This window comes from Nyctereutes procyonoides, unplaced genomic scaffold (assembly GCF_905146905.1).
Source record: "Nyctereutes procyonoides isolate TBG_1078 unplaced genomic scaffold, NYPRO_anot_genome, whole genome shotgun sequence".
Lineage (NCBI taxonomy): Eukaryota > Metazoa > Chordata > Mammalia > Carnivora > Canidae > Nyctereutes > Nyctereutes procyonoides.
The window spans coordinates 14,673,571-14,817,749 of NW_026575130.1; the positions used below are offsets into that span (position 1 = coordinate 14,673,571).

The 144,179-nt window shown below is 38.6% G+C and overlaps 1 protein-coding gene across 2 annotated transcripts; it reads left to right on the plus strand.

Annotated features, from left to right (window-relative positions):
• Positions 1–10,938: 10,938 nt before the first annotated feature.
• On the plus strand, positions 10,939–83,932 carry SLC39A8 (solute carrier family 39 member 8). 2 transcript variants are annotated; one of them, XM_055342490.1, is made up of 9 exons: positions 10,939–11,291; positions 11,523–11,996; positions 35,222–35,384; positions 43,796–43,965; positions 45,087–45,209; positions 45,923–46,090; positions 79,070–79,277; positions 79,471–79,655; positions 82,175–83,932. In XM_055342490.1, exons 2-9 carry the CDS (start codon positions 11,778–11,780, stop codon positions 82,322–82,324), a joined length of 1,386 nt encoding a protein of 461 aa, XP_055198465.1. In that variant the 5' UTR covers positions 10,939–11,291; positions 11,523–11,777; the 3' UTR covers positions 82,325–83,932. The 2 variants fall into 2 exon arrangements, with proteins under 2 accessions (XP_055198465.1, XP_055198466.1); XM_055342491.1 differs by having other exon boundaries at positions 10,939–11,112.
• Positions 83,933–144,179: the final 60,247 nt, after the last annotated feature.

A 144,179-nucleotide genomic window follows, 5' to 3' on the forward strand; every position in this document is an offset into this window, starting at 1 on the left:
GCAGAAAAGACATTAAGTTTTATTAGCTTCACTTTCTGTCTGAGCTCTCTGGTATGACAAATTTATTTTGGCTCCAAATTTGTTCCAAGATTTTTTCATCTTCTTTGAAAATTTAAATTCTAGAATCACAAAATGATGTAGAACAAAGTAGGCAGACACTTAATAGAAATAATTTTGCATTATAAATATTAAAAACTTGAACATACTATTGGTAAAGTCCTTTTTATATTAACTTTCAGTGGATTAAGTAGGAAGAAACAAGTTGGAGAAGTTACTTATTCTAATTTTAGATATTTTAGATGAAATGCTTTAGATTTTTTAATTTTAAATTGTTAGTTTTATTTAGGTGTTTTAGTTTTTAGATATTTGATAACATTTTAGATTAAAATTCTCTAAAGTAATATTATTTCTATGTAATATTTTATTTCATTATTATTTTTTAGGAATTTAGTGATTCATCACTTCCACATAACACCCAGTGCTCATCACAAGTGCCCTATGTATTCCTATGAAATATTTTATCTAAATATATAATATTTATCTAAATTTTTTATCTAAATATATAATATTTAGATAAAAACTTGCAAAGTGGTTACCGCTTAGAATTTTTTGGCAATTTATTATATCTTAATTATTTAGATTTTAAGGTTTTAGTCTATATTTTTCCTTTGTTTGTAGGAGGGAACAATTGCTGTTGGAAAGTTTTATGGAGCATAAAAATTCTGACGGAGATTTTTCCCTGCTACATGTTGAGTTTGCTGACTCAGTTTTTATTCTTTTTTTTAAAGACTTTATTTATTTATTCACAAAACACACACACACACACACACAGAGCGAGACAGAGACACAGGCAGAGGGAGAAGTAGTCTCCAGACAGGAAGCCTGGTGTGGGACTCAATCCCAGGACTCTGGGATCATGCCCAGAGCCAAAGGTAGACGCTCAACTGCTGAGCAGACCCAGGTGTCCCTCAGTTCCTATTCTCAGTGTGAGTCTGTAATTAACCTTATCAATAAGGAAAAGAAGAATTCTTTCCTCAAATTAAAGGAAATCCCACAGACATGAAACCCACAATGGGAAAATTTCACCCCATCTTAACATTGGCTTTTCAATGAAATGTTGTGCATATCCTCATTCTTCTTAACTCTCTAACTTTTTATTTTGTTGTTACTGTTTTAAAATTAATATTAAACATTTAATTGTGAAATGATTTTGCAGAAGATTTCAAAAATATAAAAAAATCATAAAGAAAAAATTTCATATTTCCACCATCTAGAGATGATCAGTGTTGATAAATTTATGCATTCAAGTCTTTTCTATGTGCACAGTTATTAACTTATTTTTCACAAAAATGAATTCAAGCTCATTTAAGAAAATTAAGATGATCTCAGCAACATTTTCCCATAACATTTAAAATAATGAAAACTGCAATTAAAGAGCAATGGTTGTAGGGTGAGAGCTCAAATACATAATAAACCCTCAAGTTATCTTCAAAAGTTAAAACAGTTTAGAAATCACAGTTTGGAAATTAGATTCCATTTTTAATAATAAAACTAATTGAGAAGTGTCAAAGGAAATAAGAACTTAATTCAGTATGTGCAACTCATTTTATCAAATTTATGTCATTATAGAATATCCCCCTCTACTGTCCTATTCTCCTCTCCTCAAATTCACAAATGATAGAGAATCAATGATGGAGAAGGAATCCATCTAAACTCTCTATTTTCCTGGAATTAACACCATTATAGCAAGTCTTTCTTCTTTAGAAGAGAGAAACCTGGGATCCCTGGGTGGCGCAGCGGTTTGGCGCCTGCCTTTGGCCCAGGGCGCGATCCTGGAGACCCGGGATCGAATCCCACGTCGGGCTCCTGGTGCATGGAGCCTGCTTCTCCCTCTGCCTGTGTCTCTGCCTCTCTCTCTGTGACTATCATAAAGAAATAAAAATAAAAAAAAAAAACCTGGGTTTAAAAAAAAAAAAAAAAAGAGAAGAGAGAAACCTAAGCAATAGTTATGGGACTCTGGAATAAAGTATCTACTTATTCCTACATGTAATAAGCTTAAAAACTCACGGTGCTTTTGTGTGAATAAATATTTAGGCTTCTTTTTTTTTTTTTAAAGATTTATTTTTATTTATTTATGATAGACACACACACAGAGAGAGAGGCAGAGACACAGGCAGAGGGAGAAGCAGGCTCCATGCCGGGAGCCCGACGCAGGACTCGATCCCGGGACTCCAGGATCGCGCCCTGGGCCAAAGGCAGGCGCGAAACTGCTGAGCCACCCAGGGATCCCCTAGGCTTCTTTTAACATGAGTTTTTCTCATATCTAACTGAGTTACCAAACTTCAGTGGAAAATATATTTTTCTGTTATGAAAAAGAGCCATCATGGTTTGAGTAGCTTGAATTACAAAGCTGTGGAGATCCGAGAACACACCCAAGGGCCATCAATTGTCCATTGGTTGTCTATGTCTTCCTCCAGACAAAGCATTTCTAGAGACTGTGCATGCAACTTAAAAGACCTTGGACATCAGTGAACCCATAATTCTCTCAGTGGCATCAGATTTTATGTCTGGAGAATATTTCTTCTATCATAAATATAAGTTGAAAACTACTCTACAGTTCTTAGGCTACTAGGATATGTTATTTTTAGATAGCAAGTTTTCCATATATTCTAACCATTATCTTTCCCTGCAATATCTATCCTACTTTTATTTCATTTTTGTGTAAATCATACTTTATCCCAAGTACATTTATCCCCATTAAGACTTTCATATAAGAGTGGATCATATTTGAGTGTAAAGCCACAGGTATCAAAGCTTGGTTTTTCATTTTTGTGTGCCAAGAATAATTTTCCTCCTTCTGAAACATACCAAACAAAGGCATCAAAACAAGAAATAGAACTAGAAAACATTAAAGTTTCTTTGATAAGATGACAAACCCCATCCAAGTTAAAAAAAAAAAAAGAAAGAAAGAAAAAGAAAGAAAGAAAGAAAGAAAGAAAGAAAGAAAGAAAGAAAGAAAGAAAGAAAGCTCTCTGGACCATATTTTGGCCCTACAGAGAAGCAATTTTCTATCTGGAGAAGATGAGCTTCCTGGCTCATTTGATGTTGTGTGCCTCAGAGAGACAAATAGTGTCATGATGTTGCAAACTGCTGAAAATGACATCTCAATCTCATTTGGAATTTTCGTATTCCTTAGCTTTGTAGTTTATAAAATGCTTTAATTTGTATTCTCTCAGTGAATTCTCATAACAACCCCAGAGATACCTGGAAGAGATAAGGAATTCCAGCTACAAAACTGTTCACATGATTGAGTTAAAATGAGAAGTCAAGTCTTCTGACTCTTACTTAATTTTTTCTTCCTCAATGCCTTGCTGCCAGAGAGCTTGGGTGGGAGTAGTCTCTTCATGTTGCTTGGAGATCATTCAACTCTCAAACAGGGTTTCACTGCTTTATCAAGAGTCCTAGATGAATGTGTGAGAGTACTTCTTGTTCAGCAAAAATGTGGTATGAATGAGTTTCTGGAAAAAGACTAGAAGTGAAGTTGGTCAAGCAGATTCTACTAGTGCAGACACTGAAGAGACAACACTTGGTATTTTGTTTTCTTACTTTCAGTAGACTCATTTAAATTCTTGAGTTGAAAATTGTTTTGTGAAGTAGAAAAGCCAGTGATACCATTGGCAAAAAAAAAAAAAAAAAAAAAAGAAAGAAAGAAAGAAAGAGAAAGAACAAATAGCCACTTATCACTTTTTAGTTCTTAATCTTTTATATTTTAATGGGAACGGGAGATCCTGGGATTAGATTATATGAAGAAAGGGAAGGCAAAGGAGAGGGTGTGAGTCCCAGAGATTAAAGAGATGAGAACCCAGTGGAGAAAAAAGTTCCTTGTTATAGTTTCATTCTATAATTTCGCCCAAGGCTAAGCTTTGTACTAAATTCTTATCTTGAAAACAAAATTCTTAATTGTTCTTACATGATTATATTTCCCAGCAGCTCAATTTCAATCAAGTTTTGGGACTCTGAGCCTCAAGTTTTGGGCGAGTTGAGATATGGGTAGTCGTGTGGAGATTTACTTCTTCATGCTTCTGTTCTGCTCAGCTCGGTCCATTCCCCATCAAAGACCTGGGGCTATTCTGGATTCATAGAGTGAGGATTTGGATGCCTTTTGGAGCTATTTTTATAAATCTGTGTTATTTTTGTTAGTTTTATCTGATAAAAAGAAGCATGCCAGCCACGCAGCATGGGAGCTCTGCATCTGCTGCTCAGGATTGTCCCTATTGGGCACATGGAGAGGCACTGACTGATTCTAACTCCCCATTTTAGAGGCCTTCTACCACCAGACTTCTACCACCTTCTACAGTTTGTAATTTTTTTTGTTCCTTTAATTATAAAAGATATATACCTTAAAAAAATTCAAACACCATAAAAGTATATATGAAGAAAAACGTATGTTTTCTAGAGAAAGATATTATTCTTTCCTTTGAACCCCCTGTCCTCCATATCTGCTCCCACAACTTTGTTAATTTAAGTACAAACACACAGACACACACACACTGCTCTTTATATTGTTTTACAACACATTCTGTTCTTACTTGTTTTCATTAATTTATTCAACACCTTTCCATGTTAGTACATATAAATTTTCTGAAAGTTTTAAGAGTATGATAAAAATTGTATAGAATTACAAAGCACAAAAACCATGCTGAGATCATGCTGGGTAAGCTGAGCTGAATGGGAGCAAAAATCTTTGGGCTATTGGTCTGTTAGAAAAGAACTCAAGAAAAGGAAGGAAGAAGAGTGACAAAAAACAAAGGCTAATATGATTTCATTTAATTTACTCAATCAAATTAAAATCACACAAGTATTATTTTTAAAACATTGACTGGTGGGTTTTGTTTTTGTTTTTTGTTTGTTTGGTTTTTTTTTTTTTTTTTTTTTTGGTGGTAAAATGGAAAGAGGCTGATTTGGGCCTATGCTCCAGTCTAAATGTGTTACTTTGCTATTTCATTTGGCCCTCCTGAGCTTTCTTTTCCTTACTCAAAAAATGACCAGATTAGACTTGATGATATCCATGGGTCTTTCTATTTCTGATTAGTGCTTTAATTTCCTGGAAAACAAAAACCTCAAGAATTTTGTTAGCTATAAAGTAGTCTTTTGTTCTAGGGTATTCTTGGTTGTTTTTGTCCATTTCTCAATGGCACTTCACTGGGCTGATCACACTGGCCACATTCCCCTACCATGTTAGTTTATAATAATACCGACATTCTGTTTTATGGTTTCTAAAGAGTTTTCACACACATCTGATTTTCACAGTTATTCGGTGACATAGGTTGAGCAGATATTATTTTAATCCCTGTTTTATAGATTAGTAATTTAGTTCACAGAGGACTTGAAGAAATCTGATTCCTACCTACATTGTCTGTGGCATCGATGGCTGAATAGACATATTACACACGTAGGATATGGACAGAGCAAGGGTTACCTTTTATGTGTGGCATGTTTTTAATAACAAGGAATGGATATTATTTGGTGTTTGTAATATAGGAAAAAGGAAGTTTAATTCACTGAGGAGATTTTTGTCACCGATGATCATAAAGAATCTTCCAGAGCGTCAGTAGATGAAGATGTCTTTGACCCGGTGGAACTTGGAGTGTTTTCTGGAATCCATTAGATCCTTCCGTTATGCTCCAGTCTCTCCAGTTCCAAAGACCCCTTTGTGGTTCTCCTTGCTTTTTCAGGCCTCTCAGCAGTTTGATTTTGATTTTTTAACTTTCAAGTCTTTCAGCATTTCTTCATCTTGAAATGTGCTTCCACTCCTAGCTTTTCTCTCACACTTCTGCTTATCCTTCAAGCTCAAGGGTTACCTGCTCTGTCAATTATTCACTCAGCATCTTCTGTAAATATAGGTGCTTTTAGCTCTCTCTACTGCAACCTTTAAAATAGCCACTGTGCAATCATCTTATTTCTGTTTAAACTGAACTACAAGCTTTTTAAAGGTAAAATAAAATGCATTCTTTCATTCTGGTATCCCCAGAGAGCATGGACTGTGATACAGATGTTAAAAATATGTATGAAATGAAGAAATTAATTTCACTGAATATTATAAGGTTGGGATTTTAGCAAAACTTTAAGATTTGATTTCTATGCAATTTGTTGTGGGAACTTTCTTCTTACCTTCAATATCCAATGTTTATTTTTTAAATTTTGAAGCAATTACAAACTTACAAAAAAGATGCAAGCAAAGACCTTTCCTCATGGAGCCATTTGAGTGTAAGTTGCTGATCTAAACGCTTCATTATCTTGGAATAATTTAATATGTATTTTCTACATTCTCTGACCACTTCCTTGTTTTCAGGAACAACAAGAGATTCCAGGGTTAGCTTGTACTTTTACTGCCTAGTCCTAGAATCAACCTTTGCCCTAGGGAACCCCGGTTCCTATTAGTGGAGAATAGATTTTATTTTATTTTTAAAAGTCTTATTTTTACTTAAATAATCTCTGTACCCAACGTGGGTCTCAAACTCACAATTTCAAGATCAAGAGTCCCATGCTCTTCCAACTGCGACAGCTAGCCACCCCCTGAGAAGAGTTTTTAGAAGCCAAGCTGAGGGCCATAGGTATCCTCATTGATTGCTGTTGGGGATCACTGTTTCCAGGACCTGCCAGTGGACAGAGCTAGGATATGTTTCACAACTATTTGTGTTTTTTACTTGTTTATATGGTGAAAATATGAATTTGCAATGACATCTACAATTCCAACCCAAAAGCATGGGGTCATTCTAAGTTTTCTCCCTCTCCAACTTTGCAGATTCCTTCCTTGGCAGTGAGAAAACTGGCTGTTATCTCATTAATATATTCACTTGTTTGATGAATTCCTTCATGTATAATTAATTTCTTATTTCTGATGCCATTTGCTTCCTCCTACTTGGATTCTGACACCCTATGATTCTGTACCCCAAATTCAATACAAGGGGATTTTACACACATATCTGACAATCCTCAGACACCAGTGGAGTGTCCTACAATTCAACTCAGTTCTGACATTATCTATCTGAAGATAGCATCAGAACCCATAGTTTAAGGGCTCAGTCCTACAAGATTGCCCCCTATCCGTGGCAGTTACAAAGTCCAGGTTGGCATCTGTGCTCTGACAGAGCGACTATAGACTGGAGTTTCCAATGACTCACAGAACTCAGAGAAGCGCTTTATCTACTAGATCCCTTATGTGACTCAGGAATGGTCAGATGGAAGCGATGCACAGGGAATGGTGTGGGAAAAGGGCTTGGAGATTCCACGTCTTCTCCAGGGGTACCACTCTTCATGAATCTCCATGCGTTCACCAACCTGGAAGCTCTCCAAACTTAATCCTTTTGGATTTTCATGGGAGCTTCATCACACAGGTAGGGTTGATGAAATCCTTGGCCATTTGCAATGGAGTCAACTCCCAGCCCCTCTCCCTTCTCCAGAGGTCAGGGGGTGGTACTGCAAGTTGTAGCCTTATAATCACGTGGTTGATTCTCCTGGCAGGCAGTCCCCAACTTCAGGTGTGGGCCAAAAGTCACCTCAGGTACCTTGGTCACTCTCATAACTTAGGAAATTCCAAGCATTTTCATTGCTGTGTGCCAGATACAGGGATGAAGATCAAATACATATTTCTTATAAATCTCACCCTCACACCTTCCATGTCAAGCAGTTCTCTGCTCACTGCACAGAGTCTGGTACCTCATGCTATTGTTTGGCTGGATCTCTCTCCTCACCCACCCTTCTCTATCTGACATTTTATGCAGGTCCACCATCAAGCACAGATGCCTTTCTCACCCATTCAGGCTCTGTCTCTCCAGAATCAGCTGCCTCTCTCTCCCTCCACCTACAGATGGCTTCCTCTCTTTGCTCTGACTCTGAGACCCTACACCAGGCCACTGCAGATGCACCCATCCTCCAGCCTGGGTTCTGACAAACAATGCTGGGAAGGCTGCTCCCCTCATATACCTGGATGCTGACATTCTGGGGTGCATGCACACACTCTTCCCAGAAATACGTGCCGATTAGGGAATGCATCTTCTGATTTTCTATCTTCCTCCTCCATCTGGACACCTTTGTCACCCTGTGTGGACTATACATGCCCACACTAAATTTCCCTCCTACTTGGATACCCTTCTCTTGTTCAGGTTCTAGCACCCCTCTTTGGGCCACTGTGACTGCCTCCATATGGATACTATTTACCATATTATGCTCCATGTTGTGGCTTTGAGACTGGAGGGAGCAGAAGAGAAAGGAAAGGGAAGAGAGGAAAGGATGTGCTGTCTCTAAGGTTTGCGTGTTAGATTTCCACAGGGAAATGAATGCATGAGAAAGTTTAAAAGATGCCAATTTGCTCCTTATTTTGCAATAGTAATACAAGAATGAAGACTGAGAAAAATTTAAAGGTATTAAAAAAAGTAAGACTTGACTTTAAATGTCCTTTCCATTGGAGAATTGATTTTTTTTAAAGATTTATTTATTTGAAAGAGAGAGTGAGAGAGAGGGCGTGAATGTGGGGGGGGGGCAGAGAAGGGGGCAGAGGGAGAGGGATAAGCAGGCTCCCCACTGATCAGGGACCCTGAGGACATGGGGCTGGATGTCATGAGCTTGAGATCATGACCTGAGCCCAAACCAAGAGTCTGTGGCTTAACTGATTGAACTACCTAGGTGCCCCTGGAGAATTGAACTTTTATTTCTCTTCTAGGAGTTTCATGTTTTGTTCTGAAAGGTGACTCCCAAATTAGACATTTAGAAATAAGGCTGGAGTAATGCCTGGGTGGCTCTGTGGTTGAGCGTCTGCCTTTGGCTCGGGGCATGATCCCGGAGTCCTAGGATCGGGTCCCACATCGGGCTTCCTGCATGGAGCCTGGTTCTCCCTCTGCCTGTGTCTCTGCCTCTTTCCCTGTCTCTCATGAATAAATAAATAACATCTTTAAAAAAAAGAAATAAGACTGGAATGAAATAAAATTGGAATGGATGCATGTTCTATCCCAGTTTTCCTGTTTGATAGGTGAGGGAATTGAACCCAAGACCAAGTTTCCCAGGTGACATTGTCAGAAAGAGAAAGCATCTTTTTATATCCTGGCTGGTATTCCTGGTACGCTCTCTTAAATATTATCATTTAAAATTACTTAACCTTTAAGGCAAATTTCTGAGAGAAATTATAGTCATTAACATCATGCCTTATATTTTAAACTGTAAGTCCTTTTCCCAGTAATGATATTGCTGATAGAATGCCATATTTTGAGCCCCAAAACATTATCTGAGTAGTACTTTGGTGATCCTATTTCATTAGAGTGGAAGATCTAGAAATTAGCCTTACCAATTTGGTAGTTAGTAGCTTGTAATTTTCTGAACACTCTCCCTTAATTGCATGCTTAAATTATGTTAACTGTAGTTGGAAAAGTTGCCAAGCGAGTTGATTATTACTTATTTTACTGTTTATTGTCTTTTGGGGTTGATGGGCAGGCAAAACATATGTATATAGACATGAATGACTACTACAAAAATTTTATTTAAAAAATACACAATACAAAATTTGTATTATTTAAAACCCATGTATATTTGTGGAGAGTCCAGCATCTTATCAATGTTGCAGTTCAAGTCATTTGCTGGATGTGGATGAACCACCTAAAGCATTCATTAATTTCCCAGAATCACTTTGAGTCACTGGGGCCAAAAGGAAAAATAGGCAACAAATTACATTTAAGAATCCAATAAAAATCTGGAAGAGTCTCATCTTTTGTGTAACTTAAGAGCTTAACTGTAACATGAACTTACTTCTGGCCCCTGGGTGAAACATTTGCCTTTTTGTACCATTGTAATTCCCTAAATTATTACTAACAAGTGTACAGATTTTATTATTGGAAGGGGCACGTCATCCAAGGTCATTTTGCTGATCTCCCTCCAAGACAAGAGGTAGGAGAACCTACCGCTTACCTGTGGGTGGGCTTGAAACACTCTGAATCACGGAGAAATCACTACCTATCAAAGCACTTGTGCTTTATCTTCTACAGAAACCTTCCTCTTGGTGACTCTGCCCTGTGACTAGTTAGAGCATAGTTAAACACTTTCCATATGATAGCCTCTCAGTTATATCTCATCATTAGAATTTCCTAATCATTCTGGATTCTCATCATTCTGGAATTTTCTCTGTTTCTGTTTTTCACCTTTGCATCTAAGTTCCTCATGGGAAAGGAGATTTTTGCCCCTTTGCCTTTTTCTGCACTTAAAATCTGCTGTTCTGGGAGGCTGTGCGCTCTCCGTGTGAAGGGCAGGAGCACCGAATTCTTATTGTACTTCGCCATGCAGCAGCGAATCGAGATTTACTTTATTTCTGGACAATTGTATCCACTAGACACAACCTTTGTCCCCAAACACCGCATTCACTTTGCACAAGTTTGTTGATCTCACACCTAAGTCAGCTTCTCTTGATCCCTCACTTGAACAAACAAACATTCATTCTGATCTGCGGATATCCTGTGCGGCGTCAGGAAGGGCCGACTTGGGCAGTGCAGGCTCAGTTAGCCCGGCCCCACGCTGGAGATTTGGTTTCCTTTTTTTCCCCGGAGTTTACGAAGTAAGACAAAAAAGCAAATCCTGCTAATCTCTTAGACAATGCATGGGGCTCCAGACTCTATTCCAGGAAGTTAGTTTCGTCAAGGTAACAAAGGGACCGCCGAGACCAGAAAGGAGGCTGGGGACGCCGACCCAGATGTGGCATTCAGGTAACCCCCCCCCCCCCGGGGGGAGGGCGGAGAGCCTGGTGGGAGGCGCAGCGCGCAGCGCGGGTGGCCCTGCGCCCCGGCGTGGACGCGCGCGGGAGCTCAGGCCGGGGGAGTGTGTGTCACCAAGTGCCAGAGAGGCGGGGACAGGGCCCGCCTCTTATCTGTAAAGGGCGGAGGGCCGGACCTCGGAGTTCCAGAGCTGACTTGCCAGAGAGTGTTGAGAGACAGAGAGAGAGGGAGGGGGAGAGAGAGGGAGAGAGAGAGGGAGAGAGAGGGAGAGAGAGGGGGAGAGAGTTGGAGAGAGCGAGCGAGCCTGAGGCTCACGTGGACACACACAGAGACGCAGAGACAGAAGCAGACAGGCGAGGTGAGAGGTCAGCCGGTCGCTGGCCGAGCCCGGCGAGGCCGTCGGCAGAGGGAGGGTCCGGTCTAGACGCCGAGCCCGGGACTGCGGAGGGGCTGTTGCCTGCAGCTCTTTGGGGCCTGCCCGTCCAAGCCCTTCCAAGTGTGCTCTCAGGCCATTTAGCAGCAAGACAGGAAGAAGAGGTGCGGTTGTGCCCTGAGAATGGTTTTCGCTCTTCCTAAAGTAACCGCTCGGTCCGGGACTTTATATCCGGGAGGAGCGGGCGGCCCCACACTAAGCAAATCCCGGGACGTTTGCAAGGCCCCCTGCCCGGCCGGGCGTCCGAGGGCTCGGGCAACGCGCAGCTCCCGGGGCTGGCCGGCGGGGGGCCCGCTGGCCTTTATCTCTGTCCCCCTTTGTCCTCTTTATCTTAGGCTCTCCAGGAGGCCCGGGGCCCCGCTCTGCCTCTCGCTCCCCACGCCCGGCGGCACCTGCACTTCGATGCCCCGCAGGTCGCGGGCTGCAGCTGTCCCGAAGGCGGCGGAGGACCAGGGGCGCCCGCGTCGCGGCTGACCGGGACCGGCGCCGACGCCCGAGCCGCGCGCCCCAGGGCACCGACGGCGGCGCGCCCAGAGCGCTCCGGTGCGCTCCAGCCCGCCCCAGGCCCCCGCGAGGCAGCGCCGGCCGGCATGGCCCCGGGCCGGGCGGTGGCCGGGCTCCTGCTGCTGGCGGCCGCGGGCGTCGGAGGCGCGGCCGCGGGCCCCGGGCTGGCCTTCAGCGAGGATGTGCTGAGCGTGTTCGGCGCGAATCGGAGCCTGTCGGCGGCGCAGCTGGCGCACCTGCTGGAGCAGCTGGGAGCCGCCCCCACCCCCGGCGTCGCCGAGCCCGCGCGGCTGCACTTCAACCAGGTACGGCGGGGCCCCGCGGCCCCCCAGGCGCTCGGCGTCCGCGGGCCTCCGGGGGCCGGGACGCCACGTATTTGGGAAAAGCGGAGGCAAGAAGAACATCGCGGCGTTTTCCGAGCGTGAGGCGGTAACTGACCCGCGGCACTTTTGCTTTTCCCCACGCCGCGCTCCTGGCGGCTCTCATTAAGGGCTGGTGCTGCTGCGGGAGCCGGACTTCGCGGTGCTGCGCCTGAGGCGCTGGGACGTTAGCCAGGGCGGTTACGGAATTTTAGAGGACGTTTAGCTGAAACGCAGTTTTAGCTCGACGTTTGGTACCGCCTAGGATTTCAGGACAGCCCTGGGCTACCTGGGGGAATTTTAAGATCATGCAGTTAGTACATTTCAAAAAAAGAAAAAAAGAAAAAAGATGCATCTTAGGAGACGACACTTTTTAGATCGGAACGGTGTGCTTGAATTTTCCCAGCACAGACGGTGGCTCACACGCCACCCTCATCAACAGTTGCCTGATGGAGAAGAACTGCCCACGGGGTACATACAGCGCAGGTGTCTTTCCTAGGCGGGTTTCATAGGCGCGCAGAGCTGAAGGGGCTGTTGTACAGAGATGGGGAAACCACGGAGGCCCGGACCGAGGTCACATACCCGGTTGGTGCCCAGACTGGGTTTAGACTCCTAGTCTTTAGTCATTTGTCAGGTCAAGTGTTTGATTTTGATTTTCATTCAAAACCAAAAAAAATATATTGCTCAGTACCTATACACAGGTTTAGCTAGACATTTGGTAACGCCTAGGATTTCAGGACAGCCATGGGCTACCTGGGGGAATTTTAAGATCATACAGTTAGTACATTTCAAAAAAAAAAAAAAAAAGATGCCCATTGTAGATACCTAGTCATCTCCCTAATAAATATCCTATGACTGAGTATTTCTTAAAGCTGTGAGGTGGGCAAAGTGCACATTATTAGCATCCTCCCCAAAACTCCTCCCCACTTTTGAAAATCCGGTTAACCCGGCGTCTTGATTTTTTTTTCTTCTTCCCCTTCTGTTCTTGTTCTGGTGACAACTGATGATGAACAGCAGCATGCAGTAGTTTGCATAGTGTTTGCCACTTCGGAGCAATGTCCATTTGTGTTACCAGAAATTTTTGCATTCTGAGATGTTGTGGGAAATACTGTATACTGTATCTCCACTCAGGAATTTAGCATTTCCCAACATTATCTAATCTTAGATGCCAGCTAGGGAAACTCTAATCAGGTAAAATCCTTGCTAGTAACATTATAGATAGGCTGGCGTTCTTTTCACTAGAACTCCCTTACCTCAATTAAAACATATAATACTTAGGAAGAAGTAGAACTTTCTGACGCCACAGGGGTTTCAGAGGGTGACCTGCCTTTGACCTGGAAGGGTTTTGGGGTCCGCTTATGTATGTTCTTTAGTAAACTATCTATAGGTTCATTTCTGGCACGCTATTTCCTTTTGCTTAGTATCTGAGAACTTCCGTGTTGGAAAACTGTAATGCCCTCATAGTATACAGCTATTTTAGAAAATAAAGCAAACACCTTCCTAAGTGTTTTCTGTCTAGTTGCTTTTTCTTCTTTTCAATTAGGGGAAACAGCTGACTAAAGTATTCTAGGTAGGAGGAGGGGCGGTCATCTGCTTGGAAAGGAGTGCGGGGATTTCGCTGGCAGCTGCATATCTGTGGCCCACACATTGTTTTGACTTAAGTTATCTCCTTATCTTGTCATGTCTGGAGGTGTAGATGAATTATAAAGCGACAGAAGACCCTGAACCATCTTTTGGCAAAGACACTGGAAAATATACCTAAATATTTAGGAAGATCGGCTAACTTTATTAGCAATATGATCCCCAGTTTATGAATAAGTCGGATGCCTCAATAAATAAATTATATGTATGTATGTTGACACCTTGTTTCTTAATCTCGTGTTTGCATATTTAAGTACCATCATTATAGCATCTGTGGGCATCAAAAAGAGACAGGAAGAAGCCCACAATTACTTTGGAAACAAAGGGAAGCTGAGGAAAGTTTATCATGTAATCAGGCCTAACAAACATCAACTAAAAAGTGCTAAAGAAAACAATAGTCATCAGTTAAATGGTGACAAATGAAATGGCATTCCAGAGAATCCATTAATTTGCTGGCTTTCGTATCTGCTCCAGCAAGACACCATCCAATTTGGAGCAAAATTTAGAGCCATTAATCTCTCTCTCTTTTTAAAAATATATTTATTTGAGAGAGAGAGAGAGAGAGAGAGAGAGAGAGCACAGCACACATGAAGTGGGAGGGACAGGAGGAGAGAGAGAATCCCAGGCAGATCCCAAACTGAATGTGGGGCCCACCCTGGGGCTTGATCTCACTCTGAGATCAGGACCTGAGCTGAAACCCAGAGTTGGATGCTTAACCAACCGAGCCACCCAGGTGGCCCTTCATATCTCTATTTTGAAGAATACAACTTCAGTTTCTCCACCTGCAGTAAAGTAGAATAAATAATGCATGGGCCTATTGTGAGAAGCCTGACTTTCTGACTTTGAAAAAGGCTGAGAAAATAGAATTTATTTTGATGAACCAGGGATTTATCAGATTTTCTAAGAGATCTATTTACAAATGGCATTGTTCCTTTGGATGAGGGCTGTAATGTTTCTTAGGTCAGCTTTTCTCAAGTAATAGACTACCGTATCCTGGAGGTTTGTTAGACAATTTTGGAAGGGCTTCCAAAATAATAATAATTATATATTATTAGTATATATATATACTAGTATAATATATATATTATATAGTATAATATATACTAGTATAATATATACTAGTATAATATAAAATATATATATAAAATATATATATTAGTATCCCCAAGTACTATTAAATTAAGTTGTTGCTTTGGGATACCAAAGTGACCCAAGTTCAAAACAGAGGCAACAAAACAATTGAGTTTATCCTTCTGCTTCTTGTGGTTACTGACGTACAAAAAGCAGGTAGAACAGGCAATCCCAGACAATGAGAGGAGGGACCTCTTTGAGCTAACTGAGTCTTGGGCCCCTAGAACTGGATGTAAGTTTGATCCATCTCAGGGGATTCACACCATAAACAGGGGCAACCTGGCTGAATGAATACCCCTCGTAATTGATTTAGGGGATTTAAGAACGTCCTCAGTGTTACCCTTTATTTGTTTGGATGTTCCTCTCTCCTCCAAATGTTCTTTTCTCTTCATTTTCTTTTCAAAAAAAAACCTTAGCTTCTAGTTCTTAGGTGTAGACACTGGTTAAACAGCTTGATAAAAGGGAATACTCTTACCCTCCAAATGATAACTCCAAGCTGCAGGAAATGTGTCTCTTCAGATCAATCAGTTGGCTAGGGAGGGTTAGTCGGGGTGCTGGAGACATGGGTGTGGGTGCAGGAGGTTGGCCTGGAAGGTGACCTTTGTTTCACCCATCACCCAACCCTATGATTTTACTTCTCTCTCTCAACTCCTTTTTCTTCTTCTTCTTTCTTCTTCTTCTTCTTCTTCTTCTTCTTCTTCTTCTTCTTCTTCTTCTTCTTCTCCTTCTCCTTCTCTTCCTTCTCCTCCTTCTCTTCTTCCTCCTCCTCCTCCTCCTTCTTCTTCTTCATCTTCTTCTTCTTGATATTTATCCTGCAAGACACATCCTGCTTTTATTTTTCCTTCTACATTCCTGCACCCTGTTACCTGAGCCTTGTTTTTAAACCTCTTCCAATTCATGTTCAATCTTCCTAACACAACACTTGGAGTATGCCTCTTTCCTTTCAAAACTCAGCCAGGAGCCGGCTATCTTTTTGCTGTTGAAGTTTAAATACTGCGACTGACATTCAAGGTTGACCCTGAGATGCCAACCTATCTCTCTCCACACCTAGCACTCACTAAACTAAATTATTTGCTCTTTGGTGAATTCACCTGAAACTTTTGCACATCCACTTCCTAGCTCATTATCTTCCCTGTATCCTTCCTGTGTCCAACTAGAAAGTCCTCCTTTTCCTTGAATTACCCTACCAAAATTGTACATTTTTATGAGACCACCAAACTCCTCCATCAAACCTTTCTGGGGCATCGAAGCCAGCACCAACTCACTGATTACTCTATTTTCGAATTCTGGAAGTATTTTTTTTTTATTATGCTGTTACACTTAACTATTCATATGTTCAACAGATAGTTTGAATGACTACTATCTAATGAAAATGGTCATTTTTAAAGTAGATGTAGATTCTGATCGTATCACTCCTCTTACTAAAGCAATTCAATTCCTTCAAGGTAAACTTCAAACACTTTAATGTAGTTCAAGCCCTTTTATGATCTGGCTGCTGTGTATTTCTCAAGCCTTATCCTTTGCCACTACTCCAGTCTTCATGGACTGCCCACAGTTCCTGGTTCTCTCTGTTGATGCTTCAGCTATATCAGTTTAGACGTTATTTCTTCAGAGAAGCCTTTCTTGATCTGCTCAAGCGTCTAGTAGGAGCCCCTTCTATGTGATCCTAAGTTAACTGGTGCCTATGCAATCGTAATATATATTGCAATTATATTATAATAGTATGATATGTAAATAATTTCATGCATCACAATATTCTATTTACATGCCCTCCCTCCCCTACATCAATATCTACACATCTGATTTTAAACAAATTGAAGAGAATGACCTGACTCATCTCTGGGGGCTAGTATAGTGCCTGGTACATAACACATATTTTATGTATTTCTTTTTTTTTTTAAAGATTTTATTTATTTATTCATGAGACACAGAGAGAGAGAGAGGCAGAGACATAGGCGGAGGGAGAAGAGGCTCCCCATGGTGAGCCCAATACAGGACTTGATCCCAGGACCCCAGGATCCTGACCTGAGCTAAAGGCAGATGCTCAACCCAGGAGTCCCGATTTTCTGTGTTTTTTGAATGAATGTGTGAAGATTGTTTAATACGAGTAATATAGTTTGGGTTCTGCCATGGCATTACAGTTTATTGAGGGAGGGATGACATACACACACATAACTATAATAATGCACAATAGCATGATATGTCTAATTAAAGAACAGCAAACGATCAGCCTTGTGTTTTCAGAAAACTCATCTGCATGAGAGTGTGGAATATATTGGGTTGGGTCTAGACGGAATGAAAGAGGAGACTGCAGTGGTTTCCAGATGTAATGATGATTGCTTGAGCCCGGAGACAGTCAGGAGGTAGCATAAAGGCTCTGCCTCTTGTACTAGAAGGACAGGCAAAAAATACTCCCCAAACAAATACCTTCTACTTCCATCTTTTGCCTGTAGTGTCATTTAACTATTGTTAAATCTTTTACTTCATTAGTTTCCAGCCTAATGATGCCAAAGGAAGAGGCAGAGAGGGAACTCTTGGCTTTTTATTTCGCTGGATGGTTGGGCTAGCAGTGTGTAGCCAACAGAAGGGGTGTGTGTGTGTGTGTGTGTGTGTTCATTACATATGTGTTGTATGCATAGATTGTTGTGCTTTTTCCTGGGGTGGGGGTAATGGCGGGTTAGATGAGGGAGGTTGTGGGAAACCCTGACATGGAGGGAGGAGAGAAAGAACATCTGGCTTTTTTTTTTTTTTTTTTTTTTTGGCTTTTGTGTTCTGAGAAATGGTGGAGGTAAATCTTCTAGGAATGCCTTCCAGCCGGCTTGTTCAGGTGAGAAATGAAGGGTGAGACATAGGGCAGGACAGAGGGCGAGGCTGCATTTAGGTCTCTGGTTGCCTTTCCTTCAAGACAATGTATCTATTCTCATCTATTATTCACTCTCATTTAAGTTGACTGTGTACAGTTAGATCATTGTTTCCAAGAAGTTTTGGGAAAATGAAGGACACTCTTAATTCATTTGACTATGATGTCAAGAGCTTAGTTTGCCTCCATGCCAGGTATGATTGGGATCCGTTTGGGAAAATGCCCTTTATTCTTTCTGTATCTAACTATCCTATGAGTCACATGCACCCTTTTGTACTTATCAAAAAGAATTATATCTAGGAATTTATTGGTCTTTTACTATGTGTCATACCTTTTAACTAATTTATTTGTATTATTATATTTTATATTCACAACAATCCTGTGATAGTGGCACCATTATCATCTTCATTTTACACATGAGAAAAATGTGGCACAGAAAGGTTAAGTAACTTGACCAGTGTCACATAGTTAGTGGTGGAACCTCAGGCAATCCTAAACACTGTGCCAGAATGGATGTTTTTAATTATAGTCTTGAAAAATCACACTCTTCCTAGCCTGGGCAACTATTACTTCAGATTTTGAATGATGAGTAGAAATTTCTCATCATTGATCACAATCATTTTATTGATTGCTTAGTCACATGAAGGGAACTGTGCCAAGACTATAGAAACCCCAGAGGTGATAATGGGTTGTCTTCCTTAGAGAGCTTCTAATCGAAATAAGGAATAAGACGGAGACTTATTCCTTATTCCTTTGCCTTGAGAAGGTGTGCAAGGCAAAATTGCATAGTAGTTAAGTAATCACTGAGATAAGGTGAGAGATATCATTAGATTGGCCGTGATTAACCATCATATGAATGCTGGTGATAGCATATGCTACTGGTTTCAAGGGAAGCAATGAGGGAAGAGTAGGTGAGGGGAATTACGAACTCTGACCGCAGGCAAGTCCGTGTTGCGAGGGGGAGTTTGAGCTCTCACACACATTAACAGGAGAGGGCAGAGGTAAAAACTTTTTTTCTTAATGGGGGTAGATCTTTATTCCTCACTAGGGGTGTTCAGAATAGAGTAGCCCGGTGGGAGATTTGCAGTTTTTATGTTTTCCAGGATTCATGCCCTACTCCTGTTTCCCAATGATACCCATTTTGGGAGATGCTGAGGGCCAGGGACTTCTTTCTCCCATCATAAAAATTCATTGCTTTTCAACTATGACTGTTGTTTAAAGGTTCTTTTTTTTTCTTTAAATTTAATGTTCATTTGAATTTTGTATGTTATCAGTTTCTTTTGGTAGTAATTAGGGGTTGGGGGAGAAAAATAGGAATGTAAATAGGAATGGAAAATGAGGCCTGGAATTGAAAGGGATTGATATTTCTCAGGGAAAAGAAAAGCCACCCCTTTTTGAAGGCAGCTTAATGTGGTTGGTGATAAGAGTCTGCAAGTTACTTATTTTCAGAGTGACATTTCCTTAAGGGACTGACCATATTGCTAGGTGCAAATGGTTAATATTACGATCATTTACCATGAAATTTACTTTGAAAAAATAATGTTTCTAAACTCTAGACCACCTAAGAAGCTGTAGTTTTCGGAGAGTTTTCCCATCCTCAACTCCAGATAACAGTAGGTTCCTGCATGTAATTGAAACTAATTAATTTATTCTCAAACTATTCCAAGTTTTCTGTTTCAGGAGCCAAGTGGGTTCACCAAGTCTTGAGATTTATTTTATAAAGAAATGAAACTATCATTGAATTACCTTTGTGATGATGGGATTTGGGAGCAGAGAAAATCTCCCGAATGGAGCCTTGTTTCATTCAGCTGGTTTCTATCTGCTTCCAAAGATCCTCTGTTGTTTTTTTTGGCTTGGAGTTTAAGGAGAACAAAAACAAAAATCTGTAAATCTAGATCAAAGGTGTTAACCTGAAAAGTAGTATTTTGCCTTCCAAGTCTAAATATTTAATACCTTGGCTTTTTAAATAACTAACTGAATGGCTAAAGAACAAAAACAGGTGTGCATTGATAAGGCCTCTAAGGCTTTAGTTCCATGAACCTAGCTTAAAAATAATCCAGAGTTGTCATCGATTTATTTGGTGAGCTTCTTAGATCTCTAACTATAGTAGCAAATACAACATAATGGTTAACAATTTGGCCTCTGGAATCAAACAGACCTGGGCTGAAATTCTAATTCTGTCACTTATTAGCTGGGGAATCACAGGCAAGACACAGGCAAGTCACTTAACTTCCTCAGTCGTTAGTTTTTACGTCTATGAACTAAAAAAATAAGAACCTTACTCATAGAATGGTTGTTTGAACTACAAAATAAATAAGAACAATCGTAACATTTACTGAGCAATCACTGTATTTCAAGCACTTCTATATTTATTGCATTACATGTAATAACGCAAATAAGATTTTTTCCCCATTACCTCTATTACTTCAAATAACATAACAAGTAAGACAATATGGGTAAAACACTTAGCATCATTCCTGCCTCAAATATATGCTCAATGCATAGTTATTGTAATACTGTGTTACTTGATATATCTACACCCTTCTTAACAAAGTCGTCTTTCACTAGAGGCCTGAGGACCCCAGGGTCAGTCAACTTACAGAGGAAAGCACTACTATAAAAAGACAGCTAGGATTAATGAAATGAAGAGTTCAGTGAGAAATATGTCAGTCCAATGACTTTGGTTGCATTGTTAGCTTCCATTGCAACTCTCACCTTGAAGTTCTTTTACCTTTGCCTCTGCTTCCCTTTGATTGACCACTACTGATAAATTCCTACAAATATAAACCTTAAGTATATATAGGCTAATGAAATAATATTAAGTATTTCAATATGCATTGAAATTATGGACATTTTTTCTCTTCCAGATTTCTTCTTCTTCAGTGTAGCCTCCACTTCTGAGGCTACATTTAGGAGTTGGCTGTATTTTATTATTTTTGTCCAAAATATACATCACTACTGAAATGTGAATGGTTGATAGTCTATGTTATATTTCTAGAAATTGATCCAATTGTGGTTTTAAGTTTAGATTTACTTCAAGGTCTCTGTATGGGTTTTATAAGCTGACTGAATCCAGGGCCCTTCACGTCTAGCTGGCCTTGTTAGTTGATAGCACAGGAGCTGCTTTGGTCTCACTGAAATAAGTGGGAGATGAAAGGTAGCCCAGACTTTAGATCAATGGGAATGGTAAAATCGGTAGGCCAGTTCTGAGTTGGGTCACAGATCGATCCTGCTTCATATTGAGCACATGTGCAAAAAAACACAGTTTCTTTTATTAAGGAATGCAAGCTATTGTCCTGGCTGATTGAGTTTCTGTATCAATCATGATAGATCAGGGATCTTAGAATTTAGGGATATTCTTCGCTTACTTTACCTATACACGTTAATGAGAAAAGCTAGACCTTGGCTCTATTTCTAATCTTGAGATGAATGCCAGTTAGGGAAATATTCTTTTTAAAAATTAATTAACAATTAATTAATTTTATTAATTTTTATTTTTCTCTTTTTAAAAGATTTTATTTATGTATTCATGAGACAGACACACACACACACACACACACACACACAGAGAGGCAGAGACACAGGCTGAGGGAGAAGCAGGCTCCATGCATAGCCCGACATGGGACTCAATTCCGGGTCTCCAGGATCACACCCTGGGCTGAAGGCAGCGCTAAACCACTGAGCCACCCAGGCTGCCCACAATTAATTAATTTTAGAGAGAGGGAGAGAGGAGGGGAAGGGGCAGAGGGAGAGGAAGAGAGAGAGACCCTAATGTGGGGCTTGACCCTGAGGTCATGACTGGAACCCAAATGGAGAGTTAGATGCTTAACTGACTGAGTTCCCCAGGCACAATCCCCCTTTTTTTCAGTTAAGGAAAGATTCCGGGTAGGACCTGCACACTAGGAGAGGAAGCAGGTTCTGTCCTAAGAGGAATGAGGCTAACATTTATGGAGTACTTATCATGTTCCAAGCACTGTGCCCAGTACTTCCTTAAACACCATCCCATTAGCCCTCTTAATCTCACCGGGTAAGTGTTCTAGGTATTTCCAAGAGAAAAGCCAGTCTTAGTAGGTTAAAAACTTCACCCAAAGTCATAGCTCAGAAGTAGCAGAGTGAGAATTCCATTCTAGGGTGACTGGACTTTGAAACCTATGCTCTTTCCACTTTTGTTCCTCATGCTGAAGAATATCATCCCAAGAGCGACTGATTGATTTTCCAAAAAGCCAAGTGTCGCCTACTGCCATCCGTGTACTTGGATGTCAGGGTAGAATTGCTGTGAGCTTCTTGAAGCCACTAGGAACTATACAATCATTTGAAGCAGGAAGGTATTCTCTGTTGATATTACTCTTGTTTCAGTAAAACAAGAAAAAAGTTGTTACTTTTTTCCTCGTGCTGAAGTTGTCTCTGCAATAGTCAGGACTAGCTCTAAAATCTGATGTTAATAGCTTCACAGTTTTTTTTAACCTTGCAATGTTATTTCCTGATTATTGGCATTTGATACTCAAAACATTGTTGTGAGAGAATGAAGACATTTATCAGTCTCCCCAGAAACTGAGACACAAATAAGTCCTTTGTCAGAAATGTCCACATTTGTCTGGGAGAACAGACATTCCGAGTTGGAATGGCCATTTCTTCTCCATTGTCCTGGTTTGCAGCAGATGCCGTGTTAGTGGGGCCCCTATGCTGTGAATCCCCTGACTATGTCATGGCCTTTGTGCCCTGCTTTCTGTATATAAATGAATAGTGGAAATATTTGAATTCGTATTCCATTTCCCCACCTTCCTGTCCCTCCACAGCACATAGGGCTCTGGCTCTGTCCCCAGTGCTTTCATGAGATTACTCTGTAGGACACCCCCCAGAACCTTCTTATTGCTTCCCACACTGGGCGCTTCTCAGGCCTTACCTCTGCCAGAGCTGGTAGGTCTTACCTCTACTACTATTGAGCACATCCTACTGGAAACACACCCTCCCCTTGCTGGCAACCACATGTGCCTTGATTTTCTTATCTCTCTGCTTCTTTTCGATTTCAGTGTCCTTTGCTCATCCTTTAACTATTGATGTTCCACAGGATTCTGTTTCAAGTCCTCTTCCTTTTGATTTTACACACTCTCTTTGCACAACCGCAGCCTGTCCTCTGGCTGAGGTTATCACTCATCTGTCGACGCTCTGTAAGGAGAGGGCTGGGTCCAGATTTCTCTTTTGAGGTTTAGCCTGGCACATCCAGTTGCCGATTGATGTGCCAACTCAGCAGGTCTAGACTTGTCCCAAACGGAGCTCATCAACTCTATCCTTCCTCCATCACAACCTCCTGGTAAGTCCATTTTGCCAATCTCAGTAATCAGCATCACCATCTGCTTGGTTGGTTGACTAAGCTGAAAACCGATGTCATTCTAGACACCTCTCCCCCATTATTCCACCTAAGTCCTGTCATGGTAATGTCAGTGTCAACCTATTTCTGACTTATCTTTCCAAACTCCAGGGTTCTCTGTTGTCTAATGGGGTAATTTTACTTACTTGATGGGATTGTTGTGAAGATGAAATGAGTTATTGTATCTTGCCATTTAGTCCTCTGCCTGGCATGCAGTAAATGCTCAAAAAATCCCCGCCATGTTGCTGCTTCCGCCAGTCTTGCCCCGTGCCAGTCTGTGTGCTCCTCATCACTGCCTCCAGACTTAAATCTCTCATTTGCAAATCTGGTCATTGCATCATCCTCAAGTGGCTTCTCATTAGTGTTAGAATAAAATCTAAACACCTTGCCTGATACTTAAGGCCCTGCCGTAATAATCCTACCCCCATGTTTCTGCAACCTTATTTCTCCTTTTTTCTTTACATCTCAGCTTAGATACTGTTTTCTCCTGGAAGCCTCTGACAGTTCCGTAACTCTAGGGTGGGTTAATTATCCTTTCTTCACGTGAAGGAATCCTACTTTAGCACTTATCAGGCTATCCTATAGTTACTTATATTTATATCCAAACTTTTCAATAGTCTGTAAGATCTGGGGCTTTTTCAATTACTTTCTTTTTTCTGTAACTAGCATGGTATCTGGCATTTTGTAGGTATTCAGGAAATATTTATTGGATGAATGAAAACTTCTACCTTGTAACACTAAGTTTTATACTGACATACTAACATAACTTTTTAAATTAATCTAGTTGCCTCACTTAATTCAAGGTAAGCCAGCCATTCCTTTATTTTTTGCAGGCAAATTTTTAAAATAGTATAAAAGAAATAGTATGTTAAAATATAACCTGTGTATCATTGAAGTAGAAGGAAATAATAGTTTTTTATTCCTTCTAATTTGTGAATTTTGTCAGAATTTTTTCCTCATTTAGACTTGGATTTTCTCCATATAGTTATCATTCTTAGGGTAAGTTGGAAATATTGGTGTCAGTAGAGCTTATTTGTAGTATCAGGGCCACCGAACTGGTTCTGGGAAAGTTTCCTGGTATGAACAGAGAAAGTCGTGGTTGGAAAAATCGGCTCTTCAGATATAAATGACTGGTAAGTGACTCTCAGGTTGTCCAGTTGTATTTCTCAGAATTATACTCAGGTACCATGTGCCAGTTTCTAATTTTTTTTCATCCATCCTTCCTTTCCTTAATCTGGCAAATTAGTGATTGTTATAAATGAAGTATCTTACATGTCCAAAGCCTTGTTGGGGTTGAACAAGATATAAAAGGAATACATCCACCCTTTCTAGATCTTCATGTGATCTTATTAAAAAGCTATCCATTTTCACCAGCAGGTGATTATATAAGGAAGCACACTGTGAGTGCTAACCAAAAATACCGTGGGTATGGTAGTCTGGTGAGCATAGCAGTATTAAGCAGAGGAGGTGGGGCCAAATGTTAGGACAAACAGGGATTGTAGATATATCCAAAGATATATATCAGATATATATCTTTGAGAGGAGATATATCAGAATTGTAGGTGGGCGGCATGGGGCATAGAAGGTAAAATACAAGACACATGAAAACTTTTTAGTTAGAATAGTGAGTTCAGGTATGCTTTTGGAGGATGGTGAAGGGAGTCAGGAAGATTAGAGACAGATAATTGAAGTTCTTCAGTGTCAGGACTTTAGATTCTTGGCAGAAGGGAAATTTTTTGTTTTTCCGTGGGGAGCCAGTTTGAGTAGAAGAGTGACAAAGGCATTTTTTAGTAGAAACAATCTTTTGGGGATGTAGGATAAACAGGGTGAGAGGTATATTAGATAAGATCGATTAGAAGTTCTCAGGGTGACAGTTAAGTGGTATGTGTCATTCTTATGTGCCAGACCAAAGTTTGTAACCCTTCGTACTCTTACAAATTATTGAGAACACCAAAGACCTGGAGTATATGTGGTTTATATCTATTGGTATTCACCGTTATAGAAATTACTTTTGAAAATAATTTTAAATATTTGTTTAATATATTAAAAATAACCTTAATAAGCCTATACCATATTAACATTTTTTAATGAAACATAATTGTATTTTCTATGACAAAAAATTAGTGGGAAGAATGGCATTGTTTTTACATTTTTTTCAAATCTCTTTAATATCTAGCTTAGTGGAAGACAGATGTATTCTCATATATGCTTCTGCATTCAATGTTGTGACATATGTCACATACTATCTGGAAAATTCATTGTTCACTCATAAAAGAATGCAAGTGAAAAAGGAAAATGAAGTCTTCATATTATTATAAAAATAAGTTTGACCTTACATTTTCCCTGGAAGGGTTTGGGTAATCTCTAGGGGTCCCTGGATCACATTTGAAAACCACTGCGCTAGGGGTACCTGGGTGGCTCAGTGGTTGAGCATCTGCTTTTGGCTCTGGTTGTGATCCCAGGGTCCTGGGATTGAGTCCTGCATCCAGGTCTCAGCAGGGAGCCTGCTTCTCCCTCTGCCTGTCTCTGCCTCTTTCTCTGTGTTGCTCATGAATAAATAAATAAATAAAATCTTAAAAAAAGAAAAGAAAACCACTGTGCTAAGGATAACTTTGAAAGATGAGCTCACTCTTGGTGGCATATGCCCCAGCTCTGCCTGGAGAACAGTCATACCTCCTACACCTTAATCCTGGAGGTACTGAATGGGAGGCTCTTGGTGAGCAGCAAGGCCCAAAGGATCTTCTGATCTTGGCAGCAAATGGGAGAGGGCCATCCACACATGTGATGGAAAGTATGGTAGCTTCTACCATCTAGAAGCAGGTCAATGTCCCAAAGCCAAGAATCCAGACTGAGTATCTGTGCTCTGATATTATGTCAGGCTTTTAGGGGTGAGAGGTCCTTGAGAAATTGAATGTAGATGGGACAGGGCTGAGAAATGTGTCAACAGCTATGGTAAGATCAGAAGACTTTGTAAACCTATTTTTAAAAAGTGCACCATAGCTTTTAAAATTCCTTTTTCTTCAGTTAAAAAAAAAAAAAAACTAGCCTGTCTTAATTGTGTTTGGTACCAAGGTAATTGGTACCTTCTCTAGGAGGTACCTAGAGAAGGAGATTTAAGAAACTCCTCATGAGGGATCCCTGGGTGGTGCAGCAGTTTGGCGCCTGCCTTTGGCCCAGGGCGCGATCCTGGAGACCCGGGATCGAATCCCACGTCGGGCTCCCGGTGCATGGAGCCTGCTTCTCCCTCTGCCTGTGTCTCTGCCTGTCTCTCTCACTGTGTGCCTATCATAAATAAATAAAATTTAAAAAAAAGAAACTCCTCATGATTTAACTTTATTTTTCTAATTGAGATAGTAATACATATATATTGCCTAAAACTTTGGCATGTATTGAGAAGCACAAAGGAAAAAATAAAAATCACCCATTATTTCATCAGTGTTTATCCTGAGATTAACACAGTTAATATTTTGAAGAATACATTTCCAGATTTTATTTAACTTTTTTTGATCATAATGATGTCACTCTATGCATATTGTTTTATAATAAATCTTATTTCCTTGAACAAGGTTTCATAAAACAAGGTATCTTATTTTATTGTATTTTATTTTATTTTATTATTTTATTTTTCTTAAGATATCTTCTTTTAATAGCATATCCAGGAAAATATGTCTCCTCTTAAGAAATAGTTTTGAGAGTGAATGTGAATGCATGCACATATGTTTTGTCTCCTCTTAAGAAATAGTTTTGAGAGTGAATGTGAAGGCATGCATATATGTGTATGTGTGTATGCATGTGTGTGCATGCATTTGTCTGTTTGCATGTATATGTGTGCATTCTGGGTGGGAATGCATTAGCACTCTAGTGGCTCCAGGAGGAAGTATAAGAAAATTTGAGGGAAAAATGGAAAATAAACTGGGAAATCAGAGTTGGGAATCACTTGATTAGCCATTCCTTAAACCTAGAGAACACTTGCCTAGAATGTATTTTGGTCAAACCTTAGAAAAGTCCGTCTTATCTTGGTAAAATAGTATTGAGAAAACTCTGAAGAAGAAATTGAGAGAGAAAAAGTTCAAGAGAGTGTTGGTAAGTGTGACTCAGTACAGATATGCATTGAGCAACATCAAAGAGGTTCAGAAGTGATATTCATGTTCCTTGTGACTAAGGTTTGGTCGTTCCATTATTGCATCAGTAACAAATATAGAAGTGATGTTCTCAATCATTCTTACTTTGAATACTCCTGCTGCCAGTGTAGTTCTGTGCTGCCACTGGTTCTATGACATTGGGCAATCACCCCTGAAAGGATAAATGAATGGGACTATTCACCTGTGCTGGGGTCAGAAATGGCCTTCCAATTGTTAAACTCAAACTACCCTTTTAACATTTAAATATTTAAGTTGTTCTTTTGGGAACTTTGGCGAGTTGCCATATTTGAAACACTCTTAATGTAATACTTTACTTTCTGCTCTTGTTTACTTTTTCATTAATTTGGTTAGGTTACTACTATGGACTTAAAATGTTTTTGCAATTGGCTTTTAAAAATACCGTAAAGTGAGGGGTTCATTCATGCATTTACACATTTATTCATTCAACAAGTATTTACTGAGCCCTATTGTGTGCCAGGCACACAACATTATATTATTAGTATTAGCATTATTGAATACTGAGGTAAATATGATCTCACGGTTTCCAGAGGTTTCTTTCCCATTACATTATTATTTTGGATCTTCTCCTTTTCCTCCTCTTAATATGTTCCAAAGAATCTATGGCCAGTCTTACTGGTGTCATAGTCGTATGGTTATGTGACAGTAGCTTGGGGGGATGAATTAACTGGTTGGCTTCTCTGCTTGAGCTGCAAATGACTTTAAAATAAAACACTGACTTTAAATTTAAATTTGCACTGACTTTAAAATAGTAGCAGGGAAGCAAAGCATTCAAAGTGGCACACATCCAGGTATTCTAGTTTTGATGATTCTGTTACAGGAGGACTTCTTGGCAATGTCAGCAGCCATGGATAGGTAGTAGAGAGTATTGTGTCAGGTTCTGGGCTTTCTGCTGCTTGAGTGTGGTTATTGTACCTGTTCAACATTCCTGGTTGAGTGATGAGTAGGAGGGCTATTTGAGGAACAAAGAATTACAACTATCATGCATTTCCTTCTTAACTCTCACCATGGTGAGACCTGGCTGGTGTTTGATTGTTCTCAAGGTTTCTCTTTGGGTATGATTTAAGAGTAATTTAACTCTGTGACTCAAGTCACTTTAAGGGCAAGAAATATTCTCCTTGCTAGAGTCTAAACAGTTCTCTCTTTCATTATTTGTGTTCTTATTAGTGTTCAACCAGCAAAACATAGGGGTATAGCAGCAAGAGTATTGGCTTAGAAGTCAGAAAGTGCAAAAAGACAGTCTGAATTCTGTCGTTAACAGTAATAAGTTGTTTCATCTTGGACAGCTTACTTTTCTAAGACATGATTTCTCCATCCCAGATTTCTCCTTAAATTTACTTTAGTAACTGGTATAGGGATTATAAGAATATTGCTTTTATGTGCTCCTCAGTACTCTTGTAATAACTATTGTTTAGACAATTCATTTGTCAATGAACCATATATTTACTTGCATTACTGATTTCTGCCTAATGTAAGTTTTTGTGGCTCACATTTTATCTCTCCAGCCAGCAAAAGCACTAAAGAACATTTCAGACTCAGCACATGTATCTCATTCTTCAGGAAGTCTTCCCAGACCTTTTCCCTCACAGTACTTTGCACCTATTTTTACTGTTCCCCTTCCTACATTAAACTGTAGCTATATCATTTGTGTATACACACACCACACACACACATATTATTTACTGAATGGTAAGCTTATTGAAGATGGAATCATGTCTTGTTCTCAGCACCTATCAGAACATCTGGCCCAGAGAAAATATGATCGACCTGTGTTTGGTGAATGAATATATGAATGGCAGTGAGGGATAAGTTGGATTGGCTTTGATGAGAGTAGGACAGATGAAGATTTTGGGTGGATTCTTATTCAGACTCCTACCTGTCACATATCTTCAAAAAACAGGAGATGAGTCCTTCACTTAGGGTATGGGGAAGGATGAGTTGTTTGGCTTTCATCTTAGCTCCATACTTGGCAAGTTCTAGAAGATGGCTATAGCTCCTGCTGTAAAACAACAGTGTGCAGAGCAAGGCAGTGTAGAGAAGTTACTAAAAGGAAAGGAGTTAGGGCTCTTTCAGACTTGGATTCTAATTCCCATTCGATTCCTAGCTCCCCTGGGGCTTGGTAATGAAATTTAAAGTTTCTGTGGCTCATTTACTTGACATCCTAGAAAACCGACTGGACTAGATGTTTCTTTCTAGTTTTGATTGTCACAGAGTCTAAGTGCATTACAAGGTGCTTTCTCTTCCTACTTTCACCTTCACAAGAGAGTACATAGCCACACTTAGCAGTGTACTTACTGGGTATGTGAATGGTTCAGTTTCCACAGAAGCACAGATCATGAAAAAACAGAATCTGAAACCATCATTGGAGTGACTTTTGAATGGGATTAGATTTCATTTCTCATGGCATGTGAAGGCCTTGGGACAATGGGTATGGGGTCAGATGGTCCTAGGATTCTGTATGAATTAATTTGTGCCATTCGAGTAGATACCCAAGTAGAGAAAATAGCCTACATGTTGAGAAAAGGAAGAATGGAGCAGATTTAAAGAGTGAAAAAGCTTATCTTTTCATTTTCCCATAGGTTCTGGATGTAGCATTCATTTCCTAGTTTTAAAAATGTCTTTTGAATGATTATATATCAATCAGAACTCTTCATTTGCAAGTGAGGAAATTTAATTTTAATTAGCTGAAGTCACAAAGACAATTCATTGTCTCAGGTCACTGAAGAGTCAATCTTTAGGCATAGCTGTATCCAGGAATTAGTTATGGTGCTGGAAGCCTATCTATCTCTAAGCAATAGTTCACCTTCTTTCACATACTAGAAAGATGGCCTAAGGAAATCCTAGACTCATAGCAATCCTAGTCAGAAAAGAATTTTTTCCAATAGCTCTACTAGATAGTTGACAGGTTTGGGTCACATTTTCCGTGGTCAGCCCCAACTACATCACATAGAAGGAGGCTCCCAAGACAGGAAGGTGGTCTGTTACAGGATGATGGGGGTCCTGGACAGGCAAAAACAACAGGTATTCACTATATTTTACTGGCCTACATGATTTCTTCTGTTTTGGGCTGGTCTGGCTCTTTCTTGTTCTCTGTCTCTTTTTACTGCTTTTGCACAATTTATATGTGTATTCCCAAAGGTTTTCTCTTCTTTCTGTGCTCTGTCTCCTGATGATCTTCTCCCCTCCCACTCATCTCTTATCTCTTTACTGAAGACAGCTGCATCCTTATCTCTGGCCTCTACCTTTCTCAGAAAACGCTCACTCATCATTTCCATCTGGTGACCCACAGGCATTATAACTTAAAATGTCTAAAACCAAACTGGCCACCATCCTCCCAAATATGTTCCTTTTCCTAGGTCCCTCAGTCACACTGGTGGCGATATCTTATTTCTACTTTCTCAGAGGTCTAACCTCAAAGTTGTTTTTGATGATTTCCTCTGCATATCATTTCTCCCTTATAGGAACTTTTCTAATGCTTTATCATTATGTATCATGAACTTATCACTTTTTCTCTCATTTCACAGATATTGGTATGTGATTTACTTCTGCCATAATTACTAGATTTCTTGATGGAGGGTGTTAGGACTATTTTTTCTTGGTCGCCATCCTTCAGCTTCTCCCACCTGCTCCTTCTCCCATCAGTATTATGCCCAGACGTTTGTGATTCCAGAAATATTCGTTGGGTGAAGGAAAATATTTATGCAATACCTAATATAATTACATTGTTATTATACATGTAGTATAATACAACAGTAGTTGAAGAGATAAAAACAGATTTTGTTTAAGAACTATTGCAATAGGGAAGAAGGGACCTTAGTGTAGAACTGGGCCCAGTTCCAAATACATCATGGACAAGTGGAGATTTATAGCCAAGGAGCAGGGTAGGGGTCAATGAATTGAAAATTACTATGAGGAAACAGCGTGTGTGTGTGTGTGTGTGTGTGTGTGTGAGTGTGTGTGTGTGTATTTTGGTTAAACAAACTTAATAGGATTCTTGCTGAAGGCAGGCCAGGGTGACCAGATATCAAAGATGGAAGATTCTTTCTAAGCTGACTTGGTAGGATTCTTGCTAAAACTGAACAATGCTGGCCCTCCAAGGATGGACACAAGGCTGAGGCCTCACAGACTTAGAAGAGCCTGACCAAAGTTTTGTCAAGTACAGCGCCTGTATCATTATCCACGCTGTGTCATTTCAAATCTTGCCTGATTCTTCATGTATCATAAGCAAGTTTTAACTCTACAAAATTTTGGAGGAGTACATTGCCCTAATCACTCAACCCTGCCCCGTGCTCTCCCTGCATCGGTGTTTCCACAAAGATATGTCTGGGAAAGATGCAAAAACAACAAAACAAAACAAAAATTTCTGACTAGTCAGAATTGGTCAGGGAAAAAGAATAGGGGAAGTAGAAGAAGAAATGCATGGGACTCTGGTTTAATGATTTTGGATATAATTTGAGATCTTATTTTATGGTATGAATCTAAACCCCCATACCTCTACTACTTTCTTACTTTGGCACTTCATCTATATAAGACCCATTTGAAATCACCTTAATGTGGCAAGAGACTAAAGGAGTTTAACTCAAACACTGAGAAAAGTTCTTTAAGAAAAAAGTCAACCCACTCAATAGTAGGGTGTCTGCGGGCTATAGTCTACCTCTGATAGCACAAAGCTCTGCAGCAAACAGCAGGGTGGTACTCTTGAGAATGGCAGTGTTGTAAAAACAGATGGAAAGACAAAAGCTCAGTAAATAAATGTAAAACAAATGGTAAAAAAGCTCAGGAAGTTTTATTAAGACACATACTATGCAGGCTTATCATCCTGGATTGTTTTGTGAAGAGCCCTTGTGGATCCTACTGGTTTCATAATTTATTCCTTGTTTGTTTTGGAGGTGAAGGGGTGTGTTTGAGAGGATGTTTGACCTTCCTCAACGGTTCTACCGGTTTTGTTGTCACCTCACTGTTCAGGCACTGGGCCCTCATCCTGTTTGTCTCTGCTCTGGGAAACACCACCCTTTTCTTAGACAACTGCTTTCTTTGTTTCAGGTTCAACTTTGTTAAATCAAAGCATTATGAAAATTGAGATTGTAAAGCCAAATAGGCGATTGTATAAAACTATTGGGATCCTAGTTACTGGTAGAGGACTATTTTAAATAAATCAGGTCTGCCATTAATTGAGTTTTGTCACACTGCTAGTATTCTGTTAATATTCTGTCCTCATTCTCAAAGGCAAAGCCTAGAGTTTTTTTTTTTTAAGTTTTAATTTAAATTCCAGCTAGTTAACATACAGTGTTATATTAGTTTCAGGTGTACAATTTAATGATTCAACACTTCCAGGCAACACCTAGTGCTCATTGCAACAAGTGCCCTCCTTAATCCCCATCCTCTGTTTTCCTCATCCCCCTACTCACTCCCCTCTGGTCACCATCAGTTTATTCTCTATAGTTAAGAGTGTTTCTTGATTACGCAAGGCTTAGAGTTTTGTCATCTCTCTACCTCCTTGTTCTTTCTGGAGTTTGAGCAGTTGCCACTGTCAAGGTGTTATTGTTCCATGACCATCTGTCCAGCCAAAATTTCTACACAGATGTTGCATAGATTGTCAAGACTCTAAGCTCTCTTACAGTACTGATTATATGTTCCTTTGGCTGCACTATATTTTTTTTCCCCCAATTGTATGAAGGACAGTGTCTTTAATGACGTATGGTGGGCAATTAAGGCATTTTTGAGGGTATCGACTTTCAAACTCTTAACTGCCATTTACAGTAAAAAAGTGAATTTTACATTGTGATCCAGTATATATGTGCATGATGCATAGTTAGAGTAAAAGCTTCACTAAATAATAATTTCCCTTGTTATGTGTGGTACACTCTATAGTTTCTATTATATCTTTTAGCTCCTTACAAAATGCTGACTGTGACATTGTAGGTGGATTTCCTGACCCACTAATGAGTCACAATTTGAGTCTGAAAAGAAATGCTTAACAGTCACCAAGTTTTAGGAAGTCTTAGTATGCTAATTCTGAGAAGACTTTGGAAATTATCTATGGGCAGTTTCCCTTTTCATCCTAGTTTATAGTTGGAGGAACTTGAAGTCCAAATAGGTTAAGACTTCCTTGTGGGGAAACAGTGCTGTTTTATGTTTATGCTACTATACTCATTTATTTCTGGAATCTTGCAGTGGGCAGTTTGACCACATTGACTTTAACTTTTGAGTCTAGCAGTTATGCTCCTGGGTGGCTTCATGGTAACAAATAAATTATTCCTACTTTCCTTCGTTCAGTTGACCTATTTTCCCCTTCCATTAGTTTATTATCCCCCCTAGTCTCTGCTGAAGAGAAGACTGTTAACAGAGCGTTGAGTGTGTTGTCTCTTCTTCTAGGGAAGGCATGCAGCGATCATTGTCATTAATCCAAACCCATTGTCATGGGTTGAACAAGGAATAGCTTTAGGCAAACACTTAGGCATTAAAAAACAAAAAAAGAAGTCTAAATGATAACTTTCTTTAAGGCATCTGCAATTTTAGTTTTGCCCACTGCATACATCTTGGTGTATTTTATGTTTTTTCATCTTAATAATCAGTAGTGATCTCTTTATGCCGATACCTTTCATTTTTAGTTTTATTGTTTCTGTTGTGAAGGAAATCACAGAACTTTGTGGTCAAACAGTTAACATCAACTTTGAGTTCTAAATACCATTCATAGAGTGTTAGTCAGCTTGGAGTGCCATAATGGAATACTATAACCTGGATAGCTTAAACAATGGAAATCATTTTCCCACAATTCTGGAGACTGGATATTCAAAATCAAGGGGTCAGAAGGGTCTGTGTCTGGTGACAGCTCTGTCTTTGGATTGCAAATGGCTGCCTTCTAGCTGTCTACTCACATGGTGGAGAGAGAGAGAGCAAGCAAGCTCTTCGGTGTCTTTTCTTATAAGACCACTAATCTAGTTGGACCAGGACATCACTCTCATTGCTTCATCTAACTGTAATTATTTCCCAAAGGTCTCAACTTTAAATATCAGTATATTAGGAGTCAGGCCTTTAATACATGAATTTTGGGAGAACATAGTCCAGTCTATAGCACAAGGCTAAGTTAGATCATAGTGGAGTTTAAATATTGGCTGAAGCATACAAAGAATTTTCTCAATTGTATTTATTAAAGATAGATTTTTCTGTTTGATTGAATGGATATTTTTCACAATCTGTAACTCTTATCATGATTATTAGCTATAGTAACACATTTAATTTCTTTTACATTCTTAATAAGCAAGTATGTGGATGATACAGTTAAAATATACCTAAGAAAAAATTGATACATCTAAAAAGTTATTTTCATAAAGAATTTTTTCCTAAAAATTTTTATTAATAGTTAATGAATTTCTAAGGAGCCCAAACACTATTTTCAAAACCTTACATGGTATAGAAAAGCTATCCGCCATCACTGAGAACCATACATATTTTAGCAAATAACCATATATGCTAAAGACATACTTTAAAACAACTTTTATATATTGGAATTATTATTGCAGCCTAGAAGCATGGACTAGTTTCTTAATTAAGAAACTATAAGGAAGCCAGGTGTTTGGCTACAAGAAATGTTACAGAGAGTTACTCCAATAGTATACACAAAATATCCATTCAATCTAAAGAAAAACAGAGAGGGGAGATTGAGAATATAGAATCATCTTCAAGTTTTTGATTTGAAAGTTATTGGTCTACTTTTATTGTCTGTAAAGTCCTTGGAAACCCCCAAACCAGTTCTTAATCTTTTTGGCTGCCATAGGTAGACTGTTGATCAAGAAGAGTTTTTGTTTTGATTTGGTTTTTTTTAGTTTGTTTTATTTTTGCTATTTTTTTCTTGTTTCTAGGTTTAAAGAGGCATGGGCTATATTAAAATTTTAGGGTTTTTGTGTAGAGTTAGTTCTGTGTGTCTAGCTGAAATTCTCTGTCTCTTTAAAGTATCTGCATGCTTTTACTCTGTTAACACATATATGTTATTTTGTTTATCCTGTTTCAGTGTCTATCAGCAGAAGAGATCTTTTCCCTTCATGGCTTTTCAAATACTACTCAGATAAGCAGCTCCAACTTCTCTGTCATCTGTCCAGCAGTCTTACAGCAATTGAACTTTCATCCTTGTGAGGATCGTCCCAAACACAAAACAAAACCAAGTATTTCAGAAGGTATGTTGGAAGTTTTTTCTCCTATTTGTTTGAAAAGTCTATAGGCTAGTCTGAAATTAAATTAACATGCTTCTTTCTCTGCTTTATTGCTTTTAATTAATCTACAGAGAAGTCCTTGGTAAAATACTTGCATTCTAAAAGTATTTAGAATAAGAATAATTAGAACTCATTTAAACTTCATAAGTTGTGCGCTTCTATTTGTGGAGTCAAAATTACACTTGGTATCACTTAAAAACATTGTAAAACTCAATACCTTATTATTTATTTAATTTTATTTATTGATTTTTTTTTTAAAGAGATGGTGGGAGGGTAGGGAGGTTGGGGGGGAGGTGGCACTGAAGGGGAGGGAGGGATAGAGAGAAAGAATCTTAAGTAAGTTCCACGCTCAGCATGGAGTCCAATGTGGGGCTGGATCTCATGATTCTAAGATCATGACCTGAGCCAAAACCAAGAGTTGGATGCTTAGCCAACCGAGCCACACAAGCACTCCCTCAATTCTTGATTTTAAACAATATATGCTTTATACTGTACATGTTGGATCGTATATTAACTATTTTGCTCATAATTGATCAATTTTCATTACCTTATGCTTATTATATTATTTAAAAGCGTGACAATTTATCCATAATTTTCAGTAAAGGGATAGGGAATAGCATGGTTCTAGATTAAATATTAAGGTACAAGTTATTACTGCTTTAATTTTCATAAAGGATAGAAAGTGCCAGTGACTATTTTAAATGCCTCTAATAGTAGTGGCATAGATGTTGCATTTCAAAGGAATAACCTGCTGCAAGGAAATTTGAAAATATAAGAAAACAAGTGTGTGCTTACTATATGGTTCACATACTTAAACATATAGAAGAATTCTTTTGCAGATGAAATAAACCACTTGTTCAGGGGGTCTATTTGCCATCTATGTGCAATTTCTTGATATCTTCAAATTGTTAACCTGACCCACATGGATATTTTAATTTTCATTTTTTTGGTACATTGTTCATTCAATAAATGTTTATTGAATGACATGTAAAGCACTCTTCTGGGCATTAGGGATTCAGTAGTGAACAAGGAAAATTCCTTGACCTTTTAGGACTTATGGTGTAATGGAGAAGAGAAAGAATAAATATTTATACAAAGAAGCAAATAAATAATAGAATTTCAGGGTGATAAATGCTATGAAGATAATAAAGTAGGTAAAGAATAGTAGGAGACAGTGGGCGAGTATGATTTTTGACAAGTCAAAGGAGGCCTTTCTGATGAGATTACATTTGAGCAGTCTTGACTGTGGGTAGGGAAAGGACCATGGCAAGGTCTTTTTTAGGAAAAGAACATTCTTGGTCAAGGAAACAGTCAGCATGAGCTTGGCAATGAGCTTGGTGTATGTAAGGAACAGCAAGAAAGCCTGTGTGTCTGGCACATAGTAAGTAGGAGGGGGAATAGAAAGAAACAATGCCTGGGGCCTTGTAGGGTACAGTAAATTGACTGGATTTTATTCTGAATGTGGTATGAAGACACTAAAGTGTTCTAAATGGGGGAGTCACATAATTTTGTTTGGATTTGTAAAAGATTATTCTAGTTACAGTTTGGAGAATAGATTGTAATAAGGTAAGAGCAGAAGCAAGGAAATTAGTCAGGAGGCAGTTGCCAGGGGTTGGTGCTCAGGATTGGGGACTTGGACTAAGGTGTGAGAGGTAGAAGGGAGGAGAAGTGATCAGATCCAGGATGGATTTTGGAAACTGTGCTGGAATGGTTTGCCTCTGGTTGGATGGGGGTGGAGGGAGGGTGTTGGGAAGGAAGAATCGGGATTTGAGCCACTGAAATTGGAAAGATGGTTCTGTCATTTCCCAGGATCAAGAAGACAGGGAGGTGCAGTTTCTTAGGGAGAAAGCAAGTGAGCATCGGGTATAATTTTTCATATGCTTAGTTTGAGACATTGACATAGACCAACAAGGGGGAATTACCAGTAGGTAGTGGCATGCATACATTTATGCTCAGATTACAGGTAAAAGCTAGAGATTTGACAGCTTAGAAATGGCATGTGAAGCCACTTCTAACCTGAGCCTAAGAGACTATAAAGAGAGAAGATAGAGAAGAAAAAGGATACTTCAACAAAGGAAGTACTTATTCTACTGACTCTTGAATTCCTTTGTGTATATATGAATACTTTGATCTCTCTCTCTTTGAGTAACAGGAATAACAACAATGACAAAAATAATGATAGTAGCCAACTCTTATGTCATACTTACCATATGGCAGGTACTATTCCAAATACTTGATCTATGTTAACTCATTTAATATACATAGAACTATATGGTGTAGGAACTACCGTTCCCATTTTACAGCCAAGGAAATGTAGGTCTAGAGAGTTTCAAGTATTTTGCTTAAGAGTACACAACTTGTACATAATCAAGTCTGGTCCAAACCCATGTTCTCTTTTGTATTTTATATTTACATACATAAAGAACAGAAGGCTCCAACAAACATACTTTATTAATATAGTTAGCAATTTTGTGAATAACAGTAATATCATAACTAATTGTCTAAGCAAATATTTTTCTAAGTTATATACTGAATAGGAATATATTTGTATTTCTACAAGTTTGTTTAATACAGTTTGCATTTTATATTCAAAAGTAAATTCAGAAAATGCTTTTTATAGTAACATTTAATAGTAGTGTAACATAATAAAAGCATAGGTTCTGAAGCCAGCCCACCTGGGCCCAAATCCCAGCTCTCTAATTTTCCAGCTATGTTGGGCACATGACTATGTCTTTCTGCCTCAGTTTTCTAATCTGAGATAGCACCTTTATGATAAGGTTCCTATAAGGATTAAATAATATTTGTAAAGCTATAGAATATAATATGGCACATAGTTAGGGTTGCTATAAGGATTAAATAATATTTGTAAAGCTATAGAATATAATATGGCCTTATATATATATATTAAATAAGATATACCTACCATGTACATATTTCTGGGCATAGGCGATGAAACTTCAGAAAAAGGAAGTCCTCTACTCCGTGCAGATTAGTAACTGACATTCAAAAGTGTTTTTTAGGGGCACTTGGGTGGCTCAGTTGGTTAAGGGTCTACCTTCAGCTCAGGTCATGATCCTGGGGTCCTGGGATTGAGCCTCACATTGGGCTCCCTGCTTAGTGGGAGCCTGCTTCTCTCTTTCCCTTTGCCTGCTGCTCCCTCTGCTTGTGCTCACTCTCTCTCTCTGTGTGTGAGATAAATAAAACAAATGTGTTTTTTTTTATTAATATTTTTTATTTTTTATTATTTTTATTTTTTTTTAAATCTTTTTTTATTATTTATTTATGATAGTCACAGAGAGAGAGAGAGAGAGAGGCAGAGACACAGGCAGAGGGAGAAGCAGACTCCATGCACCGGGAGCCCGATGTGGGACTCGATCCCGGGTCTCCAGGATCGTGCCCTGGGCCAAAGGCAGGCGCCAAACCGCTGCGCCACCCAGGGATCCCAACAAATGTGTTTTTAACTAATTCCTAGGTTTCCTCTATCCCAGGAACCAGGAGGTAGGAACAGGGAATTGGGAAGCAGGAAGTGACGCATTCCAGGGTCAACACTGCAAAGTCATAAAATGGAAAATCAGTAGTTCTACATTACAAGATTAGACTGGCACCAAATGTTTGGATGGAGGCCCAATAAAGACAGAAATGCTTCTTACAGTACACCTTATCTTAGGAATTGAAATGGGGCTGGAGGGGGTGGGATGGGATAAGAGAAGAGAAAAAAACTCTGGAGAATTAGGGAAACTGGTAAAGTACTCATTATTACTAATCTAAGATGTTTAATTTGACACTACATTGTCTTTATTTGATGTACTATCTTATTTTAGTGCAGCTGTGTGTGCAGCTTGGTTTAATATCTCTGTGCCTCAGTTTTCTCATCTGTAAAATGGAGATAATTATAGTACACTCCTTCTAGAATTGTTGGGATATTGAATGAGTTAATATATGCAAAAGTCTAGAATATCTATGTCTTCACTCCTCTTATATATGTTTTCACAGGTTTTTTTCCATTCCCTGCTCCCTGTGTAAGCCTATTCTTTTTTCACAAATAAAATATTTTTTAAGTATTAAATTCATTGGATTCTTGATGTAACTGTTCACTTAATATAGAGTCAATTCTGAGCCCATTCAAAGAAATGAAAAACCAAAATAAAACTAATCCAAAGGAGTCATGATATAAAGATTTTATAAATGTGTTTACACTGATGTTTCAGTGGGCAGATAAAATAGTCTCATTTATCAGAGACCTTGTATTTTGTGATTTTGAAATTGCCTTTCAGGTGTTTTATAAGCTCTTACCGATGAGCACAATAAACTGATGGTAAATTAACTTCTTTAAGAGAATAATTAAGCTTTAGCAATAATTTGATCGTCCAAAATTGGTGCGTTATTTTGATGGGGTCACAGAATACTGTTTCATTCAAATAATAGTTAAGAGGAAAAGAATTTTACTTATAACATTTCTGGAGATCACACTGTCCAACTCTGTAGTAGAACTGATGACTTAAGTCTAAGCACCAGAGATGTTGAATGGCTTCCTCAAGGTATAATCTCTGGATGAGAGCACAGGGTTTTTAAGATGGTCTGTTTACTAATTTATTATTTTTAAATAATAATGATATGTATTGAAGGCTTACTATATATTTTGGGGACTGCATTAGCTGATTTTATTTTATTTTTGTGAAAACTGTATGTAATAGGAGAATTAAATGAGTCAAAGTAGATGCAGCTTTTAGAAGAATCTTAACACACAATGATCATTCAATAAATGTTAACTATTGGTTACTAATTTTCCTTGCAAATTTATCAAAATCTTTCATAGTTCACTAAGAAGCAGAGAGAAAAGATCCTCTTTGAATCAGATCATTAGAATGAGGCCTATGGGTATAGGAAGAGGTTCAAGGAATTTCCTTAGAGTAATTCATTCTGTGGTGCCCCACTTGAAGAGATGGATGGAAATTTTTTTAATAATGTCCTAACAAAACAAGAAGAGGAAGCTATGTAATATGCCTAGAAGGCGATGATTCACACTCCCAAACTTCCCCAAGTGGTCCTGAAAAATGTCCACAATAGTAATGAAGTTGGAAAAACTGAGTAAGCAAATGATTTTTTTTTTGACAGAGTTCTGGGTTCTACCATGAAATATGGCATTCATTCATTCATTAAAGAATGTGTGCTATTTGCTGGCAATATTCTAGACACTGTGGATGAAAAAACTTAGTTCCTCTCCTTAAAAATCTCTTGACTTGTATGATGTAGACAAATATATGTGATAAAACTACTTTTGTACTCAAGATATGGCACATAGTCCAATTACCTTTAAGCCTAAGGAGCAAGGGACAGCTGCCTGGAAGAGCTGGGAAAGCTTCATAGGAGAGATCTTGGAGCTGGCTTAGAGAAACACATGTAAATTTCTCAGGCAATGAAGATAGACGTTTTCGGATAAAGATCCTCAAATAAAGGCAATTCTGTACTTGGAAAGCATTCTGTTAGCATAAATTCCATTTTGAGAAGTGTGTAAATAACACTGGAAAAGTTGTGTGGGAGTCAGTTTGTGAACAGCAGCTTTGAATAGGGGCATGAGATGATCTGAGTTGTGGTTTCAGGATAGTCTGGTGGCCATGTCAAGGAGGGGTAGGAAGACTGTCATAACACCTCAGAAGAGGAAGTGAGAGATGATGAGGCCTGAGCTCAAGACATTGACAATGAGGAAGAAGCTAGGGTGAGAGATGTTTCAGGCAAAACAGAGTTCTGTCGCAGATCATCTATGAAAATGACTGGTTGTGGTGAGAAATTGAAATTAATCCTAATGTATTTGCCACCTCAGATTTCTCAGGGGAAGGTGATGTGTTTAATATGTGTATGTGGTTTTGCCTCAGTTTGGTACTCACAAACTTCTTTTGAGTAACACAGCATGCTTCACTTGTCTTCCTGTCATATCCTTAAGCCAACCTCTCTAGAATAATCCGGAGGAAATAAAGGTCACACCTACCATTAGCTATAAAGCTTAGGATAACATTCGTTCATTTCATTGTCAGCGATATTTATTAAGCATCTCTTGGATACCAGGCCTTGGGGACAGAGAGTTGATTTTTTTTTCGTTCATTTCATTGTCAGCGATATTTATTAAGAACCTCTTGGATAGCAGGCCTTAGGGACAGAGAGTTTATTTTTTTAGCATGTTTCAGCATGTATGTATCCTTTTTACTGGATGAGATTATAAATATTTGTTGAATGAAGAATGCGTATAGGTTAGTGAAAGGATAGAAGGCTATTTGTGTTAAGGGAAACTATACATCATTATACCATGGAGGCAGATGTGAGATTGAGAGCTCTCTCCAAGTGGAGAGTCTGAGGGGAGTAGCTAGTACTGTTTTAGGTGATAAGGTAGTAAATGGGAATGAGGTGGACCTTCATAGTTCCAATGAGATGACTTTGCAGGACCTGGTCAGGGGTCTGGAACTGATAGGAAAGCATCTGGAGAAGATAAAGGGATGGTCAGTTATGAAGATTCTTGTGGTCAAAGTAACCTTTATTTTCTGTTCATTTCATTTGGTATGCAGGACAAACGACCTCCTATTGCTTTGTGTGCGTATGTGCCTATACATTTACCAGTTCCCCAAGCAAAGATCTGGGCTCCCTTTTGGCAGGAATCATGGTTTGGTCTGCTAGGCTCCATAAACATTTGTTTAGATTGTTTATATGTAGATAGAATTGCTTGAACTAGAATAATGGTGAGCAATCTGGTATTCATGAAGCACAATGTAAAATACTTACAGTTTCATTGAGTCCCTTGGTCTTTTTAAAGATTAGAATACCTCTACAGGAGTAACGAAGCATATTGCTAAAATATGTCAGCACTGCAGCCAGACTGCCTGAGTTCAAAATCCAGCTTTTCATCTGCATGACTCGGGCAGCTCATTTGAACTCCATATGCTTTGGTTTCCTCAACTATATGAAGGAGGCAATAGTAGTACTTACCTCACAGGGCTTTGTGATGATCAAATTAATTAATACATATCAGTTTCTTAGCACGGTACCTGGCAATGGCAAACCCTCGTAAGCAGTAAGTGTTGCTATGGTACTCTACTGAGACTGTCAATGAGAAAAGAGGCCTAACTTTTAAAAATGTTTTCTGGGCATTTTAAAGAAGTGCCAGTGCTGAGGCAGCTTTCTCATTGTTCACTCTGTCCTTCGTGCTCAGTGTGTGGGGCCCAGGCAAAGCTACATGTTGCACGGTTCCAGGGGCCCGTGTTATGTCAGCCTGCACTGCCGTCCCAGTGTGTCCTGGGTTCACACAGCATGCTTCACTTGCCTTCCCATCATATCCTTAAACCAGCCCCTCTAGAATAAATCTGGAGGAAATAAAGGTCACACCTACCATTAGCTATAAAGCTTAGGATAACATTCGTTCATTTCATTGTCAGCAATATTTATTAAGCACTCTTGGATACCAGACCTTAGGGGCAGAGAGTTGAAAGACTTGCCACCTCCTTCTGTCACCGGAGTCCTCACCGTATAGGGTATTTTTGCCTTCATCTGGGCTCAGCAGGGTGAGTTGTGCAATGCAGCTCTCTCTGGTCCCCACGTGCTCCCCTCCTGACTGCTCACTGCACTGGGCTGTGTCCAGGTCCTAGAGGCCCCAGCTGGGTGAGGTGTTGCCTTCCCAAGGAGGTGCACTTCACAGGCGCCTGCAGACAAGTGATTATGCCAAGCACAGTGTCAGCAACTATGGTCACCTTGAAGCTAACCAGACCCACCCATCTCCACCCCTACCCTCCACCCATCACTTTGTACCTTTTCCCCGAAACTCTGTGTTCCTCTGAAAGGCTAAGTTTTAAATCAGGCTTTGAGCTACAGATGAAAGTAGGTGACTTGGAACCTGCAGCCCTCAGGTGGTTTGTCACACTCTTCCAGATGTTCTCCAAATTCCCTGCGAGCTAGAAATTTCTTTGTGCCTGTAGTGGTGATTTAGGACTGATGACAGCGTAAAGCCATGTTACTATTTGTATTTATTATTCTATATTTATATCACAGTTTTCTGTACAATTTTCACTGAGAAGATTTTGTTATTTTTTTTTAAGATTTTATTTATTTATTCATGAGAGACACAGAGAGAGGCAGAGACATAGGCAGAGGGAAAAGCAGGCTCCTTGTGGGGAGCCCAATGTGGAACTCAATCCCAGAATCCTGGGATCACACCCTGAGCCGAAGGCAGATGCTCAACTGCTGAGCCACCCAGGTGCCCCAAGATTTTATTTTAAAGAAGATATCTGTTTCAGGCTTTCAAAGAAAAAGATTGTTTCAAGCTTCATGTACAGTATGACTTCATTTGGCTCCTTTGTTCTGATTAATTTCTCCTCTTTCCCTTTGATCTACAGTTTGGGGATACGGACTCCTGTCAGTGACAATTATTAATCTGGCATCCCTCCTTGGATTGATTTTGACTCCATTGATAAAGAAATCTTATTTCCCGAAGATTTTGACCTTTTTCGTTGGTCTAGCTATTGGGACTCTATTTTCAAATGCCATTTTCCAGCTTATTCCAGAGGTAAGGATGATAGCTATTTGTTTCTGTGAGTAATTGTTTCTTTTAAGTGTTTTAGCACTTTGTACATTTTAAGGCTCTATAATTCTCACAGCATTTTATGGTCTGGTTGATAGTGTTGGATAAGAGAAAGCTGAATCACAGCAGATGAAAAAGCTTGTCTCAAGCTACAAGGGATACTGGTGTCAGAGATAAAATTAATATTCTAGGAGGCCAGCCACCAGGACGTGCCCAGACAGCTCTGGGACACCTCTAAGGGCCTGAAAACTTTATTTTGTCTTGCATTTGGCAAATGTAATTTTTCTACGGACTTTATTTATTTATTTTCTAAAGAGCCTGTGGTGTCAGGTTTACTGAAGATGTACCACCAAATGTCTCCAGACATTTACTACAGCTTTTATTAAAGTTCGTGTGTCTTGTCTGTTAGGAATACCTTGACTCTTTATAATTTCAAACTCTAGCTCTTGCCCTATGTCCTTTAAACAGTGGATTATTTCATTCTCGTGTGTGTATGTGTGTGTGTGTGTGTGAAAGAAATCTTTTCTTCTTCATTCTCAGATCCAGCCCTTGAGTTTTTTATCTCTTTAGGACCAACCAGTATCTTCTAGGCTTAAAAGGATCTCTTTTGGGAAAACAGTAATCCAAGTGGCTTGTTATGTTTCCTTTAAGAATTTGAATCTGGGTATGATGGACAAATATATTACTTTTAGAGAAAATGGATTATCAATGTCTCATTTTTCTTCATTACCTAGATCTAATATTATCTGGAAAGGTGGGAATCAATGCTTCCTCTTTACTACTAAAAGCTTGCTCTTGCAAGGCAAACATTGATGAAGGTAGGAAACTATAAGATAGAAAACTATGTTATAGCTAGGAAACTATAAGATACTCTGGGGTTTTATGAATAGAACTTCCTCTGGTTATAAGACTCCTCTGTGATCTCTTACAGTTTGGTTACTTAAATTTCAGAGCTTTTGTTTGCCTTTGGTGGTTAAATTCCCAATATTACCTGATCTGAGATGGATTTAGAACTTTGGTGAAAATTGTACACTGAAAAATTTTGTATTATATTCCAGAAATCAGGTTAAGTTACTTGGTTTTACCTGAATATTTTTCTCTCTCAGGCATTTGGATTCAATCCCAAAAGTGACAACTATGTTGAGAAGGCAGTTGCTGTGTTTGGTGGATTTTACATACTTTTCTTTTTTGAAAGAGTGCTTAAGATGTTATTAAAGACGTATGGTCAGGTAAATAGACTTTATTGAAATGTTTGATGTTTGACTCCTTAAAACTACGTTATATATTTTTATAGGCAAATGACAGAAATTGTATTCTTTTCTTTCCCTTTTTTTTTTTTTTGAGAGAGATATAGACAGCATGAGCAGAGGGGAGGGGCAGAGGAAGAGAAAGAAAGAGAGAGAGAGAGAGAGAGAGAGAGAGAATCTTAAGCAGGCTCCATGCCCAGCGCAGAGCCTGCCATGGGACTCAATCTCACAACCTTGAGATCATGATCTGAGCTGGAATCAAGAATCAGTTCCTTAACTGACTGAGCCACCCAGGTGCCCCAGGAATTTTGTTCTTATAATTATGTGAACAGCTCAGTTATTAGACTTGTAAATGTCAGGAGAAAGAAAAGTCAATATATTGAAAAGTATAAGAGAAGCAATTGATTCACAGTGTAGAATTTGGAATAAGGACCAACAATTTAATGTTAAGAAAAATGTGCCCAATTTGCATTCATTCATGTTCATCAAAATAACAAGGCATAGGTACCCTAACATGAAAAAACAGAATCTAATAAATGAAGATGCTTTTAATCTAAAAGGATTACTTTACAGAATAGATATACAAATTTTCTCTCACAAATAAAAAGCACTAAATTCTCTACTTTCTTGTATGTGTGAGCCATCATTTTTTTATTTTTATAATCTCCTCTTCCTTTTTAAAATTTTTCATGCAGAATGATCATACCCACTTTAGAAATGATGACTTTGGTCCTTCTCATGAGAAAACTCATCAACCTAAAACATTACCTGCCATCAATGGTGTGACCTGTTATGCAAATCCAGCTGTCACAGAGCCTAATGGACACATCCATTTTGATAATGTCAGTGTGGTATCTCTACAGGTATGGTGATTCCATTTTCTCTTTACTATATTGCATCCTTTATATAATGTGAAGACTTCTGTCAATACAACCAAATCAGTATTATACACTTAAATGTGTCTGATTTATTCTATTATATGTGGGATAAGTGAAATGTAAGTCTATATTCTCTTTCTAATTTTCCTCCATACCCTAAACAAGTGAGTTCAGCAAGAAATTGAGGGTTACTGGATCTGAGACTTCATTATTCTTTAAGATTATTTAACTATATGTGTGAGTTACTTAGATTTATATAGTAACATGTAGCAAACTTAATCAGAGCATTTCTCTTATTTTGGAATTCTTTCAAGATCCCAAACCAAAAAATTCCTTTGAGTAATTTTAGAACTGCAAGAAAAAAAGATTTGTAAGCTATTAAAATTGTGTTCATTAATTAATTGATTTAGAATTTGTATCCCCACCTTCTAAATCATGTTAATAGATATCATTTGTTGAGTGAATATTATATGCCAGGTAGTATGCTAGGCATACTAATTGTTTTTATCTCATTTACCTTTTATAACAGTTATTCAAAATAGGGTTTATTTTCTACATATTAGAAATATTTTGGTTTCAAGTGATGGATATCATACCCAAATTATCTATGCAGAAAGGAAACTTTATTGGAAAGATAGTGGGCTGTCTGATGCAACAGCTAGGCCAGAGGAAGAGCAAGAATCTAGGAACAATCAGAACCATTAGAACTCCTTGTCTTCCTCCTCCCTGTATGTTAGAGTCATTCTTTCACTGTGCACTGGCTCCTTCTGTAAGTGGGAAACAGAGCCACTAGCAACTCCTGAGTTTTATGTTTTACAATTTCAGCCACTAGAAGGACATTGACCTGATTCTTTCAGCCCTAAATCCAAAATTCCTGGCAAGTGCCTCCTTGGTCTGGCTTGAATTAGATGTCCACTTCTAGACTAATCTAGAGGGTTGGCTACCTTGTATGACTGCAGGGCATATGGATGGAGTAGAGGAGTGGTTATGAAAAAGGGATACTAGATGACAAGATCATTGATGTTCACAACAATTCTCTCTCTCTTTTTTTTTAAAGATTTTATTTATTTATTCATGAGACACACACACAGAGTGAGAGAGAGAGAGAGAGAGAGAGAGAGAGAGAGAGAGAGAGTCAGAGACACAGGCAGAAGGAGAAGCAGGCTCCATGCAGGGAACCCAATGTGGGACTTGATTCCAGGACTCCAGGATCACGCCCTGGGCCAAAGGCAGACGCTCAACCGCTGATCCACCCAGGTGTCCCCACAACAATTCTCATTTGACAGATGAGGAAAATAAATTCTCGAGGGTCATTTAGTTGGTAAATAGTAGATCCATAAGCCACAAAGTTAAACACAATATAAAGAAGAAAAATTGAGGGGTGCCTGGGTGGCTCAGTTGGTTAAGCATCTGCCTTCAGCTCAGATCATGATCCCAGCATTGAGGGATTGCATTGAGCCCTGCATCAGGCTCTCTGTCAACAGTGAGTCTGCTTCCTCCTCTTGCTCTCTGTCCGCTTGCCACTCTGCTTACTTGTGTGCTCTCTCTCTCGCTGTCAAATAAAATCTTAAAAAAAAAAAAAAGGAAAATTTGAAAATAAAATCAGAGAAAGGAAGCAAAGAAAAAACAAAAATTAGAAAAAAAATATCTGGAAGAGGTTATGGCAAGTGACCTGAGTTTTCTTCTGGAAAGAAAACATGATCAGTCATATATACTTTGCCCCACCTGATTAAGGAAAATCTCAAGTGTGTTTGAAGAGGCCATTTTGTGTTTGCACTGCGCTAACAGAGGAAATTATTTCATGCAATGATACTTCCAGCCAAGATTTTGCAAAGAATATGAAAATGTTCAAGTAGATAATCTCTTACAATAATTATAGCTAACATTTATTAATGCTCAGGGATTCTGCCTAGAATGTTAAATGAATGACCTCCTTGGGCCCTAGTCATAGCCTGGGAGACAAGTACTATCATAATTCAGAGACTGTAGCTTGGAGAGATTAAATAACAAACCCACGGATACGTAGCTCCTACATGGCAAAGCTTGGATCAAGATAGAGGCCAACTGATACAGAAGCCTGCACATTTGTATACCTTACCAGATTATTGGGTCATGGCTCTACTAGAATGAAGATGATGACATTAGGGCTCCTGGGTGGCTCAGTCGGTTAAGCATTTGCCTTCAGCTCAGGTCATAATCTCAGGGTCCTGGGATGGAGCCCCACATTGTGCTCCCTGCTCAGTGAGGAGTTGCTTCTCCCTCTCCCTCTGCCTCTCCCCCTACTTGTGCTCCATCTCTTTCTCTCTCCTTTCTTTCAAATAAATAAATAAAATCTTAAAAAAAAAGAGATGATGACTTAACTCTTAATAAGTATTAATTTTTGTAAGGGAAGAAGATAATTTGGCCTGTGGCCATTACTTTCTGAGAACAAATAAATTGAAATGCTCAAAAGTTTGATTTTAGTTTTAAAGTTTTTGGTTTTCTGATTTATGATTTACTATGGCTATAAGACAGGTTTGTAGTAAATATAAACACCATGACAAAAATGGGATCTTACACATGATGCTGTTTCACATAATTTAGAAATATCAATTGAAAAGCTATTCTTACTCTACTTCTCAAAGTAATGCTAGTACACAGGCTTTCATTCATTTACCCAATAAGCATTTATTGAGTACCCACTCATTGTCCTAGGCAGTGGGGATTCAGAAGCAAATGAATTCTCATGAAGCTTATCATTTATTTAGTAGACAATATAGAGAGGAGTAAAACAAGAAAAATACCACATAGCAATAAATACTTTGATGAAAATAAAATATGATGATTTGGGAGTGACCGGTGGGGTCTTCTTTTTTGATCAAGAAAGGTCGGTCTCTTCAGAGATCAACAGATAATTAAATAATGAGAAAGAAGTGCCAGCCATGCAAACATCTGAGAAAAGAATGTTCTGAAATCTTTGAGAATAATCAAATGGGTTATATACAAGGGGACTGGAAGCTAAATAGCATTGGACTTCGTGACATCGATCTTGGAGACCAGTGGCACAATTCCATCGATATTCTGAATAGAAATGACTGCGGAGGGTGCCAGGGTGACTCAGTCAGTTAAGCTTCTGACTCTTGACTCTTGATTTTGACTCCAGTCATGACCTCAGGGTCCTGAGATTGGGCCCTGTGTCAGGCTCTGTGCCCAGTGTGGAGTCTACTTGAGATTCTTGCATCCCCTCTTCCCCTCCCCGCCAACCACTTGAGTGCTCTTTCTCTCTCTAAATAATATATAAATAACTTTAAAAATATTTAGACAAGTTAGTGACCCTTGCTCCAGACCCAGTAAATATTAGGCATCACAATCCATGTGGTGTGCAGGAGTATGTGTGTGTGTGTGCACATGGGCACACAGGTACTTGTACGCAGGAACACGCATATTTCCAGGACAAGTTGGAAGTAATAGGAGAATAATAAGAGGCAGTTATAGGAGAACACAGTTACTCAGTTATTGCCACTAGGTGTAACACTGCGGCTGTGTTTTTCTCTCTTTGACTACTATGTAACCCTGTGGAGAAGTCATTTCAGTATCTGTGCAGCCAAATGGGTCTTTTTCACCTGAATCTACAGCTTTAGAAGGACTGTATTTTTATTAGGTGTTGATTCCTTAGGAATGTTAGATACTCAGGAGAGTGTTAGCTTTTCTAGGCCACTAGAGGGACCATCTGGCTTATTTCTCCTGTAGTCTGTAATCAGTCTTTTTCTAAAGGAAATCTCTTGTGCTTTTATTTAGGAATCAATGCCAATAAATATAAAGTGATAGGACTCACTTTTTTTTCCCAATAGAAGAAACATTAACATCAGCGATTTTATGTTTAAAATTGAGGTGCAGTGAAGTGAAATATAGCTGCAAAATGTGGTGATGTTAGGGACACTTCATTTGTCAATAACTGACATGAAGTGACATTCTCCAAATACAAAGAGAACATTTTTGAGGTGCTTGGGTCTCTATGAGGGTCCAATAGATGTTAAATACGTTTAATTCATCCATCAAATACTTACTGAGCACCTAATATGTCCTTGGCTCTATTCTAAGTACTGAGTACACATCAATGGGATAGAACAGACAAACTTTATGCCCTTTCATAACATAACAAATATAGTGAAATGTGGAAAGAATTATTTTTTAAAAAATATTTTATTTTTAAAAAACTTATTCATGAAAGACAGAGAGAGAGAGAGAGAGAGAGAGAGAGAGGCAGAGACACAGGCAGAGGGAGAAGCAGGCTCCATACAGGGAGCCCGATGTGGGACTCGATCCAAGGACTCCAGGATCACGCCCTGGGCCAAAGGCAGGTGCCAAATCGCTGAGCTACCCAGGGATCCCAGCATTCTTTTTTAAATTACGTATGAGATAGAAAAACCTGATCAGGAAGCCATGGATGCGGGGCTTGTCTACTGGTCTTTTCTCTTGGATGACTGGTATTTCTCCATTCTCACTTTGAGGGGGCAAAGGTGGTGTGCATTCCTGGCTGCCCATGTTGGGAGTGGGGTGGAAGCAGGAGGGGGCACTGTGCATTTCTCACTTAATATCCCTGTCTTCAGCACTGTGTGTCATTGTGGCCTTCAGTTTGCTTTGTGTCCTCCAAGTGAAAGTCTCTCTAGTTCAATATTCTCAAAGGGCAAATTTCAGGTGCCTGGATGGCTCAGTTGGCTAAGGGTCTGGCTCTTGATTTCAGCTCAGGTCATGATCTCAGGGCAGTGGGATTGAGCCCCATGTGGGGTTCTGTGCTATGCTCAACAAAGAGACCCCTTGTCCCTCTCCCTCTGCTCCTCCCCCTGCTCTCTCTCTCTCTTAAATAAATAAAAATCTTTTAAAAAGGGCAAATCTCTAGTCATCACTTGGGGTGGTTGCCTTGCTGCATTGTCTTGGAAGCAAAGACCTGTTTGGAAAACAGAAATCAGTTACTTTCCTGTATGTGGTTATATTAGGCATTAATCAAAATGGAAAACCATGTAAGTAATAAAATTATCCAGAAGTGATTTTTGTTGATTTTGATTAACTGGTGTTTATGGAAAAGCTGGTTTAGTGGCAGACAGATGATGCTCCTAGATTGTCAGGAAGGGGACTTCTGGGTAGATATGACTGTCAGTGGAATTTGCTCTCACTGGATCCATCTCAACGCTTCTTGCCCCATGCATGGGCCATTTTATCTGGCTTTTGTCTTTGTGTCACAAACATTGATAACTGAATCCTCTCTGAATTTAGCCTACACTTCACTGATATTAACTATACTTTTATGCATCTCTAGTGAACCTTTTCAAATTTTCAAGAATATCTTGAAATATCTTGAAAATATCTTCTAAAATATTTTCAATGCTCTGCAAAATTCCCACTCCTACCATTGCTTCCTTTAGTGAGATGGAGATCATTATTTAGAATCTGTGAACTTTGCTGTTTTACCTTATTTGTTACATCCTGAAAACGGCTGTCTCCTCATCTGCTCTCCACCTTTTCATTTTTTTCAGGACTTGTATCCTTTCTCTTTTTTAAGGCCAGTTCCTCTAAAAGTTTCCATTGTTCCCATGGCTTCTTCCTGTTTCCATTCATTTTTCCAGAATATCTCCTTTCCCTATGTCTACAAACATGCTCAAGACTTCTATACCCAAAAGTAATCTTTTCTCCTGACTCTGCTTCTCTCCAAGATTTCAACCCTACTCCTTCCCTGCACTGTCCAACTTCTTGAAGGACTAGTTAATACTGAAGACTTTTTGTCAGACATTCTTAAGTGCTTTATATATTAACTCATTTACTCCTTTCAGTAACAATCCTATGACATTAAGTATGATTATTATCTCCATGTTAATGATGTGGAACCTGATGTACAGAGAGGTTAAGTAACTTAACCAAGGTCACACAGGTACCAAGGTAGGATTTACATCCAGGTATCCTGATTCATAAGTCCATCTGGTTAACCCTTACCCTGCACTACTCTGCCTATCATTTCCATTTGGTAACTAGTCTTTATGTGCACCTTCCTCTTTTTCATCATTTTCTCAAATATTTAATCATGTATTATTTAAAAAAAATCAGTACCTGTTCTCTGAAATTTCTCTTTGGGGTGATACGAGTGATTTTTCTAGACAGTGCACTATATTCTTAACACTCATTTTTTTGAGAAATTCCTAGAGTTTAGCACATATTTGAGTACTTCTTGTTGGCTGAACACTAGGAATATAACAGCAGATTTTTCACTGGGAGCCATTGCCTCTGTCTTATAATTGCTCATTAGGTGGCTTCTGTGATGCTATACTTACCTTCTCTTGCCATTTTAGCTACTACTTTCCTGGTGCTTTCTCTGAAACTCCTTTTCCTTATAGGGCAACTGGATGTGGAGGAGTAAGCAAGGGTTTTGGAGTGACATGGGCCAGTGCTCACATTTCAGCTATAAATTGTTCATTATATGATTTAAGGAAAATCAATTAATGAGCCTTTGTTTGCCCTTCCGTTAAATTATGAGCAAAAATCCTTAAGCTAATGATTTTTTGCAAAAATTAAATAATTTATTTTGGGTTAACTATGTAACAGTGTCTGGCACACTGTATGCTTATGATAAATATATGTTTCTTTACTCCCATTCATCAGTTTTTATCCTTCTCTTTTCTTAGTTTGTAATCATAGTGATCTCATAAGGAGCAGGATGAAAGGAGGAAAGATGATTAAATTTCCTTAAATAAACATTTTTATCAAGACAAAACATACAGAAAAGTGAACAGGCCATCTTTGTACAGCTCTATAAATTTTTACAAAGTAAATTTGTTCCTAGAGCCACCACCTACACCATGAAAGGACATCACCAGCAATTTAGTGATTATAACCCTTCCTCCTAAGGGAAACTACTATGAGTTCTAACATTATATGGTAGTTTTTCATAAATTATGTAATCATTTGTATCTTCCTTCTTTTGCTCAATATTACATTTGTGAGTTCATTTATATGTATAGAGTCACCCATTCATTTTCATTGCTTTATAGTATTCTACCATATGTATATATTAATGACATCAGTTTCATTATTGTGAATTTAATCTTGCATATCTTTAATCTGCATATCTATTCAATTCTTATATTTCTATTTATCCATATGATATATTGAACTTCACATTTTAAAAACTAAGTAAAAATAATATTTTGGACATTTCATTGTATAACTTGCTTTTTTTGCCCATATTTTAGTACTTATATTTCTACTTCATTTTAACTGCATATTACTACTACTTGTTTATCCATTTCCCATGACATTGATAATTTTTTTCCTTTTAGCTTTTTGCTATAACAACAATGCTGTAATGCACATTCTTTTTTTGAGAGAGAGAGAGAGACAGAGGGAGAGAAAGAGAGAGAGAGAGAGAGAGAGAATCTTAACTAGGCTCCACATCCAGTGTGGAGCCTATTGTGGGGTTTGATCTCACAACGCTAAGACCATGTATGACATGAGCAGAAATCAAGAATCGAGTTTTTAACCTACTGAGCCACCCAGGTGCTCCTGCAATGTACATTCTTATCCATGCCTCATCAGGTTTCCATGGAGAGTCTGTCTAGGATTGTGGTGGGTGTTAGTGGCACTTCAGGCAGAACAATTCTTTGTGTTAAAATGCCCTGTACATTGAAGGATATTAAACATTGAAGGCTCTCAGGGTGCTATTTGTCAGACGTAGCACTCTAGTCATTAATAACAAGGGAAAAATAGCCCCCATTACCCTCACATTTCTAAATGCCCTTGGGTGACATTAGGTAGTTTCTGATTCAGAATCATTGATCTTTTCTCAACTTGAGCTTTGTGAGACAAGTTTTGTAAGACAAGAAAATGATTTAAAGTGACTATTTTCTCTCATCTTTTGAGGATGGTACATAGTTAATATCATAGTACATGCACAGAAGAGAAAATAATTTATTAAGCATGAAGGATACCTTATGGCACTAAGACTTGTCTTGCAGAACATCTGTGAGAAAGATTGGGGTATATAGCTAGACTTGTAAGAAATGGGTCATATATACACATATAGTTTTACTGAATACTAAAAAATTGCTCTCTAAACTGTTATGCTTTTTTTTTAAAAAAAAACTGTTATGCTTTTTTTTAACATTCTTATCGAGAGCAGAAAAGAATTCACTTTTTCTTCATATCTTTAGCAATACTTGGAAATTTCAGACTTAAAAAATTTGTTGCCAATTTTAACGAGTTTGAAATGTTATCTTTTTGTGATTTGTCTTTGTATAATTCTGATTACTCGTGAAGTCGAGCATCTCTTTATCTGCTTATTGGTCATCAGTTTATTTTTGTGTTTCCTGTTCACCTATTTCACATATTTTTGTTGAGTTTTTTTTATCAATTTACATTAAAGAAAAAATTATTCCGATGTTTGTTAAAATGGTGAAAAAGACTTTACTTTAGTCCAGACTATAACAATATGGGTCCACTCTATAGAGGATGGGGATTGGACTCAACTTGGAATACAGCAAAGCCAGTTGAGGATTTGTAGCTAATGAGCAGAGTGAAGGGCTCAATGGATAGGAAATCACTAAGAAGAGACATCAAGGATAGAGGAGCTTTCACAAAACTGACTCTACACATTCTTGCTACAACTGGACCCTGCAAGGACACACACAGAAACCCAGATTGATGCCTTGATGACAAGAGGGCTCAGGGGAGCCTGACTGAAGGTTGGTTGAAGAATTTCTGTCATTTGCAAGAGTTATATATACATACACACACACACACACACACACACACACACACACACACACATATATATATATATATATATATATATATTCTAGATCCTACTCTTCATTGAGTAAATGGATTACACATATGTTCTCAAAGTCTGTGACTTCTTTTCACTTAGTTTGCCTTTTATTTTTACAAAGTTTTAGGGGTGCCTGGGTGGTTCAGTTGGTTAAGTCTCTCCCTTCAGCCCAAGTCATAATCCTGGTTCAGCAGGGAATCTGCTTCTCCTTCTCCCTCTGCCCTGCACCCCCCCCCCACTCTTGGTATGCTCTCTCAAATAAATAAATAAAATCTTTTTAAAAAGTTGTAATTTTAATGAGGTCAATATATTAATACTTTCTTCAGATTTTCTATGCTCTGAATCTTGTTTAAGAAACCTTCCCTTTGCCAAAGTAAAGAAGATATGTTTCCATACTTCTAAATGTTTTAAGCTTAACTTCCCATGTGGAATTTATTTTTTATATGATATAAGAAAAAGATCTAGTTTTTTTTTTCTTGTAGATAATCAGTTATCTTAGCTTCTTTATTGGATAGATCATTTTATCTCTGTCATATATCAGTTTTCTATAGATCAATGCATCTGTATCTGGGCTTTCTATTCTCTTTTGTTTATCTGTATAAAAAATTTCTGGCCCAATACCATACTATACCTTAATTATTATAGTTTTTAGTGTGCATTGAATCTCCTAAGACAAGACTCCTGTTTTTTTTTTTTCTCCATTGAAATTTATCTTTGTTCTTCTGTATCAGTATGATACGGAGTTTTGGAATTTTTATTGACATTACATTGAACTTAGAGCTCCGTTGAAAGACAGCTGACATCTTTATAATATTTCAGATTTTCCTTGTTTTGTGATTTTTCACATGAGTCTCTTTAAGTTTAAAGCGAGGTTCAGTTAGATGTATTCCTAATTATTTGTAGCCTTGCAGGTATTCCAAGTGTTATCCTTTTCCTACTATATTTTCTTTTTCTTTTTTTTAAAGATTTTTATTTTTAAGTAATCTCTACACCCAACATGGAGCTCAAACGTACAACCCTGAGAACAAGAGTCACATGCCAATTAACCAGCGAGGTGCCCCCCTAATATATTTTCTAATTGAATATTACTGGTATGCAGAAGTGACAAATTTCATTTAGTAACTGTATCCTGCAGCATTGCTGAATTCTATTATTTCTTGTATTTTAATGCTTATTCTTTTGGATTTTCTATGTAGACACTGAAGAGCAAATAAGTACTTTTTTTTTCTTTTCCAGTTGGGCAAAAAATTCTTATTTTTCTTTTCTCCTTACATTGGTAAGGATTCCTGAGATAATACTGAATAGAAGTTGTGATGGTCAGCATTTTGTCTTGTTTTTTACTTTGATGGGAATGCTTCTAAATTCAGTAGGTTGCTTGTTTTAGTTTTTAAATAGATATCCTTAATTAGATTAAGAAAATTCCTTCTTATTCAGAATTTACTGTCATTCTCAGTGTTAGGTTTTATTGGATTTTTCTCTTCCTATATTATAGCCAAATATTGATAATCTATAATACTTTTTTTCTTTTAGAATTGAGGAGTCTTTAATCAGGGTGAAAGACTAAATGAATAAATTATTTTCTCACAAAAAATAGTTTCACTTCTGAACTACAGTATTATTTATTAGATGTAATTGATTAGTAACTTTTAAAACTTTGTTTCATCAAAAGAACTTGAGTCAGATGGATTTGAGTTTAAATTCTGATTCTGACAACGAATCAGTTTACTTAACTTTTCTAAAACTTACTTCTTCATTTGTAAGTTTGAAAAATCTCTACTAGTCAGGATTATTACTAGGATTAAATGAAATATTTAAAAAATAATGAATAAGTATAGGTATGGAGTAAATATTAAATCGTACTACTACTATGGCCATACTATGTTCATGGCCATACATGGCCATCACCATGTTCCTGAGAAGCAATGGGGATTAGGTGAGAGTAACAGTGAATGTTGTATGAGGACTCAAAGCCGTAAAGTCCTCAGTTCAATGGCAGAATATTGAGCAGTTCTGGAAAGGAAGCCTTGGTAGAAATTTGTGTGATCATATATATGCCAGGTTTTTAAGTACTTGTCAACTGGAAAGAGGAGAGCATTTTATGCATTTTATCTCCTATGAAGATATGGTCAGAAAACATTTTAAAGATTCAAAAGTAGATGGCTTACTTCAATGCAGGAGCAATTTATAGCTGAGAGTTATATTAATGAAGGTTTCTGGAATAGAAGAGGAGAATAGAAGATGACAGAACTTTCATCACAATTTGCAGAGAACAAAACCAAGTAGTGAGTTTGAATAAAGGATCTGGAGGCAGTTGAATTGAAGTTGAATGTTGATTTGCTTACCTTTCAGAAAAAAATTCCCAAAGTCCAGGTTCATTAGAAGAGACTTTGGTGGATAAAGTCCTCTATACTAGGCAGTACTATCTTCAGGGACATTAGAGAGAAAAACTGGAAGAAAATGGCCAGGCATGAGGTGGTGCCAAGTTTCCATCTGTGATTGAAGAAACCCTGTATAGGTACCCCATTATATAGTAGATCCTCCCTGATAAGATGTGTCTTTGCTTATTTTAACTCCAGCACAGAGTATTGAAGGTGAGTAATAGATCATTGTCCACAGTAATAAGTTTATCTGAAGATGGAGAACTGGTGTGGGGTGGGGAGAGAAAATCTTGGAAGAGTTTTCAAGAAAGAGGAGATTGGGAAAATCTGCCCTGATGGCTGGAATTACGGGCAAGGAGAGAGTTCTGAGGGATATTTAGAAGTGGCGCCAAATGTTGAATAACTCCTTCCTCAGTGTTTTTGAAAAGGCTTTGGAAAAGAATGCATACATTTGCAATGCTTCTGAAGCCAGATATAGCTACCTTTGGAGGCATTATTATGCTGCAGTTGGCTGTCAGGAGAGGAAGGCCAGATTTAATAAGTACAGAAAAAGACTAGAAAAGTGAACTATTTCGAGGAGTTTGTCATTGAAGGGAGAAACAATATTTGGGAAATCCAAGGGAGATTTCATACAGGGAGGAAAGCTGAGTGGACAAGGAGAGCTAAAGATGCAGAAGAGAATGGAAGTCATGGTAAGAATATATGTTGGAGCAAATTCCTAGAAAAGAAACAAAGAAAGAATTAGAACACAGGTAGAGTTACTGATCATGAAAATGAGAAGGGGTCCTATTCTGAGATGGAGTGGAAAGTGGAGAAAGTATCTGTGGAGTAGAGGAGAAGGAACGTGAGACAACTTCCATCTCAGGCAGGTGGGAAGTAGCAGTGAAAGAGTATGGGGTTGGGGGAAAATGGAAAAGGTTTGGACTGGACTCTGTTAATGTGGTGATCAGAACAGATTGAAACAGATTGCTGAGCAGAAAGGCAGAATTCTCAGCCTTGAGCCTGTGTCCTTACTTACAAGGATGGGTATGTAGACCTTTACAGTCTTGTGACGCCCACAAACTTGGGCACCACTTTGCACACATGTGAGACAGAGCAATAGTCCATCTGGATAGAGTCTCACAGTATTCCAGACAGGGAGAATGATGTGCTTGCTACCTTCGGAGGCTAGAGGATTCAGGGAGCCAGGTGGTCACATACGGGAGTAGCTTGCTCCTACATTGAAGTTCCAGAAACATCATTTTGCACTCTATCTCCTGGAAGGCTGTTTCTGCACAGATTTTCTTTTCTCTAGGCTCTAAAACATAGTATCAGGTAGAGCAAACCATTAATACTCATGTTAGATTTTTGATACTTGTCACTCCTGAATAATTCACAGCAATGAGGGTGATGGCGCTACTCGGTGTGATGGTGGTGGTACCTATTATGTGCAGGAAGTATATTCAGGACTTAACAAATATTACTCGTGTACAACCTTGATTGGTAGTAAGTGTGATGATATCCGTTTCATAGATGAGGAGATTGAATTTCAGAAAGGTCAGAATTTAATTGAGTGTAGATTAATCACACTCTTTTAACAAAGCTAAGTTGCTTCCTGATTTGCATGCTTCTCATCAACTAAAATGACTACTTTTGATGAAATCCAAATCTAGGTACATTTTTGTGAGAAAAAAATTCTTATGTACTTGACAGGCATCTGCCAGGTACTTGGTACTCCTTACAGTTACTTATAGACATGTAAAAAAATAGTTACAATACAGTGTGATGAGTACTGTAGTGGGGTGTACATAAGTTGCTGAGAAAGTTGTGGCACATGTTAGGGTGGGAAGTGGTGCAAGTGAAGTGAGCATGGGTGCTTTCCTGAGAAGGTGATGCTTTACCATCTTGAAGGACAGGTGGGAGGTTGCTAGGTAAATAAGATCTGATGAAATGGTAACCAACCTGCAGAAGATACTTCCAATTATTATTTTTAAACATTTGGCCATTTAAATTTTTGAAAAATTTAGGGAAGTGTGCCTACAGAGAATTCTTAATTATTCCCCTTAGGAAGCTGCATGATGAAGCGCATTAACTTTTACAACAGAAGAAAATCTACATACTCATCAATTATTATATACAATTTAAAGGGGTTCATGAACCCATTGAAATGCTCCTATAACCTCCCAACTAATCCTCTCTGATATAAAGAGATATTTGAAAAAAGAAGATAAATGCCTAAGGGTAAGAGTGGGTAGCACTGTATAGTAGGTGCTTTATAGCTGTTATTATGTTTGATTCATATAACAGCCCTGTAAAGAGGTATTAAATTAATTTATGCATGAGTAATTTAAGACTCTTAAATCACTCACTCAAGTTCACCCAGATAATAAATGGCAAAGCTATAATGAAATCCCTTCCTATGGTCCTGAGTCCCAAGTCCATGTTCCTTCCACACACATGAGACTAACTTCCTCATGGGAACATTGCTATAACGTGTTCCAGTTTCTAACAAGTAACTTAGAGGTGAGCTTCTGGAGTACAACTTGTGGTGAGTTGAGGATTGTCTGCACAGTGAAACCTCCCTGTTTTTGATTCTACTAATCTGTCCTAGGTGATGAATTATTATTTGTTATATTTTGTTTATATGCTAGGTTATGTGCTGGGCTGTAGAGTATCTTGGCAGCATCTACAAAAATTGCTTTTGAACAATTTGTAGTCAAGATGCATCTAAGGTTTTTAAGTTATCTAAAGAAATAATAACCAAGTTGTTTTTATGTAATTGATATGCTACATTATTCTTATCCATACAATGTGGCAGGTTTTCTTAAGGATCTCTACCCACCCTCCACCATGCTTGCTGTGGAAGCCATTTGTTGGTGTGAGTTCTAGAAAGCAATAATAGTGTATTTATCTAAATACACTCTATACTAAATTGCTTTCACTAATCAAGCAGGACTTATCCCTATTTAGAAGAATTAGTGAGAATTTACTCAATTAGGCTTGATGTCAAGTTAATTTTCCCCCTATTAGTATAATGAAGAATTGCTGTCTTGCTCTGTCATGCATGCTGATTGATAAAAAAATTTAGAATGAATGCCAACACATTTTTCTTTTTATAAGTGAGGAAGAAATTTAGGAGGTTCAAGTAAATTATTCTGGACATCAGAAAGTTGCTTAATTCTATTGTGTAGAAAGCCCAATTACAAACCAGCATGAGCGATGGAAGAAGGTAAATACATATTCTATTGCTGGTGTGTCTTTAGCATCAGCTTTTTCAAAATTTTTTGAAGATTGCATTATAAAGGACGTTCATATCATAAATATCAGACTAGCCAACATAGGCCTCTGTCTTTTCTTTGACTTCTGTTATTTGCTTATTTGAAAATATTTATAAAGTACTATATTCTTTGCATGCTACATCTTGCAGTTTGGGACTAATGGATCAAGACCTGGTAAGTAATTTTTACTCAGTGGATTGCATGATAGAAAATTTGCCTAAGCTTGAGTTGTTTTATGTCTGAGGCACATGTCCAGTCCAAAATATCAGTTTTATAACTATTAATACCTCTCTGATAATCTTAGTGAATAAAAATACAATTGGAGGTGTTTGAAGACCGAATTAGGTGTTCACTCTTAACAAATGTACCAACAAGTTAGAATCAGATCATTGATTGGGTGGTAAAATTTGATTTTACTATATGTCTACTTTTTAGATAGGGGATTTTAGTCTCTTTCTGAGGATCTCTTTTTTCCTCAGTTTCCCTCTTTGCCATTAACTTGTCTTCTATGTCACTCACTCGTTCTTCCACCTCGTTAACCCTCGTCGTTAGGACTTCTAGTTTGGATTGCATCTCATTCAATTGATTTTTAATTTCTGCCTGATTGGATCTAAATTCTGCAGTCATGAAGTCTCGTGAGTCCTTAATGCTTTTTTCTAGAGCCACCAGTAGCTGTATAATAGTGCTTCTGAATTGGCTTTCTGACATTGAAGTGTAATCCAGATTTTGTAACTCTGTGGGAGAGAGGGCTGTTTCTGATTCTTTCTTTTGAGGTGAGGTTTTCCTTCTAGTCATTTTGCCCAGTGCAGAGTGGCCAAAAACAAGTTGTATTGGAACACGGGGGAGTATCACTGGTCCGTCCGGCTGGTCTTCTGGGGGAGGGGCCTGCTGTGCTGATTTTCAGGTGTCAGCACTTGGGGGAGCTGCTCTGCCCCTTGCCTGGTGCAGGGCTCAGTGGGGGTTGTTTACCCGGTGAGGCCCCAGGAGGAACAACCGCAGTGGCGGGGCCAGCTCTGCAGCCCTGGAGTCAGCTCCCGCAGTAACTCCAGAGCTCTCCGTCTGCAGGGCCTGGAGGCTCCGGGGCGGGGCCGCTGATCTGCTCAGCTCGGGGCAGGAGCGTCCTCGCTGTCCTGGGCCCTCCCGGCCTCTGCCTGTCCCGGGGGAGGCCGGATCCTGGGCTGTGTCCCGGCGCCCTGTGCTCCGGGGCCTGCGCTGTTGGATTCGCGCTCCCGCCCCGCAGCCCCCTCCGCGGAGCCGCCGCCCGAGCCCCTCCGAGCTGCTCCGGTCGGTCCCGCCGTGCGCGCTGCAGCCCTTAGGGAGCTCGGCGCACTCTCCCGGGGCGCAGGTGTCTGTTAGTGTCCCAGGGAGCCCGAGGGCATCCCCGCCCTCCTGGGTCCTGCTCCACCTCCCTGCGAGCCCCTTTCCGCCCGGGAAGGTTGGTGCAGCTCCTGCTCCTCCGGGACGGGGCTCTCCTGTCCTGGGGACACTCGCCCCGGCCTCAGCCCGGCTCCTCGCGGGGCCCCTCCCCCTCGGAGGCCTTTTGTTCCTTTATTTCTCTTTCCCCGTCTTCCTACCTTGATAGAAGCGCGGAACTCTTCTCACTGTAGCGTTCCAGCTGGTCTCTCTTTACTTCTCAGGCCGAATTCGTAGATTTTCAGGATGGTTTGAAGGTTATCTAGGTAATTTGGTGGGGACAGGCGATTTGGGGACCCTGCTCTTCCGCCATCTTGCCCCTCCCTCTCCTTTCTGAGGATCTCATTCCAATTAAGTTAATAACTCACTTATTTTAGTTAAGTGGTGACTTTCTCCTATGTTTAACTTTGCTTGCTGTTTTAATCAGTGGAGCAATTTATTCAGATATATTGTAAGTTTTAAGTTCTTATCAGTAGAGAAGACAGAGCCCAATGTGTGAGTCTAATGATTTTTGAAATGGTTGAGAAATTATTGCTTTATATTTCTGTTATCAGGTATCAGAGTATTAAAAGTAAAAAAAGAACAAAATTTATTTTATTGAGTCTTCTTAAGAATACCAAATTGTTTAATGAAAATGACTTTATTTAACCTTTATAGCAACTTAATGAAAGTGCATTAAAGTAAAAAAAGTTCTATAGCTGAGAAAGTGCCAATAAAGATGATCTTTGCAGGTTCAGTAAATCTTGCAGATCTTTGGTCTAATACTTTCTAGTTCATCCATTTTAATTACTAGGTTATAAAGTATGTATCAGAAAAACAGAGGTGAGGGATCATCATCAATAGTTTTCTAGGCTGCAAAACAAATACTTAATCTAGAGGTAGTTTTACTTTTTTTTGCAAAAATCCTTTACTGGGGAGAAATAGTCCCCATTTTCTCTGGATTCTTTATATTTTTTGTGACTTTGACCAAAATTTCGGAGTCATGCAATGTATATATTAAAACAATATTGGTAATCTTTTTTTAAGGATTTATTTATTTATTTATTTATTTATTTATTTATTTATTTAAGAGAGAGAAAGCATGCATGAACAAGCAGAGGGAGGGGCAGAGTGAGAGAGAATCTCAAGCAGACTCTGTTCTGAGTGCGGAGTTCCCCGCAGGGCTTGGTCCCAGAACGCTGAGATCATGACCTGAGCTGAAATCAAGAGTCAGACATTTAACCAACTGAGCCACCCAGCATCCCAATAATGGCAATTTTAAATTAGGACTTCTGTGATAACATTCATATTCTGAATGACATTCTAGTCTATAGGTCAAATCAGTGAACCTATATTAAAGGGCAGGAGATGGTATTCATTTATTCATCCTGTTGTTCACTCACTTATCACGTATCACACGATCACCTCCCCAGTGCCATGCTCTGTTCTATGCCCTGGAAATACTGTGGCAAATTAGAAAATATTCCTGCTTTCTGACACTCTTTTTATTCCAGTGGGTCTCACAGCTCAGTATCCTAGTGTTACATATGATGTTTAAGAAATTAAAATGTGGTGGCGTGATGATGTTTGGGTGGCTACTTTAGTTTGGGTGGTCAGGGACACATTTAAACTAAAATTTGAACCATAAAAAGCAGCTATCCGTGCAAAGATGAGGGTGAAGAAGGTCACGGCTGAGGGAACAGCCAGTATAGGTCTCTGGGGTGGGGGGAAGAGTTTGGTGGTTTTTAGCAATAGAAAAAAGGTCAGAGTAGCTAGGGCACAGTGAATGCTGGTATACCAGGATACTGGAGAAAATTCAAGATGTCAATCTTTCTTCAAAGTTTTCTTGTGTTCTAGCACTTAAATATATCGATAACCTCAAATAAGTGCCTGGTTCTAAAATTACATTTTGTTATAGGTAATAAAGTCAGGAAGGCATAGTTAAGAAAACAACTACATTTTTCTATCCATAATATGATCTGTAAACAACAGATTATGGATTTGAAAGCGTAAGGATGGTGTCTTTTCCCTGCAATGACTGGAATTCTTTTCAGTGCATATGAAGTGTTAGCAAACCTCAGAACATCAGCTTAGTGTATTCTACTCAAAACCAGAAGTTCTTGAATCACTGGTACCTAACGGAATGGAGGCTGGCAACAGCAGTAAAATAATCTATTATTGTAATAATAAGCCACTGAATTCAGAAATTCTTACCTGAAAAAAACAGTTCTTTTGAGCAGTCTCTGGCTTTTATTGCATGGGCTTAGGAGCCAAATCATGTGGGTTCAAATCCTGGCTTTTCAATTGTTAGCTGTGTGGTTTTGGTCAAGTGGTTGCCAGTGGTATCCTCATTGCTTCATCTGTGATTAGGGTGTTACAAGTACTCATCTCATGGCATTCAGGAGAATGCTCTGCAAACAGTAAGCACTCCTCAGTGTTAGTTGCATTTGTTGCTACTACTCTTATTTTTATGCCTCCTTCTCCATCAGTCTTCTGAGGTGAGTCTTGTAGAGGGAGATGCAAGATGGCTGCTGATAGAAATCTTCTGCTCTTTAACACCCTTACCGAACACCTACTAATGTTAAACTCTGGGCTGAAATGAAAACAAATCCATGCCCCCAGGAGCTTTTGACACCTACAACTTTTAGTCCCAGAGGATTGGTAAGGAAACACAAGACAATGGAACTGCTTCTGTACTTTTAGTGTTTTTTTCATGTAGATGAACCAATTTGGAATTGACTAATGAACATTCTTCTTTCTATGAATGCTCATATGTTTGCTCCATGGAGAGATCGGAGTAGATGCTTCACATGGCAATGATTTGTGAGAGGAAATGTACTTTTACTATTCTTCCTCCTTTCTTTGGACATTTCTTTGGACAACAAATATTCAGGGTGCCTGCAGCAGTGCTAGATGCTAGGTGAACTGGGGTGAACAAGAAAGAAAATAAAATTCCACATCTCCTAGAAATCACGAGCATGCTTGCTTGGCATAGATGTTTAAATCCTGTCTCTGCTCCTCTCTAGAGGTATGACTTTGGGTATATTATTTAACCTCTTTGTACCTTGGTTTTCTCATCTGGAAAATGGGAATAATAACCACCTAGGGATGTTGGGAAGAGTAAATAACTTGTATTGTTAATGTTATCATTATTACTATTCTGTGCCAGTGAGTATGTCCTATATCTTTCATGCTCAATTCTCCACATAATTCTTCTTAAACTGGTGAGCAGATCTTCAGAGGGAACTAGGTCCTGGTACCCTTATCCCCTGTACATTTCCACTCCCCCTTTTCCAAATATGAAGTAAAGATGGCCTCTATTTTTCTGAACTACTGAAATATAGATCGGGCTCCTGGCTGCCCCCTCACAGAGAACAGCTCTTTATTTCCAACTCTCTGTTGCTCATTTTCCTTTCTATCCCTGGCTGATTCCTTATTTCTGAACACCTCCACTAGCACCCTAGTTATCTACTCGGTCACAGTGACCACAGTTAGCTCTCGCTCTTATTTCTCCTGTCATCTCTCTTTCTTTGCCTCTTTTCACTTTTCCCAAGCTTCTTGCCCTAAGTGGCTTGCATTTCTAGATCTTCTCTGCCAATCAGAAAGCACGCCTTCCTCTTTTAATGGCTGGTTAATCAGTCATTTGTATTACATTGGGTGGGATCTTCTACATTTCAGTTCTTTTGACATAGCTCATGTCAAATGATAATTACACACTGCAGCTCCCACATGGGTCTGGTTCCTCTATCACACCCCAACCTACCCCTTTCCTTTGTCTGAACTATTCTGGAAGCCTTGAGGCTGAGCTATGTAGATATTTCTGGATTTGGGGAAAACTACTTTTCAAGAGCCTGGCAACATTCTTTAGCTTACATTAAAACTTAACCAATTTCCTGGTGCCTCTGGACTCCCTTTAAGACTTCTCAGTAACAATGAGAGTTGTGTGGGCTGGGGCGCACATTATACAGGCTTTTTATAAGAAATGATATCCTGCTTCCCGAATGTGTCAGAGAACATTAATGCTATTCCCATCTGTAGGAGCAGTAGGCAACCTTTTAAAGTGGTGTAAATAGTCCATTAGGATAACTGCAAATACTTAATTAGTGTATACTTTAAATTCCATTGGCAAAATAGTAGCATGTTTCTTGAAACCTGTCAGATTTCTCCTAAGTAATTTTTTTCAAGACAGTAAAATGATATGGTCCCAGACTGAAAATGAAAGGCAATTATTTCAACTCCTAAAGACCAAAACAACTTTACTCACATTCCACTGAAGGGATGGAGGGAAAGGGAACAATTTTCAAGGCTTCTGGAAATTGTTATTTTCCTGTTAATAGTTGTTTTCATTAGCAAGGGGAGTTTTGGAAATAGTTAAGAGATTTTCCAAAACCAGATGACTAGAGACTAAGTGCATTTGAATTATGTTTGGTTGCATACATTAAAGATAAAATTGATTTTTAAAAAGATTTTACTTATTTTTCCATGAGAGAGAGAGAGAGAGAGAGAGAGAGAGAGAGAGAGAGAGGCAGAGACACAGTCAGAGGGAGAAGCAGGCTCCATGAAGGGAACTCGATGTGGGACTCTATCCTGGGACTCCAGAATCACGCCCTGGGCAGAAAGCAGGCACTAAACTGCTGAGCCATCCAGGGATTCCCGATAAAATTGATTTCTTCTTTATTATATATATGAAGTTTCATTTTGGTTATAGTAATCTGAGACTGACTTTTCTGGGCCAGAGGAAGGACAAAGGAACCATCAGCTATAAAGTACATTAAGATTACTAGAAGATACTGTAATAAAACCAAAACCCACTAAAATTTTACATTTGCTATTATTCAAAATTTTTTATTATTTATTTATTTATTTATTTATTTATTTATTTTTAAAGATTTTATTTATTTATTCATGAGACACACACACACAGACACACACACACAGGCAGAGACACAGGCAGAGGGAGAAACAGGCTCCTTGCAGGAAGCCTGATATGGGACTTGATCCCCGGTCTCCCGGATCACACACTGGGCTGGAGGTGGCACTAAACCACTGAGCCACCTGGGCTGCCCTTATTTTTTATTTTTATAGTAGGAGAATGAGGGAGGGAAGGGCAGAGGCAAAGAGAGAGAAAATCTTTTGTTTGTTTGTTTGTTTGTTTTTTGTTTTGAGAGAGAGAATCTTGAGCAGGCTCCATGCCCAGTGTGGAGCCTGACGTGGGGCTCTATTCTCACAGCTCTGAGATCATGACCTGAACTGAAATCAAGAGTCAGATGGTTAACTGACTGATGAGCCATCCTGGCACCCTTAAAATTTTACATTTGTATGGCACTTAATCTTTATGATATCTTTGTATCTATTTAACCCTTTTTGTAATCTTCATATCTATATAATCCTTTTTATAATTTTTCCCATTAAAATGTATTTGATGGTATATGTAGAGTCTGTGAGCATTCTCTGTGGAAGAGCTTAGGTTTTAGATCAATTGTGTTCTTTACAGAAAAAGGTGGCACATTCAAATAAGGATAAATAATAAATAGGAAAGGGAGAGTTTACAAAACTCTGAGCAAGGTTAAGCAAACCATTAGGGAGAGTGCAGTAAAACTGGGACTTAGAATAGTGGAGCTATGAGTAATCTTATCAAGCTATTAATAATCAAAGAGAAAAGGGAAGGAAGAAGTTACTAGAGCCTAGGAGGTACAGAAAAACACTGTACATGGGACAGTGATCTTCATCTGGGTGAAAAATGCATGTCCCCATCAAAGAGACTGCATAAATCCCATCAACTACTGTGTGGTGTATCATCCCTGTGTGATAGCAATTCAGTAATATGCAATCTAGAACTAAAATGTTGACCACCACTGGTATTCTTCATATAAAATACCAGGGGATGGAAATAGGAAGAAGAGATGCAATTAAGGAATATAAATTTAAATTGTAGCTGATCCTAGCTTCTGTAGATGGTTTCAAGGCCTAAGTTGGTAATTATAGCTGCCTCCTTCCACTAAACCTTCTATATTTACCTCACTGTCTGGCATCACCTTGACTGGTAAGGTCCTTTTCCAATTGAAGTAACCCAGACCTTCATTCCAGCCAGATCTGAGTCCTTGGTGGTCTGGGTCTTCACTGGGTTGTTGCTGTTGTTCCCTGATGAGGATCATTGGGAGGGGAGTATTAAGAAGTGCCCCACTGAATTTCCTGACTTCCAGACATTGTTCTTATCTTTATTCTGTAGCAGAAACTCAGGTTTTCCTGCTCATTGGGTGTCATTATCCTAGGCAATATAGCGACCCCCTCATCTACCTATTGGTTTAGGGATATAAAGAACTTTAAATTTCCTGGGGTAATCTCCACTTCCAATGAATTGGAAAATGACCTTGTTTTTTAGTGGAAGAATTGTTCCTTGGACGTTAGGACTTCAAACTCACCAAGTCTAAGGTGTTGGGGATGGGAAGCAAGAATACTTCAGGTGGATTATTAGGTGTAAACACAAGATGGGCCACCCTAACCTCCACTTCTAGGTCCCTGGATCTGTGCATCCTTTACAGCAGTGATAGCCTCATGTATTTGACTGGTGGTGTAAGGCACATATCTACATCCTATGGGCAGAACTCCAACCTTCCAGAGTTTTATCTCTTGGCTTATACCCTAGCTGAGCCTTCAGTAGGGCATTCTATAATTCTGTCAAGCTAGTTTCTTCTATGAAGGGGCAGGTGATAGGATTTGTGAATTCTAATGATTGAGCCCATCGTCTCACTTGCTTTGCTTCAAAATGGTTTGGAGACAATTTATATGGGTTATCTTGGCTATATATTGGGCATACTATACATCTGTGAATGATGCTGCTAGCAGAAACACTGCAAGTAGGGAAGGCATATTAAATATGTCTATCTTTGTGAGTGAAGAGTATCCCCTTATCATGGGGAAAATCATTAATGTGATCACCCTGCCTCTATGGGCCTTTCTGCCCCATTGGGTGATGATGCCTTTTGGGGGATTCAGCATCATTCCTAGTTTTTGACAGGTTGGACCTTCTTCGGTGCTGGTAAGCCAGATCACCCTGGCTAGAGGAAGAGAATGCTGAGCTGTGAATAGTCTCTATCCTCACTATTCTGACCCCTTTGTTTACGGGCCCATTAAATCAACATTGGGATGACTGATGAAAGATACCAAGTGAGGTTTATAGTCAGATCTTGTTCACTTCATTATTGAGACTATTCTCTGTGATAGTCTCTAATGGGATTTAACAGAGTAGAATTATCTTCATCATCTGTGTCTGTCACAAGAGGTCCATCTGTATAGTTCTGTCCAGATATCCTTGCCACCAATCTCCAATTTTGGTTTTTGGAAGTTTCTGACCACCTAGGCAACTTTTTTTTAATATAAATTTATTTTTTATTGGTGTTCAATTTGCCAACATATAGAATAACACCCAGGGCTCATCCTATCAAGTGCCCCCCTCAGTGCCCATCATCCAGTCACCCCCACCCCCCAACCACCTCCCCTTCCACCACCCCTACTTCGTTTCCCAGAGTTACCAGTCTCTCATGTTCTGTCTCCCTTTCTGATATTTCCCACTCTTTTTTTCTCCTTTCCCCCTTATTCCCTTTCACTATTTTTTATATTCCCCAAATGAATGAGACCATATAATGTTTGTCCTTCTCCGATTGACTTATTTCACTCAGCATAATACCCTCCAGTTCCATTCACATCGAAGCAAATGGTGGGTATTTGTCGTTTCTAATGGCTGAGTAATATTCCATTGTATACATAGACCACATCTTCTTTATCCATTCATCTTTCGATGGACACCGAGGCTCCTTCCACAGTTTGGCTACTGTGGACATTGCTGCTAGAAACATCGGGGTGCAGGTGTCCCGGCATTTCATTGCATCTGTATCTTTGGGGTAAATCCCCAGCAGTGCAATTGCTGGGTCATAGGACAGTGCACCAGTTCACACTCCCACCAACAGTGTAAGAGGGTTCCCCTTTCTCCACATCCTCTCCAGCATTTATGGTTTCCTGCCTTGCTAATTTTCCCCATTCTCACTGGTGTGAGGTGGTATCTCATTGTGGTTTTGATTGTATTTCCCTGATGGCAAGTGATGCAGAGCATTTTCTCATGTGCTTGTTGGCCATGTCTTTGTCTTCCTCTGTGAGATTTCTGTTCATGTCTTTTGCCCATTTCATGATTGGATTGTTTGTTTTTTTGCTGTTGAGTTTAATAAGTTCTTTATAGATCTTGGAAACTAGCCCTTTATCTGATACGTCATTTGCAAATATTTTCTCCCATTCTGTAGGTTGTCTTTTAGTTTTGTTGACTGTATCCTTTGCTGTGCAAAAGCTTCTTATCTTGATGAAGTCCCAGTAGTTCTTTTTTGCTTTTGTTTCTCTTGCCTTCATGGATGTATCTTGCAAGAAGTTACTGTGGCCAAATTCAAAAAGGGTGTTGCCTGTGTTCTCCTCTAGGATTTGGATGGAATCTTGTCTCAAATTTAGATCTTTCATCCATTTTGAGTTTATCTTTGTGTATGGTGCAAGAGAGTGGTCTAGTTTCATTCTTCTGCATGTGGATGTCCAATTTTGCCAGCACCATTTATTGAAGAGACTTTTTTCCAGTGGATAGTCTTTCCTCCTTTGTCGAACATTAGTTGACCATAAAGTTGAGGGTCGACTTCTGGATTCTCTTTTCTGTTCCATTGATCTATGTGTCTGTTTTTGTGCCAGTACCACACTGTCTTGATGACCACTGCTTTGTAGTACAACCTGAAATCTGGCATTGTGATGCCCCCAGCTATGGTTTTCTTTTTTTAATATTCCCCTGGCTATTCGGGGTCTTTTCTAATTCCACACAAATCTTAAAATAAGTTGTTCCAACTCTCTGAAGAAAGTCCATGGTATTTTGATAGGGATTGCATTAAACGTGTAAATTGCCCTGGGTAACATTGACATTTTCACAATATTAGTTCTTCCAACCCATGAGCATGGAATATTTTTCCATCTCTTTTGTCTTCCTCAATTTCTTTCAGAAGTGTTCTGTAGTTTTTAGGGTATAGATCCTTTACCTCTTTGGTTAGGTTTATTCCTAGGTATCTTATGCTTTTGGGTGCAATTGTAAATGGGATTGACTCCTTAATTTCTCTTTCTTCAGTCTCATTGTTAGTATATAGAAATGCCACTGACTTCTGGGCATTGATTTTGTATCCTGCCACACTGCCAAATTGCTGTATGAGTTCTAGCAATCTTGGGGTGGAGTCTTTTGGGTTTTCTATGTAGAGTATCATATCATTGGCAAAGAGGGAGAGTTTGACTTCTTCTTTGCCAGTTTGAATGCCTTTTATTTCTTTTTGTTGTCTGATTGCTGAGGTTAGGACTTCTAGGACTATGTTGAATAGCAAGTGGTGAGAGTGGACATCCCTGTCTTGTTCCTGATCTTAGGGGAAAGGCTCCCAGTGCTTCCCCATTGAGAATGATATTTGCTGTGGGCTTTTCGTAGATGGCTTTTAAGATGTTGAGGAATGTTCCCTCTATCCCTACACTCTGAAGAGTTTTGATCAGGAATGGATGCTGTATTTTGTCAAATGCTTTCTCTGCATCTTTTGAGAGGATCATATGGTTTGTTGTTTTTTCTCTTGCTGATATGATGAATCACATTGATTGTTTTACGAGTGTTGAACCAGCCTTGCATCCCAGGGATAAATCCTACTTGGTCATGGTGAATAATCTTCTTAACGTATTGTTGTATCCTATTGGCTAGTATCTTATTGAGAATTTTTGCATCCATGTTCATCAGGGATATTGGTCTATAATTTTCCTTTTTGGTGGGGTCTTTGTCTGGTTTTGGAATTAAGGTGATGCTGGCCTCATAGAACGAGTTTGGAAGTATTCCATCTCTTTCTATCTTTCCAAATTGCTTTAGTAGAATAGGTATGGTTTATTCTTTAAACGTTTGATAGAATTCCCCAGGGAAGCCATCTGGCCCTGGACTTTTGTGTCTTGGGAGGTTTTTGATGACTGCTTCAATTTCCCCCCTGGTTATTGGACCTAGGCAACTTTTTAGCACGCACCCACCAGTTAGTGTAGATCTATATCTCAGTCATTTCTTTTACACTACACCTAAAAGTTCTGCCCATGTGGAGAATTTTCCTTTAAGTTCCTTTAAGTATTTTAAGTTCATTGTGAGTACAGTTGTATAGCTAGCTGGAGCTGGCACGCTTACTGATGTCTCCACAGTTGACTGGCTTTAGGGAATACTCACGAAACCTTATTGTTGTTGAGGGAAAAGAAATGAAGCGTTAGGTTCAGATTCTATGGAAGTCTGAATCATCTGCTATTGCGATTTGCTTGTGTTTTCTAAAGCTGGTGTGAGTCTGTTCATTATATATAATTTAAGAATGGAATGCTGGTGTGAACAGCCGATTTTATGACTTGCTGGCTCAGATAACATCCAGTTCATGTTAGGCATGATCCCATGGCCACTTAATATCCCATAGGCACAAGATAAGTCTCTATAAGGACCCAGGAACAAGCAAGGCATGCCTTGAAAAAAGGAATAGTTAGTGGCAAAAGAGGAAATGGCTTTATTTTAACACCTTGGGGTTTGTACTGTGATTCTCTGATCAGGACTTGGCTGAAGGTTTCTTTCAGCATCTCTGTCTGCCATAGACTCTTCTAATTCCACTGGGTCTGCTGGGTCATAAGAACCAAATGACAGGAAGGTTTGCAACATAGCCCAGACCTTGTAGAGCCTTTTCATGTTCTGGGCATTACTAAAAATTGCAAACCACTTATGAGTGACCAATATGCCATTTCCCCATACTTCAAATATATGAAAAACCCAATTAAATTCCATTTGGGGGGGGGCTGCTTGTTATGGCCACTTCTAATACCAATGATTACATCATTTAGGATCCCAATAGAAAGCAGATGGAATGCTCAGAATAACTTAAGGAAAATATATGTATAAGGTGTGAGTGGGGTGTAAGAAGACCACAGGAACCAGTAATTGCAAGTTTTTGCTACTCCTGCCTGGACCCAAAAGTGTGGAGGGGAGAGAACAGTTACTGGAATCTGCAAAGAGAGTTGTCTTGAGATGAGCTGTGGCCTTCATCTGAGGGTCATGGACAGCCTTAGATGACTACACAAATGGGTATCAAAGAAATCAATACCTTGAATTCTCCCTCCTTTCTCCCCTGAACTCCCTCTAGAGATCCCCAGTGGTCAATCTCAAATGAGAACTAGAGGACAGAGAGCCTGCAGAGGTGGCTCATTCAGGACACTAGAGTGAGAGAGTAGAGAGTTATTCTGGAAGGTTAGATAAGAGCTATTTATCACAGGTCTGGAGTTTGAATCCTGGCTGTTCCTTTCTGGATTATGAATTCTAGCAAGATGGAGAGTCTCTGATTTATGTTTCTATCCTCAGTTCTTAGCACAGTTCCTGCCTGCTATATAAAATAGGTGTTCAGTAAATAATTAAGTGGCCTAATCCCAAAAGCTCCCATATGACTTTGAGCAAGCCATTTATATTCTTAGATTGTCATTTTCATCATCTTTAAAATAAGGATGCCAGTATCTGTTCTGTTTCACTCATGAGGATGTTGTAAAGGTCAAAAGAAAATGAAGACACTAGCATATGCAAGTGCTTTGTAAACTGTGAAGTGCTGAGTATGCAAGACATTACTTTACATCTTTGAGATTCATTTTCTCCCATACCCAGTCAACTATCTGATTCATATAAACTTACTATGTCAGATTTCAAACTTCTCACAGTAGGTTTTACTTTCTCAGTAATTAATCTCTTAGCTTTCATATACCTCGGACTCTTGTAGTTGAAAGTTCTATGGTTTTCTTCAAGAGTATATTTATGCTCAAGCTCAAGCACTTTTGTTGAGTTTTCCTTTTTTTTTTTTTTTTTTTTTTGGTTCACAAGTCTCTGAACACTCACTTTTCTAAAGCTCTTTTTTTGGGGGGGTAGATTTTTCTCCCTTTTAAAAAAATAATCTTAATCAATGTGCTCCTAAATATATTCAAGGATCATATGTGAGGAATCTCTTGTCTTGCACACTTGTAGGCAGTTTTTGTTTTCTTTCCTGTAATAAATCCATGTTCATCTGTACTGTTAGGTAAAGTGATCTGTGGGAGATGGTAATAAACATTCATGGAGTACTTGGTGGCTTATAAAAATCTCATTTCATCATCACAACAATCTCTCTCATGAAATCAGTAATATATTCTCCATCCTACAGATAAGGAATTTGAAGTTAGATTCAAAGTGATTTTTTTTAAGGACTTTATTTTTTTTAAGAACAGTTTTCAGCTCACAGAAAAATTGAAAAGAAAGTATAGAGATTTTCCATAGACTATCTGCCTCCACACATGCATAGCAGCCTTCCCTGTTATCAGCATCCCCTGTCAGGTCAGGACATTTGTTACAATTGATGAACCTACACTTACACATGATAACCACCCAAAGTCCATAGTTGGCAGGTGACTCTTGACGTTGTATATTCCATGGGTTTGGACAAATGTGTGATGACATATATTCATCAATGTAGTATCATGTAGAATATTTTCATAAAATATTCTAAAAATTCTATGCTCTGCTGATTCAACCCTCTTCTTCCCCCAATCCCTGGCAACCACTGATCTTATTGTCTCCATAGTTGTGCCTTTTCCATACTGTCAGATAGCTGGAATCATACAGCAGGTAGCCTTTACAGATTTGCTCCTTTCACTTAGTATTATGCATTTAAGATTCCTTATGTCTTTTCACAACTTAATACCTCATTTTTTGGGGGGAGGTGTTAATATTACATGCACTACAGTCTATTCATTCATCTACTGAAGGACATCTTAGTTGCTTCCAACTTTTAGCAGTTAGGAATAATGCTGCTGTAAATATCTGTGTGCAAGATTTTTTGTAGACATAAGTTTTAAACTTCTTTGAAAGGTACAAAGGAACATGATTGTTGGATCATTTGGAAAGTGTGCTTAATTTTATAAGAAACTGCCAAGCTGTCTTCCAAAGTAGCTGCACATCATGTCTAATGTACCATTAAACATAAGTTTTTAACTTCTTTGAGAGATACTAAGGAACATGATTGTAGGACCATATGGCAAGAGTATGTTTAGTTTAATATGAAATTACTTAGTTATCTTTCAAAGTAGCTGTACCATTCTGCAATCCCATCAGTAATGAATGAGAGTTCCCGTTGTTCCACCTCCTTGCTAGTATTTGATGTTATCAGTGTTCCAGATTTTGGTGATCTTCATAGGTATACAGTGGTATCTAATTTTTTTAATTTGCATTTTCCTATGATATATGCTGTGGAGCATCTTTTCATATGCTTATTTGCTATCTATATTTTCTTTGGTAAGTTGTCTGGTAAGGTCTTTGGTCCATTTTAAAATCATGGGTTTTTTTTTCTTATTGTTTAGTTTAATGAGTTATTTGTATATTGTAATAGTTCTCTATCAGATGTATCTTTTGCAAGTATTTTCTCTCAGTCTGTGGCTTGTCTTCTCATTCTGTTGACATTGTCTTTGGAAGAGCAGAAGTTTTTTTTTTTTTAATAAATTAATTTTTTATTGGTGTTCAATTTACCAACATACAGAATAACACCCAGTGAAAAGCAGAAGTTTTTAATTTTAATGAAGTTAAGGTTGTGCTTTTGGTGTATCTAAAAATTCATCACCCTATTCAAGGTTGTCTACGTTTTCTTCTATGTTATTTTCAAAGAGTTTTATAGTTTCAACTTTGCATTTAGGTCTGTGACCCATTTTGAGTTAATTTTTTGTGAAGGGCTAAGATGTTAAGAGCCTTGCTGATGATTATACAGTAGTTGCTATCAGAGCCAAGCTAGAACTTGGTTCTCCTGGGCTTCAGACCTAAGTTCTTTTCACTAGACTGAGTTGCCTCATCATGGCTGAGGTTAGAAATAGCCTAAAAAAAAGAAAAGAAATATCCTCAAGTGTACAGAAGCAAGCAAGCAAGAAATGACAACAGCAAACAAAAATAAAGGAGAGAGAAGAATACTCACTAACTTAACTAGAGGGATTTAAATTTAGTGTTTTCTTTGCTCAGTGGCTCAGTACCAGGTAGATTAAAAACAACTTCTTTGTGAATGTCTGTCTACTTATGTTTGTTACAAAAGTATTAAAAATGTATGGCTGTTAACCTATCCAACAGTGTCATTTGACACATAAACTTACAGAGCATAAGAAATATAGTTAATAACATCTGTACTTAGAGGTAAGAGAATCATGACTGATGTATTAATTTAATTTCTTTTTCAGAATTAAAGGAGTTTGTATACAGACTGTATGTAATATCAGGTAGTCAAGATTTGATCTTTTAATCTTTTCCGTAAATCCTCACAAGTAAATAAAGACATTATAACTATTTGTTTAGGTAAACCAAGTTGGAAGACGAAAACAAATGATCTTATTAAGTGTCTCTTGGCAGTAAGTTTTTGCAAAGCCAAGGTCTCTTCTACTGCTTTTCTCATGACCACTTTTGTTTCTTCTTTGGCAGCTATTCCTTCTGGCTCTGGGGCATCTCTTACCCAAGTCACCCATATGACCTTACTAAATTATGATTGTTTATTATGTTGTTCATTTAAGATCTATCAATTGTTAAATTAATTAAATAATGAGGCCATTAGGCTGGGGTGGCTCTAATGCCTTGGCAGCCTATATAAAGAAACCAAAATCTAAACCTGTAAATGTCTCAAGGCTATGAAATTGAAACCTAAAGACAATTGGTCACAAAAAGCCAACTGGGCTTTAAGTTAGAGCCAATCAATAATTTTCTTTCTTTGCTTCTGCCTTTTCTCTGTGAAAGTCTCTCCTTGAGCTTTTGTTGATTGAGTGCTCCTAACCACATCCGGTTTGACACTGCCCAATTTGAATCAATTTTTGTTCAAATAAATCTCTTAAAGTTTTAAATTTACCTCAGTTCATCCTTTAACACTGTAAAGTAAAAACACCACATTTGAAGACCAGATGGAATTCTTATGCTGCTGCTTTTACCTTTAAAGTAAAAGAAAATTGAACACTTATTCCAACATTGCTTCAAGTGTTGAGAAGGGGGTATTCTCCTTGTGAATTGCCTTCAGAGCCTATTTTGAACAAGAAGTGTCTCCTCACCCCCATAAATTCAGAGTAGGAAAACAGTTAGTAAAAATTGTCCACTTATTCCTTTTTCATCCCTGAGTAAGTTTACCAACATTTTGTAGTTTCCTCAACTCTAAAATGAGGATAACAGTAATCCTTAATTCACAGAGTTGTTCTAAAGGAATTAAATATCTCAAGTGCTTAGAGCAATGCCTGCACATGATAGATACTATATGCCTTTATTTTGTCTCTTTCTGCTACTATTACAACCACTGCTGCTACAAGTAACAATCCCTCCTCCTTCCATGTTAATTTAAGAATTTAGTGGCTCCAAATGACTTTTGGCTGTGTCTACAAACAAAAACATTCCCCAAGGATGAATATTTGCCACTAATGACACAGTGAAAAGATGTATTGCAGGATCTAGTTAGTTCTGAAAGAGCAGTCCCCAAAGCAACTGAAGCGACATTGGGATAAATCTAAAAACTCTCAGATGATGGCTTGGTAGGCAGCCCTTCTCGGCCGGATGTATACTGAACATTTTAAAAATAGTCAGTCATATACTTTACATCTTGTTTCTCCAATATAAATATACTTCTGGAAGATAGAAGTTGTATTTTCCACTTCTGTGCACTCCCCATAGCATCCAGCACAGTGTTTTACAAATTGCAGATGCTCAATAAATATGTTGATTAGCTGTTGAGGTAGAGTCGAGGGGAGGAGAATTAGGAATAAAATGTTCTCCAGTTAATTGCAAATTGCTTCCCCACTTAAAAATAAATTTGCATTTTATCATCTTTTTCTACAGTTTCTGGAAAATGCTTTAGTTGGCATTTGGTATTTGATTTTATACCATTTTGTAAATTTTATGGAAATCTGAATTTTTATAAGGGATTTTCAGTTTTTATTATTGTTTCAAAATAGAAAGAGGTGTTAGTGCAAAGGTAGGCCTGTTCCAATCACAGTTCATGAAATTTGTTAAGAGAATCATGGAAATTTAGAGCTTGTAGGGAACACATTGTTACAGCTTAATTATCCGACACATTACTTGGAACACAATGGAAACTTAATAAGTCATTGAAAAATAAATGAATTATTTAGCACATTATCTTCATTTCATAATTGAAGAAACTGAGGCCCAGATAACCTACTCAGATGACATAGGAGGGATTACAGTAAATGTTCTTTATGTCATTGTGCTTGATTTGTTTATTTATTTATTTATTTATTTATTTATGAGATACAGAGAGAGGCAGAGACATAGGCAAAGGGGGAAGCAGGCTCCTCGCAGGGAGCCTGATGTGGGACTCAATCCCAGACCTGGGATCACACCCTGAGCCAAAGGCAGACACTCAACTGTTGAGCCACCCAGGTGTCCCTGTTATTGTGTTTTAAATTTGGATTTCACATGTACATTGTAACATGGAAAATGACTTTAAATTTAGTCTTTGAAACAATTCCTTAATTTTAATGTATGCAAATGAATCAGATTCTTAGGGTAGTATCTGTTACTTTTTAGGAAGGTGATAGTAAGTATTTTTCATATAAATCAAAAGGATTTTTAAAGAGGAACCAGAGTAAAATGTCTTTTGAATGGCTTGTTCAAAGCCTGTCAACCTATTCATTTTTTTTTCTCCCTACCATAAATTTTTGCAGTTTTTGTGTTCGTTGTTGTTTTATTGTTATAAATAATTAGGAGTTCTTAACCACTATGAAAGATTCTCTGTTGGAACCATTGGTCTTTCTTAATACATATCTCCTACTTCTGTGTATCTATTCATTGAAAGTCTACCTCTTAGACTTTCAAGAACTGTCGGTTATTGGGGTGCCTGCGTGACTCAGTGGTTTTGGCATAGGATTCTTGATTTCTGCTCAGGTAGTGATTTCCTGGTAGTGAGATCGAGCCCCATGTCAGGATCTGGGTCTGGATCCTGCTTGAGATTCTCTCTCTCTGCTCCTCCCCTCAGCTCACGCAAAGGCACTCTCAAGGAAAAAAAAATGTTATTTTGTTGGTTGATTTTCTCTTATTTTACAGGATGGAAAAATGGAGTCAAGTTCATGTACCTGTTTGAAGGGACCCAAACTGTCCAAAATAGGGACAATTGCCTGGATGATAACGCTCAGTGATGCCCTCCACAATTTCATCGATGGCCTGGCGATTGGGGCTTCCTGCACCTTGTCTCTTCTTCAGGGACTCAGTACTTCTATAGCAATTCTGTGTGAAGAATTTCCTCATGAGTTAGGTAAGAGGCTCTGTTCATATGGTAGAAGTCAGTCACTTCTTGGTTTTGGTGGAGTGAGACATTTTAGGCGGTACACTCTTAAAAATACCATTGGTGCATCACAATGAAGGAGCCCCTGTTGGACATTGATGCTTGTCTTTCCTCATCCAAAAATAGCAAAAACTACTCACTTGATACTTTTTTCTTTTTCTAGGGGACTTTGTGATCCTACTCAGTGCAGGAATGAGCACTCGTCAAGCTCTGTTATTCAATTTCCTTTCGGCATGTTCCTGCTACGTTGGGCTAGCTTTTGGCATTTTGGTGGGCAACAATTTTGCTCCAAATATTATATTTGCCCTTGCTGGGGGCATGTTCCTCTATATTTCTCTGGCAGATATGGTAAGAAATTTTAATATTTTATTTTAACTTAAAATTTAGAAATAAACATCTGTGTTATGAGCTAAGGGTAAACTTCCACTTTCACATGTGAAAATTCTGTTGTAATTTAAAACATTCCTGGTTCAAGAGATAACTCTTCTTGTACTAACAGTAATTCCAAAGTAGATTCTCACTGATCTTTTGATCTATGATCTTATTGATAAAAAAATGAAATGATTTACCTTTGCTGAAGTAGAGATATTTTCATAGGTTTTTTGCCTTGTGGGAGGTAAACCTTGCATTCTACAGTGTGTCCCCATGGGACCTTCTCCCCTCTTTTGTGAGGATGTCACATCTAGAAAGGGATAACTTGTTAAATAGCATTTTGTTATTTCAAAGTTCTTTAAAATTTTTATAAAAAATTTATTTGAGAGCAAGAGTGTGTGTGCACGCACGCATGTGAATGGGGGAGGGGCAGAGGGAGAAGCAGAGTCCCCACCCAGCAGAGAGCCAGAAGTGGGCCTGGATCCCAGGATGCTGGGACCATGACTTGAGCCAAAGGCAGACACTTAACCCACTGAGCCACCCTAGTGGCCTGTTATTTCAAAGTTCTGAACAGTGAAAGCCATTTGGGCTAAACGAGGGCTGGTAAATTGAACTAACAACATTGACTTGGGTTGGTATATATTTGTATCTATGTTTATGTCTGTGCTGTGTCTATGTCTTTATCTATGTCACTGTGTATATGTGTGTGTGTGTGTAAGAGAGAATATCAGTGTTTCTGTGCGTTTTCAAATGAATCATGGACAGCTTTCTACAAAATGAAAATGTGCCACATATATGTAAATCAAGGAACATTTCCATTGCATTTGGAACTGAATAAGTACTACATACATAATTTAGTAAGTTAACTTCTTTCAAATGCATTCTTAGCTCCAAATGATAACTGTCTAGCTCTGGTCTTAGCTCTTTGCAAGCCCTTATCAGAGCAAGCACTTCATCTCTTGGCACTGTCACTGCATTTATATTTTTCTTCACAGAACTTATGTCTCATACTGTATCTATGCTAGGGCATCACTCTTTTCTCTGTTATAAGAATGGAATCTATTAGAGTTGTTCAGTTTAAGGAAATAATACTAATAAATGATGCCTTATGTCCTTATAGCAGTTTTGGTTTTTTTTTTTTTTTTCAGAATAGTTTCATAACTTTCACTCACTTTATCCTGCTAATGAGTTTCTTAAATCAGGCACATGGATTGACTGGATTCTGGAGACATCTTGAATGCTTTGGTACAATGTGCCATTGTATATGTAGCAAATCATTTTGGAATATGTTTTAAAAAGCTGGCATAGGGCAGCCCTGGTGGCTCAGCGGTTTAGCGCCGCCTTCAGCCCAGGGCCTGAGACCCAGGATGGAGTCCCATGTCGGGTTCCCTGCATGGAGCCTGCTTCTCCCTCTGCCTGTGTCTCTGCCTCTCTCTCTCTCTCTCTCTCTCTCTCTCTCTCTCTGTCTCTCATGAATAAATAAATAAAATCTTAAAAAAAAGTAAAAAGCTGGCATTTACAGATCTTATGCAGCTTTTTTAGTAGAGTATATTTGCTGAGTGAGGGTAGATTTTAAGTACAGAACTTGGAGTTTTAATTGCTTTCACTATAATGAGATTGTTATAACCTTCAATTCTAGAACAGCACATAAAAACTGTAATATTTTGTGAGGGGTAGGGCAAGTAGAAGGAAACAAATTGAAGAGAACAGAAATTAAGTATATAGTGATTTCTAAAAATTTACTTAATCAGCTACTATTGATTGACATTTCTGTGCCTGGCCTGGAATTTGTAAGGCAGTTGAGACACTGGAGTGAGGAAAGGAGCCACGGTCTCTGCATCTGTGGGGCATTCTGACTTTAAAGAGAGGAAACTGGAAAGTCAATGAACAAAGTCACACACCATGACTAAATAAATACAAGTAAAAAAAAAAAATCTGTGAGCTAAGAGGAAAAGCAATATATGTGGTGAGACATGATATTAGGGGGATTTATTATAAATTAGGAGGGGCTCAGGGAAGCCTTGCTAGAAAGTATGATTTAAACTGAAACCTCAAGGGTGTAGCTCACTGGAAAGTTGGAGGGGGAAGAGTTCAGATAGCAGTTTGGGTGGGTGTGAAGATTGTGACAGGGGAAAGTAGGTGGGTACATCTGAGGTCCTGAAAGAATGGTGTGGCTGGAGCATAGAGAGTAAAGGGGGGATGAGAGAGAGAGACCCAGATGGACAAAGGAAAACAGGAGGCATAAAATGAGGTAAGTCCCATCCCACTGATTCACTCTCTTAGGGAACACTATTTCCATACTTTTATTCCTGTTAGTGTCTGATAGGGCTAGATGTCCCTTTTATGCTATCTATACTAAAGCTTAAACATCTGAATTAAATCCTCACCCCCCTCCGCAAAAAATCTCTAGGCCACTGTTTTACATTTTACCACCAGATGGCAACAGTTATCTAACAATCCCTCTCTCTCTCTCTCTCTCTCTCTCTCTTTCCCAGTTTCCAGAGATGAACGATATGCTGAGAGAAAAGATAACTGGAAGAAAAACCGATTTTACTTACTTCATGATTCAGAATGCTGGAATGTTAACCGGATTCACAGCCATTCTGCTCATTACCTTGTATGCAGGAGAAATTGAATTGGAGTAACAGCAAATGAAAGATGGTGTTTTTAATGAAGGCATTTAATAAATAAAAACATCTCCAAAGGGATTTTTAAGCTGATCCTATTTAGTTAAAAGATAATTTTATTTTCAACTGTAGGTCAAGAAAACTGATTATTGGTTTTAGATCCGTGAAGTAAGCCATTGTTTGTTGTTAAAAATGCTTCAAAGGGTTTTCAGTTCCAGTCTGAGAAAGGCTGGTGTAGGAGATCTTTGGTCAATACCCACTTCTTCATGTGTCATGCATTCTACAATCATTTAGACACCCAGACCCAGAGATGAATACAGCTAGGTTGTATAAGCCTTTAAACCTCTGTGGCAGGCTCAAAAGCTCAGGGAGTTTCAGAGTGGTTTTCTTTTGGCCAATTTGTTCCAGTGCTTTCATTAACATGTGGAAGAGAATTGACATGCATATAACACAGATATAAATGATTCCAAGGCCTTAATGAGCCTAGGGAAGAAAGATTGCTCACAGCTTTTCTTTGTTTTATATACCAGTTAGAGACCTGCAGGATTGTTTTAAAACCCATCCTAAAATAATACGAATTCTGAAACCAGTAAAATTTTGTTAGCCCTACTAAGTTCAGACCTGGTCTCACATCTCTAAGTGGGAGCTCTAGTGGATCCTGCACAAATCCAGAATTGCTTTTTTTATGACTTAGGTTGTAATTATACCATAACACCTGGGCCGCTCGGCTTCGGAATACCATGTGTCTGCCTATGAAGGGGAAGACTCCGTGGGTTTGGAGAAAGAAAATGAATGTAATTTTAAGCAATTTACTTTTAAAAATAAACACGATTATTTAGCAGAGGATGTTTTAAATAAATGCAAAATAACAGATGGACTGCTATATCAAGGGCTGATTAACTAGAAGACACATTGCTTATGGGTGATTGAGAGCAATCAGAAAAGACTTCTGTGTTCAATCTACATTTTTCCTGTATGGCATACCTTGAAAAAATTTCCACGTACCATGGTTATGTCTGTACCTATTTTAGGTGATAGGGCCTGTTTGCTCCGTTAGCAGCTATAGAAAGTTGGTCTGCAATTAAACATCCTAACCCCAATTCACACTCCCACGTCACTTCAGGAGAGATGATTGACAGTGAGGAAAGTGATGGATAAAGGGCAACAATGATCTCAGGAATCCCATTTGCTCACAGACCATACAGTGGTGTCACACAGCGATAATGCAGATTAGATCAATATTTAACGTATCTGTTAATGTAGATTTCACTTTATGACTGAAAATTTAAAAAAAAAATCTTCTTTGACCAAATAGTAAACACCGTTGAAGCCATCCATTGTGTCCTTCGTTGTTCATTTTAATATGTGTCTTTTTGAGTGACTTCCAGGTATTTGGCATTACAGGGAGAGAGATAAGTAGGAAATTGGTGATGTGTTTATTGCAAAGATATTCAGCACATAAATACTGTAAAGATTAATCAGTAAACATAGAATCTATTTTTATCATCTAATCTTTTTACATTCAGTCTTAAGAAATAATCTTTACCTTTTTAAAGCACAGATTGTATGTCTGAGTTAAGAAACTATTTACATGATATTAAAACAAGATAGTTTAACAAACTCTCATTCGGTGTAGATCCTTGTGTGTGGGGGCTCTCTGGGTGCTTCATAGTACTCTCTCCACCTGTTGATCTTTCGGTCATTACCCTCAACTATGAGGAAAACAGAGGTGATAGGACATGAAGGCCCAAAAAGCAAAAGGCAAAAAGAAAATAGCCTCTTATTGGAGGTTATGGTTGTGGGTAGAAGGTAGGATATGGAAAGCCATGATTATACTTAAGTTATCCTAGATAACAATTCAAAAAATCAGTTGACATATACTGAGGCATGCATTAAACCAGTTAAATATTCCTTAATTTGAAACTTTAAAGATTCAACTCTGACACACCAAAAATTATTTGAATGCATTACATTTTGTGTTATGTACTTTCATTTTTGCATTATTGAACTTTCACAAAAGCCTACTGATAGCTGGCAGTTTTTTGTTGTTGTTTTTGTTTTTGTTGTTTTTTTAGCTGGCAGTTTTTTGAGTATTGAATTAGACCCTGTCTTTATCCATCCAGGCTACCACAGACTGGGGGGCTTATAAACAACAGAAATTTGTTTCTCACAGTTCGGGAGGTTGGAAGTTCAAGATCAAGGCACTGGCAGATTTAGTTCATGGACAGCATCTTTCTTGTTGTGGCAGAAGGGTAAGGGAACTCTCTGGACCCTCTTTTAAAAGCACTAATCCCATTCATGTGGGTTCCACCTAAGGACTTAAGCACCTTCTCTGAATCCCCCCTCTCCTAATATCATAATCTTTGGGGTTAGGATTTCAGCATAAAGACTTGGGGGACATAGCCGGCCCTTATCACCATGCTGACCGCCCCCCCCTGCCCCGCCCCTGAGACCCGAGGCTTACAATGTGTTATTCTTGTGCTCATGGGTCTGCAGGTGAGGTTCGGCTGATATAGCCTGGGCTCTGCTGGGTGGCTCTGCTTCAGGCTGGGGGTCATCTATGTGGAGCCACTATAGTGGGAAGTGCTGCAGTCATGTGGTCAAAGGGCACAGGTGAGCAGTTCTAGTACAGAAGAGTGGAGAAATACAGTTTCAACTTACCTAGGTAGTCTCCAGAGACTATTATGTTACCTAGTAAAAAATAACTCTCATATCAATAATAATCCACCCACAGCTTCCAGAATTATTTTGAACTCTAATATTTATCCTTATTCCTTTTTTAAAAGATTTCATTATTTATTTATTCATGAGAGACACAGAGAGAGGGGCAGAGACGTAGGCAGAGGGAGAAGCAGGCTTCCTGCGGGGAGCCCAATGCCAGACTCAATCCCAGGACCCCGGGGTCATGACCTGAGCCAAAGGCAGGCACTCAACCACTGAGCCACCCACGCATCACTATCCTTACTCCTTTTATAAGAATAATATTTCCTTTCCTTTACTAGTACGTCATTGTGTGCAATATAGCACTGCTTTACCCCAAGTCAGGATAATTTATTTTTCTTCGGTTTGTGAGTCTCACCCTGCACGTTCATTTCTATGGCAGTTGCTTAGCATAGCCAACACAGAAGTCCAGTTGTATAACCATCCCTCAGTGGCATTTTATGATTTTGAGATGCTTAGTAAACCCTGCCATGTCTACAAGGGTTTCTTTAACCGGAGCTCAAATTTTTAAAAAATGAATTAATTGAGAAGAACCAAAACAGCACTAGGAGTTTACCAGATAATTAGCATGAGTGTGTTATCAGAACTAGTTCTTCATGACCTGTGCCAGGGGAAGAACTGCTGGTCTACTCTCCATGCTCTGATTGGCATTGACTTCCTTTGGGTCTCACTTTAGTTTTTATCAGTGGGCTACCATGATTTCCAGACTTTCTTTGTGTTTGGTCTATTAGAGGACAAGAGGTTCTTAACCTTGCAATAAATAAGTTCCCTAACATTGATGTTGCTACAGCTGCTTTCTCACTGACACTTTGCCTTCTCCCAGCTGTAGGTTGCAATAGCTGTGTTAGATTGCATTTCCTTTAGCTGCCTTTCTGTGGTGACTATGCATAAGGCATGCTCTCATGGCTATTCAACTTCCTATGCTGGAGGCTTCCAGCTTCACTGTGTCTCATAAGCAATGAATTTACCAGTAAGACTGCAGGCAAGCCAAGGCAACAGGATGAATTAAAAACTCTGAATACATGTTCTGTTAATTCTTAAGATGTGCATTCCAGCCCCCCCCCCCCCCCCGATATTTTAACATTTCCAAATGATATGCTGCTCTCACTGGCAACCAGATGGCATTGTTGAGATAGTTATAGTTGAGTGAAAATGAAAGTCATCTGTTGGGATCTGGTAAGGCCAAGAAAATGCCAGTATCGCTGTGTTTAGGATTTGGTGGTATATGATGATAGGCGCCTAAACATGTCAGGTTTACTTTCCTTCTTACAAAAGAATGTTGCTGCAGCAGTGCAGGGCTGGCTGGCATGGCAGTTTCTTGGTCATTGGGAATCCGTTCTGTCATTTGTGGCTTCTGAGTTCAAGATGACTTCATGTTCTTAGATATTTGCTAGAGAAATCCAGTCTTAAAATCTAATTCCACATGGCGGAAGGGAGGAATGGGTAGAAAACAAAAATTCACACCCATCTCTTCATTCCCCATAAAGGAGCTTTCTCAGAAAGAACATACACCAATCTCTACTTACATTCACTGGTCAGAGTTAGTCATATGGCCACACCAACTTGCAGGAGAAGCTGGGAAATGTTGCTTCTAGCTAGATTCACTACCACCAATAAAATCAGGGTTATGTTACTAAGAAGAAGTGAAGAATGGAATTGGGTAGACTAGTGGCCCTCTCAGGTATACACAGATTTGTGTCTGGTTCACTGGGGGAACTTATTATTCTAGATGGTTCTGACATGGGCAGTTCAGGGAACTGCTTCTTTTAGGGATTCTCATGATTTCTTTCAGACTAATTCTTTGCCACCTTGACTATTTTAATTATACTGACCCACTTGACCAGTCTTACCTTCAAACAGTATTGTTCATAAACGTTTGTACTTCCTTTTATAGTCCCTCTGTCTTGGTCTGTTGTGAGTACTACTGTACCTTGAAGACATCCCATGTTTTTTTATAAGATGGTCTAAATTCTAAGGAAACTGAAATAAAACTCTTTTCCTATGGACTTTGATCTTTCTGTTTAAAACTCTTCTGTTCACTAGGCTTATATCCAGAACTATGAAACTAAGTACTATTAGCAGATTTTGGCAGAAATAACATTTAAAAATCATTTATCCCCCAGCTGGATCATCACAGCTATTTAGCATAAGCAAAGCTGAGTCAAAAATGTTATTTTTTACCTGATTTTGTAGGTAATTCGATGGGCCACTGGAGACATCAAATCTCAAGGTCATTTAGCTTGCGTGTGCATGGCAAGATTACCAAAGAGTGTTGCTGATGGTAGGGTTTGCATGAGTTAAGCTTTATATGATAGCTTAATTCCTACTGCAGTGATCACATATGTCATCCCCACAATCCTGTAGACCAATCTGTGGTAAAAACCCCAGTAAGGCAACAAGTGGATAATTTATGACCATGTTCATGGTCACCAAAGGGATATTTGATCAGGTGTCATGGGAAAGAAAAATAAAGATATAAAATTATGAGTTACAGGCAAAGTCTCTTAGGAAGAATTCAAGTCAGGAACGCTTCCCTCCCTCAAAAAGCTGAGGAAGTGCATAAAACCTCTCTCATTCTATATTTTGGGGCAGACTCCACCACATGCCCTACAGGATCCTCGGTGGGAGCTCGCTGCAGTCAGGATAGACAGGGTGAACTGGTGTCTGACTCCCTTCCCAGGAAACAGAGGCTGAGAGTTTCCTGGTAAGTGGCTCTGGAGGTCAAGTGGGGAGAGCTGCTGCTGCATTTGGCTAGACCTTCAGAACTAGAGTTCTTTGGACAAAGGATACATGAATATTTCCTTCACCTATTATGAGCCATGTGGTGGGTAAGATGTCTATCTGGTTTGAAACCATTTCAAGTCATGTGTAAGAGGGATACTATTCTGAGGACAGAGAAGGTGAGTACTGAGTGGACTTCCAGAAACTCAAGGACTTAGGTGGTGCAGGTGGAGAACTAGAAAATATCTTTGGGAAGGAGCCTCTCTGAAGCATCCTAAAAGTGTCAGTAAGAGAAAGAAAATTAGCTTTCAGCACCTATCAGTCCAGGTGACATGAAGCCACACTTTGTATCCATCAAATAAGAACTTTCTATGACTCTTTTTCTCTCCCCCATCCAACCAGGATGGGGGAGAGAAAACCCTGGAGGGGCCAGAAGCCACAGTCAGCAAACATGGGGAGTAAAAGAGATAAAAGACGAGGACTTTTTCCCACATGCCTTGTCTTTGAATAAAGATGGAAGTACTGATTGGTATATTGGACTAGATACTTTTTTTTTTTTAGAGAAATATTTATTTATTTATTTATTTATTTATTTATTTATTTATTTATTTATTTGATTTATTTATTCATGAAAGACACAGAGAAAGGCAGGGACACAAGCAGAGAGAGAAGCAAGCTCCATGCAGGAAGCCCGACGCAGGACTCGATTCCCGGGTCTCCAGGATCACACCCTGGGCTGAAGGCGGCGCTAAACCCCTGAGCCACCTGAGCTGCCTCATACTTTCTTTTTTTAAAAAAGATTTATTTATTTATCCATGAGAAACACACAGAGAGAGGCAGAGACATAGGTAGAGGGAGAAGCAGGCTCCCTACTCTGATGTGGGACTCCATCCCTGTACTTGGGATCACGCCCTGAGCCAAAGGCAGATGCTCAACTGCTGGGTCACCCAGGTGCCCCAAGGTTTTGTTATTTTAAAGAACATATCTGTTTCAAGATTTGAAGGAAAAAAATTGTTTCAAGCTTCATGTACAATAAGACTTCATTTGGCTCCTTTGTTCTGATTAATTTCTCCTCTTTCCCTCTGATCTACAGTTTGGGTATATGGACTCCTGTCAGTGATAGGACGCTCAACCACTGAGCCACCCAGGCGTCCCTGGACTGGATACTTTCTATAATTGACCTGGGACTATGTGATTGTAGGACTGGATGTCCCCCCAAGTCCTGTGTCAGAACAGTCATTTTGCTAGCCTCAGTTTCACGCAGGGATAGAAGGACTGCCCCAGTCCCAGGCCCCAGACCCCAGACAGGTGGGGAATAAAATCAAAGTTGTTTTTGGTTCACCCTGTGTGAACTGCATGTCAGTATACTGATTATATATGCACTTTAAAAATTAGTACTCACAACCATTCTGGGAAATGGGTTCTATTTTTAATAGCAGGCCGAGCTGGAGCAGAGAGCTTGCAGAGGGACATGGTGTCTGGTTGGGTGTATGGTTGGGGTACAGCATGACCGATGTCCTGCCAGCCACACTGCTGACCTGAACAGGAGAGCCCCTTCCTCCTGGCAGTAACCCCCAGGGCCTTCTCCTGAGAGCTCAGTACGGTGCTCCCTGTGTAGGAGAGGTGTGTAAAGAATTCTATCCATCAGGGCAGAGCATGTACAAAGGGTGAATGTGGAGCTGAGGGGTCATAAATTGGTAAGTGGCACGGGGGGTATGACCCAAATGACATTGCTTTGTGATGATGGAACTTTGTGCATTTGCTATGTTGGGGACATACACTTTTCAACTGTACAGGAAGGAGATCCACTCTCCACACTTCTCTATCCTGCTATTTGTCTCAGAGGACCGACTTGTATGGCCATCAGAGGGCTTAGTCCATGGGGAACTTCAATAGGACATCAGAGGGAGAGAGGAGCATGAGCCTAGGGTATCAATTTCCTTGACTGTCTTTCCACTGGGTTCCCTCAGGTTGTTTGTGTTAGGTAACTTATGGGCAGCAACTCTCTGGAAAGTCTTCTCCAGAGCAGAGCTTCTTACATTATCCAAAATGAAGGGCTGATTTGTTTTTCTTATTTCCAGTTTGTAGCAGGTTGGTACTTTTGTAAACAGAGTGCAAAAGAATTACCAGAAAAATGAAGTAAAATTTAAAATGAAGAAATAGATAATCCACACTATTTTTATTATTAGATACAAGAGATCTATGATTATTCTATCAAATTGCTATCGAAATTTACTTTCAGTTTCTGGCCCTACCTCATCGAACAGCTACTGGGCTAGCACCAGTCTGTGGATTTCCCTCCTTTACATCTTTGCTTCTCGCAAACACCCTCCCTGTGCCCTTGGCAGCTGGGATACTCTAAGCCCCAGGTTCACAGAGAAGGGCGGGTCCCTAAGTTCCACTTGTATATTTGCAATTAAACCTTTGTTAAATAAATGAACCCACCTCACCTTATCCTACGTTAGGTGGCCTTATTTCTCCATTTGTTTCCTGTTGTGATTATGACTGATAAGCAGGAAATGTCTTAGCCCAGAAGAGGAGATGGCTCTGTGAATCAGGGGGGAGAGAGTAAGACACTAAAGTGGGTAAAATAGGAGTAGAGTCAATACAGTTTGAGAGCAAACTGAAAATTCATAGGGCTAAAGATCAGAAGACATGCATTAAGTGTTCTTATGTTAACAGGGAAGAATTGACTTAGATTAATTTGTCTGGCTGACTATTCAAACAGAGAATATCTAGGATGTTTTGAGAGATTAGCTGTGAAGTGGACTTATTACCCTTCTGACAGATAAATATCTTTTGAAGAGATAAAAAATCCCAACTACCTGTGTGGTGACGCTTCTTAAATGGAAGTACCACTCCTTTTTAAATAAAGACAGATTTCTAGGTAGAGAAGAGTAACTGCATTTCTGTAAACACTTGCTGAATAAGCAGTTTGTGCCTTATGAGGATCTTTCCCCTATAGAGGTATTATATTCCCTCATTGAAAATGTACTGTGAATTATTATGAGGCATATCTGAATGGGAAAAACAGGCAATCCAGAATATAACCAGAGAGCTGAGAGGCTCCTCCTATTTGCTGCAGACACCTGTAAATACATAATGAGATTCATTATATTTGTTAGCCTTAATGTTATTCTTATAATTAAATGAGGGATGGTCAATGAACTTGGAAACATTGATTTTAGAAATCTTAGAAACTCTTGGGAAGGTACTTCCTATGCATCTTCTGCCTTTCTCCACCTTCATGTTTTGCCTTTCAGTAACAAATCTTTTAATTTGCGAAAACCAAACCTCAGGATTCTGTGTGAGCATTTTATAGATGTCTGTGAGAATACTCGACAGCACTGTCATAACGATCACTTACTATTGAAGGTTTAAGAGGTTTAAGACATTTTATAATGGTGAATATTCAGGGCAACAATTGTGTAAGATCAGGAATGGGCTGCCCTAAAGTCTTGTAGTGCCAAAACCGGTGAAAGTATTAAGAACACTGCCGACAGGGTTGGAGGGATGGGCTTCTGCTTATTTTGATGTCAGCTTTGTTCTTGTCACAGCTTCACTCTTGCTCTTAGAGATGGTTGCTGCCATCCTCAGGGGCTCTGGAGGGCCTGTCAAGCACTGCACCTACCCACCCCCCACCCGCAAGCTACACAGGGTGCCCAGGCAGGGCCGGTCATAACCTTTCCATACAACTTCCCACAGTGGAAGCAAAAAGCCAGAGTTCTCACCTTTTGGACATGACTCCGGGACTGCTGCTGGTCACATCCCTCATATGAAGAGGAGCCTGAGAATATAGGACTGAGGCCTGGAGTGAAGTAGAAGATACAGCTGAAGACTGAGGTAGAGAGTTATTCAGTCCTCAGTGGTTCTCACCTCTGACATCCTTGGTCTATTTCTAATTTTTAAGTGAGTCCTTCAGTTTTGTGAAGGACTTACTCTAATGTCTCCATATGTCCTTTTCTTCTTTTACTTTAGGTAATTTGATTTGAGTTTCTCTTACCTGCAATAGCTTTCAGAGGAACACAGTGGTTCATATTTAGATATTTATTTTAAGCACAATTTCTAGCTTTTCTAACTCTTGAATTCAGCACATGCTGAGTACTTGTTGGACCTCATTGTCAAATTGTGGGGTGGGCTTCCTATTTGGGGCAGTGTATAGCAAAACCTTCATTATGATCCACTAGCGGTGGACTGAAGTCTTTCAAAACATGCAGATAATATCCAATTTATTTTTGTTTCACTTTGGAATATAGAAACATTGCAGGTATTTTAATTTTTGTGTTTCGCTATGTTAGCATATCAGAAGTGATGAGCGTTCCTCAGTAGTGACTGCAACTCTTCGGAACTAAGGGGGGGCCTCGGTCTGTAATCTAAATAAGCTGAGGTTCAGAACAGATAATGGTGTTGAAATCATATTCTATGTATAGAACTGTGATTTTTAATAGCAGGAGCAGCATAGCAGAGGGAGTGACTTCTATGCCTTGACAAGCCATGCAAAATCAGACTTTTTAGGTAACTCCAAGGAAGATGTTTTATGTAGGATATGAATCTAGGGCATACTTCATACACCATGTGTTCACAGAAAAATGCAGTTTCTTAGCAACCATCACCTGGTTGTCAAGGTAGTACTTGATTTTTATAGACACTTGGCTTTTTTAGGCACATGCCTCACTAATACTTAAACCTAATATCCAGGTTAGTATTGGAATAATTACATGTCACTTTCTTCCAAATCTTTAAAAGCTAGCCATTCAAACTTTACCTCTTGTTTTTTAAAAGGTAAACTAGTGCAGGGAATCATTACAGAGAATGAGAAAAAAATCTGAGCTTATTCTCTTGTGAATGAATGAATTCATTCATTTGTTCAATACAACATATACTGATGCCAGGCCCAGAGGATGCAAGATGAATCAGAGCTCATGTCTGCTCTAGAAGGATTGTGGGAAGATAGTCTTGTAAGAAAACCCCAATGATTCCACAATTCAGGGTATTATGATAGAGGACATGGGCGGTCAGATGAGCAGACACATAGACAATAATAATTAAGCACAAGTGGGGAATTTTTAGGCTGGCATGAGAGTCAGATAAGCAATAATTGACAGAGGAGGTAGCGTTTGACTATCTGACTTTGGCCTTAATGAATAATGTTTGATTCCTTTCTGAACAGACTTTCTCTCCCAAGCCATGGCTGGGAACCAAGAACTTCACTCTGTGACTTCACTTAAGATGGGAAGCCTTTGTAATTAGTGATATCAAATGATACATTTAGTATCATCAGAATGATGCTTTTGGCATCATTTATAGTATCATTTATACTTTAACAGTCTGATGGATATCCATTGGTACCAAATGTATATATTTTGGTATATTTGCCCTGCAAAGTACAAATATGTTGGATGGAAGTTGTCCCAGATAGTAGGATGGTATCCACTGGTGCCAAATGTATACCTTTTCATATCATTTACACTATAAATTATAAATACATTTGAGGTGAGGCACTCCAGATAATATGATTACTATGATCACTACAACAAAAAAGGAAATGTAAACAATTAAATTAATATTAACTAAAAAGAGCCTTTGGCTCAGGTCATTAACCCTGGGGGCCTGGGATCGAGTCCTGTATCAAGCTCCCTATGGGGAACCTGCTTCTCCCTCTCCCTATGTCTCTGCCTCTCTCTCTGTGTCTCTCATGAATAAATAAATAAAATCTTTTAAAAATAAAAAGAGCAGTCTTCTCTGCAATAACATTCTATAATTCCAATTTTTGTTTATATATGTTTAATATAAACAGATAAGAAATATATTCTTTTTTATTTTTTTAAGAAATATATTCTTTAATACATCAGTAAGGGGGGATCTCTGTGGAATAATGTATGGTTTTAAATTGGTTCTTTGTAAAATATTAACCCTTTTTCTCAACTTCCTTCAATAAGCATGGATATAGCTGTGTTTTAGAAGAAATCTTAGTTGTTGGAATTTGAATCATTCAAAATTTGTCATCTTTAGTACTTTATTTTCTTCAGTGACTATTCTAAAAAAGCTAATAAATCCAATCAGCAAAAATAGAGACTTTCTCACAACTTAGATGACTGGAAAATATAAGTGTGCATCCCTATTACACGTGTAAGTATCTCACTATGCTCTTTTTCCTTGTCTACAGTGGAGACAGTAATTTTGCCTCCAATTTCAACCCCTTTACCAGAGATTGGTTAGAAGTAGGCGTATCAAACAGTTCTGGCCACCAAGAGAAGACAGTATGTGTCCTGAGACGTTTCTTAAAAGGAGTGAGAAAGAGATAGCTTCTACTTCCTTGGGACATTGGATCTAGATGTGATATTTGGAGCAGCTGTTTTTCTACTGTTATAGATCATATTATGTCTCCTCCCCAACCATGTCCCCCCCCCCCAAAATTATGTTGGAATCCTAACACTCAGTGCTTTAGAATGTGATCTTATTTGGAAATAGGATAATTACAGATGTAATTAGTTAAAATGAGGTCCTACTGGAGTAGAGTAGGTTCCTAATCCAGTATGCCTGGTGTTCTTCTAAGAAGGGGAAGTTTGAGTACAGATGTGCATGCAGGAGGACTGCCAGGACAAACTGAAGGCAGAGATTTGGGTGATGCTTCCACAAACCAAGGAATGCCAAAGATCTTCAGCAAACAACTAGAAGCTAGGAGAGGGACATGGAACATATTTTCCATCATGCCCTTAGAAGGAACCAACCTCATACAGGGTTTGATCTTGGACTTCTAACCTCAAGAACTGTCAAGACAATACATTTGTGTTGTTTAAGCCACCCAGTCAGTGGTACTTGGTTATGGCAGCCTCAGCAAGCTCATCCTGGGACTCTGAGACGAAATAACCTGAAAGCCCAGGTGAGTGCTGAAGAAGCAAAGTAGAAAGTGGAAATGTGGTCTGAGGTGACATCCTTAGTGGCTGGATTAACAAACCTTCTCCTTGCGGTCTCCCTTCCTTGGGGCTTCTTGATGTGTGTAATGCCAGTTTTCTTAGTTGTACAAGCTCTTTGAGTTGCTTTCAATTACTAGCAATTAAAGCAAACTGATTCATCCCTCTCTAGTGTTCCCATTTGCAATCCAAATTCTCTTGTCACATGCTGCCCCTGGTCACCCTTCTCTACTTGTCCCCCAGAAGCTTCTCTATATGTCTTATCTCAAGAGGAATCATAGATATATTTTTTTGTCCTTCTGTGACTAGATTATTTCACTTCACATAATGTCCTCCAGGTTCATTCCTGTTGTCACATATTGCAGAATTTCCTTCATTTTTTTAAAGGCTGAATAATATTCTGCTACATCTATGTAGAATTTTTTTTCTTTATTCACTCACCAATGGACATTTACATCTTTTCCATGTCTTGGCTATTGTGAATAATGTACTGCTATGTACATGCAAATGCTAATATCTCTTAAAGATCCTGATTCAATTCTTTTGAATAAACACCCAGAAATTGGATTGCTGAATCATATAGTAGCTCTATTTTTAATTTTTTGAAGCACTCCATACTGTTTTCCACAGTGGCTGCACCATTTTGCATTCCCATCAACAGTGTACAGAGATCTGAATCTCTTCTCTACATTCTTGCCAACACTTATGTTTTATTTCTGTATGTTTCTATCTATTTAAAGGCATTTTATCTAAAATAGATACAATCATAGAATTGAAGAAGAGAACTATGATTGTCTGTGCAAGGGGAAGGGGGTAACAGGGAGCTGCTAATCAATGGGAATAAAGTTTCAGCTAAGCAAGAGGAATATATATATTTTAAACTTTATGTATTTATTTATTTAAGAGAGAGAGAGAGAGCACAAGTGGGGCGGGGGAGGAACAGGAAGAAAGGCAGAAGGATAAGCAGACTCCATGCTGAGCACAGACCCCAGCACTGGGCTCCATCTCAGGACCATGAGATCATGACCTGAGCCATGAAATCAAGAGTTGGTCGCTTCAGTGACTGAGTCACCCGGGCACCCCAAGAGGAATAAGTTTTAGAGATCTGTGGTACAACATTATGCCAATAGTTGACAATACTATATTGTACACTGGAAATTTTGTGAAGAGGGTAGATCTTATATTTAGTATTCTTACAGTAAATTAAAATAAAAATCCAGGAGGAAAAAGAGGCAAATCATTTATTTCTCCCCCGAGGTTGCCCTGCTTCTGAAAAACCCAGAAGGAAGGGTGGTATCTTGCTCTTCCCATCAGTAGGAGTCAAGCCCCCTCATGACCAATGCTCTGCTATTTAGATAGCAACATTCAGTGAGAGACTAAACAGACCTGCCTGCTAGGTTTTCATCATTACGCATTCTTTACTTAGTGCTTTAGGGAGTGCTAGATTGTTGTTGGGTAGAAACAAAAGAAACAATTTCAGGTCTATATGCACTTGCTCTCCACTTCCTAGAGTTGGCTCTTGGGCCTAGGCTCTCTAGGACTGAGGAGACATAGCTATTTTTATACACTGCTTTGATGGAGAGAAGCTTTGGAAAGTTTTGTGGTTGGACATAATCCCCAAGAGGAAAAGAGGGAAGAAAGTGCCTAAGGGGGCAGCCCGGTGGCTCAGTAGTTTAGTGCTGCCTTCGGCCCAGGGTGTGATCCTGGAGAGCTGGGATCAAGTCCCACGTCGGGCTCCCTGCATGGAGCCTGCTTCTCCCTCTGCCTGTCTCTCTCTCTCTCTCTCTGTCATGAATAAATAAGTAAAATCTTTAAAAAAAAAAAGATAAAGTGCCTAAGATTACAAGGCCTGGAAAATCAAAGACAGCTTTGAGGTGGGCTATCATCCCTGAAAAGCTGGTCTGTCGCAACTCCCCTTCCTGTACAACCCAGGTAGTTGCCAATGCTAGACTTCCCTGCTCAGGTACAGGGGCTGCAGTGTCCACATCCTGCAGGGTCCCCTCTGCCTTTTGCTGACAGGATGGGTTCCTATGACTTCTTCATCTTTACATGGTTTCCTTGTGTCTTTAAGCTGTGAGCTAACTCACACCTCCACAGGGGAATGGGACATTGGTTTTGAGGAAAAAATTACTCTCATAAGCTATCTAGCCCCTGATTTCTAGATGGTACTCCTTATTAGCTGTCCTGCTTCCATTTGTGTTATGGGTCATGGGCTTGAATGATCTGCTGGTAAAACTATGTTTTTATCCTGAGATGTTGTTGGTGTGTGCTTTCACCTTATTTATTTGTCCATTGAAGAAATGTTAGTAGATTAATATTCAGGAAAAGGTATTTTTGAAGGTGTTATTTTCCTGTTGAAGAGTAAACTAGTGGGAAGAGTCGTCCTTGACTTCTTTGTTTATCAGAGCTGAAAGGAATGATTTGTGAGGTACCTACACAGAACTTGTGAAGGTAAAAAACTTTCTTAAAAAGGACTCAGAGGGTGCAAAGAAACTAGATCATCCTTCAACCTGGTTTTAAAATACAGAACTTGCAATTGCTATTTCAAGTTCAGTACAAAAATAGATAATATCGAGCAGAGAACATTTTATTAAATATAACTCTTGTACTTTTTTAGTGCTGATCTATTGTCAATCAATTAATCAATCAATATTAACCATTAAGTGCTTCTGCTATTTTAAATGATGTTATGCTATTTCTTTCGTGTATCATTTACACTACCATTTACTAAGTAGTACTTCTGTTAAAAGTAATTTTCCTTTTGAAATTTCTCCTATGTATGTAATTATAAAAATAAGTTTGGGGGGCATCTGGGTGGTTCAGTGGTTGAGAATCTGCCTTTGGCTCAGGTCGTGATCCTGGGGTCCTGGGATCAGATCCGCATCCAGCTTCCTGCATGGAGCCTGGTTCTCCCTCTGCCTATGTCTCTGCCTCTTTCTCTGTGTCTCTCATAAATAAATAAATAAATAAATAAATAAATAAATAAATAAATAAAATCTTTTAAAAAAGTAAGTTTTGGGGATAAGTATAGAAATGTTTTTTTGTGTTAAAAATTTACTATGAGCTTATTTTCAGCTACTTACACTTTTAGATTTCATCTATATCACCAAAACCATTTGTTTTTAGTTTATTAATTTTTAAAATTATTTTATTTCTTTAAAAAATATAGAAACAGCAGACTTACTGAATGGGAAAAGATTTTGGAATCAAACAGACCAGACATTTAATCCTACCTCTGATATGTATTTGCTGTGTGAAGTTGGTCATACTTCTGCCAACCTCCGTTTCCTTATCTGTAAAACAGGGCTAATAATTTCTATCTTAGGGTGTTAAGTGGACCATGCATGAAATGTGTCTGGTGAGTGGTGGACACTTACCTCATTATTTTATAAGCCCCTTTATTTTCTGAATATCACTTAGGGAAGGTGAATGGTTTCTATTTCATAGTAACAAGGCCACAGAACTGTTACCATTTATAAAAAATTCTAATTGAAGGTATTTTTAAGATTCCACCATCATGCTAGATTTGCTGTCTTTGAAAGTATATATAGGTAGCAGGAATATTACTAACATTATATTCAAAGAACATTATTTTCAAATTTTCAAAGAAAATTTCAAACAAAATTTTCATTACTAACATTATTTTTCTTTGATGATTTCCATTACTTTGTAGTTTGTGGTGGTTTTCAGACACACATTACTCAGAATGCTATGGATTCTTTCCCTTTTCCTGTATTACCTCTGATGGAGGAAATGTGATTGCATGTTACAATTATAATAATAATAACATAGCACTTTATGCTCTTCATAGTTTTCTTTATTCCATTATTTCATTGTCATATTAACTCTACACAGTACACAGGATAAAGAATATTCGAATGAGGAAATTAAACCCCAGAGAAACTGTGATTTGTCTGAAATTATAAGCAGAATCTAGATTCAGTGTTAATATCACCTTTGTAAAGATTATTTTTACTGTGTAAAGTACAGTTGGTTCTTAAGATTTTTTGGATCCTGAAATTATTTGAATGTCTGATGAACATGACAGAGACTCTTTCCATATGATAGTGGTATATGATACCACATAATAGAAATAGACGCATATAATGTCTGTAATTCATGTTCCCTCCCCAACTCAGGTAGTTCGTGAACTTCTAGTTTTATTACTTATTTATTTTTAAAGACTTTATTTATTTAAGAGAGAATGAGTGAGTGAGAGAGCACAAGCAGGGGGAAGGGCAGAGGGAGAGGGAGAAGCAGTCTCTCTGCTGTGCAGGGAGCCTGATGCAGGGCTCAATCCCAGAACCCTGAGATCATAACCTGAGCTGAAGGCAGACACTTAACCAATTGAGCCACCCAGGCACCCTGAACCCCTGGTTTTAATAGTCTTGCTTATGGATCACATTGCACTGTACCTGAGAAGGCAGTCTTGTTTTGTTGATTTAGGGTACTATGGTACATGTAAGTGTGCAGGGATGTGATGACCTGAGACCCACAGCACCAATCCTTCCCCCTAACAATGTGCTCTGTTCATTTGTACCCCAGAGAAAGAAAAAAGGCTGGTTACTTCATTCATCCAGTGTTCTATGGAGAGTGGGCAATCTAAAAAATGTTAACATGTTTTTCTAAAAAAAAAAAATGCTGCATTTAAAAAAAGTTTAGGAAATGCTGCATATTACAGTCATATAATGGAAATTCACTTTAGTTCATCAAAGACTCGGGCAGTCTTTCAGGAAAGAAATCTGTGTAACTCTTTGATCCAGCTTTTCCCCATATTATCAAATCTCCTAACCTGTCCCCATATTTGTAGAGCTCTTATTAGCATCACTCTGAATACTTTTAGAAACAGTGGCTACTTTCTTTCAATTTTTACCATTCTTCTAACATCTGCCACTTTATCTTCAATACCTACTGTGTTGTGGTTGCACCAGCATTTGGGAGGTGTGGATTCCTGTGCTTATCCCCTTAGCTTGACCACATCTGAGGGCTGCTGCTCTCATTTGTCTAGTGGTCCAAAGTACTGAGGCTGATAGGGAGCTCATTTTCCTGGTTTTTACTCTAAAAGTTTTTGGAGATACTAGATGGGGATCAAATGCCCCCTTTGTAGTAGTTACCTCCTTCTATGCTCTCCACAGTTTCTATTTCATTTGTTTTTAAACTGCTGTATGTGCCATTTTAGTGATGGTTGAAACTAGAGCTTATCCTTCTATAATCTTCTGATTTCCCTCCCATCAGGCAGGTTTTAAAGGCAGAAGAAGGTTGTAGATGAATACCATCATGGATGGAACCAAGAGGGTAGACTCACATTCTCAATCCACTTGTAGTAGCTCTGTGAGCATGGCAATCTGCTAAACCGCGTCTGTGAAATGGTTATAGTGATGGTGCCTTACCCCATCAGTGACTGGAAGCAATCAATCAATGCATATGATGGAATTGGAACAGGGCCTGATTATAGTGAGTGGGTGTTATCTTTATTGAAAGTCAGTGGATAGTCAAAAGGTACAAACTTCTAGTTATAAAATGAAGGGGTCACATGGATACAATATAGAGCATGGTCACTTTAGTTAGTAATACTGTATTATATATCGGAAAGTTGCTAAGAGAGTAGATCTTAAAAGTTCTCATCATAAGAAAAAGATTTTTTTAAGGGAAAAGTTTTATTTTATTTTTTTAGAGGGAGAGAAAGAGAAACAAGAGTGTGAGCAGAGGAGAGGGGCAAAGAGAAGGGAGAGAGAATCTTAAGCATGGAGCCTGACACAGGGCTCGATCTTACCACCCTGACATCATGACTTCAGCCAGGATCAAGAGTGGCCTTAACAGACTGAACCACCAAGAAAAAGATTTGTAAGTGTGTGGTGATAGATATTAACTAGTTGTATTGTGGTGGTTATTTTACAGTATATATAAATGCTGTACATGTGAAAGTAACATAATGTTATATGTCCATTATATTTTAATTAAAAGAAGTCGAATCTGGTTCACATGACCTACTCATGGCCTACTACACAGAAAGCACCCAAACCTTAGCTATTATTGCCATTATCACCATTACTCTTTTGATAATTCGACTGATTATGTTCTCATGGTCTTGATTTATCTGACTGCTGAATGAAGATAACTTTGATATGAACCTATTAGATAAATTTTAATTCTGGCACCTGAAGTTCCCCTTATGGAATTGATACATTATCTTGTTGTTGATTTTTAATAACTTATACCCAGTAAAGAGCAGACAATTTTCTTTCTTGCTTATTTGAAAGAATTTTCCTGCCAAACTGACCCCGAGGGTAGAAGAGCTAACCAAGTGTGAATGAGTCAGGATGTATCTAAAGCAGCTTCAGGAAGGGGGAAGAGGCAATTATGCTAAACCTTCTGGAAATGCACAATCATCAAGAAAGTCATAGGTAATGGAAAAAACAACCTGATCCCTATTGTGTTTATTTTATCGTTCCTAACCATTTCATTACATTTGCCACGAGTGAAGGAGTAGCTTCAGTGTAGTTTACTCTCACAACCTAAATTTGCTCAGAAAAAAGAAAGTTAGGCCTACATTTTTTGTTCTTTGCTTGTTTTTCCTTTCATTTATTTACTTACTTAATTTATTTTTTAAGTAGGCTCTACCTCCAGCATGGAGCCCAGCATGGGGCTTGAACTCACAACTCTGAGATCAAGATCTAAGCTGAGATCAAAAGCCAGATACTTAACTGAGCCACCCAGGCACCCCTGCTTATTTTTCTTTTTAAACTCTATTTTGCCTCTCTTACTGTGGGAATAGTTGCTAAACAGCTTTAAGTGTGAAATAGTTTTGTGAATCAGATTAATTTCTTCCTGAAAGGAAAAAAAATTACCAGTACCAATATGGATTTATTTGTAATGGTCATTAGCCTTTTTCATCAATCAGAAATAAAACCTTTTAAAAAGCAGGTTGGTTGACTGGGATCTCTTGGGAAGTGCCTACTCTCAGTGGTCACTGGAAGAAGATACGTAAAAGAAGTTTTTGGCATAAGGGAAGCCCTGTTTCACATTAGGAAGTAGTTTTTCGGATTTTTTTTTTCAGTGGTACTAATTATTTGCATGAAATCTTATTTGGAACTCAGATATGAAAGAAGAGGCAATAAAAATGTTTGAAGTGTGAGGACTTGTTGGCTTCTCCTTGCCCTCATTTTTTTCTTCCAAGATTATCTCTGAGGAAACCTGATAACTCCAGGTTTGAGCATCACAGTTATGTGGAATAAATGAATATCCTTGATAAATTTATCACTCTAATATCTGAGGTGAAATCCTTAAAAACACATTTTGCTTTCATATTTGTATTTGGGACTAGAAAAGGAGTTGGCTTTTTCTTCTATAAACAAGCCAGATAGTAAATATTTTATGCCTCGTGTGCCACGGTGCAAAATTGAGACTATTTTGCAGATAATTATATAATATGAAAGCAAACAAATTTCCCCAAAATGTTTTGAAAAAATTCAAAATGTAATAATGATTGTTGGATACAAGTTTTCATAATACAGGTTGGCTAATGAGAAGAATTGATTTTTTTAAAGATTTTATTTATTTATTCTGCCCCAGAATAAATAGAGAGGGACAGAGACATAGGCAGAGGGAGAAGCAGTCTCCTCGAGGGGAGCCCAATGTGGGACTCATCCTAGGACTCCAGGATCACGTCTTGATCTGAAGGCAGATGCTTAACCGCTGAGCCACCCAGGTGTCCCTGAATTTTTTAAAATAAGTTTTGCTTAATTGGAGTTCAAGTTAGCATGTCGTATAATCAAATTGATTGCAAGTGTTCATCTGTAAAAACATTTCTTACTTTGTGGATGTGCAAAAGTAGACGGCAGGTGAGCCATAGTGGTCTGTGGGCCATAGTTTGTCAATTCCTTCTCCAGAATAAACTTCAATTGGAACATAGCAATTAGAAGATTTTAGTTAGCCAATAGAGTGCTTTTATTTCACACTGACAGCAATGAAACACTTTCTCACTGGTATCATATTGGCAATGCCTTTTCTCTTTGAAGGTGAAATTATAATACCTAGTGCTGTGGATAGTTTCAGAAAAAGAGAATTTCACATATTCTCAGTGGGAGTCTTTTCTGGAAGAAAATTTGTCAAAATGTGTCAAAAAAATCTCAGATAGTGTGCATTCACTTTGTTTGACTTAGTGATTTCACTTCTAGAATTTTAACGCAGTGAGGATTATATTGAAGTATTTATGTGCAAGGTTATTTATCATGTCATTGCTTATCATAGCAAAATCTGGGTGCATCCTAAAGGCTCAGCAATAAGAGGATCAGTGAAATAAATTATTGTAGGGCTATAAAAGAAAGTATTAAGTAGCCACTAGAAATTATATTGTGGAACTTTATCGACATGGGAAGATTGTTTTAAAAAAATGAACTACAGACATTATGGCATAGTATGATCCCATTACTGAATAAAAAAATATGTGAAGTATGCAAATAGAAAATAAAATGAAAGCCTACATGCCAAAACATTAATAGTGCTTATTTGCGAGATGGGGATATAGATCATTAGTAGCAGTAGCACAATAATCAGTACTATTTCTTGGGTGCTTAGCAACCGCAGGCACTCTGGGAAATGCTTTACATACATAATCTCATGTAATCTTTAAATCAATGGTATGAAGTAAAAATGCTTAGATCCTCTAATATAATGGGGATGCTGAGGCTTGGAGAAGTTAAATTGCTTCCCCAGTTGACACAGCGAGAAATGGGAGCGTCTAGGTTTTGTACTCAACTGTGTCTGATCCTGGAATTTTACTGTTATCTTGTATGCCATACTGACTCTTACTTTCTTCATGCTAATTTATATTTCTAATTTTGCTCTAAAATATGAGGTGTATTTTTAAGAAAGTTGAAGATAAGAATATTGAGCGTAATTACACTAAAGCCCCTGAACTGCCATTAAATGGAACATTAAACCATTTCTTGTTCCACTACTGCTGATTCTGGGGATTTCCATCTGTCTATCCTTTCTACTGGCTCAAGAGCTTCCATGAAGACTTGAAGATAGAAGTCATTACTCTAGCTATTGCAAAGAATGGGTATTCCAGCTACTTCTAAGTCTATAACCTAGCCAAGAAAAATTTGCTTTATATAAGATGAAGAATAATCTTCCATATTTTAAACGTAAATTCCTTTTCTTCAGAGATGATATGACTCTCAGAGCTTTTTAGAATCAGTGCAAGAAGTGGGAGTAGTTGTCAACTGGTGACCAAAAAACTTCCTCTCATTTCTTCACCATTTCTCTCCTCCTTACCATATTCCCTCAAAAGTGGGATAGGAACAGCATTAGTCCAGGAGGGGAGTGTTAACTTATTCAAATTAAAACCTTAAGTGCTTACTTAATAATGTGTCTATCAGACATAAATTATCACCTGGATTTAAACTTCATGATTCTTTTTTTTTTCCTGTATGCTAGGCCACAGATGCTATAAAAATGATAACTATTAAACTCCGACATTTCCCATTCACTGAACAAGATGAACTGTTCTTTCTTGCTAAATTGCTCTTTAAGATAATGAGTCCAGTCACCAAAGGTCTGTGATCATCTTGCCACTTTGGTTTGTGTGATTACTGGGTTATAGAGCATAGTCAACATGATCAATTTTTTTTCTGACCTGTTTTGTCACATCTTTTGTCCCCAGCTCCCTGAAAACAGAATGATGGGTAAATTTATCTTTCTTAGGAGTTATGAAGAACCATAGCTTTATTGAACTCAAGGAAAATGGCCATTGTGAAATGATGCCGGATCACAGATAGATAGACAAGTAGGGTCATATAGGAGACATATGACAAATCTTGAAACATTGGTAAATTTTTTTAAAGAAAGATTTTATTTATTTATTCATGGGAGACACACAGAGAGAGGCAGAGACACAGGCAGAGGGAGAAGCAGGCTCCATGCAGGGAGCCTGATGTGGGACTTGATCCCGGGACTCCAGGATCATGCCCTGGGCCAAAGGCAGGCACTCAACCGCTGAGCCACCCAGGCATCCCATAAACACTGGTAAATTAAAAGAGATTATGAGCACAAATCTGGACATTGAAGTGGGAATATAGTAGTCACTATTCAATCTGAATCATTTTGAAATAGGCAAAAATCAAGTTGTATGGAGGACAATAATAAATAGTTAAGTATAGTAGTTGGAGGTGGGGTGAGGGATAGAGGGAACTAGTCTATAATGGTATAAAGTCTGATTCCTTTTTAGTTCCTATTCATTTAACAATTAGCAGTTCTTTAAAATTAATTTCTTTTAAAAATTAATTTCTGTATTGGGAACGGTTAGTCTCTGATTTCAGAGACTTTGTTCTGTTTTGTGCATAGTCTTAGAAGAGGGAAAAAGGAATTAATTCTGGAGGACAGGATGGTGGCAGAAGCTCCAAGGATCATGGCCTCATATTACAGTACTGGGAAGAAAGTGGCCTTTTCTTATATTCCTTTTTTCCAGAGCTCTTTGCCAACTTCCCATCAGGTTCATTGATCTACACTTAAGCCAATCACTATAAAGGTAAGCGGAATGACTGTGCTGCCCTTTAGGCCAGTCATGATTCACCCTCAGGGCCTGGGAGAGTTCAACTTTCCCTGTGGTCAAAGGCTTCTTGAAGAAGGGTGAACATAAGAGGGTTTCTTGGCAAGAAGGAGAGTGAATGACTATTGGGTAGGGAAGGGAATGTGTTTGCCAAAGTTGTTTTTGGCAAGTTACTATTATCAATTCTGGTTAAAAAAAAATCCTGTTATATTTTTTATTTTTTTATTTTTTTCTGTTACATTTTTTAAACATTCTTCTCAATTAACAGTATTCTAATTCTTCTTCACATTGTTAATTTGCTAATCAAATGCATTGCTTATGGATAACAAGTCCAATATTTAAAAAATATATGAGTCAATATATAACGTTTTACTGTAATAACATTTTATTAGAGTGGATGTATTTTTACAATCACTACCTAAGGGGTACCCTGGGTGGCTCAGTTGCTTAAACGTTTGCTTTCAGCTGATCTTGGAGTCCCAGGGTCTAGCCCCAGTCAGGCTCCCTGCTCAGTGGGGAGTTTGTTTCTTCCTCTCCCTCTGTGGCCTCCACCCCAGCTCGTGTTCTCTCTCTTGCTTGCTCTCTCTCTCTCTTAAATAAATGAATAAATAAATTATATATATATATATACATATATATTAAAATTTTATTTATTTATTCATGAGAGACACAGAGAGAAAGAGAGGCAGAAACACAGGCAGAGGGAGAAGCAGGCTCCATGCAGGGAGCCTGATGTGGGATTCGATCTGGGTCTCCAGGATCACGCCCTGGGCTGAAGGCAGGCACTAAACCGCTGAGCCACCCAAGGATCCCCATTTTTTTAAAGAACCACAACCTAAAATTTCAGGATTTAAGAAATGGGCAAGGGTAGGAAAATAAAGTTTACAGTTTATTGTAGGAATAAGAAGTTATTATACAAAAATAGCTCTCTTTCTTCAGGCTGTGATAATGGGAGTATTTAACTCCTATTTCTTTAGGTTTTGTTTGTTTGGTTTTGTTTTGTTTGTTTGTTTGTTTTTGTGGTAGCTAAATTATCTGATATGAAGAATAGTGTTATGGCCTGAACTATATTTCCCCCAAATTTATAAATTGAAAGTAACTCTCCCCCTTTTTTATGGATTGGTCAATGATTTAATGATTATGATATCAAAAACATAGGCAGTAAAAGAAAAAAATTAATAAATTGTAGATCATCAAATTTAAAAACTTTTATGTAAAAGACACTACCAAGAAAGTGAAAAGACAGCCCACAGAATGGGAAAAAATATTCCCAAATCACATTTTGATAAGGGATTGAGACAATATGAGGAACACCTAAAACTCAACAACAGTAAAAACCCATTTCCAAAATGGGCAAAGGACTTGACTCCAATGAAGACATTCAAATAGAGTAAAGGACATGAAGAGATGTTCACAATCCTTAATCATTAAGAAAATGCAAATCAAAACCACCATGAGGCACCATTTCATACTCACAAGAATGACTATAATCTTTAAAAATGGGAAATAAGTTTGGCAATTTTGTGGAGAAATTGGAACTCACACATTGTTGGTGGGATTGTAAAATGCTGCAGCCTCTGTGGTAAAACAGTTTGCTGTTCTTCAAGAAGTTAAACATAGACTCACTGTAAGATCCCTTAGGTTGGGTCTTAATCCCATCTAACTGGTGTTCTTGTAAAAAGAGATTAGAACGCACAGAGAGACACCAGGGATGTGTGTGCACAGAGGAAAGACCATGTGAGGACATACGCAGCCATCTGCAATTCAAGGAGAGAGGCCTCAGAAGAAATCAAACTTGCTGACATCTTGCTTGATCTTGGGCTTCCAGCCTCCAGAACTGTGAAAAAATAAAATTCTGTTGTTTAACCTATCCATTCTGTAGTATTTTGTTGACAAATTAATATAGATAGGAATTTTAATGAATACTTAAAAAAGTATCAAAAACTATAATAGGAGGTTTTACGAATTCCTCCTTGATGTAAGAACTATCCCATTTTAACAACTGAGAAACAACTGAGCCTCAGAGAGGTTATATAACTTGTAAGCGGAAGAATTGGGAATCAATTCACTATAAATAGTTTCAATATACTGTACAGCCTGGATAAGTATATTTATGCTACAAATTTGGTAAAAACTCATCTTACTGAATTCTTCCTATTTGTTAGGCATAAGGTGCTAAGCATGTTATATCATTTAGTGTGTTTAATCCTCACCATGACATTATGACATGTGTGCTATCATTATTCCATATTACAGGTAAGGCTCACAGACTGTAAGTCAATTTCCCTGGATCGCAAAGCTACCAAAAGTTGCAGTGAGGACTGAACTTGATAACCTGACTCTAGGGCATACTTTTTTTTTTCCTTCTTTGAGGTTCATTCTTCAAAGTCGTTTTATTTTTTTAATTTATTTTTTAAATTTAAATTCAATTTGCCAACATATAGTATAATACCCAGTGTAGGGCATGCTCTTATCCAGCATCCAAACTACTTTCTATTTAATGGATCATCAGAAGGAAGATTTTATAATGTAACAATTTAATCAAAATGACACAGAGCACTCACAGTGTGGGAGACATGTCAATTCAATGGTGTGTTAATTGGTAAATGAATCTTGAAGAGATTTTTTAAAGGCAAATATGAAATATTTTTATGAAACTAGTACATACTTGGAAATAATTATTTACCATCATAGCACACAGGCTAGCCTTTTAATAAATTAGTCAAAGGATTAACAAACGAGACACAGGCAGCCCCTGAAATGGCATCATGTTACCAGAATGGCCGAGTGAATTCCACTTATGTATAGAGACATGCTATAATTAGGGCTCTAACAACAAATACCCATTGTTAGATAACTTACACATGTGACCCAAATCTGTCACAAACAGGGAGATTCAGTTGAATAAAAAACTGTAAGATATCATAAAATGAAAAAAAATATATATATATGTTTTAAGTCTCATAAAGTGGGCTTTGGTATATTGCTCTTCCCTTTTCTTACCAGCTTTAAGTTTCTAAAAACTGATAACAGGTCTCTCATATCAACTATGGAGAAGATGCAGAAGAAGCTGTCATTCTTGATGATAGCAGGTGGGGTCTATGAAATCAGAATGCAGCTATAAGTCTAGGTTTTTTCACTAAATGCCAGCTATACCTCTCTCTCACAGCTTAACTTGAGTCACTGCCCAGAAACCAATGGATGAATGGGAAATGCAGCAAGATGTGAAGCAGAGTGTTAATTAGTAGCAATGAATGAAAACTCATGATTTGTGAAGAACTCAGAAGCAGAACTGACTGTAGGAATTCCTGTGATTCATATAAAACATCCTGACTTTCTGAGCTGTAAAATCCTTTCTTGGTTAATTTGAGTTTTATTTCTCTTGCCATTAGTAAATTATATGTAATAAGCCATATGGTCTGGAACTAAAATTAATTCAGCTCCAAGAAATTTTGTATCATTCTTTGGTATAAATATTTAAGACCTTGAAGGGAAGGAAAAATTCTTCTTCTATCCTTCAAGTTCTTCCAGCTGGACTAAGTATTAAATTGACATGAAAAAGATTAACAGGAAAAAAGCCCAGAGTTTAAGTAAGTGCATATGGATTTTTTTTGAGAGAGAGAGAGAGAGAGAAAGACAAAGAAAAAGGACAGAGGGAGAGGGAGAGAGAGAGAATCTTAAGCAGCCTCCATGCCCAGTGCAGAGCCCAGTCCTGGGCTCAATCTCACGACCCTGAGATCACCACCTGAGCTGAAATAAAGAGTCAGACGCTTAACCAACTGAGCCACTCAGGCACCCCCCAATAATGAAATTGAATAACGAATTGACCAAGGCAGGTAGTTCTTATACCTTTTAGACAAAAGAGACAAAGACAAAGATAATAAATCTGTGAGGAATTGACAAAGGAAAACAATATTGGAAGCTTCAATTAGTAAGGAATGCCCAACAAAATTTGGGTAAGTAAATTCATAAAAAGTAACAAGAATTGTTCATATATCCTTCCTGGCTCTAAGTTTTCCATCTCTGGTGATTAGGATGTCTCTTTACCTCCTGGTACAGGGAGGGGTACCTTCACATGGGAGATTTCTTTTCAGCTTTCAAGAGGACAGAGGAGAGGCTGAGTGTCTTTCTTGCACAGGCTCTTTTAAGAAACTTTTATTTAAAATCCAATATGTTAAATTAGACCATCTTGGAGTGTCCTGCCTTTGGTCCCCGTAAACTCAAAAGTTCAAGATTGAGAATGATTTCCTTTGACTTGCATTTAGCATGGTACTGGTAGGAATAAACTTAAAAAGTATGTCACCTTAAATCATGCCATAGAGATTTTCATACCATGCAATAAAGGATGGGGATTGGAAGAAGTGAGGTATTTAAAAAATATACCTCACTGTCTTATAAAGGGAAATGCCAATATATTCAGCAATAAACTCTCCAAAATTCACATCTGGCATACAGGGGTAATAATAATGATTCAGCACTTCTGGGGAAGAATGAGAAATACTCAAACTGATTTCTGTCAAGATTAAATGGGGAATTTTCATAAATGAGTTAGGGAGTTTTTCATGATGGCTAAATCAAACCTTTAAATTTGACTCTTAAACTTACACTTTCCCTGAATATTTAGGTCACAGTGGCTAACTAGTTTCACTTTACATTCATCAAGGGGCCTCCTGTGCTGCTGGCATTGTCGCATTACAATTCTCAAGTTCATTCCCTCCCAGTCTCCTAGACCACGACATAATTCTCAGCCATATGCTCTTCTCAAACCTCCAAAGCTCTTTTTCTTTATCCTTCTTACAGATGAGCTCATTATCTGTTTTCCCAGAGGAAAAAAGCAAAGAGCAGAGAACTTCCATAAGGTTCCACAACCACTTCCACACAGCTAGATGCGTCTTTCTCTTCTGATGTTACAGATGAACAATTTGTTAGTAGAGAAAAAATTCTAATGCCTCCACTTGACTATTAGCTCTCATCCCTTGTCTATTCAGAGACATTGCTCAGTAATTCTTGCCTCTTGTCCCTTGTATTCAAATTGATCCTTTCTACTTGAGTATTCTTAGGCTGCAGATATACCCTAAAATCTCATATTAAAGAAAGGAAGAAAAGAAAGGGGAAAAAAGTCACTTTTGATGACCTCACATTTCCTTCCGTTGTCATTCCTTTTCTCAGCTCCTATTTACAGCTGAAGTTTTGAAATTAAATTTTTATACTGCTTCTTTCCAATTCCTCTTCTATTCACTCTTTATTTCCAAAAAACTGGTATTTTAATTCCACCAGTATATCTAACTGCCCTTGTGAAGACTAGCATTCACCTCCATGCTGTTAAATCTAATTGTCAGTTCCCAGCCCTCATGCTACCAACTTTGAAGCATTTGACATCTTGATCACTCCCACTCTTTGAAATGTGCTCATCACTTTGTTTCAAGGACATTCTTTTCCGATTACCATCCTGGCCACTCCTCAGTCCCTTTTTGATGATTCCTACTCAGATCCCTGATCTTCAAACGTTGAAGTACTCTAGTATTTAGACACTGAGATTCTTTTTTTCTGTATATACTCACGCTCTAGGAAACAGCCCCCAGACTGGTGATTTGCAAATTTCTACCTCCAGCCAGGTATCTCTCTTGCATTTCAGTCTTATAGATCCAGCTGTCCACCTGACATTGCTACCTGGCTGTCTAATAGATGATTTAATATCAATGTGTCCTCAAACCTTCTTCTCCCAATCTTCCACATCCAGTTAAATGCAGCTCTAATTTTGGAAATTCTTTCCAATTTCTCAAATAAAAAGCCATGACTTACCCTTCTTGATCCCATCTGCTTCTTTCACAAATTCGTTTGGCTCTGCCTTCAAGTTTTTTCTAGAACCTTACCATTTTTCATCACCCCACAACTGCCAGTCTAGTCTTATCCAACATAATTTCTCCGTGAAAGACTGGAATACTTTCTACCTTGTGTCCTTTTTTCTTTTCTTTTCTTTTTATTAATATTTTGTTATTTATTCATGAGAGAGAGAGAGAGAGAGAGAGAGAGAGGCAGAGACACAGGCAGAGGGAGAAGTAGGCTCCATGCAGGGAGCCCGACGCGGGACTCAATCCCAGGTCTCCAGGATCAGGCTCTGGGCTGAAGGCGGCGCTAAACTGCTGAGCCACCCGGGCTGCCCTGTGTCCTTTTTCTATTCTTGTGTCTCTGATAATCTTTTCTTTTCTCAATTCAGATGCCAGAATGATCCTTTTAAACATAAGTCAGTCAATGTAATTTCTCGGTGCAAAATCTTGTAGCTTCTTCCCATCACAATTGGAATAAATGTCAAAGGTCATACAATTTGCCTCCTGTGCTGAAATTGTTATGTGTCACCTCAACTTCTACTACTTTCTCCCTCATTCACTTCCCTCCCTCACACTAACCTTGGAACATTCTTGTGATAGGCCAAGTATATTTCTGCCTTGGCTTTTGCACTTGTTATTTCCTCTGCCTTGAACATTCTTTTCCCCAATATTTGTAAGACTTATTCCTTCATCATGTTCAGATTTTTATTCAAATGCTATCTTCTTTTTTAAGGTCTTCTCATACTGGTTATTAAAAACTGCAACCATCTTATTCCTTGCTTTATATTTTTCTGTAGCACTTTTCCCCACGTGACCTAGTAGCTATTTTACTTAACTTTATATTGTCTGTCTTCCCTCCTAAAATGTAAACTCTAACATGGTAGGGGTTTTGACTTCTCTAACTCCAGCACATAAAGTGCCACCTCGCACTTAATAGGTTCTTAGTAAACATTTGAATATATGACGTATGATTAAAATTGGATGGGCATCTAAAAGTAACTTCTTCAATTTTCCAGATGTGAAGTCAGTCAGTGATTTATAGCATTATGTTTTTTTTCTGTCGTTTAACATAAAAATTCTGTCTTATAAGAAATAAAAGGTATTCTTTGCTCTGATTAGTTGGGCATTATTATAACTGGTAGGCAATATAGGAAATTAAATGAAATTAGTCAAACCAAAGATTACACTTTTCACTTTTAACTTACAGTTCTTTTTCCAAAATAGATTTTTGTTCCCTTTCACTTCAGTGATTTTGAAGGCTTCCCTATATTTTTTGTCTCAAAAATGGATTATCTCTGTAGGTCATCTGTAGAAAAGTGGCATCTGTCACATTTATAAATGGTCTTTTGAATGCCAACACAGATAGCAGAGTGAAGGAAAGTTAGCTAAAGTTGGATTTTTGAGTAATCCTCCAGCTCTGAATGGTTTCAAACTGTAGGGTGCACAGGAAATGCCTGGAGCTGCTGGTTCAATACAACTTCTCTGGCTCTACTCCAAACTGGCTTTTCTAGAATCTCTGACAATCGGCCCTGGGAATCTGTACAGTGCGCCCAGGGATTCTGATGTAGGAGTTCCTGGACTTGCCTTTGAGCTATGTAGCTCTGATCATTCAAAAGATGTTTAATATCTTTCCTAGAAACCAAGCAAAAGCTCATGGTAAGAAGAAAAGTATCACAAATTTCACTCCTGTGGAGACCAATTATCTTGCTATGAATGGTGCCTTGTCTGTAGACTGTCCCCTATCCCCAGGATGCCATCTTACATATGTGCCATGGCGTACAAGGTAGGAGGGGGTAAGTAATTTCAACTAGGCTCTGCTTGATCAATACTAACCTATAACCCTTACTGAAAAAATAATTCTGAGGAAATGTCACGTAACGGTAGGTGGTTAGAATCACCTCCTGGCTCTGTTTGCTGACCTGTCATCATCTACTGCACAAATGACTACTTTTTTTTTGTCTTAGGATTTTTGTCTCCTTGCTCTTTCTTTATCCTAAGGGAATCAGGTGATGAAAGGGGTCAGATTATGACACACTGTTACCACGGAGACCAGAAGCTACTCAGCTCCTGCGTGGGTTGATTTTCCCCCTTTCTAACCAGCTGTTATTCCATCAGAGTAAAAGATTTTTACCAGGTGGGAATATGAGCCTTTGAGATCTTTTCCTTTAGCTGTGGCTTGTGAGAGAGAGGAATGCCACAGAACACTTTTCATTATTCTGAGACAAAGTGCCAAGAAAATGTAGGGCTTGGGGTGGCGAAACTTCCTGTCATCATGGTGTTTGGTTTCTGGACTTGTAGTTATTTTGTTTTAAGCTTTGGTTAGCGTATTATAATTATAAATGGGAAGACATAGAGTGCTTTTAAGTACTCACCACCTGCTATGAGAGAAGGAAACGGTTATGTTCATAATTGCGAATTATTTGATAAAATTCTATCCATCCCTTTGAGTACTTACTATATCCAGGCACCCTTCTAAGTACTTTACATGTATTATTTCATTTAGCCCCACCTCAGACTATGAGGTGAATTTTATTATGTCCATTTTGTAAAGTGAGGAAGCTGAAAGACACTGAGTTTAAGGAACTTGTGTATGCAGACTTTCTAGTGATGAGACCAGGAGAAGAGCAAGGTCCACAGAGCCCACACTGAGGCCATGATCACTGCTCCAGAGAAGCTACAGCTAAATCAGTTGTGTGTATTGTGATAGTGCTGCTCCATAACTGTAATTAAGGTCATGTTCATGTTAGTATGAATGTATAAATCACAAGGCTGAATCAATAGTTATTTCAGCAAGTTGTGAAATATGCTGGACTTACAGTACAGCTCACATGCTGGTGCCTGGACTATAGCCTCTGGGTCCAGCTTTAATTTCAGTTGTGGCTAAGGCTACAGGTCTCCTATAGCTCAGTCTCAACTCAACCCAGCCAAGTGCCACCTGGAGGCCAGGTATGGGTCTTTCTGGGCTTTACCCCAGGGTCTTCTCTGACTGTAGGGGCCTGTTATATTACGCAAAACAACATCCAGAAATTGCAGGAGAGTTAACATGCCTAGGGAAAACTCTCAGACAACGGAGGTAGAGGTAGATTAGTGTGTAAAGGTTCCAGCCTTCCACTGACAGCTGGATAATTCCGGAAGGCATTCTATGTGTTTCTCAGAGGTCCTGGTAGAGACAAGAATCCGTCCTAGGGAAATCCATCTGTGACCTTGAAAAGACAGCTTGCAATAGTTTTCCTCTCTCCTGTCTTACTATCGATACCCACTTATTTGCTCCTGCTTCCTGGGTTCAGTTCTTAAATAAACTACCTGCATCAAGTCTTTGCCTCAGGTTCTGATTTCTGGAGGAACCCAAACTAAGAACCAGAATCATTAATCATTGTTCAGAATTATGATGATTCTGCTATGTGGACAGTACAGTCACCAAAATATGGTCAAGTCCACATGCTCAAGATATACTTGTGAGTGTGTTTGGATCCTGGCTCTGTCACTATATACTTTACACTGTCAGGTAGATATTCTGAGCCTCAATAACCTTAAATGGAACATTGGAGAAAACACTACTACCTCATAGAATTGTTGTTAGTTTGCTCAGCACCCTGACAGACCAGTCTTGGTGTGGCTGTGATCCTTGCCCCACCTCTGGACTTCCTCCCACCACAACCAGGTATTGGGAAGAAGGGACAGCGTGAGATAGTCATGAAGACGTACGTGTGGCCAATGAGGACTTGGAATATGCATTTTCTCTTTCAGGACATCAAGGAGAATGAAATGCTGGCCAACAGTCTGTTTATATAAAACATGACAGAGGATTTGTGTGGCAATGTTGTCTCAACATTCTTATAAAAAATTTTATAAAAAGCATCTACTTTCCTCCATTCTCCTTAAACAAAAAACTCTGAGTCTACTGTAACGTACAGAGAGAACTCTAGGGACTCCAAAAATGCCAAAAGCTTCCGTGTAAATTATCCTTCCATTTATTAAAATGCTTCTATTTTATTAAACTTTCTGTCTCTTGCTGTTAAAGAGATATTACAGTGAATGGGAACAGAAAGTGGGTGAATGTGAAATGTATCTAAAGTTGCCATGGAAACAGGTGGTACAACCAATCTATGAAGAGATATGTGTTCATCCAGGAAGTCTTCAAATTGTCCCCAAAGGCTGTCTGACACTAAGTGAACTGTGTAACCATGGCTGATGCCCTGGGCCCACTGTGCAGCCCTGTATCTAGGTAAGGGGGTAGGAGAAAGCTTATCTTCCACAAACAGCTATATGATTCTAAAGATGAAAGAAGTCATCTATGTGTCAGTTCCCTCCCCTGCCTCTGCAGATAACAGGGCAGACAGTGAGGAAGGCAACAATAGTGGCTTACATGTGAATTGCTCTTCCCATATTTCCTAGGGTTTTTATGTTCATTGACCAATTTGGTCCTGTAAGACAAGCAGTCTTGGCCTTACTACTCCAGCAGCAAAAAGAGCACTGATGCACAGAGGGATTTGTTCAAGGTCATACAAATAGTAAGTAATTAAAGTGGAACTAGATTCCTAAACTCTTGCATGTGCACCATTTTTTTTTCTGCTAAGGCATAGCCCAGGAATACCTTGGAAGACTTGGGTATCAGTTCTTCTGCAATTCAGAAGAAATCCTGGTGCTGCTGGGAGCTCAGTTGAAGTGCTAAACATGGGTTTCCCTTCTCTCCAGTCTGTTCACCATTTCTCTCCATATCCAAACCTTAATTTTTTATCCTCCATGAAGCTTTTCTGAAGTTAAGTTGTACCCTCATATATATCTTTCTAATGCATAGTATGGAGATACTGTGATTCATAAGAAATATAATATTTATCACTCAGGTGACCAAATCATCCAAGGTTTCCGGCTCAAAAGTTTCCCAAAAGTCTTGGAATTTCTTGAGTGATACGAATAATGGGAGCATCTTTTGTCATAATATTGGATTTCTAATCCTCAGTTTCTGAAATTGTGAAGACTTATAAAGGGGTTATTCCAGGAGACATTGGTTTGGTAAATTTCCCTTGGTGTTCTCCTTTACTTGTTGCAAATAAAACCCTTCCTTCTCTTATTCTTTGGCTTGATTGTGTCTTTTGGTTTGACATCTATCAAGAGATGAATCCAGTTTCAGGTAACACGGTGAGCCCTTTGCTTCTCCTCCATTTCTGACAGTGTTGGACACAAATTAAGCATTTAGATGTGCTGATTAGCAGTGTGATGATTTGCAGCCCTTTCCTACTCCAGAGATGTGGTTGTTAGCCTTTGATTGCTGTTTAGCGTGTCCAGAAATGTTATATTTCATTTTTTCCAGTTTCTGAAAATTTTATTTGTAATTATTATTATTTGTAATACATACATTTCACAAACAGAAACCTTCAAACACCACATACAATTCCATAACCAAATATTTAAGTTTTATCAATGTTCTTCAACTACTTATACTGTCTTCCCTGTGATATTACATTTTAAGAGATAATATCCCTTCATGATTCACCTGAAGTCTTAATAGAAGTGAAGTAAACAAGTTGTTAACACTACCAGAACCCCCTCTCAATTGCTGTGGCTTCACTGAGCTTCTGTGCTTACTTAGTAAATTAACATCTAGAATCTTAGGATATTTTACTGACCTTAGCCTATGTTCTTACAATGAGTGAAGTATTGAAAGTCTAACTCAAAGGAGTTAAAACCACTTAATATAGGTGAAGTTTATACGCATTGCATTATGCTTTCCTACTTCAGTCATTCTCTATACTTAGGGTAGGGGAACTGCTATCATAAATACACTCTTAAATGAGTAATGGCTTAAACATATTAGAAGAATATTCCTGACTCATGTAATAGGCTTTAGAGGGTCCAGAGATCAGAGATGCTGCTTTCCACTTATCATGAGGCTTGAGGTTGATGTAAGTCTTGCCTTCTTCAAGGAGTGGCTTTCAAGTTCATCCTGAGGGTGTCTCCACTGGAAGAGAAGAGAGGAGAAAGGATTAGCTGGTTTGTATGGGCTGGGCTTGGATCACATGCATTCATGTTTAATGGCTTCACCTAGTTGGAGGGGAGTGAGGAATCGAGTCTATGCACCTAGAAGATTTTGGAGCATAGTTAACAATCTGAGACACCTCTCTCCTTCATCACCCCAATGACCTATCTTCTATGTAAATACTCAGACTCAAAATTTTACCTGGAGATACCAAGAAAAGCAAAGAAAAGCAAATTTATGAATGCTTTCTTTATTCCCCCTAAAAGTTTGTCTTTGGAGGTATGGACCAGTAATCTTGTGGTCTCTTAACCTCTTTCAGCCCAGATTGAAGGGGTTACAAAATGTCCTTGGGGAAAAAAATTACCTGTCACAGAGGCTCTGCCTAAAGGCAAACTAAAGAGGGGGAGGGACACTGATTAACCAAGGAGGATTTGTAATATTACAGATTTTCAGACTTGGTAGCCAGTACATCTCATTTCATTTGCTTGCGTATTTATTTCCCTGGTGACTGGTTCTAAAGGAGAAAGTCTAAGGCTTTTGCAATTGCAAGGGAGGAGGACCCTGGCAGTTATGGAGCTATGGGAAAGGAGACATGCTCAGGGCTTCATTTTGAGTAGCAGTTGATGGATCACCCCGTAGGGAGTGTGACTTGTCAGATTTCTATGAAATCACTGATGCCACATAGTCTGACACTTCTCCGCACCTCTTCATTAGGTTTCAAATAAAACCCTTCTTTTCCTTATTTTTTGGCTTGATTGTATCCTTTGGTTCACATTCTTTTTCTTTGTAATAACATTCAGTACCTTGGGCAGAAATTCCTTACTTCGTCCCCCAGATTTTGCACCAGGGTGAAGCTAACCAGAAGTCACAGTACTTAGCACTTATTTACTGCTTGCTACATTTGCTTGTGGTTTTTTTCATAATGTCAGTGTAAGATTGAGTGTTTCCTATTGTTAAGCAACTAGTAATAGAGTCTGTACAAGGTAGTCTTACTTGAGCTCATTAGTTGCACGTAGAGTCCCTCTGTTCTGGTCTTTCCTCATTCTCGGTGTTGACAGAGGGCAAGAACACATAGCACGTCATTGTTCTATAGATTTTCTCTTCATTGTTTCTCTTCAGCTCAAAATTATGACTGACCAGCATAGTTCAGCTGAATTTTCTAGTTTCAGGAGCCTGGAAAGGAGGCAGCGTAGGAGGACCTTAGTTCACCTTCTCCCGCTGATACACTTGGATAACAGCTACCTCACTCAGTGTTTCTAACCCAGAAAACGAACTGAGTGTTGGCAGAACTGACTCTCCACAGTTCATCGTAGTAGAGAGGAAGCCATATCCAAAACAGCAGGGAGGACAGAGTCCCTCTTGGGAACCAAACTAACTGGCAAGACTGAATTTACTAATTTAGCTTGCTCTGTTCTTTCTGCTTTAAGCCAATGTCTGTCCTCTTCGTCTATAATGAGGTTTTCCTTTCTCATCAACTTATTCCATTGTATTTTTTTAAATGGTTGCATATTACTTCTTTGCTTTGTTCTTAGTTTTTCTCTCTGATGTCTTAAAAATGCAAATTGATCTGATTTTTCTGTGTTTTAGTTTGCTCGCTTTTAAGTGTATGACATATTTTAATAATTTAATAAACTTGGACTGCGAAAGGTATAATAAATACTAATAAGACAAATGCTGTCTTTAGTGGCAGAGTAAGCATAGTATTTTGAAAAACTCCATACTTTTTAGAAATGAAGGTAAACAGTTTTTAAAGATGCATTTCATTTCTACCAGATTATTTCGAATCTAATACAGTTATCAACCATCCTTCAAAAGTTTACATTATGCCACTTCACTTTTGTGAAAGACCTACATTAGTACCCTTTTTTTTTTTACTAACTGATAGAAATCCAAAGAGGATTTTTGCTTCATTGAAGAAAGGTGAAAACCGAAAATCGCCTTCAGTGTTGTATTTGCAAGGAGCAGTTACAGAGGCGGCGCTCACCCCGAGTGGTGAGAGTGGTCCCACGGAGCCCCTTCCCCGGGAACCATGCTTGCTTAGCATCTCAGCTTTGAACTGCCATAGCTTTGAACTGCGTCTGTGAGCATCTGGGCTTTATCTCGATTTTTTTGTGCATCTTTTAGCAAGACGTTTCCTAAGGTATCAGAAAATCCTAAGATAACTTATTTTTTTGGATCTGGGAAGGCTCAAATATTTTTCCATGTAAATTAATGGTAATTGCTTCCTTGCCTCATGCCATTTCAGTTTATGAAAGTGTTCATAGGAATGCTCTACTTTAGATAGTGGGGGAGACTTGTATGAAGTTTGTTTTGGCCTCAAGGATGTAATAATTTCAAATAAAATCTGAATAATTCTAAAATGACTTGCATACTGATTAAAACCAAATTGAAAGGTTCTAAGAAAACAAAAATCAGAAGATGGCTGTTCTACTCTATACTATGTATTTATTCCTGTACTTTTTCTTGTTTTCCTTTTGTGCTTGCTATTGAATATAGGTAAATCATGTCATTTTGGCTTACTATTTTCAAATCATGAAGCTAATTATATTTGACATGAAGAAGAGTAGGTTATCATATATTATTTCTACCTCCATAACACCTACATTTGTCTTTTTACAAAGATGTTCTAAAAATGATATACTGAGAAGCACTTCCAGAAAGATGCAGTAAGGATCTCAAAAAATGCATTCCTCCAGAAAAACAACAAGAACACTGGCAAAAATGATAGAAATCAACTTTTTCAGAACTCTGAAAATCAACTAACAGCTTGTCACATTTTAAAGAGCATTTATTCAATAGAAACTTGGTAAGAAAAGCAAGCTTTGTGGATTTATTTATTTATTTATTTATTTATTTATTTATTTATTTATTTTTACTTTGTGGATTTAAAATTTTCCTTATCCCATTTCTCTCTCTCACTTTCTCAAAGATTGGGAGGTTGCTGGTTTTCAGCAATTCCAGAGAGTTGTCACTATGTAACTTGTCTTTTTTAGCTTGCTTGCCAGCTGCCAGGATGGGGTTAGCAATGGATATTGGATAACACCAGGCCTTGCTGGGGTGGAAAGAAACAAACAGTGGGTGCAGACACCCTCTGAGCATTCCTCCCATTCCTCTCCTTTCAAAGAAGATGACATGATTTTTAGTGTGAGATGCTGGATTGCAAAGGAATGGTGCCCGAACACAAGTATTGCCCTTAACACCAGAGGTTTTCCCCTTGAAGGGTATCTTGCCCCTCTCCATTACAGAAAGACCCTGGGCTCACACCCTCCTCAGAGGAATCCATTACTAGCTAAGCTCTCTAACACCATTTCCTACCGGGGGGCGGGGGGGGGGGAGAAGACATTTTAAGTTTGACATTATTTAAAAACACAACAAAGTTTGGAAAAAAGTATACTAGATTAACACATGAACCAAACAAAGAGTTTAAAATAAGCAAATAAAATCTTAGAGAAATGAGGATGTGGCAGATACTGAAGGTTGGCTCCCTCAATGTTCTTTCCAATGAATGAGCTTTTGTCATGTGTTCAACCACTATAAGAGTGTGGGAGGCCAAAACCTATCATCAAGATGACCTTGCAGTTTGAGTTGGATGTGTGACACAAAGGTAGATAATAAGATAAGAAGTCTGTCGAGGATTTCTGGGGAAAATCTTTGCCTGATAAATGTATAGCTTTCTCTCTCCCTTCTCTTTGCCCTCCCTTCTTCATGCTACCAGTTGCAAGATAGCTGGAGGTTGCTCACTATCTGGGCTCCATGAAGGAAAGATGTGGGGAGAAGAGACCTTGATCCTAACACTTGGAACTGCCAGCAATCACTCACTTATACATCTCTTGCTGTTTGTGAAAGGTAAGCAGGTTAATTTGCTTAAACCATTATCAGTTAGATTTTCTGTTACTCATAAGTAATTCCCAAATGAAGCAGTTAGGAGATTGGACATATGAAACAAAAAGCAGTCATTTATACAATTCATTGGAAATATTTAGTATGAAAAATAGAGCTTGAATAAGTAACTCAATAGAGGGGTTAAATAGCTAAATAGGGACAATGGAAGTAAATTGGAGAGCTAGAAAAAGAAGGTCCAGGAACTTTCTCAAAAGGCATCAGAAAGGGATAAAGAGATGGACCATGTGACCAAAATTTAAGAATTATGGAAAAGAATAGTAACATTAGTATCTGAATAAACGGTATTTCAGATGGCAAGACAAGCAATAAATAGAAGTAAATAGTTGAAAAAAAAGATGAATAAGATTTACTCAAACTAAAGAAAGATACTCATGTGATGAACTGACAAGTTTCATGCAATGTGAAACAAAATAGGTAAATGAGAACTTATACATCTGCATATGATGATGAAATGTAAGAACATCGAAGTCTAAGGGGAAAGTTCCAATAGCTTCCAGAGATTAAAAGCAGATCACTTCAATCATGATAACAAGAATTTCATTGTTATCATGCTGTGGCAATAGCAATGTTGGATAAAGGAATACTATTTTTAGAGTGTTGAATGGAAAGATATTTGAATCTAGAATTTTTCCCAGCTGGATTATCATTTAAATTAATGAAAAAAACCCTCATGTGTACAGTTCTTCAAAAGATTTGCCACCTAAGGATCCTTTTTGAAAATACTCTAGGAAAGAGTCAGAAAACCACAGGCCATAGATAGGCCCAAACTGGTCCACCACACGTTTTTGTAAATAATGTTTTATTGGCACACAGTCTACTCAGTCCTGTATGTCATATCTGTGGCTTCCTTCCAGCTACGATCATTCAGTTGAGTGGTTGCAAGCAGAGTCTATATAATCCAAGAGCCTAGGCTATTTTCTGATAAAAGAAAAAGTTTGTCAACTCTTGCTCTAGGACAAAGTATGCATAACATAAGGGAAGTTAGGATGAGTAACTAACTTGGCAAATTCACTGCTTAAATAATGAAGGATGAGAGCAAGGCAAAATATGTCTCAAGCAGTCCAGAACTAAAGTGTTTTATGTGACGATCACTCTGTCATGGAAAGGCCAGAGGAGGCAAATTTATGCTAATGTATTTGGCTTGTTCAGGCAGCACTGTAGCATAGAGGTCCTCAGGTTTGTGCTGCACGCTAGCATCGCAGATAAGGAGGCATCGTTTTCATTATAGGTACATAATCAAGGCCTGGATTCTGCCATAATCAAGACCTTTCTATCTTACTTCCTGTAGGGTGGAGTGGGGGTGAGACCAGAACTTGTCTGTGCTGCCACACTGTGATGTCTGAGATGCTGAGGGGGGAACATGTGTGAACATATGGCTAGTGGGGCTGCAGCTGGTCAGGGCTCTGGAAAATCCCCCTAACCAATTTAAAGTGATTCTTTTCTTGAGGAAGTGTTGTCTTCCTCTAACTCATACACATTTGCCCTCTGAGTGAGCAGCTGACACTTTAGAAAGGGACAATTTAGCTTTGTATAGGCTTAAAAGTGGTAGGAGAAAGTAATTGGATGTATGTTATCAATAAATTAGTGGTATCCAGCAGAAGTATAGAAATTGACCAGCAGAATAGTCTATCCTTCCAATGGACAATAAGAAAGGAAGGGAGGGATAAGAAAACATGATAGGTAGAAATGTAAAATAGAAAAAAAAAGAAATGTAAAATAGTCCATAAGAAATAAATCTCAATGTGGTAGTAATTACAATAAATATAAACGCATAAAACCGATCCAAAGATAGAAATGCTCAGGTCAGATTTCAAAATGGTAATTGTTAGGCAAGAGAATCAAGTGGCTGTATCTTCATGGAAACATAGACATGACATGGCAATTGTCAATAATAGTTATTACGGTGCTTTTTCCATATCAAGTTAATTATTCAGAATCAAAGTAATATCTGATATCCTGAAGTCAGAGGTGGGAATCCTAAGGTGTTACTTTCCAATTAATGATCTATTTTAGCAGTGATTCTGTTTAGTAAAGTCTTAACATGACAGTGATAAGAAAGAAAACTTTTAAAATAATTCTCAAGAGATCCTTTTGCATGGAAAAACTTCTGCCTTACCAAAAATAAAGCTTAACAAAACAATACTTGGGGCACTTGAGTGTCTCAGTCAGTTAAGCATCCAACTCTTGATCTCAGCTCAGATCTCAATCTTAGGGTCATGGGTTCAAGTCCCGCACCATGCTCCATGCTGGATGTAGAGCCCACATAAAAACAAAACAACACAAAACAATACTAAATATTATAATTTTGAAAATTTTGATTAACTTGCTTGGAACCAAATTTGTCAGGAAAGAGCTGTCAGCTGTGATAGAAAGGATGATTAACATGTGTATAGAGTCACAGAGAAATTCACAGACTCACATATTTTTCATAAAAGTCAACTAGTTCATTATGAAGAACAGAGAAACTATAATTCAATGAATTTTTTATTACATGACCACTTGTTTGAAGTGTTGATAGATTTCATCTATAGACTTGATTCTGTTTTTCTAACTTTGGGTTATTAAGTTGCAAACTACTGAATATGATGTAGTTTTATTTCAGTTAGTAGGAACCAAAAACCTCATCTGTTTCTATGATTAAAGGCCACACACACAAAAAAGAGAACCCACAGTGGGTGATGTATGATTGGACAATAATTACTAATTTTCACTAACAGCACTGAGTTCCAAAAATGCATTTAAGCGCCAAAATATAAAGTCATATAAAGGACATATATGGGATTTTTTTGGAGATGGTGAACAAAAGTCATTCTAAACCATACTTACTGAGATAGATCATAGCTTTGGTCTTTCATGATGTCATCTAACATCTAAGAATGTTTGTATTGCAGAAGTGCAAAATTTCCACTGCTTTGCTACATCTGGTCTGGTAATGGGAGAGAATGATTAACATTTAGGTTATACTAGTAACCATTCCAGCATCTTTTTCACTTATAAATGTTTTCTACAATAAAATCCTTAAACCTCCAAATATCTCAATGTCTAGTCCTTTTGGTTGACATGCTAAAAATCCAAAAGAAAGACGTATGATCTGTAAGTACATAGAGGAAGTTAGAAGCCTAATATGTCAGCCTCAGCTCTATAGTCAGCATCTTGTGTCCAATAATGAGTTAAACTGAGCCCAAGGCAGGCATAGGACTGAAGAAAGGAAATACACAGGCTGACTGAGGGTGGAGCATCTGGTGAATGAAGCCCTAAAGAAAGTAGGGAAGAGGAAAGTGATAGGATTTGTTCTATGACTAACATTTAACATGTTTACCCAGGATATGGCAGGAAATCTTGTGATTACCGTAATGCTGCTGAGATTCATTTGAAAAATGGTAGCTTTAGGTGCTGCACACTTACTTAACATTCGGCTGCAGATAAATAACTACAAAATTTCTAACAGCTCTGGCTTCTTAGGCGAAATTTTGGTGACCCCCTTCTAGTCAACAATATCAGCATTAAGTCAGAGATGAAAACAATCAGGGTGAATTGTGTACCTTTTTTCTTTTCTTTTCTTTTCTTTTCTTTTCTTTACATACATTTGTTATATATATTTTTGTCATTTGAAAAGTAATTACTGAAAACCTAAATGTCAGGCATTTTTGTTTGGTACCATAGTTAGCTCTGGTTAGAATAATATCCCTTCATTCGAGGAGTTAACATTTTAGTGTGAAGACAGGGAAATGAAGAGGAAATCACAATGTGGCATATGGTTCTAGGATACTTTAGGAGTCCATAGGAGTGTCACTTGACCTAATTTCAGATATCAAGGACAGCTGCTTGGAAAAAGTGCAGTTGTTAGCCGAGAGCCAAAGCATACAAATATTAGCCAGGTGAAGGCGGGGGTTGGAGGGGGTAGGTAGCAGTGTAGCAGTATATTCCGGGCAGAGAAAACTGCTCGGGCAAGGTTCAGTGGTTAGAAACATTGTGATTTATAAGGAATTCATTATAATTCAGGAATAGAGTAGCAGGTTGAAGGAAGGAAGGAAAAGAAATGAATCATTAAGAACTACTCTATAATTCGTGATAGGGAGTCTGAACTTCATGACAAAGCCTTCAGAAGTCACTGGAAGATTTAACTAGGGTTAGATTTGTGTATTAAGAAGATCATTTTGGAAGCAGTTTGAAGAATGACCTGAAAGGAGAAACCTGGGGCCCGGTGTGAAATTGGGATACTATAGTGTGAACCAGATAAGAAATGGAGGGGATCCAATTCATATAAACAGCTGAGAAAATGGAGAGATGAGAAGGAGATTGGATAATTGGAACTGATGATTGATCAGGCATAAGGGAAGAAAGAGAAGTTAAAGCTGATTGCTGGAGTTCGTCATTTGGGCAACTGGGGGATGATGATATTCTTTGGAGACAGGGACAATCAAATCAAAAGGAGCCTACAGTCTCATGAGAGGTTTTAAGTAGCATTATATGCTTGCTGTTGTGCCTGACTTGCTTTCTGTTTCAAGGATTCTTATTGTTCCTCCTCCATTTTACAATTTGGTTCTCATTTCAAGACTTCCCTCATTATTTGTCTATTTTCCCTCTCATTGGGATGTTTTGTTTTTACTTCATTAATGGATATTGCTGGTCAAAATTTTTTTTGTTGTTGTGGAGGGCTTACATGGCTCAGTCAGTTAAGTATCTGACTCTTGGTTTCCATTCAGGTCACGATCTTGGGGTCATGAAATTAAGGATTAGTAACCTTAATTCCATTTGCAACTTTAATTCACATTTGCCGTGTTACATAATATATTCAGAGATTTTGGGGCTTAGAACTTGGACATCTTAGAGAGGGTAAGTGGATCATTATTTTGCCTACCACACTTATGAAATTCAATTAAACAGTATTTTAATTATCAAGGTTTTTCTTCTGTTTTTCAGATTTAATCACATCGAGGTCATTAATAATTCTCATGTGGCAAAGTACATTGGAGAATTCTCAGTTCTCTACTTGACCTAAGAGCAGCTTTGATTTATGAATGATTTACTTCTCCTTAATGCCCATTCTTTCGCTGGCTTCCAGGACATTACACTCTCCCTTACCACTTTCTTCTGTCTCATGGACTACTTCTCAGTCTCCTCACTGGGTGTTCCCATTTCTCTGAGTACATGATGATAGAGTGCCCCAAAGATTTCTTTGTCCACTGCTTTTCAGCATTTGTACTCACTTCCTTGGCAACCTCATGGACTCTTAAGATTTTAATATTACTCATATGCTGACAGCTTTCATGCTTGTATTGCTATGTCTAGACTTCTCAAATTCCAGACCTTTATATTCATGTATCCTCTACATCTTTATTTGAAAGTCTAACAAACATTTCAAAGTCAGCATACTCATAACTGAAATTCTACTCTTCCCATCAAAATCTGTCCCGTTGTAGTTTGCCCTATCTGTTGATGTCAACTGTGTCATTCCAAGATCTTAGGACAAAAATCTTGTAGTTGCTATTGAATTCTTCTTTTCCTTCACACCCCATATCCCTTCTGTTAGAAAATCCTGTGGCTGTGGCTTTAAAATATACCCAGAATTCATCACTTCTCAATAGCTTAACTACTATCACCGTGGTCTATAAACTATTTTCAGGACCTCATGACCCACACAACAGTGGTGAAAGTTATCTTGCAATAAGGAACATCAGATTCAGAAATATGATATATAAAAATTGAGAAATCTGCATTTTTATGCACAGACAATATCTTAATACTTTTATCATATGCTATATATACCTTATTGATTCCTGCATAAATGCATTATCAAGTACAAAGTTTCTTCATTTCTATTTTCTAAGAAGTTTCATTCTTTACGAAGAAAAGAAAGTCGTTGAACTTTAAAAATTATAAAAAAAATTATAGCAGCATTTCAAGTTAGTTTCCATGGCTGGCCAAATATTAAAATGTTCTGAACATGTTTTTGGTCAAGGTAAATGTGGAAATGCTTGGATTTGGATTATATTCACTTCAACCCTTATCAGACTATATTAACACTTATCTCTAATGTTTGAATAAGAAATTTAGAGTACTATATCCTGATTACATACGCGGCAAGCATCAACCCACAAATATTTTATACATTCCTTTATATGCCTCCTAAATACCTGATAGTTCCTGACCAGAGTAATAGCATTAGGCTAAATTTGATGCACTGAAATAATTTTTAATTATAGAGAGGCTGCTTTTGGATTCATTATCAATTTGATCTCCCATTAAAATGAAGGCAAAAAGTAAAATTTGCAGCCCAGATAGAGATTATGTCAAACTTCCTGTATCAACAGATATGATGATTTTGCATTAGTATCTTGAGTGTTTCTTTACTACTAAAAAGGTTTTTATTTCTAGTTGCTGGTTCTGATTAATTTCTTCCTCCCTACTGCACTCTCTTGAGGATGTTTGTTTGAGATAAGTATTCCAGAAAAATTTCCTTGCTATTTTTTAGCTATCTTTTGAAAAGCTTTCTAATTTTTAAAGTGATATTCAAAACTAATTACTATGGCACACTGGAACTTCTCAAACCAACCCAATGTTTTTTAGAATATTGATGAGAACACACTGTTTGTTCCCAAGTCTAAACTATTTTTTGTCTCTTCTCCAAAGAGATCCATCAAAGGAGAGAAAGAAGATGACTTGGGACTTCTGAAATAAAATACCACTAAAAAAACTTTTAGGAATAGAAACAACAATAAATAAATAAACAACAGCAAAGTACATAAGATCCTAATATTTAGGAAGATGGATTTGAAAGAACAATCAGGAAGGAGAGAGAAAAGGACTCTTCTGAGACACATCAGTTACTATTCTTCCATTTTAGAATGCTCTATACATTAAGCAATATAGGTCTGATGGACCCGCAGAAAAGGCAGGAATTATGACCTCAGCTTTTATGTTTATGCATCCCAGTGGCTATCCCGCTGACTTAGCACAGCCTGCAATATCCCATTTTATTTGGTATCTGATTCTCCACCTCAAGAGCATCCTTGGAGGCCTACTTGGCATTGAAGACAGAGCAACTGTTCAGAAAGTTTTAGCATCTCCATAAAACAAGTGACAATGATTTTCTCAATACCTAAGCAAAGTGGGAGGTAACATTTCTAAAAGATGCTTCCCATAGCTGCTCTCAACCCATCTTTTAAAATACTGAAATTGCAGATCCTAATTGGCCTCTGGCACACATTTCTCCTATGGTTGATCCTGGGGTAAACATAGACATTAAGTGTGATTGATATCCCTGGAGCTAAACTATTTGAGTTTATTTGCAGGTCATCACTCACTGGTTGTACAGTCTTGGACACATTAGAAAATTTCTTTATTTCTCAGTTTCCAATTTATACTATGGGGATGATGATAGTAATAATATAGGCCTCATAAGATTGTTGACAGGGTTGGATTAGCACCCTCAAGTAAATGCTGGTCAACATCATTGGGAGGAGTGGTTCAAATTTTAGCAATGACAATTTTTCTTAAAGGTTTAAACCAGATTATTTATGCTAAAATAAGAATGAGATGTTTTGAGAGAAGTGGCCTATTTTAACCTTCAGAGTTCTAAAGAATACTGGATTGAAAGATTTTACCAATATTGAAATTGTGTTGTAAGAAGGGACCCTGTTGATTAGAAACAGATGCCTGAGACTTTGGTAGGATAATCACAGTATTTTTACCTGAAAGAGTAAGTTCTGAGGCTCAAAACACTAGAATTAGTTTTGTATAAGTCTATCAAACAGGAGCCCAGGTGGCTCAGTAGTTTAGTGCCGCCTTCAGTCCAGAGCCTGATCCTGGAGACCTGGGATTGGGCTCCCTGCATGGATCCTGCTTCTCCCTGTTCCTGTGTCTCTGCTTCTCTCTGTGTCTCTCATGAATAAATAAATAGAATCTTAAAAAAAAAATAAAAAATAAAACAGGTTATAAGTTATGTCTTAAAAGTCTATCAAACAATACTGATGTCTAAGTGCTTGGGGTTTTTAATTGTCAGGAACTATCTAAAAAGCAATAATGTTATTTTGAATATGTGCTCCTATTACTAATTGGCAATTGGGATAACCTGTGTGTTTGTTACCAATGACCATAAAATCAACAAACAAACAACACAATTATCTGGCTTCTTGATTGCTCATGGCAATTAAAAACTTCAGCCTTTGCCTGAATTCCCATGAGTTTACCTAGAAACTCAATTTCCAGGTGGCTGTCATCCCACTGCCCAGGGAGTATGTGCCCAAGGAAAAGAAACTGTAGTAAAGCTTATTTCAACTGATTCAATTCAAAAGATTATTAAGTACCTACTATGTGCAAAGTTAGTGTCAAGGACTGAGAAGAGATATCAAGGAAAGACAAATACAGAAGCAAATAGATTCATTAACAGATATTGTCCAGAGCTGAAAGAAACTTAGTCTATACGGTGCATAATATAATAATGTAACAAGCTTAATATTACAACACTGTGTTATACCTGATGGTCAATGATACTGGTGGATGTAAGATATTCTGTTTAGCTTTATTTATTTATTTTTTAAGTAGGCTCCACATCTAGCACAGAACCCCATGTAGGGCTTGAACTCATAACCCTGAGATCAAGATCTCAGTTGAGATCGAGATTCAGATGCTTAACTGACTCAGCCCCCCAGGCATACATTTATTAATTTGTTTTTTAAGTGCTATCATGTGAAGAATGACTTACTGTCCTTCGCCCTCTCCTCCTAAAATTCTCTGAAATCCCATAGAACTTTATCTTTTTCTCACCTAATTTTCATCAAGTTCTATGATTTATTTAATTTACAAGATAGAATAGTTATTGCTACATCAATTACTGATATCAGAATTATTAAAAACATTCTCAGCTAAAACACTTACTGTGTAAACTTGGACAGGCCCTCTAATCATTTTGTGTGCCAGTCTCCTTCTATTTAAGATGGAAGCTAATGACAATACTTGTCTCACAGAACTATGAAGATTGAAGGTGTTAATAACATGTAAATATGCTTAAATATTGTCCATATTATGTACAATAATTATTATATTAAGATGAATTAGAATTTAAACATGTTTTTGTTATTCTTTTTTTGAATCACATTGAAAACTAAAAAAAAAATCATACATTTAACTAACACAAATTGACATAAACCATTCTACCAAATAGTGCCCATACATTATCTTGAAACACTGGAAACTAAGGGATACCAGAGAAGATTGGAAGGAAGATTCTTTTTAGATTTTCTTTATTTATTTGAGAGAGAAAGAGAGTATAAGCAGGGGAAGGGGCAAAGAGAGAAGCCAGACTGGGCAGGGGAGGGGCTTGATCTCAGGACCCTGGGATTATGACCTGAGCTGAAGACAGATGCTCAACTGACTGAGCCACCCAGGCATTCCTGCAAGGAAGATTCTTATAATTTGCTATCATTACATGTTTGATCATTGATTTTATTTTCTTCATGTGTAACTTGAAAATCTTCCTACAACAAAATAATTAGAAATTATGGTTAAGATACAGCAGTCATCCTTTTGACTGCATAGCTGAATTTATAGGAAATTTAGTGATAACCACATGGCCAAAACAAAGAATGAAATAATATATAACTAATATCATGGTTCCAAAGTGACTAGAAGAGCTGGACTCAATGATCACCTGAGGCAGAGAATTAAATTTGGATCTTATCAGCACAGAGAGTAGGAGCTGAGACCTCTCTGAAAGCTGTACCCCTAGTGAGGTCGGGGAAATATAATTGGATTACTAGAAAGTTCTTTTTTAATATTTAATTTTAATTTTTTTTAGAGAGAGATGGGACAGGACAGAGGGAGAGGGAGAGAGAGAGAATCTTAAGCAGGCTCCATGCTTAGTGTAGAGCCAGACACAGGGCTCAGTCTCACCACCCTGAGACCATGGCCTGAGCAGAAATAAAAAGTTGGATGTTTAACTAACTGAACCACCCAGGTGCCCCCAATTACTAGAAAGTTTTAAGGAAGCTTTGTGGTTAGTACTCAAGTGACATAGTGAGTGATCACACCAGATACAGGGCATATGGAGGATTGGATTTGTCCAGTAATGGGGCTTGGTCAGGCATAAACCAGGGAATGAGAGGGACAAGAAAGTTATGGCTTATGCAGAAGAGTTGGTATAATGTTGTACAGACCTCAAGGTGAAAGTAGAGGGGAGTAAGGATCTGAGGAGATGAGTTTCAGTTTAAACGTGGCCAGTGTGGTGAAGATCAAAGGGGGATGAGAGAATATTTAGAAAAGGAATAGCAGAAGATGTGGCATGCTTAAAATTGATATTATGAATAACTGAAGATATTGGTAAATTTTATTGAATATACATGGGTGTGGGTGGCTGAAGTGAGGTGGGGGGCATATCTGGAGGAGGGCAGATTAGGGACAGGGAGTCTAGTGTGGGGGGATAGCCTACTTTATTGATTCTCAATCCTGGGTGCTTAGCAAAATCACCTGAGAGAATAACTAAAAAACATGAAACCTAGGTTCCATCTCAAGCTAATTACACCAAAATTTCTGGGAGTACGATGTAAACACTAAAAGTTCCTCATGAGATTTAGTTTGTAGCCCAAATGGCAAACCACTGATAGATGTGGATAGAAAATAATGATAGAGAAAGAGAAGATGGGCCAGAAGGTAAAACTTTCAGAGAATGGAGTAAGGGAGGTGATGACGGGATATCTGTAAATTAAACTGCTACATACATTTGCAGAACTATAGTAGTGCCTCCAAGTGAAACATCTTGATTCAGTCTACAAGAATGCTTGAGGAATGTTTGGATTCCCAAGCCCTAGAAATAGCCCAGTTTTTGAAATGAAGAAAGAACCCCCTCCTTTGGTTTTGTCTTAGAGAATCCTTCTGGTATTTTGATTCTTCTTTAGCAACTCTAGTTGCATTTAATTCTGCAACCGTGGTACATATTATAAAACTGGCTTTCAGAATAAAATTTTCTATAAAATGCAGAATGGAGGAAAGAATAGTGAAAATTGAGTTAAGTATATATTTCTAATGCATGATATAAATGGTCTGGAAGTCCCCTGCTTCCAAAGCAAACTAGAATAATTTCCATTAAAAAACCGAATCTAACAGTTAATGCTCACCTTGAATACCCTGCTTTAATTATTCAGGAAGCTTTGCTGGTGTTACGATCTGCTGAGGTAGATTCTCCCACAAGTTTTATGTTGAAAGATGTGAAATCAGCCCTTACTGGGTTGAAATTTAAATTCTCTTTTGTCCTTGCAATCTCTCTTAATTCAATTTTGCAAACCTCAGCAAGAGCTCGCATAGCTGCCAGACCTTTTCACAAATGATCGTCATGGGTACTTTTCCCAGTAATGGCTTGGTCTTACAGTATATGTGGAAAGGTAGAGCGTAAAACTATCTGTGCTCTTTTCATGGCTGTGCATTGTTTTTGTTGTATGTACATGTTTAAGGATGTTGATATAAAGCATGTATCTTTAAAAAAGACAATGGAACTAGGCTTTTGATATGTACATGTAAAACTGTGGTTGACAGGGATTATCGCATTTGAGGGAGTAGAGAAGACGATAGTAGTTCTGTTTTGCCTTTACACTCAGAAAATTGGCTACTGGATATGCTGTTGGGAACTACCATTCCTCTAGGACCAGTAGGAAGAGTCAGCTTTATGAGTGAGTAGATGGGAAGGCAGCACTGTATACCTGTAATTTAAGGGCCCTACAATGTTTCTGTCACATTGCCTAAGAGGTACATTTAGAGGTCTAGTTATTTTCAATTTTGAATTTTATTATCCTTTAAAAGCTCACAATTCAAATGTCAGTAACACCAAGAATCTATATCATATAACTTTGGGCATATAACTTTAGCTGAGCTCAGAGATGTACAGTTTTTTTTTTTTCTGGTAAGAAGTGAGAATGAGTGTGTGAGGCAGGAGGGGAAGACAGGAGAAAATCAACTAGAGGAACAGAAGAGGAGTGGTGTGAGTCTATAATTATATTGGAGTTTTGCCTTTTGCCAGGCTTGTCCCTATGGGAGTATGTAGAATGGAGGACTAAGGACACCATACTTATTTATGAGTTTAAAATTGTTTTTGCATGTGTTTGAGTGTGGGTGCTGGTGTGGGGACATGAGTTCATATAATAAACAAATTCCTACAACGGAGTGTTTGATATGAGGAGCTCAGTGAATCATCAAGAACAGAAATTAGTTTCTCTTTAATAAAATGTCAAATGCAGGTGAAATTACCAATGATGGAAAGTTATAAGAATATGAAACCTTTTTTAAAAATCAGCCTTTAATAAAATAGAATCTAGGTAATGAATAAGGATTTTACATTAGAAGCTATTTAACAAAAAGATATCAGGAGAGGCTGATAATAAAATTTTCTTGGCAGTCATTCTCTTGGAATTCTACTTTGTATAATTAAACCGAGTGAGGAAAAAGAAAGAAAAATAAAATATAATATGGGATCTTTTGACCTCAGTTCTAATTTAATTGATTCATACTGGCAGAAAAGCATCCTAATGTCTACATTATTATAATGGAACACAATTATTATTTTTAAGTTTATTCAAGTTTTGGTATTATTTCATTTATTTTTTTTAAAAAAACTTCTATTATAAAAATCTGAATGTGATATTTCAAAGTAAAAAGCAAGGGCCTTGATTTTACATGTACGTACACATGTGTGCTCATACATGCTATATATATGCCCATATACACATACCATACATACATATTTCTACACATACACTTAAACAGCTACAGATACCTATAGGCACACACATGTGCACATGTATACAGTGTATGTATTTATGCACACTTAATATACACTTAATATACACACATATATTAGGGTGACCTGAATGAGGTTAAGTCTTCAGGGGAGATTAGACATGTGAGACCCTGTATCACCTTACCCCCACCCCGCGAAGAGAATTATATGACTGAGTTGCATGCATAGGGACTTGTTTCTTTGACTGAAGATGGAGAGAGGATGCTAATATAAGAGCAACTGGGACAGAAAAAGAGAGGAGAAATGAATATTGGAAGGATAACATGGTGGCTTGGTACTGTGTCAGTTTAGCTAAGCTGGAACTCTGTTTCCCAGAATTCTACTCCTCTACAGTTCAGAGTTAGGGCTGGCCACAAGAGAAACTTGAAAGAGATATGGAAGCTGGTGGTAAAGCAGTAGTCATTACATTAGAAAGGTTTGTGCAAGAAAACAGGTGCTGTTCACATATCTTGTGGCTCATCTGCTGGCTCGCTTTGGGGCATAGGCAGGGACTCTGGTTTTGAGATGTTCCTCCTTCAGCTTCTCCAAGTTTTGCGCCAAGTGCCTGGACATCTACAGGGTGAAGGATACCAACTTCTCCTGCAGACTACCAAAGCCATTAAAGATAGAGGCAGTGATAGACACATAATCCTGTTTGTCCTTGTGTGTTCTTATGAGGTCTGGTTTGTCATTACTCTTTTCCCCTTAATGTCTAGCTTTTCTTTCAGGAGCTGAGTTTTCTGAAAATTAGCTCACAGTCTAATACTAGGGGTGGCTGTATTATCATGTCATCTCATCTCATATCAAGTCTTATATATTATTGTATATATGCAAATTGAGTTCCTAACCTTGTAGATTCTCTTATGTAAAAGATAGACTTTGTATGGGAAAGAGTGGAATTGTAAAAATTGGGATGGAGATTTTTGGACAGATTCTGATGAGGTCATATATTCCACCAAGCCTGCTTTTTCACCAGACTTTCTTCTCGTCTGAAGAAGTTAGACTCCCTTTCCTGAAGGACTTGTAACTGCCTCCCTTGAGATAGTTGCATTGTAAGAGATTGCTGATACTTCTCAGGACCTATTCTTAACATCTGTTATTACTTCTAGAAATGTGATCATACTTAAGTTCAAAGATATCCTAAAAGGTGAGGTACAGAGAATTTGCCATGAGGAGTTATAGTACACACTAAAATAATTGCATAGTTTTGCCAATTTATAATGATAGAAACCTGGAGAACATACATCAGAATAGAGCCTCAGCAAAGAGACCAGACTGAATTCATTGATATGGACACATTGAGCACAAATTCTGGATTCAATATATTAACATGAGCAGCTAAGAGTAGCTTTAAAAGTTTTTCAATTAGTTGACTTAAAACCTAAATCCGAGATGCCCTACATTAAATCAAAGTGAAAATGTCAGAACTTCCTTGAAATACTGAGGAGAAAGCCTTTGGATAAAGGCTTTGGAAGGTCAAAACGTTACAGTGGATTTATCCTGTAAAATATGCTTACCCATCCCCTATTTATATTTCCTAAGACAGTGTAGAGGACACTTGCTTCACCAAATTTGTGAGAAATGTATTCCTGAGAGAGACCTCAGTAACATCACAGAGGAGCTCTGCGGTATCTGTTCTCTCTAGGCCAAGAATGACAGTAGTGATTGCTGCCATTGGAGTGAGCTCTCTCAAGTCAATGGAAAATGGAGTTCTGAGGTGGCAGAAGCTAATGGCAACAATTAATTGGCAGAGGCAATGTGGGCATGATTATGATAAAGGACAAAGGAGCCGAAACTGTTATCAGAATAGTCTGATTTACAGATATCTTTGGCATTGATAATTGATCATGGTGTCATTAATCTCCTTCCCTTTCCTACAAGCCACTGTGGTCCTTTGACCTTTAATTGACCCTCTGGGAACTTAGTCAAGTTACCAACTCCACTAGGCCTGGAAAAAGGGCAGCAAAGAACAGGGCAAAACTATTGTTCACCTAGCACACTGACAGCAGAGTCTTGAGGAACGTCTCTCAATCATATGCTGGCAGTAGACCCCTGGGAGTATGTTAACTTTTATCATTAGAACTCATATAGAGTTTCTGACAGAGGTATCTTTGGTCTTTGATGTTGAAAGTGTATTTATTTATTATTTTTTGTACCCCCCAAATAATTTCTCCTCCTGCTATTTATAACAATCACTTGAAGGACGCCTGGGTGGCTCAGTGGTTGAGTGCCTTTTGCACAGGGTGTGATCCCAGAGTTCCAGGATGGAGTCCCACATCAGGCTCCCTGTGGGGAGCCTGCTTCTCCCTCGGCCTGTGTCTCTGCCTCTCTGTGTCTCTCATGCATAAATAAATAAAATCTTTAAAACAAACAAAAAACCTCCAATCACCTAAAAGGCTCAAATGCATAGACAAAAGAAGACATTTGATGAGAGAGGAAAAATAAATGTTGCAGAAGTGAATAAAAAATATTCATTCAGTCAGTTCTCTCAGTTGATTCTAATTCTCACTTTATTCACTTTGTAGAGAATAAATCTAAGTCTTCTCTTACAAGTTCTCTCTCAAAATTTTTTTTTTCTGAAATAACATCCTTGTTTTCTTAGCAGCTTCTCATAATGCCTAATAAAGAGCTCTTTATCTACCTGGCTGCCTTACTGTGAATTTCCCTGGGGAGTATGTTTAGGGGTTGAATTGTGTTCCCTTGTCAAATTTATATATTATAATTTTAACTTTCAGAACCTTAAAATATGACCTTATTGGAAGGTGGTAATTTTTTACAAAAGCAATCAAGTTAAAATGAAGTCATTAGGGTGGGCCCTGATTCCCCTTATAAAAGAGGAAATTTGGACACAGAGACCCATGCAGAGGGAAGACAATGAGAAAGGACATAGGGAGAAGAGGGCCATCGATAAGCTAAGGAACGAGGCCTGGAACAGGACATTCCCTTACAAGCCTCAGATGGAACCAACCTTACCTGCACTTTGAGATCTAACTTCCAGCCTCAAAAACTGTGAGACAATACATTTCGGTTCTTTAAGCCATAACTTTTATGACAGTCCTAGATAACAATTACAGGAGAGGTTGGCTTCTATAATTGACTCTCTGTTACATGAAGTGATGTATGGAAGGAGCTCTGAAACTGGATTAAGAAAACTTGGTTATTTATAGACTTGGTTTTCCCACTTTCCAATTATATGACTTTAGTAAGTCATCTAACTTTGCAGATCAAGTGTTTTCTCACTTTTGTAATCCTTTATTCTCAGGAATTGATCTTAAGCCAAAAGGATGTTCTAAGCAGACTTAGTCAAAATGCTTGTAGTTGACACTATGGAACGTTCGTAAGTCCCAGGGTGAGTGGATAGTACTAGTATATCTGTCATATGGGGGAATTCTTGATCATGCACCCTTTAATTCTTAGTAATGTTCCACCTGGCTAATAAATTATATGGTCTCCTTATCCTTTGCCCTCTTCCTAATGTCAATTTTGCCCAGATATTCACTCTATCCCTAGCTTCAGGACTGGATCCTGATTAGTTAATGTCAATGATGTTAATCTCATTCCTTGCTTGTGATTGGTTCAAGTACACTTGCTCACATTAATTAGGAAATAGCATTTTTAAGTAGTTACTGGCCCTGGAGTGAGCACATGCCCTAATTTGGCCAAATCAGATTAAAAGGCAGTATCTGTAGACCATGACTGAGTGACAGCTTTTCTTAAATCAATGAATGAGATAGTATATTGTCCTATTGTCAATGGCAGGAACAAAATTTCACACAGAGTGGGCATAAATGGGAAGGAAACCCAGAGCCTTGATTTTTACCACACCTAAAATTTGCCCTAATCTAGATTTCCTGATATATGAAATCATGCATTTTCTTATTGTTTAGATCTTTTTGAGCTAAATTCATTGTAAGTGAGGTAATGTTTTATTCATGTACTACGATTGATGTGACAATTTAACAGAACGTGGTGGCGTAAAACAACAGGAATCTCTCCTCTTATAGCTCTGGAGGCCAGAAGTCCTAAGTCAGTTTCACTGAGCTTAAATCAGTACACAGGACTGTTTCCTTCTGCAGGCTTTAGTGGAATATCCATTTCTTTACATTTTTTAGGTTCTGGAGGCCTACTGCATTTCTTGGCTCCTGAGCCCTTCCTTGCGTCACTCCAACTCGCTGATTCTCCCAGCACACCTCTTATGGCTGAAGTTAAATGTCCTTCTGCCTCTCTTATATGAAGACATTCATGATTACATTTAGGGCTCACCTGAAAAATGCAGGATAATTTCTCCATCTCAAGATCCCCAAATTAATCACATCTGCAAGGTTACTTTTGTCGTTGAAGTTAACATATTCATGGGTCCTAGGTGTCAGGATATGAATAAGTTTGAGGGACATTAATTCTGTCTACTACACAATGCTCGTTTTTTGGTTAAGATTTTATTTATTTATTCATGAGAGAGAGAGAGAGAGAGGCAGACACATAGGTGGAGGGAGAAGCAGGCTCCATGCAGGGAGCCTGATGTGGGACTCGATCCCAGGATCCCAGGATCATGCCCTGGGCCGAAGGCATGCACCAAACTGCTGAGCCACCCAGGCATCCCCACAATGCTCTTGACTTTAAAGCAGAATGACAGAGATTCTGCAATGGTAAGATAGATGACACAGGATGTTGACTAGGATTTTTCCTGTTGTCTTAGAATTTCAACTGAGGTCATAAACCTGAGAAAGGTAAGTACACTCAAATTTTAAAGAGATACAGGGATGCCTGGGTGGCTCAGTGGTTGGGCATCTGCCTTCAGCTCAGGGCATGATCCTGTGGTCCCGGGATTGAGTCCCACATCAGGCTCCCTGCATGGAGCCTGCTTCTTCCTCTGCCTCTGTCTCTGCCTCTTTCTCTCTGTGTCTCTCATGAATTAAAAAAAAAAAAGAGAGAGAGAGATGCAAACTTGGGTGCCTGGTGACTCATTCGGTTAAGCGTCTGACTCTTAATTTTGGCTGAGGTCATGATCTCAGGATCATGAGACTGAGCCCCATGTCATGCTGGGCTCCACACTCAGCACGGAGTCTGCTTGAGATTCTCTCTCTCCCTCTGCCCTCCCTCTGCTTGCATGCACACTCTTTCTCTAAATAAATAAAAATAATTTAAAAATCTTTAAAGAGATGCCAAACACACCCACAGCTAAATGACTGAAAGATAGCAAAACTTACCTAGGAACTCTCAACCCAATTGCCAATTTCTACTAGAGAAGAACACAAACTTTAAAGCATGATCAGAAAGAGTAGTTAAAATAGGTATGCCGGGCAGCCTGGGTGGCTCAGCGGTTTAGCGTGGCCTTCAGCCCAGGGCCTGATCCTGGAGACCCAGGATCGAGTCCCACGTCGGGCTCCCTGCATGGAACCTGCTTCTTCCTCTGCCTGTGTCCCTGCCTCTCTCTCTCTCTCTGTGTGTCTCTCATGAATAAATAAATAAAATCTCTAATAATATTGGGAAAAAATAGGTATGCCACTGAATTAAGAGTAGTATGGCATTTTCTGTCCCCTCCCAACTAAATAAGTAAGAATAGTACTCTGGCACTTTCCTCAAGCCAAATGATGGGTGTTCAAGAGACTGCAGATATTAGGAATTTGGAAAGTGTAGACTTTTATTTCCTGGCTGGATGCTTACATAGTTTCAGAAAATTAAGCTTGTTTAGTATTCCCACCAAACTGAGGTCTGGCAGGAAAATTCTCCAGAGATTTTGACAGGTCCCTTAGAGCAGAGACATACAATAAACAGAGAAACTGGTGCTTGCTTCCTGTCTGCTTCCAGCCTGGAGAATTCTTAAGCCGTGAAGTTGGCTGACATTGTGCAGTGGCAAGAAGAGTGGAGAAGACAAAGCCCACACAATGGTATTCTATTATTTGGTGGGTTAAGAACACACAGTCTCCCATGGTCCAAGTAGCTTCCATGGAAGGGCACCTGTCTCACTGAGCTTTTATCCAAAAAAGAAGCCTCCTTTGGAGAGGTAACTCCTAGGTAAGAGGTCAAGAGAGTAGGATTTGAGGGTAGTTGGAACAAGTCAGATGGAGATGCATCACTCATATAAGGGCAACTTGTAGGCTGGAGGTTCCTTATAAGTGGGCTTCCCAAAGAGGACAAAAATGTGCCCCATGAGGGCATCTGCTATGGAAAAATTATAATTTATCTGCTATGTAAGTTATCCTATATACCTGACATATAAGACATCGTGATCTCCCCTATCTATTGCCTTCACCCAGGGAGAAGTTGCAGCAAAAGACAGTGCAGATTCAGGAAGGAAGGGAGGAAACAGACAAGATCACTTTGTCATTGCAGTTTTCTCTTTCGGTGATCAAGTTTGAACTGTGGGAAAGGGTGAAGTTTTGAAGCGAAAGCCATATTAAAGTCCTAATTTAGACAGGATGGGATTTTTTTTGTTTGTTTTGGTACCTAAGGTAAATCATAGTTACTTAAATGAAATTGTTTTTGATACCAAAAGAGACTGGATAGGTATGGGGTATGCCTGGGATATTATCTTGGAGCAGCGAAGGGAGCTGGCAACAGACAGCGCTGGTCAACAATGGCTGGAGAGAAAACTAGTTTACTCCTTTTGACAAACTGCTGTATAGGTAAGAATGTGTCAAGGAATAAAGAATAAAAGTGTGACTCTGGCAGCAATATGGAATAGTAGATCCACTATTAAGTATATTTTGAAGGTAAGAGAACACCCAACATTAGAATAAAGCTCTAGGTCTCTTAAAAACAAAGCAAATAATAAACCAAGCCAAACCACCACCAATCTGACCAAATGCTACTTTTTCATTGAAAATTTGAATACCTTGGTTACATACTGACAGTTTGCAACTTGAAACTTAGTCAAATTTGCTTTACAATTTTTTAAAAACTTCGGGCTTTTTGCAATTATTTTATTAAGCATGGGATGGTATTTCTGAATTAGGGGGAAAGTCAGATTCCAATTTTTTTTCTTACCCCAGCACATGACTCAAATGAAGAGGAGGTATTCATAGAAGTAAGAGCAAGCATACCGAATGAATAGTGTACATGGCATTTTCCTGCTCATTTTATTTAACAGAATAGTTAAAATAAGCTTTTCATGTGACAGATTAGGTAACAGCAACCTAAAAGATCTTCTTTTCACAGCTGGCTTTTACTGTGCCATTTCCTTTCATTTCCTATAAATGTGTTTGGCCCACAGACCTCCCATTAGTTTTAAAGGGATTCGGTGTCTAAATATATACAAGAACATGAAAATGTGTCCTACTAAGGAAAAAGCTCTATTGCCTCATGCAATAGTGCTTCAGGGGAATCCTGAAAGATTTGCTAGCCATTAATTCCATTTTCTGCCCCGGTCAATGATTAGATAAGGAAACAACATAGCTTTAAAATGAATCAACCACACGGAGGACATTAATAAAACCACCAACTTTAGAAAATAATGTAAGATTTTTTTTCTTCTTAAATCTAAGTGTAAAGAATCAAAGGCTTTGTTGAAATGCCAAGGTAAAGCAGAGTCAATATATTTAATAATGAAGACTGTGTATCTGTTAAAAATATGAACATGTACATTAATTTGTTCAACTAATGATTTTGTGGCTATTGCTAGGCACTGTTGTAGATGCTGGAAATATGAACAAAATGTACAACAAAGTCTATATTCATGTAGTTTACATTCTAAAGTGCAGAGGTATATAATATATATAATAAATTTTATGTATATGTAAATTTTATGTATACACACACAGTGATGAGTTCTATGGAGTACATATAACCAGGAAGTAGGGGGCAGGAAAAAGAAAGCTATTTTATTATTTATTCATTCATTCATTTATTTATTTAGATTTATTTATTTATTCATGAGAGACACAGACTTAGCAAGAGAGGCAGAGATATAGGCAGAAGGAGAAGCAAGCAGGCTCCTCACAGGGACCCCGACGTGGGACTTGATCCGAGCCCAATGTGGGACTTGATCCTGGATCCTGGGATCATGACCTGAGCTGAAGGCAGGCACCCAACCACTGAGCCACCCAGGTATCCCAAGAAAGCTTTTTTAATAGTCCTGGAAATTCTCACCAATTAGATTAGTGAATAAATATCTGCAGGAAGTGAAGGAGCTAGACATGACAATTACTGGTAGAAGAGGTTTCTAGGCAGAAGGGGAAGCAAGTACATATTTTGGTTGGTAGTTATTAAACCAGTATGGCTGGAGGAGACAAAGAAGGAAAGCCATAATAGATGAGGACAGAAAGACTGCAAGGATGTAAGTTACATCCTTGTCTATAAGTCTGTAAGACTTGTCCATAATGGTCTCTAAGTCTTTCAGACTTCAGAGATCATTATAAGGAATGAAACATTTTTCTCTGAGTGGAATGAAAGCCACTGGAAGATTCTGAGAAGTTGCATGATGTGAACTTCATTCTAGTTTTGAAAGAAAGTTTCTGTGTTCAAGATAGATTACCTATGAGATGAAAGAAGACCATTTGGGGGCCACAGCAATAATCCTGATAAAAGATGATGGCACTGAGCAGGGTAGTAGTGGTTAGGGTCATGAGAAGTGGATATGTTTTGAAGATAAGTACAATAAGATTTGTTAATTCATTGGACATGGAATCAGAAAAAGAGAGGACCTAAGTGTGGCTCCAAGGTTTTTGGTCTGAGGAATAGGAAGGATGGAAGTGCTCTTTACTGAAATTGGGCAGGTAACGGGAGGGGCAGGCTAAAGGAAGTTCTGTTTTGGGTCTGTTAGGTTCAAAGTGTCTATCAGATATTCACGTGGATTTGTCTAGCAGGAAGTTAATCTATGAATTTGGAGATCTGGAGAGAGATCTTGGCTATTAATACAAATTTGGGAACCAGAAGCATATGTGCATGTAGATATCCTGGAAGTGAACAGGGATAAAAATTGAAACATAAGGGACCACTCATGAACCAGAAAAGATAAGAAGTGAATAGTGCAGCTGGAAAAAAGTCAGGAGAGTATGTTATTCCAGAAATCAAAGGATGGAAGTTTTCCAAGGGAGCATAGCTGACTGGTCAAGTTGTTGACTAGTGATTTTGTCAAAGAAAAGTTGGTTGGTGTCTTTGATAAGAGGAGTTTTGAGTGGAGTGGTAGTAGAAGGTGAAAGCCTTATTATATTACAGTGGGTTCCAAAAAATGGGGATAAATGGGATATAGCAGGTATAAGAAAATGTTAAAGGAGTTTTGTAGGACTATAGATGCAGATACATGGGGAATGACTGGAAGGAGATATGAGGTCAAGAGAATTTTTAAATGGTTTTTAGATGATAGAAATTATAGCAGTTTTTGCACACTGGTGGGAATGTCACAGTGGCAAGTAGAAAATTAATGACGGAAGAAAGAGAGATGGAGGCATTGCTGAACTGATGAGTTTGTGTAGGCGAGAGGCAATGGGATATAGTGCACCAGAGGAGTTGCCTTTAGACAGGAGCAGGGATAATCCATCTGAAGTAATGGGTGCGAAGGCAGACCACGTGGGTGCAGATGCTGGTACAGAAATAAATGTGGTGTGGGCGCCTCTGGAAATTCTTTTCTGGTTAATTTTCTCAGTGAAATAGGAAGCACATTCTTCAGCTCAGAGTGAGGGGGGGCAGGTATTGGAGGCATGAGAGAGGGGAGATGGTGGCATGTGGTCTTTCAGGAGGCTGCAGGGGCGTGTGGGCTAGAGAAACCTAGGAGGTCAACTGGACTGCGCCAAGGCCTGACCACTTGCTTGCTGTTCTCCAACCTGGCACCTGAAGACTGTTTTTTTAATCATTTCTAAAGCAAGTCAGCATTGTTTTATAGGCTGACATTCAGTACATGGGGCAGGCACAGTACAAGGGAAATATGGCTGTTGGCAGGTTTGGGGTTTTGCCAAGTGAGTACGAGCAAGTGAGGAAGGAGCGAGAGAGAAGCAGATCTAGGCCAGGGAGGCTGTGTTGGTCGGCTGTAGGGCAGGTAGGGAAGTGGACGGAAAGGAGAGGGAAAATATAATAAGGTGGGTTTCATTAATGATTTTTAGATCTTGGTGAGGTCAGGGGGCATTGGATGTAGGTGTGATGGTTTCAATGTGTGATGCTTGTACCAGTCACAACAAGGTGTACTCTAAAGTGTGACAGTGGGAGACAACTCCAGGCTAGGAAGATGTGGTTGTTGGAGGAGTGGAGGACGAGGAACCGAGAAGCAAGGCAGGGCATTGGAAGGTTCGTACACATTGATACTTGGCATCTCCAAAACTGATGACTGAGTTGTGCTGGAGAAACAAACAGTGAGCCAGAAACTAAAAACTTTAAGGACTCGGAGAGAGTAATAGAATGATTCATTAAAACAAAACAAACTAAAACAGAACAGTGATATGAATATATATCCTAGGACACTCAAAGAAGTCTTATCTGCAAGAGCAAAGAACCCCAATTTAAAGATCTTTTTTTCTTTTTAGAGAGAAAGAAAGAACCAGAGCATGTGAGCGAGCATGT

Excerpts from the sequence above, each read along its gene's own strand:
- SLC39A8 (XM_055342490.1), top strand. The coding sequence starts at position 11,778 with ATGGCCCCGGGCCGGGCGGTGGCCGGGCTCCTGCTGCTGGCGGCCGCG. Across the intron at positions 79,278-79,470 it reads AGAATTTCCTCATGAGTTAG|GGGACTTTGTGATCCTACTC; the intron begins GTAAGAGGCTCT and ends TTCTTTTTCTAG. Across the intron at positions 79,656-82,174 it reads ATATTTCTCTGGCAGATATG|TTTCCAGAGATGAACGATAT; the intron begins GTAAGAAATTTT and ends TCTCTTTCCCAG.